The sequence below is a fragment of the Sorex fumeus genome, unplaced genomic scaffold, assembly GCF_029834395.1.
Source record: "Sorex fumeus unplaced genomic scaffold, SorFum_2.1 ptg000100l, whole genome shotgun sequence".
In the NCBI taxonomy this organism is placed as follows: Eukaryota; Metazoa; Chordata; class Mammalia; order Eulipotyphla; family Soricidae; genus Sorex; species Sorex fumeus.
In genome coordinates, this window is record NW_026606157.1 from 759,717 (window position 1) to 903,895 (window position 144,179).

A 144,179-nucleotide genomic window follows, 5' to 3' on the forward strand; every position below is an offset into this window, starting at 1 on the left:
GCTGTCCTCACTGGGGCCCCTTGGAGGGAGCGGGCTGAGTTTCCCTCCCCGCCCCGACCAGGGCTCCGGCAGCTGAAGACCCGCAGAACCAGCCACCACCATGCTGAGACCACTCTCCGCACACATGAAGGTACCGGCAGAGGAACAAAGGCATGCGGGTCCCGGGGCTGAGATCTCCAAGCCTACTCGGGTTGGGGCTGAGCGTCCTCCACCCAGATCCTCCAAATTCCAGTAGGCAGGGGTCACACCCACCAACTGGCCCCCTGGCGCTGTCTAATCCTATCAACGGCCAAGACCCAGAGACTATAAAACCCAGCTCCTGGAAGCGGAACATCTTATTATCTCATTCCTACTTTGGACAAATAAGCAGGCTACCGAATGTAACCTGCCCACACGGCAGAGTCTGGCAAACTCCCCGTGGCGTACCCAATATGCCAAATATCAGTAACAATGATGGGTCTCACTGTCCTAACTCTGAAAGAGCCTTGAATATGGCACTTTTTAAAAAATCTCAGGACTAGGACGAAGGAGACGTTACTGGGGCCTTCTCGAGGCAATCAACGAATTAACAGGATGGTCGTGATCATGATCGTGAAACTATTGTAACTATGTTTCCTCAAGTGTAATAGAAAGATAAATGGTATTTTTTATAACCATCTCCCCCAATACTTATTAATAAGCTAAAATAAGTAATTCTTTTCATTCACAAAACATGTAAAGAGGAGCAGATTCATGCACCTAGGCACAAGCTCAAACTCAGAACTCGAACTCACTCAGAGGGTGTGAAGGAAGAGAAAGCAGTTGTGGTGTCCCAGGGGAATAATGTGACTGCATCAGCTTCGGGAATGAGGGGAGTTCCTGGGGACAGATACCTTCATGGACATGTATATTGGCAGTGTTTTTAAAAATTGAGTTATCTGATGACTACACACTGGTGATCTCAATTTGAATTTCTCTAATGCAGCTTTTTCATGCGGTTATTTTCTATTTGTATGTATTCTTGATGAATTAATGATTAAAACTTTTCCCCAATATTTAAACTATTTTATTTATTATTGTGTTCTAAGAATTCTTACATATACATCTGTTGCATGCATGTCGAGTGTTCTACCCACTGCACTATCTATCTCTCTTGCCTTTTCTATGCATTTTTATCTTGTGAAATCTATTGTGTTACTTGAAGTTGTAGGCTTATGATTTGGGGAAATTTCATGTTATTGTTTCAAATTGATTTTTTTTTGCTTTTTTTTAATGCTTGTCAGTCACTTTTCTTTATTTCTGGGAATCCAGTTGTATGTATGTTAGATGTATTTGGTTGCAGAATTCATAGCTCCTTTGTCAGTTTTTGTGTTTTTTTTCATCTTTTCCCTCTTTGCTTTGTTTTGGATCATTCAAGTTTATTGTTTATTTCTTTAGGTTTTAATCTGGTATTAATCCGACTCAGTGTTTCATCAATTTAGAGATTACATTTTCTAGTCAGAGTTACAACTGGACCTTATTTCTATCTATCATTTCTGTTCTCATTATGTTCATGCCTTTTGCTCCTAATTGACCAAATGGGGCTTATTTTTAACAGCTGTCTTAAGTCCCTTTTTATTAATGCTATCATCTGTCATCTTGATCTGTTTCTATTGATTGTTTTTTTCCCCCTATGAGCCATATTTTCCTATTTCATAGAATATGTGATAATGTGTGTGTGCATGTGTGTGTGTGTAATTATAAAAAATTAGTCACCATGAACTACAAAGTTTTTCATGATTGAATTTCAGGTATATAATGTTCCAATACCAATTCCTTTATTAATGTCCACTTCCTTCCACCAATATCCCCAGTTTCCCTCCCACCTGCCATCTGCTTCTAACAGGCACTTAAAAAAATTTTAAGCACTGTGTCTTATAGTATGTTTGCTGATAAAGATTCATGTATAGCGCCTCATCACCTTTCAGCACCCCTTCCTCCCAAGTGAATATATGTGGTAATTCTTGACTTGATGGCAAACACTATAATTTTGGTCTTCTTGGGTGTGTATCTTTTCCTTGTATATTTTTGTGTGATTTGTTGGGTAGTTTCTGAGTTTGAGTTTCTTAACTTGAAATTCAAATTTGCCTCAACCTTTTCTAGGGAAGATACTTAGCATCCTGGTCTAGTGTTGGTTTAGATTTATACCTAAGACAACGTTCTTTTGAGGTCTCTATACTTCCTGGAACTTTGTTATAAGGTAAATACATCTTGGACTGATAGAAAAAATAACTGTTCCTAGTCTCATATATGTTCCCCCAATATTTTGTCTCTGGATTTCTAGTGATTTTCCCTCTAATTCTCAGCAATTTCTCCTTACCATACAAAGATCCATATTCAAGACTAAAGGACACCATTGTGAAGTGTTCTAGAGCTTTCTTTCTGTGAAACTCCCTTTCCCCAGGCATTTGGTACCACAAATTCTTGTCAAGTTGGCTTCCAGACTCCAGTATCTGTCCTTTCAACTTTGTCAGGGTCAACTGCTTTCTGAATGGAACCTACTATTTTGGCAACAACCACAATTATTGGGATTCATTTCATTTCCTCCACTTCTCTCAGAGGAACTCCCTGCTCATTGTTCAAGCTATGAGAAACCATTGTTTCAGATACTTGTTTGGTTGTTTCAGGTTTTAAACATGTTAGACCACATCTGGTCCCAGCTACCATCATAACCAGATGAATAGTTCTCTTTCATTTCTATTATTTACTTGTTTATTTTTGGTTTGGGGGCTATATCAGCAGTGCTTAGGGACTACTTCTGGCACAGTTTTCAGGGTCTACTCCCAGTACCATGCTATGGGCCACTCCTGGTGATACTCAATGGCCTATGTGATGCCAAAGATGAAATATGGGGCTCCCATTTGCAAAACAACTGCCCATTGATCTATATTCCTGGCACTGGGTGATGCACAGTTAACACTAAAAATAAGACACAGTGCAGGATGAAGGAGATTGACTGTTGCTTCATTGACATTCATGAAAGCAACTAATTTATTAACTTATTTAGGAGTGGAGTAGGCAAGATGACCTCATAAGACACCCCTCACACATATTCCTACCTCTCCAGTAGTACCTTGACGTTTATCCTATGGACAAGAGTAACTTTGGGGAACTTTTAGGAAGCTACACTAGGACCCAGGTCAAACAGGGCCATTTTTAGAAGGCAGCTCCAGGTTGGTGGCTGCCTTGTTCCTTGTGGATCCCACTAAACACACAGAAATAGCTCCATACCTTTGAGAGCACAGCTTCAGCTCCATTTGCTTTTGAGTATGTCATCAGCACTATATATCCAGGGTCCAGGAGTCATACTGACCCATAGGTTGGGTTATAGACATAGAAACTTCAGTGTCAGCTCTGACCTCAAAGTAGCCATGAACTGGCTCCAGCCGTCCAGCTCCTCTTCTCTCTCTGATGGTTAAGAGTCTCTGGAGATCATATCCATTCCAAACTGGGTCAGACTCTAGGTTCTGAAAGAGCCCAGTAACTAGACTGAGTCCACCTCAGTCAGTATCCATGCACAGTCTCACTGGCATAGAGAGACTGTGATCAGGGAGATCCTAAAAGGGTGTCCTGTTGGCTCCAGTCTTTTTTATCTTTGGTCGAGGATGATGATGGTTTAGGGAACCAATAGAGACTCTTATCTGCACCCTAGAAATTTGGCAAGGACACATCGCATGATTCTTGCTCCCAGTTACAAGTAGTCCCATTGGTACAGGAACTGGTAGGAATGCAGATAACCACTTGCAGATGGAGACACTGTTTCAAATATCTGCGACCCTACATTTATTACAGCAATACTCACAATAGTCACTGATATAAAGGTAAAGGTAAAGGTAAAGTCCCTCCCATTGATCGTCGATTTGCTCGAGCGGTCCCAGTAATGTCTCCATTGGAGACTTTGTTGTTACTGTGTTTGGCTTATCGAATACTCTCGGTAGCTTGCCGGGCTCTCCGAGAGGGGCGGAGGAATCGAACTCGGGTAGGCCATGTTGGCCGCTTGTGAGGCGAACGCCCTACCCACTGTGCTATCGCTCCAGCCCCTTTGAATAAAGAAAATGTCATGCATTAATATTTATTATTTGGCTAGAAAAAAAGAAGAAAATACTCTTTAGGTCTGGAACCTGTGATACCATGGAAAGCTTTTAAGGGTTCCAATTAAAGAGAAAAAAGATGAAGAAAAACAAATATTATATGCTCTCTCATATGAAAAATTTATGGGCCTAACTCATGAAAATACATACAGTATGCTGGTTGCCAGGTCTCAGGGTTAGGAGGAATAGGGAGATAGATTAGTGTGCAGACTAAAGTTAAAATATGAATAAATTGTGAGGACATATTGACTTCATGGTGATTATAGTTCACAGTACTGAGTAGTATGCTTGCAACTTGCTACCAGAAGTACTTTGATCACACACATACACACACACACACACACACACACACACTTGCTTGTGTGCATGCACACACACAGGACACAGTACATCAAAACATTTATTTTTAATTTTGATCATCCCAGTAAAATTGTGTCTCAGTTGAAAGGAAGCAAGTTTACTACTGTTACTTGATAGTAATGCAGGTTAAGACAAACATAATCTATGTAAAAACAAACAGCAAATATTCTCTGGGGCAAAAAAAGACAAATTATAGTAGATAGAATATTATGTATTATGAGACAAGGCTCTATTTTTAAGAATATAATGGTTCTAGAGCATGAGTAGATGAAGCAATAAGGTGATATATATGTATATACATATACGTGTATATGTATATACATTCTAAAGCTATTGAAAATTATATTTATGTCACCCCCAGTCTTAACTTTATTTGCTGAGGTAAACTGAATTCAACTTTCATTCTGATTCAATTTAGACCCTTCAATTGATTATTCTTCTGACCAAAGTGGGCATAGACTTAGTAAGAAAGTTTGTTTATATAGATTCTTAAACTCTGAGATATGTGCAAGTATCAGACAGGTGATTTCAAAGAAAAGTCCTAAATTCTAGTTCTTTCCTTAAGGGCTGTGAGGCATATGAGTACAAATTCAGTATTTTGAGAGACGTTTTCTGAATCTTAGAAGAAAAAAACAACTACCAGCAGCAAGTGGTGATGGTACTAACCCATTATTATTATTCAAGAACACACAGGTTTTCATCATTACAATGCTATTTAAAAATACCCAACTTGTTTATAGCCTTCATTTGTGGAACAGCCTAAGGCATGAGGGGAATAACTAATTTATATTTGTGCAATCTCATGTTCTCCTGTAATTATCAGCTGGGACTCTGCCAGCGTTCTATGATTTTTAACAGGTCTGGATTTGTTACCCATATGACTAGGGAAGTTGCTGGTCTGGATGACCTTGAATTTCACTTCCTTATTTTGGCTTAAGATGGGACTCATGTATTTCAGTATTTCCTTCTCAGCTCGCTCTTAATTGGAACTGGGTGAACTTAATCACCCTAGCAGAGATAGAAAAGACTGATTCCAAAAGGTGGCAATATTTGAAAAATCACCTTACTCTCTTTTCCTTTTTCTCTTCCTTGCCAAAAATAAACTAAAAGTAATTATTGGTACTTAAAAATTACCCAAAAGTACTGCTAAGTGTACTTAATTGGTTCTTTGCCACATGACTACCAAAAACTACAAGTTCATGATTTTTTACTAGTTTCTTTTTAATAATAAGAACTGTAATTATTATTTTAATTGAATCACCATGAGATACAGAGTTACAAAGCTGTTCATGGTCAGGTTCCAGTAGCACTGCAGCACTGTCGTCCCATTGTTCACTGATTTGCTCGAGCAGGCACCAGTAATATTTCCATTGTGAGACTTGTTGTTACTGTTTTTGGCATATCGAATACGTCATGGGTAGCTTGCAGGCCGCATGACGCCCTACCCGCTGTGCTATTGCTCTAGTCCAGGTTTCAGTAAGTTTATTAATTTTTAATAAAAAATCACCTATTATTTTGGGAAAGAATATACCCTGAAGTGTTCAGGGGCCCTTCCCAGTTCAGTGTTCATGGGTCACTTCTGCCTGTGCTCTGTGTTGTATCAGGGCCTGAACCTAGACCTCCAGCCTGTTGAGCTCCTGCCCTGACTTCTACATTTCCTGCTCTTTTTCTTCCTTTTAATTCTGCCCTCTGCTACCATCTTTCCCCTTGAAGATGGCATATGTGGCTCTTTAAACTGATTCACTAAACTCACCATCTCCTTTTACGCCTCTACAGTTTGGTTCTTTGCTATTCTTTTGCATACAATATTTTTATCTCTTTTCTTTCCTGGGTAAATTGCATATATTCTTCAAGGATCAGCTCCGTTAACAGTAAATAGATTTTTCCAGTGCCACGTGATGTGCTTAGCAAATAAAAGAGAGTAAAAATGAAGCAAATCTTTTCCAGTGACCCCCACAGATGGAGAAGAGAGCCTTACCTCAGTCTACTCATGTATCAAAGTGGTTCATGGTATCTAGAATCCAACATTTAAAAAAATTTTTTTTATTGAATCACTGTGAGATAGACCATTACAAAGCTGTTCATGATTTGGTTTCAGTTATATGGTGTTCCAACATCCATCCCTCCACCAGTGCACATTTCCCAGCACCAATGTCCTCAGTTTCCCTCCCACTCTCCCCAACTTCCCCGCATCTTGGCCTCCCTCTATGGCAAACACTTTTTCTCCTTCTTTCCTTCTCTCTCTCTGTTTCTCTCTGTGTCTCTCTCTCTGTTTCTCTCTCTCTCCTCTCTTCTTTTGGGCACTGTGGTTTGCAATACTGATACTGAAAGATTGTCATGTATATCCCTTTACCTACTTTCAACACTCAGTTCTTGTCCAGTGTTATTATTTTCAACTATTATTGTCATACCCTTCTCTCTCTTACCTACCTTACCTACATTCTACCTCCTCCCCGCCCCCAAACACACACTTGTGGTAGATTCCAACCAGTACTCCTGAAGAATCCAACTTTTGACTCATTGAGTCTAAATCCACTAAATGACTGTGTTCACTAGTTTTTCAGGCTCAATAGTCCCATCCTTCCACTGTGATCACAGTACTACCTCTTCTTGCATAGGTTCTTGCGTGGAGTTTATGGGATATTATGCAGAGTGCTTAAAATGCCCTACAAAAACAGTAGCCAGTATCTCAGTAAATCTCATTCACTGATTGGTCAACTTTCCAATTCATTTGTAAGTTTCTCATAAGCTACAAACATTTTATGTTATTACAAGAAAGACTGCCCAAGTGTGACAGAATGTGAAAATTATGCTTTTTATTGTAGTCACATAAAATAGTCAATTACACCAAGTTGTCCAAATGCTTTGGTGAATAAAGCCTCCTACTCTTACAAATTTTCATCCATATATCTATGCATTTATAAATACACACATATGTAAAAGATATATATTTTCTTCTAAAATAAAGTGCCCAAATCTTGATATGGGGGCATAAAAGGGAGCAAAGAATCAAAGTTTTATGTGTTAATCTGTCTAATACTCACTTTTGCAGGTAAAATGAATTTTGACCACTTATTCTTTTCTGAATTTTACTAAGTGGCTTAATTTTTCTTAAATATCAAAAAGAAGACATGTGACCCATCTAATGAATCAAAAACTAATTTTTCTTCCTGTGTGTGGCAGAACAGAAGCTCAGCTACCCAATATAAGGCTAGTTAAGCTTTGTTCTCTTTCTCATGTTTTTGACTGTGGTCTTCTAGGGTTCCAAACAGAGAAAGAGATGAACTGGACATCCCTAAATCCTCCATTTGCATTCAATAAAGTGGGTACAGAGAACAGATTCCAAATTCACAGCACCCAAGGTTTGATAAAAAAAATTGCCTGTTGGGGGCCTTAATTGGTGGGTCCTGCTACCCATCCTAATCAAATCTTGTTTGAGTCACAGAAGAAGAATTCAGGGCGACGACTTACAAATGACTGAGAGTGGAGAACTGAATTTCAATTCGACTTGAAATGGAGAGCTTCGTGAGAGTATGTGCGAGTTTAAGAACAAAATCAGGGTTCCATAAAAGCTCCAAGATTTCAGATAATTCAGAAAAACCTTCTCGGCAAAGAGGAACTGGGGCTCTACTCTAGCTTCATCACCTCCACGCCACATCCCGTGTGTTCCCTGCATCCCTGTGATCCTAGGCATCGAACAGAAGCATTTGTCACCTTTGTCTACATCCCCCCAAAACTGCCTTGGGAAAAGACTCCGAGCTACTTACGCAAGGTGAAGATGCCTAGTAATAGCTAAACACGAACCCTGCCATGTTGCAATCACTGGTGATGACATTAGCGGGTGTCCTATGAATCAAGCGGGAGAGGGCAACGCTGTCCACACTGACATGCAGTGAAACACGCTACCGCGACTCAACACATAAGAGCCCGGGGAATCATGGGGAGCAGCGGCACGTTCAGAGCCAGAATAACACACAGAGGTTTGGTATTCTTTTTGTTGTTGTTGTTTGTTTTTGGAAGAACATAAATGGGCAGCGCGTTTCCCAGCCCTGGCCCACTTGGCAGGCAGGGCCGTGCGGAGTCCCGCGACGCCGCCTAACTGCTGATCTTGGTGAGCATCTTGTTGATGGCCTGTTTGACGTGCGTGGTGGAGCTGCGTCTCCGGGTCTTGCCCTGGACCATCCTGCGGCGACGCACTTCGCGGCACAGCTCGTAGAAGATCTCGCTGATGTTCCCCTCGCCCGTGCAGGCTGAGCACTCGTAAAAGGCGCAGGCCAATTCCGTGGCTAGCTTCTCCCCTTCTTCTGTGCTGACCTGTCTGGAGTGGTCCAAGTCCGCCTTGTTCCCCACCAGGATGAGGGTGACGTTCTTGGGCTTCTTCAGTTCGTCCAGGACGTTCTTGAGTGGCAGCACCTCCTCGAAGCTCCCCCGGTCGGTGATGTCGTAGACCAGCACGAAGCCTTCGCCCCAGCGCATGTGTCCTTCCCTCTGGATGGGGTCCTCCTGTTGGGAAGGGACAAAGGCATGGTAATCTGCGCCTGCTGCTCACAGAGTTTCATGGGGGAACTATTTCTCGTGTGTGATGATGGTATTAGAGTATCACGGTGTAGCTCCAAGGGCTGCACCCTGCTTCCATCAAAAGCAGATGGTAAAGGATGACTTGGGCAGGAAGCCTGCCGATGCTCTAGAAGGAACTATTTCCTAGTGGCACAGGCTTGAACTTTCCCCCTTAAAATGGGTTCTTGAAAGTTCAGAGGCGTCCAGACCTATCTGGCCTACCACCCCAGAAAGAAAAAAGAAAACACCAAGCCCCTCCTGGAAATCTGTTCTCTTTAAACTAATACAGCACCTCCAATTATACTAGAGGGTTCTGCTCCCTGGACCCATACCCTCCACCCCCACCCCAGGGGGCAGTATGGCCAATGTCAACAAACAACTCCAGACTATGAACTCTGTGATCATAAACATTTTTAAATAAATTAACATTATACTTGAGCACATTGCTTCTGAGATTAATTGATCAAAAATAAGAAATTGGTAAATATGTCACAGACCGGTAGCTCTCATCCTACCCTGGCATGATCGAAATGGGCGAGATAGGCTAGTCAAATAGTTTTGCAGGTTGTTTTTTAAATCTCCTTTTCTTTCACATTATAGATTATTAGTTGGGGTGGGGGCAAAATGTGAAGAATTAAATCCAACATCTTATTCAAAGCCAGAGTTTGGGGCATTTGATTTCTTTTTCAACACTTCCAAATGTTATGTTCCAGTAACTACGGGAACTCATTTGAAGGAATTCTGAGATGGGGAAGGCTTAGGTGCTGCCTGAGCAGGTCCAAAGTGATTTGGAGATGTACGGTCTGCAAGGCTTGCTGCCGCACACACTCACCACAGCCTTTTTCTAGAATTAGTGTTGGGTGTTAGGTGAGGGCTATGTACCGAGGAGGTGGAAATGAGAAGGTAAAGTATATTCTTAGTGACAGGAACATTTCTGGATTAAGTTCTTTAACCCAAGGAAAATTTCATGTGCATCCTTGGTAACTAAATCTATGAATACTTTTGTGATTTCAGAACTGATTGACCTCTGCAGCAGGTTTGTATTAATTTCCATTTTTTAAATAAGCTTTTATTGTTCAATGATGTGGTTCAGATTTTTCATAGGACATGGTGAGATATGGAAAGAACCTTACAGGAGGGATTTCTAAAATATTCTCAACAAAAATTAATCTGAGGTCATGTAAATTTGGAACATAATGTTTACCGAATTTCTTAAAAGATTAGCCTTCAATAATTTCTTCATTAAAGATTGAACAAAGCACTTCAAAACACTGAAGTATGAAAACGATGAATATGGTATTTTCAAAATTTCTCTGAAATGCTGGTTGACTTACATAAGGAAACATACACAGGCTGTGGAAAAGATGCTAGTATATAAAATATGTCAAAGAGAAAAATCCTTAAGCATCATTTGCAAATTGTAGAAAACTGTCTGAACTTTGTTCATATAGAAAGCATCATTTTTCATTTGACACAGAAACTATTTTAGCAGAAGTCCTTATTCACCTGACCCGCAGTATCTAGTATCTCCATGGTGACAACTTCATCGTCAATAGTTGCTTGGTGTCGGTAGGTTGATTCTAGAGGAATGAGGAAAAGAGAAGTTTAAATAGAATAATGGAATGCTTCTGTTTAATACTTAAAATTAGAAATTAATCACAAGAGTATATCTGAATTTATAGGACAGGAATATCCACTCCAGAAGAGAGAGGATGGAGGTGCAGGATATATCCTCTGTTCACCTCACAGCGCCTGGGCCACAGGTTCGAATACAGGAATCTCTTGCATTTTTTCTTCTTTGCTCAGTCTAGTTTCCTTCTTTAGGCTGACTTCCTGATTCCTCCTATACTAAGGCTTTAAAATGAGAATTATATATCTTAAAATGAGAGCGTGATTTTCACACAAAATAAATTCTGCCTTGATACTCCTAAAAATCTGGTTTGTGGAAATGATTGTTAATCCCTGATCCTGAAGGATGCCACAGAGGTAGATCCAGTTTACTCCTCTCCAGACTATAATACTGAAAATGAAGGAAGACACTGGAGGAATGAGGGTGGTTACATATAAAATGAACAAAGCAAAACAAAAAACAAACTCCAAATCACATAAAGCTGAAAACCGCTTGAAATATTAGATTGGTTGGACCCCAGAGTTTGAAGGTTGGTGAGAAACAGTGACTCAGAAGAGGCCTGAGCAGCATCACACTGATCTAGTGAACTTGCTCATTAGGCCTCTTCTAGATAGACAAATATCAGCAGGTCTCTACGAGATGGAAGCTGGTAGTATAGAATCGGGTTGGTGTCCTCCTGCGCCACACAGGGGTGAGTTAGCAGGTGAAAGAGAATGGGGGGACTCTGAGTGAGTTTCTTTACCACATGAATGGGAAACCAAAAATAACTGTCAACTAATGTATGGTACATAAAGACTAAAACAGTCAAAATAAAGAACTACTAAACAATTCAGCCAATGAAAGTCTATTCCAGAGACTCTCCCAGAAAGTGTCATAAATGATAAGAAAAAGTAAAAGATATGAGATAAGGTTAATAGAAAAATATTATCTTTTCTAAAGAGAAGCTCAAGGAGAGGTTAAAATACATTAGGGTGAAAATATCTGAGGTTATAATGACCAAATTTCTCAGGATGAAAATCTGCACATACATTGTACTAGAAGGAGACCTAAGGGAGAAAAATTCCATATCTAAACCTTCTACGGCCAAAGTGACCAAGAAGAAAATTCAAAGGTATTATAAGGATAAAAGAGCATGTAAAATGGACACGATCTTCTCATGAGCCAAAGTGAATTAAAAAATTATTTTAAGATAAAAAGAAAAAGAAAAATTGAAAGTTTATTTTAAACATAGATTCCAAAATTCTAACTATTATCCAGTGGAGTACAGTAATATAAAATGACATCATGATTAAGCAGTTTATTTCAGAAATGCAAAGTATTTAGTCTATCAATTAATTTTAACAAATTAATGAACTAATGGGAAAATCATATGATAACTTCCATAAATGGGGAAATTTTGCATATAGTTCAGTGTTAATATTTTTACAGATGTCCAAGGAATGAAGAATGGAAGAAGTTTAAATGCTTGGGGTTTGTTCAGTGGACCTTGAATTGTGAAGTATGAGAGAACTGAACCCAGAATTTCTACCTGCACATCATGTGTGCCAGTCCTTGGAGCCATCTCTCCAGCCCCAGAACAGGAAGCTTTTGGATGGAAACCAAAATGGCAGTGTTTTTCACAAATGACTCTCTGATGTCTCTGATCCCATTCTCAGGGATATGTTCCAGGGAATACTTGTTTAGGTTCTTAGAAGAACCTTGGCAGCAACTGGTTCTCAGAATGTGGCCCTTGGTTCAGCATCACCATCACCCAAGAAGTTCTTAAAAATGTAAATTTTTAGCTTTCACCCCCAAGAGCTACTGGGTGTGAGAATATGTGTCTTAATAAGTCCTGTGGAGCATATGTACTGAGGTTTGAGAACTACTGATGGAAATGAATGGTTTCTAGGTGGTGCTGGAAGAAGTTCAGGCTGGAGATTACCTGAAATATCAATGCTTATCATGGAAAAGATAACTAGGTTGAGTGGGGCAGAACGAGAAATATTAGGCAGAAAGCTAGATACGGTCTGGCAACATAAATGGTTCATGAGACCATGTTCCTCTTAAAGACCAAAAACAGATCTTTATAGCAGTAAAATTCATATACATTTAAGATATGTAGTATACAAAAAATTAGATTTTAATAGACAGATAGCATACACTTCTGGCTATTTGAACAGAATTTGTTCTAAATGCTTTGTTTATATTAACTAATTCTCACAAATATCTAATGCAGTAGGAATTATTGCTAATTCCATTTTGTACGAAAAAACCAAGGCACAACAATACTAAATACATTGCCGTGGGGCACACCGGATGGTGAGTAGTAAGTGGTAAATTTGAGATTCCAAGCCACTAAGTCTGGATTTATAATTTAGACCATGAACCACAATGCTAAGGACCCACATTTTACATTATATATTTGTGGGAAAGAGGAGAGTGATGATTTAGAACAGGGAATATAAAGTGAAAAAGTATAACGATTTCACCTGCATGTAATCTACTCAGTATAGAGCAGTATTAAATCAATTAACTACTAAACTAACCAACTAGCTATCCACCTGTCCTGCAAACTAACCAAACATCCACCCATCCAACCAACCAACCGACCAACCAACAAAATAACCTAGTGCTATTATTTTCCTTTCTATCTTATTTTTCTTCTATTTATTCATCCCCTAAACTATTCTGGAGTTATTTTTGACCACAGTTTTGTTACTTTGCTTTAATATGTAATCTCCTACCCAGCATGCAATCAGCTAAAAGGAGAATTAAATAAGAGTAACCTCACCACATCACTGCCATCAGCTGTGTATAATGATCATTGGCACATGCATGTTGCTAAAGTAGCTTCATAAAATTAACCCTTTTTAAAGTACCTGTCTGGAACACTATTATCGCTCTCTTAGAATCCATAATGGTGTGCACAATTCTTAGTTCTAGAACATTCCATCCCTCTACTTTTTAATGTTAAACGGGGACATATTGAATGCTCTAAAACATTACTTGTACTGACTACTCATCAACAAGTGTTCTCACTCTAATTTCTTGTTTCATCTCCAGCTTGCGAGGGGAGGCCCGGACAGCAGCACCATTCTAACACCCATGACTTTTCTCTCTCCCCCTTACTGTTCTGCAGTGCCCTTTTGTGCTCTCTTTTCAAAGAATTGGCGTCTGCCCTGGAGCCTGGAAAACAGAGCTCTGGGCTCTGTTCCATCTCTTTGCACCAAAAGTTATATGACGAACAGGGCCACTTTTCTCTGCTTGCTTCCATGACAAACAGATCTGGATTACAACCACAGAAATGGGGGGAAGGGAAACAGGATTGAATGAAAGTTGCTTGGAGTTGTATGACTTTCTTGCCTGTTTGTTAGCTGAGATGAAAAAACGAGATGCAGGAAATGAGGAAATGTCTGCCACAGACATAACAGCGGGTGGCAACAGTGATTTCATCTAAGCAGAACACTGGTTTTGTGCCATTTGGGGAATTTTTTAAAAGCCTCTCCTCTCTCATTAGGTACCCATATCTACATGTGAATCAGTATAAGCATTGCCTACAGAGGCAAAGCTCATCAGTGTGTCTTTTAAAGACTATTCTTTAAAATGTCTTACTTTGGGGAAATAAACTCTACCAGAACATAAGGGAAAATATAATTGTGACAATACCGGATTCTTTTTTTTTTTTTTGGTGGAGGTGGGATTTGGGTAGACGTGGTTTTTAAGGAGATCCTTCTAAGTAAACCAAAATGCTCTTACGAGACCAACATTAATTTCAAAAAAGAAAATGTTAAAATTTATATCTAAATTTCATTGTTCAAATAATAAGTTAAATCTTCATTCAGTAACATTTTATTAAGAAAATTCATTTTTTATATTCCAAGTTGATACTCAAGGGGATATTGTACATGGTTAATCTCTTTACGAATTTAGCCTTGTCTAAGGACAAATTTTAATTAAGATGAACATTTGTCCTCATAGTAAAAACAGCAACAGTTAATAATGTTGATTTAAACTACAGCAGAAATAGTATTGACTAGAATTCTGTTGCTGTTCTGACCACAGCTAACTATGTAATACTGGGTAATTTAATATTGGGAACGTCTTTATTTGTCAAAAGACAATCTCCAAGTTTCTGGCTATGCTGATATTTAATGACTTCGTAAGTTGGTGAAGCATCCATTCTACTTTAGTATACAGTTGAGATTTTTTTTCTGGGAGTGTCTCTCTCTTTGAAGGAGTCTTTCTCAGCATGAGGAATTGTAAGGTAGGCTGGGAAAGTCAGTCACAAAAGGCAAAGTGCTTGTGAGTTCGGTTCCTATCCTGGCTCCTGCCTGAACCTTCACTAAACAGATACATCACACATATAACGACTCCTTTTCAGGAGCAGTTGTGGGACCTGCTAAAATTGTCTCTTTCCCAACACACACACATAGACAGACTCACAAATACACACACACGCACGCACAATGGTACGAAGCATAACATTTGTTTCTTTGCTATGATCAGAATCAGAGCAAGATGACTCTTGGAGATAGAGATTCAGGTCCAGTTCCTTAGAAGGATCTAATCTGAACATGAGCCCTTTGCTCCTACACCCAGCATACTGCTCCTCTGCCACTCCTAGTTCCCTGATCAGATGGCCTGACCCAGATCACAGGAGCATCATTGGTGATTTTCAAATGCTGTTCATAGATCGACTCTGGCCTCTGACATACATTTCTCAGTTCTACAGTGAAACGAGGAAAATGTCATGAAAGCTAAGTATGAATGACTTCTTAGATTACATTTTTTTCAAAACTTCGTGTCAATATACATATATATCTATATACAGATCTATCTATATTCCTTTCTTAAAAATGAAAATGGATAGTATATGTGGTTTTTTTTGTCACCCTATCTTTCTGCATCCTGTATTAGAATTTCTATAACTGTGCCTCTTCATGAAAAAAGGCATGGAATCTGAAATCTAAACATTTGAGTATCACTTGCTACTAAAGTAATAGACATTTTCTAGATTGAATTACTTCTGAGCAAATAATTTCAGATTGATACAAATTCCAGGTTAGTCAATATGTTTAAGTGTGCCAGTGGCCGTCAGCTATGGGCTAATCATTGCTGCTGATTGAAAACACAGCCTCGTCATTCTAAGGAAAGCACTGAATTCAGATGTCAGGACTGTTTCGTGCAAATCTGTCACTTGGCTTATTTAAAAAAAAATTTTTAATTGAGCACTGTGATTTACAGTATTATGAATGATGGTTTTCTGTGCACATAATTCCAACACCACTTTGCTTTTTAGCGTCATTTTCCCTTTGGTGGTGGTTTTGAAACTGATAGTGTAGCAGTTAAAACTGACCCGTTTTGGATCGGGTGGACTGGGGATGCCTGGAGTCCGGTGCTTTAGTGACCCCGGTCCCCTCAGTACACATGGATGCATATGCATGCAGACACAAATCCAGTTTCCAGGGAGAGTGCATGGGATCCTCCCCCGGGGAGTGAGTCATATACCTGATCTCTCCCAGGGTCTCACGAGCTCTCCCGTTGCTTGGCAGCTGTGATTTCTTTTGTGCAGTACAGTGCAAGGTCACCTAGTAAAGTTTCATTCTGCTCAGTGAAGGAAACCTATCTCACAGCTAACTGATACAGGTGGATTCCTATTAATAGCAGGTGTTTTCAGAATGAAAAAACAAAAAAAGGGAAACTGATTAAGGTGAGACTGGTTAAGAACAGCCACTTCAGTAAATGGAACATATTCAGAGAAAGGGGAGAGAAATTGTTTTGAGAGCATTTTTTAAAAGTTTTTACTTTTAGGACCATTTAAAAAACTAACTTTATTATTCATTGAGATATGCTAATATAAATAAAGAAATGGATGTTTTTCTACTAAAATCCTTTAATCATTATGATTCCTGGGTATTAGGATATTTGTAAAACTTTTATAAGTCATAAAAATTTAAGAGAAGGCTTGTTATCTAATTAAGTGGGTCAAACAATACATAATGATTTTTAAAAGCCAGGTCCACTTTAAGATTCATATATATAATATATATCATTTTAAGATTAGACTGACTGTATTAAAAACATATTAAAATTTCTGACATTGAAAACCTATTTAAAAATTTTAAAAGATTAATAAATGTAGAGACATGACTTTCTCTTAGATTAAAAGAATGACTCATAGATATCTTTTAGAAGTAATTTAAAGTTTAAAAGAAACTGATAAAAAATCATGTCATTAAATATAGAATTCCTAATATGAATTTGAAAGAATAAAATGGAAGGAGCAGCCAAAGTAATTTTGTAAAAATGCAAGGAAAGAAGACTTTCTTTACTTTTTTATTGTATTTTGAGTTATATAAGTTTTACAAATATTCTAACTCTCAAAAATCTTAATAATTAAAGGAATCAGTAGAAAAACATTCATTTTTTATTTATACTAGTATGTATTAATGAATAATAAATTATTATTATTTATTATTTATTTATTAAATGGTCTGAAAAATTTTAAATGCTCTCAAAGTAATTAAAACAACTAAAGACATTTAATTTTTAAAAATTCAAGACTCTTATGGTGTTTCACTAATAAAAATTTTTAAAAATAATTAATTAATTAATTAAAGACTCTCTTTACCTTGCTTTCTTTTATCCATCAAAATGCCCTATCAACAAACAAGAGTGTGGCACGGGCTTTGAATATAGAACTTCTCTTGATTCAATATCTATCAACTCTTTTTTTTTTGATTAAAGACTATAAACTCAGAAAAATCAGAGATGATATGTAGGTTTTTCCTCAGCATCTAAAATAATTGGACACTAAAATAATTTGTCTTTTGAATGGAAAATGTTAAAACAATGAAAGACGGCCTAAAGGGGAAAAAAGCTCTCTTTTAAACCCAACATATACAATCTTGGAGTCATAATACAAACTAAAGACAGGAATGAGGATTTTTTTGCCAGTTCACTACTCCCGGGATGCACAGTTCTCTCTGGGATGCCTCCACGGCTGATGGTGATTTGGGGTGTCAATCCCTTTTCCTCTGGACTTCAAAGTTGTTGCCTTTGACAAAACCGACTGGGCTTCTGAAGCAAAACAACTATAAACGCAAAGGCTAAATTTAGAGTAAAATCTGAAGCTTAAATTAGATCTCATGGATTTTCAGCATTGTTTGGAAGACAGTAGCTAAATAGATTTCTAATAACTATTCTGTTTTAGGTTATTTAAAAAAAGACAAAACTTCATATAACACCGTTATTGCTACCTTAGACATAATTAAGACCCTTAGATATACTTCTCTGCTATTTAAAATTTTTTTACAAAATACACCTCTGTTAAACTAATGGGAGAGATGAGGGGGAGAAACTTAATTTCAGTTTTCCAAAAGTCAGTATTCAGAAGTGTTGTCATACTCTCATATTCACTTGGGCATGTCATTCCATCCCACCTCAAGTTAGCCAAATCTACTATAACCTCTTTTCCCTGTTACAAGGATATTATGTTTTCTTGAGAGACAAGCTGAATTCTGCACCCACTTCTCTGTCTCCAGTTTGAAGTGCTTTCTCCATCTATGCATAAAAATTCTGTGGGTTTTTGAAGCATAGTCAGAAACACATTCCTAGCTTCTCAGAGGAATTCTTTGCATGAGTGTATAATGTGCTTCCGAAGTAGTGGCAATGTGCTTTAAAAATATCTAAACAGAAAACGTCATTCTCTCTTCTGTGCCATAAATCTTCACTGGCAAGAGGGAAAAAGAAAACTGAACCTACCAAGAGTGGGGTCATATTCCCAGATGAACCGTTTGGTCAGAAATCTCACTACAAGAGCTGTGAAAGAAAAAAAAAAAGAGCAACATTTCAAACTAATTGGTAAATTTTCTTACAGTTCTTTTACCCTTATGAAAGAGAAATAAATCATACAATTATACATGTTTTACCCCTGAACATGAACATACAAATTCAATATTCATAGTATTCAAAGACCTTTTACACTTTATATCCTGAAAACTGGTCTCATGTCTTAATGGGCTTTTTGTATAATAACCAACAGCTCGACTTGTTCTTCAGTCATAGGGTCAGAAACACACACAAAACATGGCCATGTGAAAATGTTCATGTGTAAAATAACTTTTAGCAAAACAATGCATTCAGATACAAAATGTCACAATAAAGATGTCTAATGTCTGCATATGGATAAAGACTGACAAAGATGATAAAAAAATGTAATCATTTTGGGGCTGGAAAGATGGCTTAAAGGGGGATGATGGCACATGTCTTGCAGGTATAATGCCCTGTGTTGAAAATACATACAATCCGAAGGGAAATATTCCAGTGGAATCATAAGTCTTTTGGGGATCCCACTGATACAATAGATAATTTTTATTATATTATGTTTAATTATTATTCAACAAATCCGATTATTTTAAAAATCTTATAAAGTTCTTTTAAAATTTTTCTTTTGCTTCGGGCCCCACCCAGCAATCCTCAGGGGTTATACTTGGCTTTGCACTCAGGAATTACTCCTGGGAAGTGCTCATGGGGACCAGGTGGGGTGCCGGAGATCAAACTCAGTTTGGTCACATGCCAAACCAATGCCCTACCTGCTGTACTATAGCTCCAGCCCTTAAAATATTGCAACCCTACCACTAAAAGATCTATTAGTAAGATACTTTCCTTTTTATTGAGATGCCTTTTACGTAGAATCTAAAGAGAGTCCTAGAATAACAGAACTGGAGCTCAGTGAAAGTGACGGCCTGTGTTTGGCCTTCAGATCTGCAGCAGTGGTAATCCCCACCAGCAGGGCTTCCATGGGAGATCACAGAGCAAATTCCGGCAGAGCCTCCTAAAAGGGACCACAAGCACATGTGGCTTCGCTAAGAGACAGAGAGTAGCGATGCTCTTCTAATTACAGAGGGTGAGGATGATTTGGAGCCAAAATGCTATGGTGCCTAATGCAACAAGGCCACTGACCCTGTGAGGCTTCCCATGGAGACCGTCCTGTGGTTTGATGTGCCATTTTCAACTGTCACTCTTCTGTCTCCAGAGACTGGATCTTTTTAATTTTTTTTTAAGTCAGAAACAGTAAACACTAGACAGATACTTTTCCGTTTTTAAATTAGCACTTTCAGTAAACACAACTGCCTGGGGGATGCAGAGACTTTCATCTTCTGTTGGAATGCTCTGTTTTAACTCTCAAGGCTACAACCCCGAAGAGTCCACTCTGCTAGAGTCTTTAATGGAATGAGTTGTGGGCATGAACAAAATTCTTTATGTAGCTGAGGTCTGAAGATCATAACTCCAAGACTATGTAAACTTAAATGATTTTTCATAGTAATCTTTTCAAATGTATTGAAATGTTGACTTTCAATATAAAGTCTACTGAACACAACTAAATTGAATCATATTTTTCCCATTTTTTTGGGGGGGTCACACCCAGCGATGCTCAGGGGTTACTCCTGGCTCTGCACTCAGGAATTACTCTGGTGGTGCACAGGGGACCATATGGGACACGGGATTGAACCCGGGTTGGCCACATGCAAGGCAGATGCCTTACCATTGTGTTATCGTTCTGACCCCAATTGAATCATTTTTACACATCAGGACCTTAGTTTGCTTTAAAAGCATGATTTAGTTCACAGGAATACCTTTAGAAGCTGTAGAATGGTCGAGGCAGAAAAACTCTAGAGAGCTCAAGCTTTTAAGTATTTTTAGTTTAGTTTTTGAATATATATATTCATACATACACATAATTTTCTCCTTCATTTATTTATTTGGTTTTGGTTTGGAGGTCACGCCCAGTGGTGTTAAGGGTTTATTCCTGGCTCTATACTGAGGAATTACTCCTGGCAGACTCAGAGACCATATGGAGTGCTCGGGATGGGATCCAGGTCCACTGCGTGCAAGTGCCCCACCCCCTGTGCTGTATGTCCGGTCTTATCTTTCCTTCTTTAAGCATGATGTTTTCTTTTGGTCACTGTCACTGACACCATCTCTAATAACCATCTGCATGTCTGTCTATTTATTGCTTTTTTTTATTCCGAAAACTGATAAGCCAGATTAACAAAGTTTGTTAGAAGTTGTCAAACTCATTCTGCTTATCACCCACTTTCCCAAAAACATCTATCCTCAGTATTCCCTGAAAATATCTATCTTTAAGCAATAAACAAGACGCCTTCTTCCCCATCACACCAGTATGGGTCCAGCCACCTTCACTCCAGGGCAGTATTGCCCACTTTGGGAAACGTGGCCTAGAAATTTTGTCTGTATTGGAGCAAACTAGACCTGGGACTAGTTCTAAGGAACCTATCAAGTTTATTAATATAAACTTGATGCCAGTTTATATTATAAATATATTATTTGTGTTTATATAATATATTCATTATATAATATTACAAATGCATTATATAATATAGATATATTATAAATATAAACTGGTATATTTCAGAGCAGGTATGTATGTTGTGAAGGGATTCTGATGGCTTCTCTACCTCCCAGAAGACCTAATATATTGGCTGGACTTCAGTGAAATTCAACAAACTATTTTGGATGTATTTTTTAAAGGAGACACAATCAGCATTTGTTGTTATTTTAATAACAGATTCACACATCAAAAATTCAATCTTTCAAAATGCATTAAAAAAGTCAAAACGTCCTTTAAATGTTTGACATGTCCTAGGAATATTCTTTGAAGACATGCTTCTGTCACTTACAGATTATTCATGGAGAAGTCAAATGCATTTTCTCTATTTTTAAGTGCACAATAGAATTCTAATTTAAAATTAAGAATCTAAAATTTACATGTGTGGAAGTGATATCTGTCAATGGTTCTATTAGTAAATTATGTCTGAAGTACTCAGATGACATTCATCATTTCTGATTATAGTTATAAAAAGTCACCAGTACTCCTTATCCCCAAATTTCACTGATTTTATTATAAATAGAATTTTCCACATGATTTCTCCCACCATATCTCACCTCCCCCACAACTCCCCCTCTCACTACTGGTTTCACCTGCCAATGATAACCCATTCTTGTTTGACTTCACTGAAGTTACCTGTGCCCCTGGAACCCCCCTCAATCACTCCTTCTACAGCAGCAATAATTTTGTTAAAATTCCGACAATTTTAAGTCAACTTTTCTTTCCCATTTTCCCCAACTTGACTTCACTAACAAATTACTGAGTGTCTGTTCTGTGTGAAGTTCTCTTCTAGGTATTTGGAATAATCAAGTCAACAATTTGGATAAATGTGTCTGAATTACAGAATTCTATCCTTTTAACAGGAGGCAGATCAAAATAAATCCAATCAATCATGAATAAGGTGATAAGAGCTCTGGGATAAAAGAAGGGCTGTGCGGGGGAAGGAGGATTCGACACTAGTGGATGAGATGTGAGTTTTTACTGAAGCTAGGTATTTGGGATGATGGGCATAGAGAGGGTGAAATCAGAAGGAGTCGAGGGAAGATATTTGAGGGAATAGCATCCACAGAAGAGGGAGAGAAGCGCAAGGATCCTGCGGCAAGAACACAGTCAGCTGCCTATGTTCATGGAACAGGAAGCAATAGGGATGAGGGGATCAGTCATTCTCCTCACGTGTTTTGTATCACAGTGTTATCACGATCACACTTCCACATGTATTAGAACAATATTACAAATGAAGGTGTTTTGAAAGAGTCCATACTCACATAACTTTTACTTCTGTGTATTCCATAATTGTTCTATTTTCCTAATAGCTGTTTTTGTTACTTCCTTATTGTACTAATTTATAAATTAAAACTTCTCCTAGATATGTATTTGTAAGGTAATATATAAAACACACAGGCCTGGTGCTGGCTATGGATTCAGGGGTCTTGGACTATAGTCTCATGGAAAAGAAGGGGCTACTATAGTAATAAAAACAACCGAAATGTTTATATACTTTATTTACTATTACATTTGGACTTAATCCTTCTTTGGAAGAATATGCCTGGATATTGGGCATGAGTTTTGCGAATAAGGGCAGGAATTTGTGTAAGTTATCCTTGTTCTACATTGCCTTAAATAATTTCTTTCCCAGAATAGAATGATGAATACTTGCTGAATAGATAAAAATATATTAATCCATATCTCAGCTCACTTTTTCTAACAATTCAATAACAACTCAACAATGAAAAAAAGAAGTAATAAAGTTAACTTGAGAATTCACCAATAAAACAAGCATAGTTCTCTTTGTGCTTCATTGTCCCTATAAAAATTGCACTTGCAAATTTATTAAAGGAGTTGCCATAACATTAACCTAATTTTCTTTTGATAATCCTCCCAGTAGCTTGAGCACAAATTTTCTTTTGCAATGAAATGGCAGTACTAACCATCTTTATTTCCACTAGGAATCTGTTACAAGGCATTGACTTTTGAGAATTTGTGCGGTTTGACATATTTGATTGGTTACAGTTAAGTATCTGGATTCTGACATACTTTATTTTCTTCCCATTGCTTTGAAAATTCATACCTTCCCCCTACTTTAGCCAAAAATGTCTAATGGCTATGCTAGAAAAGATTTTCTCCTTGTGCCCAATTTACAGACTATTTAGATAATATCTCACGATATATGGTTAATTTTTGGTATAGTTGGCAGTGAACTTCAAGATTATCAAGGAAACCTGGCTTCTAACAATGGAAAATTCAATACATAAACTTGAGTGAAGGAAATACTACTTTAAATTACATCAAATATTAATTCAGTGGGATTCTATCCCATTTATAAGAGCTGAAAGGCAAAATTTGTATATTAAAGTTATGCTAAATCAGCACTGAAAAACAATATGGAGACATCTTTGAAAGTAAGAATTGGAACTCCAACTTGACCCAGCTATCGTATCTAGTTACTGACTCCCAAATACACAAAAACATTAATTTGGAAAGATATACGTACACCAATTTTCAATGCAGCTTTGGGTCAGTACATGGAAGCAGCCCAAATGTTCAACAACAGAAGAATGGATAAAGAAGTTTATCTAGATACACAATTCAATACTATGCAGGTACTAGAAAAAAAGAATAAATTCATGCAGTTTGCAGCGACTTGAATTGGAACTGGAGGGTATCATGCTGAGAAAAATAAATCAGAGGCAGAAGAGCAGATATTGAATGAGCTCCGTCATCTATATTGACAACATCGCTAGATAATACAACTCAAATTCTAGGATGAAGTATTCTGAGAGTGCCAAGTTTGAAAGGAATGAATAGGTTGACTGGAAGTAACATAGAAATATTGGTGGAGGATTTCAAGAATATGGGTGATGCTCATGGACGTAACAGTCTGCACTAAAACCATAAGGGCTAATTAACAAATAATAGGGTGAGGGGTGGGAGGGAAGGAACAAGGGATTGGGGGCGACATAGGAAGGAAGGTGGGGGGGGTCATGGATATTTCAGTATTAGGGTTGAGCAGTAACTTTGTACATCAATACTATGAACTTAAACACTATCGTTACCGAATTACCTAAACTATAACAAGAAACCATTTTTAAGTTGTGCTATTTTTTAAGATGATCAAATCTGGGCCAGAGATCCAAAATAGTTTCCAACACTATTTTCAAGAAGAAGCAGACATTGTTTAAACTAGCTTTAATAATCAGAATAATTTGGAATAAAAAATGATTGGACTTGATTTGTTACAGTAAATACCCTTTTAAAAAGAAATGCATTTTTTCAAGGTACATTAGAAAGTAAGATATAGTGAGCTGGGAGTTAGTGTAATGGTTAGGGTAGTACAGAGATTCAAAGCCCTGCACCACCCCATCTCCGGAGTATTGCAGTATGGCACTGAGGGCCCCAGCACTTCCGAGGTGGCCCAGATATCTCCAGAGCTGTGGAGACTGCTGATTGTTAAGTAATCAATTCTGCAGAACTAAATAATCATTTATTTATCATAGTAGTGCTTAAATTAAAACATGCCTCTTCTTGAAAAATACCTCAAGGCAGAGTTGAGTTATATTTTAAATAGACATTAATGAGACTTCTGGAATGCTAAAAATTAAAAAGGTAGTTAAATGTATATTGCGCAATGACTACACGCATCTCTATTTCTCAAATGCACTCTTAAATGTAGAAATTAATGAGCCTCTTTCACACGCAAGATACCTAAATTGAAAAGAAACTAAACTCGCCAGTTTTACAAAAGAGTTTGGTGACAGAACTGAGATTCAACTCCAAAACTCATGCTTTTACAATATGCAATTCTTGTTGCTATGTTTTCATATTTTGACAGATATTATTTAATTTTTAATGGCTGAAATTATTTTTCATAGGCGCATACATCTTTCAAAGAGGCATGCTTTGAAAGCAAATTTTTTGTTCATGACTAGATTTTTTCATTTGCAGAAGAAAGAATATTTCTGACCAGAAACCATGGCAACACAAAAAGAGAACATGAATTTCATGAAGCAAGAAGGAAACTTTAATAATATTTTTGTTTTTTTTTTCCTTGAATAAATCTTTATGACTGTAGCAAAGGAAGAAAATAGCAGATAATGACGCAGGCAAAAAGTGATATGTGATCAGCAACTGCTTTCTGATTATTAACGAGTTTATTCTTCTAAGAACAAAAAAATTAGGATCTCAGGAACCATTTTATTGTATTTTGGTCTTGGGGCCACACTCAGTGATGCTCAGGGCTTAGTCTCAACTCTATACTCGGTCACTCCTGGTGGTGCTCTGGGAACCATTTATGGTCCAGGGTTTGAAGTGACCTTGGTCATAGGCAAGACAACTCACACATGAAAAAGATACAGTCCTTGCTCTTGAGAAGCTGAGAATCTGCGCCTTCACATGTTTTAGGAAATATGAAAAGACTGAGTAGTTTTGAGTTTTATCTAATTTAAGTTTATAATGCATGGCTACAAAAAGGAAGGGCAGATGTTTGGAGAAGAGAAAATGTAACAGACAAAACGTGAGGAGTCTTTAAGGACCAAACCTATGACTGCTTCTCTTCTGCCTGAAAGGGAGCAGAGCAAAAGACTGACCTCAACGAGAAAATGTTCAGTTCCTTCTTCTTCCCCCACTCCTTGGCAGCTGTATTATTTTCCTGTCCAACCAAGTTTCCAAGTCAAACTCCCTATTCTCCCATCCCCTGAGTCCTTCGTATCTTATTCTGAATCTTTCCTCAACCACCTAGACCAGGCCCACATTTTAAATTTAATCTTCTCTGTTCTTTGACTTTGTTTCCGTGACTTCTAGTCTACCCCAAGAATCACCTTCTCTTGCACTTTACCTATGGAAACAGTTTATGGAGACCTCAGCCATGGCCCGTGGTCTAGTAGGCCCCATGAGGGGTCAGGACAGTCTTGGAAGTTCGGTTCAGCAGTTGTCAGTGATGGCTAAGACTCAGAAGGTTCCAGTGGGCATTTCAGGACTGTTTAGTAAAAGGGTCTAAAAGCTCTCTGAGATATGGAGCTGGACTGGAAAGCGATGACAATGAGTTGGATTAGGAATGGGATATCACACCCCACCCTAGCCCACCCCTGGCAAGTTGTGCAGTTTGACAAGTCAGTTTCACCGGAGATGGACTCAGACGAAGATGTATTAGAGAAATTAGATTTTAAATATATTTAATGAAGATCAAATTTAGTAATACCCTAATACTCCTCCATTTGGCTTTTATTAAACTTTTCTGTCCTCTCTACATTTAGGTTTCACACATATTCCCTTAATCAATGAACATTTATTGATTTCTGAGCTAAACATGAAAGACACAAGATTGAGGGTTCATTTAAACAAGATCTTAGAAATGACTTCATATTTGAGATGAGTTGGACGCTGAATCTCGGGTAAGATAAAACTCAGTAAGAAAGAACAACCTACGTAAAGCTTCAAACTCAAAAGTCTACACAGGGGAGAGCCTGGTTCAATTAGGAACTGCATGTACCTTAGGTTATGTCAAGTGGAGTATGGGAAAAGCTACAGGGCAAGAGGTTGCGATGTTCTTGAGTCCAGAGTATGAAGGAGCACATATGATACATGAGAAGGCTGAGTTTCACTCTGAGTCTAAGTTCTGGGTAGGGGCATAGCTCAATTAGTTTATCCATATAAAGTGTTCACTCATTATCTGTAGAAAGTGAGAAAGGAGAATTAGTCCATTGGAATAAAAGCCTTGAAGTAGCACCAAGCTCTGAAGCAGGATACGATATGGAAATAAGAACAAGTGAGATTGGATTTGGTCATATTGAAAAAGATATATTCATGAAAAATTCTAGGAAGAGAAGTACTAGCTGTTCTTCCATTTATTCAGCCATTTCTCCATCCATCCATCCATCCATCCATCCATCCATCCATCCATCCATCCATCCACTCATCTCTAATATACATGACATGTATTTTCAGATGACTATTATGTTCGAGGCACTACTAACCACATCCTATAGACAACTGAAATCATAGCCTGAAACTAGGAAAAGTGATCATTGCCAGAATGATACTTCTGGTGACAGGTAAAAGTAACAGGTATGAGTGAGAATGACACATATAAAAAATTCTGAAAATAGCCAATATAGTTATGATTATGGTGGGCAAGGAACCCTCATTCACTGTTGGTTGGGATGTCTCTTTAGCCTCTCTGGAAAGCAATATGGAGGTATATAAAAAATAGGAATAGAACTACCATATGACCCAGTGACAACACTTCTCAGCGTATATCTCTCAAACACAAAGACATTCGTTCAAAAGGATATTTGTACATCTAAGTTCATAATTAAACTTGTACAATGGTCAAAATATGGAAATAACAGAATGCCCGTCTATATGGATGAATGTTGTATTTATATATATAGAAATTGGAATACTATGCAGCTCTAAGAAAGAACAAAATCATGCAATTTGGAACTACAGGTTATCATGATGAATGAAGTCAGTCAGAAATAAAGGGATAGATACTGAATGATATCTCTCATGAGCTATACAGCAAGGTAGCAACAAAGGACCAAAGGCAATTAATAAGAGAACTAATCCACACAACACAACTGGTGATCAGGGAGGAGCACTAGGGTGCTTGGGGGAGGGAGGTGGTACTTTGGTGATGAATGTTAGAATTATATGCGTGAGAAACCACTATTAGCAGTACTGTAAACAAGAGGATTTGAATCAACTTATTTTTTTTTTAGGTAAAAAGCATGACTACCATGTACTGAATTGTACTGAGTTTGAAGGAAGAGAAAAGGACTTAGCACAGACCTCTATTTTCACTGCATTTTATTTCAAAGACTTATCTTCTTTTCTATATTGTCCTCCACTCAACTTCTCCAGGTTTTTATCAAAATGAACAAAGATGAATAGGGGGCGTACACATAGCACTGCAGGTAGGGAGTTTACCTTGCCTGTGGTCAACCTGGGTTTGATAAATGACATTCCATATGGTCCCTGAGCACTGCTAGAATTAACCTCTGAGCACCACCAGGTATGGCCTTCCAAAACAAACAAGCAAAAGATGAATAGACAAGGCCAGTGAACAAAAATCTGTTCTATCGCTGGGGGTTGTAAGAAGCCTTCTTCTCTACCTACTACATTACCTGCTCCCCTGCTTTATTCCTTGCGATATTCAAAGGAGATTGACATAAAAAAAAGCCCTTAAGTCCCATAAAAGCATAGAAATTGAACAATTTAATGAGAATTTAAAATCAATGCAATATAAAAGTGAATGCTTTATAGTGCCAGAAGTTAAAATGAGAACTAAACTAATTCCAGATGGGGGGTTAGATTGCTTTTAAGTTAACTGCTTGTTTAAGCCTGAAAATTTGACTTATCCTGAATTCTGACAAAAATATCACTGAGAAAGAGTTACAAAACAAATTTAAGTTTTGTGTGCAAGCAATATTCTAAGGATAAAAATATTAAGGAAACAATATTGTCTCTGAAAACCTAGCCCTGGGCATCTATTTTTTGGCACTTTCCAAGTCCTGAAAACAGAATTATTTTGTTATGGAATGGTAAGGTACGGGTAAATTTGGTACTGACTGGGTTTTAGATGACAAAATGAGAACAGGTGATATGTTGGATCATAACATAATTCCTAACATGTTTTTATAGGCTGTAGAGACTAAAAGATGCTTAGAAAAAACATAAAATCAAAACGTTTTTAAGTTAAAAAAATAACCTGTATGGTCGGACAACAACAAATTCTTCCCAAAAGTTATAAGAAAGGGAGTTAAGCTAGGGATATGATAATTAATGAGTTTGGGTTTGTATTTTTTTGCATCTTGAAGGTTAAGAGATCAAATGCCATAGATCCTGTGTCCAAAAATTCACACCAGTTTTTATATAAGCTTGAGATTATGTTATTTTAATCATGAACAATATTTATTAAACCAGTCACTAAATTTCATTAACCAGAGTTATAATAATCTAATTGCATTTTATAATAATCTTTCATGTCAAGATATCATATTCCTGTGGAATTATTTCTAGTCATTAATTTTCTATGATTTTTAGGAAACTAGACATCGCATTAAAAGTTTCAGTTTTCATTTTTTGTGAAAGAGGAATATATATGATGTTAAATCTGATTTCTCCCTCTCTCGATGCTGTATTCATAAGGCACATGAGAGATGGGCAGTGGGAAACATTTGGACTTTGTGACAGCAGGGACGTGAGTCAGAGTGACTAAGTATCCCAGAGAGGCAGAGATGCAGCCTTTTCAAAACAAAGCAGAGATTTTAAAAATGAGTCTTTTCACATGTTGCTTCTTCTCCAGACTCTGAGGCTTTCTGTCTAACTGTATTTGGAGCTTTAATGGACCGTGGCCCTGACTCCACTCTTGGGGGAAGGGGTGGGGGTGGTCACCTCAAACAGTGGGTGTCTCCATTTGCAGTTCCATCACCATTCCTTCTACCGCCATTTCTATGCTCTCACCCACCAGGAGTAAGAGGAGGCAGCCAAGACCTGCAGTAGCTGAACTGACCAGCAGCCTGCTCAGAAGTCCAACATTTCAGAATAAACTCAATTCAAGTCATTTTAGTTAAAATTTCAAGTTAGAACACAGAATATGACTTGAAATTGGAATGGGCTGCTTTGGAAAATTGGCTTGTGCAGACAAATGTACAAACCCAAGTGCAGTTGCATGGAAAAATGTTCTTATAAACTCTGTGGGAGAAATTATGGTAAGGAATAGATAACAAATTGTACTCAGAATGGTGAGAACTGGACATGATCACAGCTCTGTAACTTTCTATAAAAGAATAAAATCTCCGGCAAGGTAATTATGCTCTTAGAGCTCTAGTGCCCTTGTTTGCAAAATAAAAAAAAAAGAAAGAAAATGTACCTCATAAAACTATTGTGTTAGTCAAATGTCATACTAGAGGTAAATACGGTTTTAAAAACTCTTAATGTCCCAAAATACAGGGTAAAGAGACTGTCCCCAGGAACTACAATGTACCAGGTTCCTTGCATTATGATAAAATTATGCACATTTTATCGTTCATGTTTATGGTATATAGAGTATCGTATTATACATTTCTGGCTTGCCTAGGATAGACTATTTTACTATTATTTCTCAGAATAACTTTTAGTAATGCCCCTCTCACTCTGAGAAGTAGTTTTCCTTCCAGTGATAAATCATATACTCATCTTGTTAATTTAATTTCCACACTTTGTAAGGTAAAATAGTTCTTTTTCTTCTAGTAAGTGAAGCACCAGAAGTCTAAGTGTCTGCGATAACTTGTATGTCTTCTCACAGTTGGTCATGCAGCTTTACAGGGAAGCAAGTCTAAGTTCTCCGGCTAGAGAACACGGGCTGAGGGCTTTGTGGCTTTAGTTGCTTCATGGGCTTAGCATATTCCTACTCAGATTTGTGTTCCAATTGTAGGATGAATTAAAGCAAGTTCTCTAAAGCACAGAAGATGGGACCCAGTGCAGAACAGCAGCAAGTTAAGAGCAGAGTGAAAGCTGATTATTAAGTTCTTGAACTGCATCCTCCCAAATCCTGTCCACTCTTACCCACTGGGCCTTTGCACCAGCCCCTAGAGCAGAGCAAAAGCATACGGATTAACTTTAAACAAATCACCTTAGAAATGTGACATTAACAACCCTCCCCTTTCCTCTTCATTTTATTTGGGTTTCAGTCAAATCATCTTAAAAGGAAAAAAAAAGTCAACATCTCCTTTAAATCTGCCTTTTTCTTGGCATTCTAAAGTTTTTAATTGTGTTCAGATTGTAAATCTAATTTAGTGAAACCTTAAACACACACACATGCATATACTACTTTTACCTCATTTAAGCCTTTAATAAAGTTTCATTCTTGCAAAATGAATTCACTATCCCCTGGTAAACATTGTAAAAAAGTTATTATTATACTGGTGATTAGAAAGACTCTCTGGCTATAGTTTATAGAATTCTGTGACCTTTAGTTAATATGATAAAATATATTAAAATCTGGGTCTAGACAATGAACACAACTCCTAGTGTAAAATTTTCTTTAAGCAAACAAAGCATTTTGTAGCATTCTTTAACTTAAACTGTGTCTTTACAAGCCAAATGAGTGAATTTTTTTCCTAGGGGTGGTCTTTAGTTTATTCATGCTAAAACAATTCGAATAGAGTAAAAGTAGAGTCATTTTACAACTGCAATTATATTGATATATTTATGTATTAAATTCATTTTCAGGGTTGTATAAATCATCATCTTATACTGATTAAAGATGGGGCAAACTGAAATTTTATTTTAAAATAATGTACACAAAATGATGCCCACTGGCCTAGATCATCTCCATCAAAATGTGATGAACTATTTTGGATCATTCAGTATCATATAAAATATTACCCAGGGTGATTATCACAAGATTTCAATGCCTTAGAAGGCAGATTGTGAAAAATTAAAATATTGAGGTGCTAGATAAGAAAAAGAGTGAATGCTGATTTTTTTTAATCTGGAAAAATATAGGAATTCAAGCTCATCCTACAGAGATTGTAGGGTCACCAAAGCAAGTCAGGGCTGGAGGCAAAGGGATGTGGGGGCGAGAATGGGTGAAGGGGATTGAGATACAAATATCTAGTAATAAAATGAGTAAATCAAGGTGAATGCCATTGGAGTAGTGACTGGCTATTGGCCTGGTGAGCTTTTGAAGGTTTGTAAAGTGGCTGGGTTGAGCTCTGAGGTGCTTTACCTTTGGGGAAACCACGGAGCTTTAAGCTTCAATATTCGCATCTTTATGTATTTTACACTTCAATAAAAATGAAAGAAACTGACAGCCAACTCTTTTCCCCAAACAGTGTGAATACAAGTTTTATTGATGGTCAGAGCTGGACGAGAATGGCCTCAACAGGATGACAAGCCATATATATGACTTGGCCAACTCTCTGAGGCTCTGGTTCATCTTCTTTCCATAAAATAGGTGTAAGAAAGGCACTTACATCGTGAGGAAGGTCAAATGGTATAATAAATACGAGAATGTCTAATATGTCATTATAAGACATTAATAAAAACAGCTAACATGGACAGAAGGCTTCCCAGAAATTACGTAATTTTCTCCTATACACCCCGTTGGGCAGGACTTTTATTGGAAGGGTGCACAGACTAAATTAGTCATCCCAGATCACACAGCTATTAGAAGGAAACGCCAAAATTAAAATGCAATCAGGCCACATGCTTAATCACGGCATTATCTGTGTAATAAGGACTTAATAAATGGTGATTATTGCTGTTACAAGAGCAGATCCAGGCAGGGATGTGGGAGGACAGAGGCAAGAACTGAGAGTGCGTTAAATTGCCGTTCCCAAGATACTAATGGCAACTCCAGGATTCGGTGTTGAAATTCTGCGCCACATAAATGACTGCTATTCTTAGTGTGATGCAATTACCTTACCAAATTTGAGACAGAAAATGAAAGTTTTTTTTAATGCAATGTATTTGCACTCAAAAGAAAAATCAGCTGTGAGGAAGGTTAATGATGTGCTCTCCTTCGGGACATTAGAACTTGTTTCTTTTAGACACAAAGATTAGCTCGGATTCCAGGGAAGCAACTGGCTTTGGTGGAAGTATTGTCTATCCTCCCTCCCCCCATCTTTGCAGCATTTTCTATAATGAACAAACTTTATTTCACAGTGGAAAACTAACTTTAAAAAATAAAATGAAGTGAAAACAAAAACCAATCTCTGTAACGCAATAAGAACCATATGTCTTTTAAATGAAAAACATGCTTATTTCTCCTTTGTTTCTTGGAAGCAGCCTGCCCCAAACAGCTTTGAACCATTTTAAAAAAACACACCCAGGCCAAGTGTTTGCACGCAACAGTTCAATTGTACCCACACTGACAATTGGATGGCTTCAAAGGGCAATGGTAGAAACCCGATCTTCTCTTTAGTTGCATTCTTGGTAGAGTTTTCTTACAAACCACATACTGGTGACATTAGTTGTAGAGTGCAGCATTCTGTGTCACTTTGATAGAAAAGCCTATTGATACTAAGACAGCAAGAAGCCAAAAGGACCATGGTAGCAAAATGTACAGATCCATCATTGGTAAGGGAATGTCCAAGAATTGAGGGTGCAAGAAAATTGTTACCATCCACCAGAGGGCACTAACAGCATATTCAAAACATTCTTGGAGATCCTTGAACAACTTCCCCTCATCCACCCCCTCCACATACCTCCTTCCCCGGCCCCACCACCAGGCCCCTCCACACCCCAATTCTATGCAGCGAAAGAGACTATGATTAGATCAGCGGAATTCCATCTTTATTCTGCTTGCTTGTCCTGCATAAATCACTGCTTTTCCTACTCAAAAAGAGTTGTGGATTATGTGTTGATTGCTGCCTTAAATTGCTAGATCCATTTGATTGTAAACATATTATTTTACAAGTGATGCGTGTTCACCCTGATGTATAAACTAGCTGCAAGTCTTGCCTTGGTTCTCTGATGCGCTTTTGTTTTAGCATTGCTCAGTGCTGGTGTCCAGTGGTGGGATCCTGGCCAGGGACTCTATAAGCCTCTGAAAGAGGACTGGCAGGACAGGTGATCAGAACGGGCAGAAAGGAACATGCAAACCAGCGGTAATTAGTAAAGTCACTGTGAGGGAAACTTCTCTGCTAAGGAAAATGAATAATAGCACTGTCCTCCCATTGTTTATCGATTTGCTCGAGCCGGCCCAGTATGTTTCCATTGTGAGACTTGTTCTTACTGTTTTTGGCATATCAAATACGTCATGGGTAACTTGCCAGACTTTGCTGTGCGGGCGGGATACTCTCGGTAGCTTGCCAGGCTCTCCGAGAGGGATGGAGGAATTGAACCCAGGTCAGCTGCGTGTAAGGCAAATGCCCTACCTGCTGTGCTATCACTCCAGTCCAAATGAATAATATTTTTATAAATATATTCTCACTGCCCTTTCTTATTTAGAAATTTTTATTTTATTTTATTTTTCCTTTTTTGGGTCACACCCGGCATTGCCCAGGGGTTAGTCCTGGCTGTGCACACAGGAATTACTCCTGGAGATGCCCGGGGGACCATATGGGATGCTGGGAATCGAACCAAGGTCAGCTGCATGCAAGGCAAATGCCCTACCCACTGTACTATCTCTCCAGCCCTTTGGAAAAGTTTTAAGTGTCATCAACTCCAGTGCAATGAGGCTGGTTGGTATTTCTGGGACACCAACTGTGAGATGAGTTTCTCCTATTCCCTGAAACTGTTTGCCACAGGTTTCTGCCCTTTCCAGAGCAGACTCTAAAAGCAGCTGCCTGGAGCTTGGGCATGGTAGATGTCGCCCCAAGAACACAGCATGCATGGCCCCATCCCACTTGTGCTGCTGAAAATTCGCCATAGGGAAGTTTAACACTGACAACTGAATGCGTGAAAGCCAGTCCAGCTGGAAGCCCTCCCCGTGGTTTTCTATGTCTTAGGAACTGAAATCTGCTATGAACAAATATGTTTTTTAAAAGTTCATTTTCAAACAGTATTTGAAATTTAATAGAACTTGTTTGATTGGAACCAGATCTAGCACACGTTCTTAAGTATTAAAGTCTAATACAATTACGTTCTTATTTGGGGGATTTTCTTGCCATGACTTTTCTGCAAAACTAGCACCGCTCTTTACATATATTGAATTCCCTACTGTTAGAATGCAGGAAAATGTTCCTTTCTTATTAGATGAATATGTGTGTTTACTCACTGCACATCAACATGACCTCCTTATAAGTCATCACTTCTGAAATTTATGGTCTAAGAATGAGGTAGTTGGGTGGGTCTTAAATTTACATGTAGGCCGAGATTAAGCAAACTAATAATAATAATACCACTAGTTTTCTTAAAGTAATGGAAAAAATGTGACTTGTTACACATTTATTTTCTAAGGCAGTGATTTTCCAGTCATTCCACAGAGCCCCACTGTCACCCAAGGTTTCTTTAGACTTTCATGAAAGAACAAACAGGAGACAATTTGTTAGTTTTTCATTTAAAATTTGATAGCAATCATCTTCTCCTTTAGCAGATAAGAATGATTTTACTGTTGTAAGTTGTAATATTAACTAGTAGTATTAACTCTGAATGTTTGAAAAGATTGAAAGGGAAGTAAATTTTCCAAAGAACAGAGACCGTAACACACACTTTGCTTATAAATCCCAGTCTTCAGGAATTTAGTTCTCTAGCAGGAAAGAGGGAAAATAATTTCAACAAATCTACAAGGAAATGTTGGGCCACAGTCCCTAAGTGATAGGGATCAACAACAAGCATGATTTTGACTAAGGATCATTATATTTAGATATAATCATTATATTTGTATCTAATAGGTACAGTTGTAGATTTTCAAATTTTTATGCTTGGGTTTCAGTTATACAATGATCGAATCCCCATCCCTCCACCAGTGCCCATTCTCCACCACCACTGATCCCAGTATCCCTCCCACCCTCCACCCCCCATCCCCCCATCCCACCCTGCATTTTTATGTAATTATAGAAAAAGAATACATTTCCTTTGGCAACCTTATAAACAAAAATTCTTAAGAAATTTATTGAAGGAATATTATATGGTTCACATAAATTTTAATAACAGCTACCACTTAACCTCTACTAAATTTTTTGAGATTGCTGTCTTTAAGAATGGATATTGAAGTTCTACCGGCAAGGCCTGTAAATGCAACCCTTCTTCGAAAAGGGTCTTTGTCAGTGATGAATTTACAATGAGGCCATCAGATGAGGCCCTAATCTGCCTGCAGTATCCCTTTAAGATGAAGGAACATGGTATCACCGGTGGAGGGAAGTTGACACTGGTGGTGGGGTTGGTGCTGGAACATTATATGCCTAAAACTCAACTATCAATAACTTTTTAATCATGGTTCTTTAAATCAAAAATGTTCATACTGGTCCCTTCTATATATTAAGTGCCCTTTGACCCCACACATTTGTGGCAAGCTTCCAACCACTGACCAGTCCTCCTGGCTCCTGTTTCTCCTGGCCTTGGATACTAGTCTCATATTATTTTGTATTTATATCCCACAATGAGTGCAGTCATTCTACATTTGTCCCTTTCCTTCTGACTCATTTAACTCGATAAGATACTCTCCATGTCCATCCATTTATAAGCAAATTTTATTATTTCCTTTTTTCCTAACAGCTGCATGGTGTTCCATCGTGGAGATGCACCAGAGTTTCATTATCCAGTCTTCTGAGTTCTGAGTGATGAAAGGAAGTAAAGGGATATATATGATAACCTTTTGATATCTGTATTGCAAACCATAATGCCAGAACGGAAGGAGGAGAAAGAGAGAGAGACAGACAGAGAGAAAGAGAGAGAGACAGAGAGATAGACACACACACACACACACACACACACACACACACACACACAGAGACAGAGAGAGAGAGAGATGTCTGCCACAGAGGTAGGAGAAGGGAGGTGTCGGGAGGGAAACTGGGGACATTGTTGGTGGGAAATAAACACTGGTGAAGGGACAAGTTTGGAACATTATATGACTGAAACCCAATCACGAACAACTTTGTAACTATGTGTCTCATGTTGATTCAATTTAGAAAAACAGAATTACTAAAATAAATAAATACTAATTTTTTTTAAAGGAGGAAATTTAGGCACAGTTTCAGATCTGCATAGAGGAAGAAGTGATGGGAAGACTTGGAGAGTGCCATCCACAAGCCCATGAGATACCCAGAAGCTGGGAGAAGATTCTGGAATGGCTCCCTTGCAGCCTTTGGAAGGAGACACATGTGCTGCTGACATTTTTATTTCAGACTTATAGCTGCCAAAACCATGAGGCAATAAATTTTTCCTGTTTGCACCATCCAATTGGTGGTACTGTTATGGCAGTTCCTGAACAAATACAGAAACATATTCCTAATACTTTTCTGTTTTGCTTTTCTATTTATCCCAATCTCCTGGCTATGAATACTGCACCTAAGCTGTGTCTAAATTGCCCTTCTAGCGCTACCTGGTCTGTTTTGAGACCACTTCACACTGCCAGTCACAGAAGGAAAAAAAATTTTTTTACACTTCCCAGACCAGAGCAATTAGGAGAGCAAATAAGTTGTATAAATTCAGACTGATAGGAAGCCAAAAAAAAATCCTACTTTGATAATTGTTCTTCATGAAGAAAGTAGTATAGCCAATAATAAGAAATATTTTTTGTTTTTTTTTGTTGCTTGAATCTGTAGGGGTTATCACACCAGGTATGCCTAGGGCTTTCTCCTGGCTCTGTCCTCAGGGATCACTCCTGCTGGTGCTGAGGGGACCACATGTGGTCCCAGGCATCAAACCTGTGTTAGCTACAAGCAAGGCAAGTACCTTACCAACAGTATTATCTTTCCAGGCCCAAAAATTCAGAAATGAGTCAACAATTGATTGTATTTTGTTTCCTCCTAGGAGAATTTGTTCAATAATTAATGGAGACTGTAGCACTGTAGCACTGTCCTCCTGTTGTTCATCGATTTGCTCAAGCAGGCCCAGTAACATCTCCATTGTGACACTTGTTGTTACTGTGTTTGGTATACTGAATACGTCATGGGTAGATTGCTAGGCTTTGCCGTGCGGGCGAGATACTCTCTATAGTTTGCCGGGCTCTCTGAGAGGGGCAGAGGAATCAAACCCAAGTCAGCTGGCCAGCCACATGTAAGGCAAACACCCTACTGCTGTGCTATCGCGCCAGCCCAATGGAGACTAATTAATAAAAATTTTTGCAGAATGTAAAAACACGGGCATTGCAAGAATTAACCAAGGACATGCACTGACAGCAAAGAACATAGCAAGGCTAGTGTCTCTCTACGGAGACCATTCATTAGTCTCCAGACCAACAGGGAAATCCATGGAAGTTACAAGTCTCAATCTCAAGGTCCCCCTTGTTTGTTCCCTAGAGACAGTGGTGAAGGGATGTTGACGGGCTGATTGTGGGTATGGTGTAACCACACTGTATTCCTAAAAGCTTACTAGTAAACAGTGCCTAAATGAAAAAGAAAAAAATTGTAAAACCTTACAATTATGTTTCTAAACACAACTTAAAGTGCATTTTATTAGGGTAAGATAATTATGTAAAAACTAGCATTCCAACACAACTATTTCCAATTACAAGTTTTTAAATATAGTAGTCTTCAGCATCGGTGTGATGAAGGAGCTATATAGGGGTGAGTTTAGGGGAGATTACACAACCACATATTTTCACTGCTCGGAATGTAAGTGACCAGGACTGAGGCATCAAGACGCTGAACCGTGATGTCTTGCTCCCAGCTCCACAAGGAATCTTGGACAAGAATCCGAACAGTCGAGATCAGAAAGTCAGCTGAGTGACTGAGACTCAGGCTGAAAGTGGAAAAGGGCAAACCTAGATTTTCAGTTATTAATTAGATTATTAGTTAAAGGGAGAGGGTAGGGAGGTAGCTCGGCTGGTACAGCACGGGCACAGCATGTGTGAGAGCCTAAGTTGCATCCTTAGCATTGTGTTTCCCCCCAGCCCCCCATGGTCCCTGCTGGAGTGTCCTCCATTAAAAGGGGAAAATCAGACACCATCTGGGAGCAAATGAAGTAACCCGACTCCATCCCACTTGTTCACCTTTCATTTTCCAGAAAGAGTCTATGATGCATTGGAACTATCAGAAAACTATGCACACACCTGGTTGCTCCTCTGTAGGTGGGACCAGAATCTGCCTGTTGGAAAGTCAAGGATTTAAAAAGTTGTGAAATGAGAGAAAATGACACATAAAAGGACAACTGAAGTTTCCAGCAGAGCAAATATATGGCTAAGTTGATCAACCCTGCAGCACAGCCCTTCTGGCTGGGTTTCTACAGGAAAATGAGGGCGGAGAGAATCTCAAAAGTCTTGGCTCCCATCCACCCCCGTGGCCTGCTAACACAGGCCCAGCTCCCCAGAGCACTGGGGTCGCACTGGAGTCACTGCCAGAAGAGAGGCCCTCATTAATATTGGGCGGGAAGGAGAACGGGCCACCTGGGAAGGGGGGTGGGGTGGGACGGGGCAGGGTGAGGACATGCCTCTTCTCCTTCTCACTGAGAAGTCCTAGTAGACACGCATGGTCTTTCCTAAGGAGGACCTAGTCCTGCCCTTTAGGAAGATGCCCTGTTTGGGGTCACTTGGCGGTCCCAAGGCACTCTCACAGCAGCTGGTGGTCAAGTCAGGGCATTCCACAAAAAGGCTTTAACCAAATTTATGCTTTAGAGTTGATTTTTTAACATTTGATTTTACTTTTAAACAATGCTAGGGATTGAACCTAGGGTCTCCCATATAGAGCAGATTTTCTGATGCTTTTGCACTGTGGACTATTTAGATATGGCCTATAAGACTATTTTCAGAATCAGATTTTTAAAATACATAACATGAAAGGTAGCACTGAACTGTCCTCCCGTTGTTCATTGATTTGCTGGAGCGGGCCCAGTAACATCTCCATCGTAAGACTTGTTGTTACTGTGTTTGGCATATCAAATACGTCACGGGTAGCTTGCCAGGCTTTGCCGTGCAGGTGAGATACTCTTGGTAGCTTGCCCGGCTCTCCGAGAGGGAAGGAGGAACTGAACCCTGTTAAGCAGGGCAGGCTGCGTGCAAGGCAAACGCCCTACCGCTGTGCTATTGCTTCAGCCCTGCTATCTCTCCAGTCCTTGAACATGAAAGGTATGTAATTAAAAATAACACCAACTACATTGTGCTAGAGAAAGACTTCAGCAGTTAAAGCCTTACATGCAACCCTCATTCGATCCCCAGCAATTCATATGGTCCTTTGAGTAATGCCAGGAATGATCCCTGAACACAGAGCCAGGAATAATCCTTGAGAATTGTTGGGTGTGGCCCCAAAACTTAAAAAACAAAAATAAAACCACCTACATTGAAATGTCTATTTGGATATTTTAAAAATATTATATTCTGTTAGAAAATTATTTTTAAAAATTGAATTTTTGATATAGAAATTTTATATTAAATAAGAGATCATCTGTAGTTTATAATAATTATCAGTTAATTATGAGAACTGGAATATCAGCAACAACTGATATAACTGAAAATACCTGATTTCTGTTGTTGACAAAGTTATAGCTATAGGTCATGTGCTGTGATTTTGTGTCTACAGTTATATTGAAGAATATACTATATCACACTAAAATGAAATGAAATACAACTGCTAGCAGAAATTAAGATGAAATGAATTCCAACCTGAGTTCACAGACCTAACTGAATTCATAGATTCCTTGGCAGGTCTGCATCTCGGGTTGAGAGATAGAGGTTTACCAATTCTGACACCACAAACACCATATACATTTTTAAGCAATTACATTATGATTATACACTTCAAAAAAAGTTGTCCCTTAATCTCTTTCTGATGATTTGAAAATCACTAAGGTAGACCAAAAAGGACACTAAGGTAGACCAAAAAGGATCAACTTTTGCCTTATATCGGAAGAAGGTCTGTTAATAAAATTACTTGTTGGCTTTAGAAACCATTAATAGTTGTCGGTATTTTCTTTCTAAATTGAATTATGTGCAACATATTTTGCAAGAGTAGAGAGAGTCATTATTGCGCCATGCCTCCTCAGGAGAGAGAAGTTGAGTGGGTGTTCAACCGAGTAAATGAAACAGGACTGTGAAGGCCTAATGAGACTCTGAACCAGGCTGACTTGCTTTCCCATTGCAAAGTTTTGACAAGTCATTTCCCTTCTCTCTATTCTCATTAACTGTTCTGCTAAATGGGAATAAAAGTTGGTGCCCATCTCAGAAATATTAAGACACTGAATGTGATGATAAAGTGTGCTTGCTGTAAAGTAGCCCTGGTGTGTTAACACTGGTGCCAACTCTTAGTTAGGTCTCAGCCTGTTTTCTCTGCAATTTCTTTTCTGGAACCTGTTCTAGAGGCTCCCCTGGAGTGCCTGGGCACTTTGCTTCCTTCTAGGTCTCTCGTGTTCAAGAAGGCAGGAGAGAGAAAGTAAGAGTCCGCTTAGATTTCACATGGGCAGATGCTCAAAACATACCAGGACGGCGTACAACTGTTTTGAGTCAACAGATAACAGTGTAAGTCTGGTATCAGCTCTAAAATATTTTGCAATTTTGGGAACTATTTTACAATTAGTCACCCCCAGTTTCGTCTTGCCAAAATGTCATGAGGGACGTGCAAGAAGCTTGAGAACTTGCAAGTAATTTTTATATGAATTCCCACCAGTTGGGGCTGACTTGCAGGATGTGATTTAATACCATACTTGGGTAAAAATCGTGTTCCTGTTTCATAAGAATATGATGCTGAAATGGATCGAGTGCTTCCTGTCCCCAAAGAAGTGAGATCTACCAGGAGCATCTCATGTTCACTGTTGGGTTCCCAACTCAGACTCAAAGATGCCAAACCCGAAAATGGAACCAAACTACAAATAAGGCAGCACTCTTAACTCCAAACCGTAAAGAAACACAAAGAGTACTGTGATGATAGAAAAGGAGGACCCAGGCTTCTCACTGTTGATTCCAGAGATAGGTGAATGGCTGCACTGTGATGGGGAATTTACTTTTTTATACTTATCTAGGGTGTAAGGCTGGAGCGAAAGCACAGCTGTAGGGCTTTTGCCTTGCATACAGCCAGCCCAGCCGAGCCGGGTTTGATTCCTCTGCCCCTCTCAGAGAGCCCGGCAAGCTACTGAGAGTATCTCACCCTCACAGCAGAACCTGGCAAGCTACCCATGACGTATTCGATATGCCAAACACAGTAACAACAAGTCTCACAATGGAGACGTTACTAGGCCCGCTTGAGAAAATCGATGAACAATGGGAGGACAGTGCTACAGTGTATCTAGGGTGTATCTGAAAACCTAGAAAAAGATGATAAAAATAGAATAAACTACCCTCATATACTATTTTTTTATTACATCCACAATTGCCTACCTCTGGCCATTTTTAATATCACTCTCACTTTCTATCAATATACCTACACATACGTATATGAGCATGTGTAGATGCAGAACTCTATATATACAGTGCCATAATGTTATAGAGCATAAAAGATATTTTATCATTTTTCTAAGTCTTAATTAGTTATACATATTATGTGATATAATAGCAGTACTATCAATATGGAAAATTTAATACTGATATAGTAATTCATCTCGTTTACAGTTCACATTCAATTTTCTTCAATCATTTCATTGACACCTTTTCTTGTTATGTTTTTACCTAGTCTGGGACTAATCTAGGAGAAAACACTGCATTTTGCTACTCTATCTTTCGGTTTTCAGTTGAAATATTTCTTCAGTTCTTAAAAGGTACTGAGATGCTTTGACATTTTTTTGAAGTACGGGGCATCATGGGAGGTATAGAGTTTTGGTTAGAGACAAACTAATATGTCCCCTAATTGGGTTTGTCTTCTGTTAAATATAGATTAGATTCAGCCTGTTTTCTAGGACAGAAACATCACAGCTGGGAAATTGTGTCCTTCTGAGCAAATCACATCACAAGGGACAGTGGTGGGTTTTTCACTGGTGATGCAATTTGATTCACTTGCTTAAGGCAGCAGCAAGGCGACAAAGATGCTATTTTTCCATTGTGATGAATACATAATTCTCAGGAGATACTCTGGGACAAAAATATCCCAATCCTCACTGAATTCTCATCCACTAGTTTCCACATTCATTGATAATTCGTGTCTGAATCAATTAGCACAGAACTATGATCCTTCCCAAATTCAGTTTTCTAAATATGTCACTCTTTCTACATGTATTTATGAGTATTCTAATGCAAGTTACTGTTTATGTTGGCATGGAGTCATGTATTTTTTTTATTAAGCTAACTGCAATGTAATCCATTGCTATCAAAATTCTATCTCAGATTTCACCAATGAGAACCTTTTTCTGCTGGCTCCAGCATGGTGTGACAGATGGCTCCCCATCACTTGATGAGTACAACCCTGAATTTCACTCTGATTTAACTTGATGCCCTTCTAGTACAGAAATAAACCTCAGGCACTTTCATAGAGATAGCCCATTTTATAAGGACAATAATGATTTGTTTAACTATACACTTCTTTTTGGTTTTATTTTTGGGTCACACCTAGCAGTGCTCTGGGTCTGATTCTGGCTCTGTGTTTAACAATCACTTCTGGTGGACTCATGAGACCATATGTGGTGATGCGGATTGAGCCAGGTCAGCGATATACAAGGCAAGTGCCTTACTCACTGTATTATTGCTCCGGCTCAAATATATATATACATATGTATACATATATATCGCTTTTTGGGTCACACCCAATGGTGCTTAGGGGTTACTCCTGGATCATGCACTCAGGAATTATTCCTGACGGTGCTAGGGGAACATACGGGATGCTGGGAATCGAACCCAGGTAGGCTGCGTGCAAGGCAAACGCCCTACCTGCTGTGTTAGTTCTAGCCCCCCAACTAAACATCATTAAATCAGTATTTCCTCGCAGAATTTTAGATTTCATGTGAATTCTTATTTCAGACATGTCTTTATTTTTATTGAAGCAAGAACAAATCAGATGCAAGTCAAAATAAACATCAAAAATAAATCAGACCAAGTTTATCTTCCGAAGAATGGGAAAAAGTGAGAGGGAATCTTGCCTAAGATGACGGAGGAAATATGTGATATTCCAAAGTTCATGTAAGGAGGAAGAGAGCAATAGGATAGTTTTAAATTTAGGGGAAATGGACAGAGGGGAAAGTTACATATCTACCTAGCTTCTGCTACAGTTTTCATTGCAAATATGTTTCATTAAAATGTCTGATAGCCAGTGCTTTTGTAAACACTGAGTCACCTCAGGGGCAAGTTCATTGTCAAAAGCCCATTGTCCAGCTAGCAGATTCGCTGTACAGGCTCTGAATATCCTACACCTTCCTCCTACTTAGATCTTGTTTGTTCAGGAGCGAGTCAGGTCTCATGCACTGAGAGTGAGTGGCGAGTGTGTACGCTCTCAATTCCCCTAGAAGCATGTGCATTTGAGGAGATTTTTGAGGTTGATCAATTGATTCATCCTGTATACAGTGACTGAGCTGCTATTCTCAGTCCTGGGTTAGCAGTTTATGATCATGCAGAAATACAGTCTCCAGTCATGTAGTTATGGTGGAGACAAATAATCAGAATCAGTAACAGTCATGATAATAATGACAGATCTATAGTCATGTACTTAACCATGTGTCAAGCTGTTTGATGTGCCTTACAGAAAAAATCCTAGTCTAAATAGGGAAAGTATTCACTTGATATTATTCCTATTGGCAATTTAAAATTTTAACTCTAGTGAAACCTAAGTTCCTTTCACCAAGTTACTGTGGGGCAGGGGCTGATTTTATTTATTTATTTATTTATTTATTATTATTATTATCTTGCTTTTTGGGCCACACCCAGCGATGCTCAGGGGTTACTCCGGTTCTGCATTCAGGAATTACTCTTGGCGGTGCTTGGGGGACAATATGGGATGCCAGGGATAGAACCTGGGTTGGCCGTCTGTGCAAAAGCTCTACCCTCTATACTATCTCTCCAACCCCAGGTGCTGATTCTAAACCCCATCTAGCACACCTATCTGCACCCTTCAGTTAAGGAAGATAATGCAGTGGAAATTTTCTCTAGCCTAGACTAGGGGTGGAAATTTTCTCTACTTTCCCCTGGAAGTCATTTCTAAGTTAAGACAGAAAATGAAATTCTTACACACAGGGACTTAATACAGGGAATCTGTCTGGAAGTTTTCATGATCCTGGTTCCTGGCAGGGGAAGGGAAGAGGAATGCTGAAGGGCAGACGAACCCAGATCTTAAGAGCTGAAACTACTGCCTGTTCTGGTTCTGCATGAGCTGGACCACGGACTCCAGCAACCCTAGATAGAGCACTGCTTCCGGAGAAAGCAGAGTGTAGGTCAGCCAGAATAAATAAAACACTAAGAGATCACATTTTATAATAAAGTCAGTCCGCATCTAGGAAGCATGGGATCACTTGACTACATGAATGTTACTTTAAAAACTGAAATTCCATTTGGTATTTTCCCCTTAGAGCACTGCTCTTAGGGCAGAGGAAAGTTAAATCATGAGCTGTCCCCTGGTCCCACTAGAACAGAAATGGGAGTATAGTGCGGGGACAGAGGCAGCTCCGTAGGAGCTAAAGTCTACCCCTCCCTAGTCCAGATTCTGTTCATTATGAAGTAGGGAAATCAGAGTGCAAATCAGCTAACACAAGATCAGAATTACTGTCTGTATGCATTTTTATAGTTATGCGTGCTTTGTAATAATCTAGTTAGCAGTTCCCAAAATTATTTGACCAGCTATTCCAGTTTCATAAAGCAAAACAAAAAAATTCTGAATGCTCAGCACTCACTTAGATGAATGCTGTACAGTAGGAAAAATAGAAAGTGTTCCCTCCAATTGCATGCAAGCCTACCACTGCCCTCCTGGATTGTCCTAGAGCCCATTGCCCACTACCTAGGTGAGGAGGAATCACCCACTTTGAGAAACATCGATCTGGTGCAATGTTCATATTTTGCAAATATGATCATGGACTTAGAACAAAAAGTTTTGCCTCAGTAACAACGGGCGCAGTGAAGAACGGAACTTAAACCAATGGAATGCCAGGCCTGGGAACCCGAAGGACTATGGAATTGTGGGCAGTTTAAAATCCCACCATCAGTCACTGCTTTATAGAGAGAGACCTGCCTTAAACCCACCTTTTCAACTAGGAAAACTGACAAATCTTGCATGCTTAGGCAATCCAAGTATTTGCTTGAGAGTTCCTGAATGTGTTCAGGAGTTTCTTGGTGATATGGCCTTTATGTCTTTGGTTGAACCATCACAGGATTAGATGAATAACAACTCTGTTATGAATAATAACAATTCTCGACCCCAACTGCCAGCTGACCTGATATTCAAAAATGAGATAGCAATGGCATGCTAGAAAGGACAGTGAACATTCCCGCCAGCTCTCTCTGTAACTCCTCTTGAGTCATTCTGTCTAAACAGTATTCCGCACCACGCCAATTAATTCTAGTATGAACATATAGACTCCAGAGAAAAGGTACATGACCTAAAATAACTCAAATTCATCAATGATGTGAAGAATAAGGCCTGGAGGCTTGGGGCGAGTTTGGGGGTGGTGGGAGGGGAGGATGTTTACAGTAGCAGAGAGAGTGAGTGATCTGAAAGAGAGGAAAGGACAAGATCCAATAGCCTGGGGGTTCCTGATGCAACTCTGCAACTGCTCAGTGGAACTGCAAGCCAGGGACTAATCCAGCAAACAAAACTCCCTTGGAGTCTTTAAGGGTTTTTGATGGAGGGTCTTTGTTATGTAGAATAATGGGACAGTCTTCAAGCCCCTTAAGATTTTGGATGAATGTTTCCATCACAACTGGTACAAAGGAACAGCAGGAAGAAGTCAGGAACTAGAGCAGAGCATCTGGAACCTTCCAAAAGGAACCAGTCCTGCTGTAGGAGATGGGATTAGGAAGGGAGCAGGGACTTGGTGACCACAGTCCAGAGGAGACACAACAGGAATCAGAGATGGGAAAAGAGACATGTGATTGCTTCTGCACCTTTCCATTCCTTAGTTCCCCTCCCATAAGCTGAGTGGAGTCAAGGAAGCAGGGAAATGGAGAGCCACCAGAAGCAGAAAAGAATCAGAGCTTACTTACATGGACTTTTGACAAACACCAGGCAGTTAAGTGAAGTCTGCAGCCCTTGATCTCCCTTGACCTCTGAGCCAGTCCTGACCACAGCTAGGCTTCCAGGAGGCTCAGTATTGCCATAATCCTGCGTCTGTCCATCTGCTTCCTTTGTGCTTCCAAAGGAAGCTCAGATGCAATATCTATTCACTGAACTAAAGAGTTTCTCTAAACAACTGATGTGTTTGGGCACCAGAATACGAACCTTGTCATTAGCACAAGTCTATTCTGAGCCTTCTCTACTTCTGTGCTACCTGGATCCCTTAATGGCCCTTAACAGCTTTCATTCATTAGTATTTCAACTTGGCATTGGGATACAAGATGGACCAGTCATCTGGTAGACCGTGGTGAGCAAAGGTCTCCACCTACCAGCTTGGCTGATCTCCCTCTCAGGATGCAGAACCACTAGTCAGCTCTGGGCCCTCCCAAAGTATCAACTTCACAGAGACTGATCACTGATTTTTCCTTATCTCTCTGTCCCTCTGACAGTGGTTATCCTTCTGAGCTGTTAGCACAACACAGTTAAAGGTGAAGGAGAACAGACTATACTTAATCTCAAATTTTCTGTTGTAACTTGACGTTTTGCCCCTAGATCTCATCCACTGGGAAGTTATTGCAGTTTTCTAATGTGCTCTTTCTGGGCAGCAAGGGTGTTGCTTGGTGGTTAGAAACGGAAGAGCAAGTTGGCACCAAGCACTGTGCTCTCTCTCTCCAAGTCAGCTCATCCAGAGCTAAAGGGTAAAAGTATTCGGGGTCTCAAAGTGCCAGTTGATGCGCAGCACCCCTCAGCAGCTCAGCTGCTCCTCTTCTCCCAACGCTGCAGGTGAAGAGGGGACACTTCTCTCTCCCCACTCAGTCCTGGCAGCATTGATCATGGTGGGCCGTGGCCACTCAGACAGCACATGAGGGATTTCTCCCTCTGCACATTAGTTCTCAGTTCATTTGGGAAGATGAGGCTGGAACCCCACACTAACCAGCCACTCCCGCCGGCAGCCTTTTAACTTCTGCCAAGACCTTTTATTTCCCACTAAAATAAAGTTGTTTGGGCTCCAAAAATAACATCTGTTGCTCAGAGTCACATTTTGATACAACATCATAAACAATACTTGCAGAAAGTATACACTCTCCACTGCCCAGAGAATGAATGATGTGGGATTCTGTGCTCTCATTCCATGCTCACTGGCCCTGAGGCAAATTGCTTAGGTGTCTCCAGTGGTGGCAGAGCAGAGTTACAGGCACAAGCTACCGCCCTCTGCAGCAGGCAGTGACTTGAGTGACTTTAAATAACCTGCCCAGCCCAGATATGCCATGCTGGCTTTCATGAAAGAAATGTTTTGTTTTGTTTTTCCTAAACTGCAGTCCTGTCCTCATGCCCTGGAGGAGATGCCAGGAGACCCAAGAAGTTTAACTCGTAAGAGCAACAACCACTTGACACGATCCATTTTAATATTCCCTAAAAGTGAGAGGTGATTTTAGGAATTACCTAACCCCCTCTCACTCTAGCTTTCCCAGCATTTCTTTACCATTCATTCATCTTAGACCTTCATCTCCTCTGCCCATCTCTCAATCCTTTATAGATGGAAGACAGACAATGGCAGGGAGGGCCCTAAAATCACATGACCAAAACGAGCTGCCCCATCATCTCTGAGGTGTGTGTCTCTAGTTAGAGAACTGTGAACGGGCATGTAGTGGGCACATCACTATTATCACTACTTAAAAACACTCATTATGATGCAGTATGGAAGGAGAGAGATGTGCTTAGCAGTATGAAAACCCATCATTTTGAATGTGGGAACAAAACTGCAAAGTCATTTCTATGGTCATCTACCTCTGAAAAGTTGGAGAGATTGTGTGGGCATGGACAAGGCCATGTGGTGAAGGTGAAGAAAGAAATAAGCTTACAAAGAGCAAAGGAACAAGGGGACTGAGCTGGTGATGTGGTTTCCTACCATATAAAACTTATTGTGAAAAAAATAAACATCTGCCCTTGTGGGTGTTCAAGAAGAGCCTTTTTTTTTTTTGCTTTTTGGGTCACACCTGACAATGCACAGGGGTTACTCCTGGCTCTGCACTCAGGAGTTACTCCTGGCGGTGCTCAGGGGACCATATGGGATGCCGGGAATCAAACCCAGGTCAGCTGCGTGCAAGGCAAATGCCCTACCCGCTGTGCTATCGCTCCAGCCCCTCAAGAATAGTTTTGAAGGGTGGATTAGATGGCACATTAGAATCCCCCAACTAAGATTCTACTGTCCTAAGTCAGCATGGTCTCTTTCTCTCATCATTCAAAGTCTGGACACTAAGGAAATACACTGTCCCGTAAGACAAGTCTTATGAAGGAGAAATACATAAGCAAATCTTAGATCTCCCCTCTATCGAATACTGATGATGGTTTGTTTAGCTTTAGAGACTCTATGTCAAGTTCCAGAGGATCAGCCCTTACTCAGCTTTCCCTACTGGGCACATTAGAAGGTCAAACATAGAAATTCTCAAAACCTACACCAGCCTGGGTAGGCGACTTTATGCTTTTCAGAAGGTGGCTCTACTTCTAAGAAGAGTCAAGTCTCTCCTTCTACGCTGTTTGTTCTATGTGAAAACAGATCATTTAAGATTATGAACTCTTATCTATGTTCAGAATCACTGAGAAGATCTGTAACTGATATTGCTGAATCTCAACCTCAGAGCTTTTAATTTGATAGGGGGAGGATGGGGCTTCAGAACTTAGGTTTCTAAAAGAGTGCTGACGATTTGAGGTCTACAGACCACACATTGAGAGTCCCTTGTACTGCAGAACCCAGAAATAACACTTTAAGGAAGCCGCCGTATCTAGTGGTCTTATGAGGTGGTCCTAAGGAAGAATAAAAGTGCTTTTTAGGGGTTTAACTTTAAAGATTGATTATGCAGCTCTCTCTATGCTGCATCTAAATAGACATTCTTTTTATCTTTACATGCAGAATTCTCTTGTTAACATTTTTTTCATAGACACAAATTTATCTTCTGGTATCTTTTTGTTTGTTTGTTTCATCTTTTTTTCACCCCTCAGGCTATAAAACTGAATGAAGTTTTAATTGGTTCTTTGCCCAAGTCAAGGCAAAAGGCTTTCAGATTGGCAACACAGATTTTACAAATTATCCTTTGAAAGTTGAATAATAATTAAAAATTATGCCCTAAGAGAAGGTAAGGTCCATTTTAGGTCTCAGTTCTTCCCTTCATTATACCTGAAAGCCTGGCTTATGATTGTCTCTCATCTAATTAACCAATTAAATACTCTGTCTCTCTGCTGTCAAAGTCGGAGCTCTAGGGCACCACTTTAATAGGGTATTCCATCAAAACAAGAAACCTGTGCAATTCTCTACTTTCTTATAAAGATGATCTTTCCTGAGACTTGTGTCCTGTTTTCCCACTCAATATTAAGTACTGGGCTACATCCCCTATAGCTTTAGTTATCCACTACAAACAAAATAAAGGAGGAGCAGGTCTAGCCTTTGCCTCATCACTCTGCCTGCTTGGTTAAAAAGTATGCAACAGGGCCCTGGAAGTAGCTCAGTGGCAGAGCACTGGCCTTGCACGAGAGAGACCCCAGTTTTAATCTGGGCACTGCAAAATAAACAAACAAATTAATCAAACCAAACAACAGGTCAGCTAGCATCCTGCTCCCAGTTCAGATTCAGTGTCCACCCAGCTTCCATATTCACTGAATCCAGAACCAAGAGGTTTTGACTTTGACTTTTTTTTAATTAAAAACATTTTTTTAATAGTGAGACATCATGAGGTGCAGTTGCAGACTTACACATTTTTGTGCTTGGGTTTCAATTATACAATGATCAAATACCATCCTTCCACCAGTGCCCATTTCCCACCACCACGGATCCCAATATCCCTTCCACACCCCCATCGCCCCCATCCCACTCTGTCTCTGTGGCAGGGCATTCCCCTCTGTTCTCTCTCTCCTTTTGGGTGTTGTGGTTTGCAAAAGAAACATTGAGTGGCAATCATGTCTGGTCTATAGTCTGCTTTCAGCATGCTTCTCCCATCCTGGGAGGATCCTCCCAACACCTTTATTTGGTGTTCCCCTCTTTATCTGAGCTCCCTTTTCCCCTAGTATGCGTGGTTGGCCTCCAAGTCATGGAGTAAAATTCCTGGTACTAATCTCGGCCATTCTTGGGTGTTAGTTTCCTATTTTGTTACTTTATGTTCCCCAGATGAATGCAATATTTTGATGTCTATCCCTTTCTTTCTGAGTCATTTCGCTTAACATGATACTTTCTTTTTTTTTTTTAATGAGATTTTTTTCCCCTTTATTGTATTTTATTTTTTTTAAAGTTGTAGATTTACAATTTTTTGTGCTTTGGTTTCAATTATACAATGATCAGATACCCATCCCTCCACCAGTGCCCATTTTCCACCACCATGGATAATATCCCTCCCACCCCCATCCCCCCATCCCCCCTGTCTCTGTGGCAGGGCAATCCCCTGTGTTCTCTCTCTCCTTTTGGGTGTTGTGGTCTGCAAAAGAGGCATTGAGTGGCAAACATGTTCAGTCCATAGTCTACTTTCGACATGCATCTCCCCTCCTGGGAGGATCCTCCAAACATCCTTTATTTGGTGCTCCCTTCTCTATCTGAACTGCCCTTTCCTCTAGGATACCCGGCTGGCCTCTAAGTTATGGAGTAATCCTCCTGGTGCTGATCTCAGCTATTCTTGGGTATTAATCTCTTACTTTGTTACTTTATATCCCCCAGATGAATGCAATCTTTCTATGTCTATCCCTCTCTTTCTGACTCATTTCGCTTAGCATGATACTTTAAATATTGTACCACTTGTATGTAAATTTCATGACTTCATCTTTTCTAAGAGCTACATAGTACTCCATTGTGTAGATGTACCAAAGTTTCTTTAACCAGTCATCTGTTCTTGGGCACTCAGGTTTCTTCCAGTTTCTGGCTATTGTAAAGAGTGCTGCAATGAACAAACAAGTGCAGATGTCACTTCGACTACACATTTTTGCCTCTCTGGGATATATTCCCAGGAGTGGTATTGCTGGGTCAAATGGGAGCTCAATTTCTAATTTTTTGAGAATCGTCCATACTGTTTTCCAGAAGGGCTGAACCAGTGGACATTCCCACCAACAGTGAAGGAGTGTCCCTTTCTCGCCACATCCACGCCAGCATCGGTTGCTTTTGTTCTTTTGAATGTGGGCTAGTCTCTGAGGTGTGAGATGGTATCTCATTGTGGTTTTGATCTGCATCTCCCTGATGATTAATGATGTAGAGCATTTTCTCATGTGCTTTTTTGCCATTCGGATTTCTTCTTTGAGAAAGTTTCTGTTCATTTCATTGCCCCATTTTTGGATGGGGTTGGATGTTTTCTTCTTGTGGAGTTTAACCAGTATTTTGTATATCCTGGATATCAACCCCTTGTCAGATGTGTATTCGGCGAATATCCTTTCCCATTCTGTAGACTGTCTTTGTATTTTGGTCACTGTTTCTTTGGAGGTGCAGAAGCTTCTTAGTTTAAGATAGTCCCATTTATCTATCTCTGTTTTCACTTGCTCGGCCAGTGGCGTGGCATCTTTGAAGATACCATTAGCTTCAATGTCATGGAGGGTTTTGCCAACTTTATCTTCAATGTACCTTATGGTTTCTGGTCTGATGTTGAGGTCTTTAATCCATTTTGATCTTACTTTTGTACATAACATGATACTTTCCATGTAGTACCACTTGTATGTAAATTTCGTGACTTCATCTTTTCTAACAGCTACATAGTACTCCATTGCGAAAATGTACCAAAGTTTCTTTAACCAGTCATCTGTTCTCGGGCACTCAGGTTTTTTCCAGATTCTGGCTATTGTAAAGAGTGCTGCAATAAACAGGCAATTGCAGATGTCACTTCGACTATACTTTTTTGCGTCTCTGGGATAAATTCCCAGGAGTGGTATTGCTGGATCAAATGGGAGCTCAATTTCTAATTTTTTGAGAATCATCCATACTGTTTTCCAAAAGGGCTGAACCAGTCTGCATTCCCACCAACAGTGAAGGAGTGTCCCTTTCTCACCACATCCACGCCAGCAACAGTTGCTTTTGTTCTTGTGGATATGGGCCAGTCTCTGTGGTGTGAAGTGATATCTCATTGTGGTTTTGATCTGCATCTCCCTGATGATTAATGATGTGGAGCATTTTCTCATGTGCATTTTAGCCATTCGGATTTCTTCTTTGTGAAAGTTTCTATTCATTTCATCTCCCCATTTTTTGATGGGGTTGAATATTTTCTTTTTGTGGAGTTCAACCAGTACTTTGTATATCCTTGAAATTAACCACTTATCAGATGTGTAGTTGGCGAATATCCTTTCCCATTCTGTAGACTGTCTTTGTATTTTCGTCACTGTTTCTTTGGAGGTGCAGAAGCTCCTTAGTTTAAGATATTGACTTTGACTTTTATAGTTGCAAAATGGGACCAATAATCTGTGCCTGGACAGGGTCGTATTGGTGATCAAAGTCAGAGAGAGAGAGAGAGAGAGAGAGAGAGAGAGAGAGAGAGAGAGAGAGGAGAGAGAGAGAGCACTTTGGGAATGGCCAAGCCTTATCCACTCAAGGTCCCAAGGTCTCCCTCTTGGTGGAGCCATGCTCCCAGTACAATGTGTTCTCTGCAGTTCCTCAGCTTTGAGCAGCATTAGCAGTGTCCTAAAACCAGTGAGTGTTTTCTCATATTCATGCTGCATCTACCTGGAGGCTGAGAAATGGTGACAGATCTCCACCCACCATTATGTTACTGTGTGTGTGTGTGTGTGTGTGTGTGTATGCGTGCCAGAGAAAATAGTGACTTCTTTTAGCCTTCATACCCCCGCACAGTTAGCATGAGACCCCAGTGTATAGATGGCCAAATAAAGATGCAGTCTTAGCATCTCTTCAAATGCATAGTAAGTGGCAGAACTCTGTCCTTTCAAAAAAGTTCAATGACTTCCCATCCATAAGTGTGCTTCTCTTGTAGAAAACCAAGTGTAAAGGAAAGTGAGGAAGGGAAGTAGGTAGCTAGGATAGATGGATAGATGGACAGAATGAATAATAAATAGGTGGATGAAAGAGTGAATGAACAACCAACCAAAGATGTGTTCTGTTGATAGAGTAAAACATTTTTTATGTCCATAATATATTATTTTAATAATTTGGGGGTAGATTTGGTTTTATTAGCACATCAAAAATGATCCCAATGCACAGAAAAAAATATGAAGAGAATGGATGTAACTTCTGGTTTGCCAGTGGAATGAGTCATAAACCCAAACAAACCTATAAGATTTGACATTTAAATGGTTTCGCCTCTTGACAGGTTCTATAAGATCCAGCCTATAAAGACAGATCTGTAGCGTTCCGTCTAGCTAGAAAAGGCTCCCTATGAAATGTCTACAGAACTTTATTTTTATGAGTTCTCAGCCAGGCATTCATGTGATACCAATTCCTGGCAAGTTCTGAATTTCCCCTTTCAATGATTAACCCACCTTTCTTATCCAGAGAGTCACAGGCGGGAGTATTAATAGAAACCAGACACCACATAAGCAATGAAACAAGGAACACACATCCCCTTGAAAGTGTATTATGGGTGTATCTGTGTGTATGCATGAAGGTGTGTGTGATCAACAATGCAAGCATTCTGAGAGAAGCAGATGGGAGGCCCAACTGGAAAGGCATTTTGTAAATTTTATTATTGTAAACCCAACACAGTTTAAAGTGGGAAGTGCACATAAAGAAAATTCATAACTGAATTTTCTACTCTAATATACTTCAAATCCTTTAATATGAAGGTGGTTCTATATCATTTAAATAAAATTAATGTTCTGGGGCTAGAGTGATAGCACAGCAGGTAGGGCATTTGCCTTGCACATGGCCGACCCAGGTTCAATCCCCAGCATCCCATAGGATTCCCCAAGCATCGCCAGTAGTAATTCTTGAGTGCATGAGCCAGGAGTAACCCCTGTTCATCGCCAAGTGTGACCCCAAAATAAAATAAAATAAAATAAATGTTTTATAAAATGTTTGTAATATTATAAGCGTGATCCCTAGTGTAAGCTGTGGTTGTGTTTGACACTGAGGTGTCTCGGTAGGTTCACTGGTAGGTTGTAATGAACATACCGCCATGGTGTAGGATGTGGTAGGGAGGGAGGCTGGACAGAGAAGGGGTTTGCATGAGTAGTTTCCACTTCACTGAGTTGTGAACCTAAAAATACTCTAAAAATAAAGGTGTTTTCTTTCCAAAAAGAAATAGTCATCATTTTTTTAAGGTGAACTCTCTGGATAACTGTTGCCAAGTATATTTTACCAAAAGAACAGAGTGTGTATCTTCAAGTTTCTAAGTATGATTACACTCTACTGTAATTTTTGGTCATAGAACTTGGTTCTGACTGAACATGTTTTAGAGCAGCATTTCTCAGGTGGACCCTGGGATATTCCAAGGGGCACAGGTGAAAATCACGTAAATGGGGGGTGAGGGGCAGCAGGAAACTAAGGAACCAGCAAGTAGGACAGGGTGTTTGAGGGCAGAACCACGGTCAGCAAAAGGTTGACAAACACTTTTAGAGAATATACAATGGGTAGCCCGCAGAGTGTTGTGTGTTATTTCTATGCTTTATAGTGCATTTGCAGAGTTGGACAATGACCAACATAATATAATTTTGTAACATTTTAATCACCCAAAAAAGAGACCCCATAATACTAGCTGTGGTGTTCCAACTGAAGACCAATCATACCTTCTCTGGCATCCATTCTTTCTCTGTTTCTTTTCTGTACAACTATTATCAGTATTTTCTATGTTTCTGATTTGATTATTATGGAAGTTTATAATAAATGGAATCATACCCTATATGATCTTTTGTAACTGGCTTCTTTCACAATAATACTTTCAAAGTCATCTATTTTTCACTCTGTATGACTAGTCATTCTTTCCTGTTGTTAAAATTATTCTTTTATATGAATATACTACTTTATTCATTCAAGTTACCATTTAGGGACATTTGAGTTGTATTCATTTGGGAGCTGTTATAAATAATTCTGTAAAAATATTCTCATACAAGATTCTGAGTAGACATCTTTCTATTGGATTTATATAGAGAAGGAGAATTGCCTGGTAATATGTTTAGCATTTTGAGAAACTATCAAATTGTTTTTCCAAAGTGGCTATAAAATCTTACATTTAGCTTTGTTTGAGATTTCCCACCACCTGCGAACATTGATTACTGTCTATGTTTTCATGTTGCCTGTGCCCTTCTAGTGGGTATAGTATGGAATCTCACTGTGGTTTTGATTTGCATTTCCTTAAGTGGTTAATGAGACGGAGCATCTCCTGATGTGCTTATTGTTCACTGTATAATGCATACTCAAAACCTGTTTTTTAAAATGTGATTATTCATTCTTTTATTATTTAGTATAAGATCACAGATCACAGACCATCCTGTTATTCATCGATTGCCTCGAGCAGGCCCCAGTAACATCTCCTTCATCCTGGCCCTGAGGTTATATTCAAGGCTCTTTAGGAGAATGAGACCCATCATTGTTACTGGTATTTGGCATATTGGGTACGCCACGGGGAGTTTGCCAGACCCTGCCGTGTGGGCAGGCTACATTCGGTAGCCTGCCAGTTTGTCAAAGTAGGAATGAGATGTCATAATAAGATGTTCCGGGAGCTGGTTTTTATAGTCTCTGAGTCTTGGCCGTTGATGGGATTACACGGCGCCAGGGTGCCAGTTGGTGGGTGTGACCCCCGCCTACTGGAATTTGGAGGATCTGGGTGGGGGATGCTCTGCCCCAATCCGAGTAGGCTTGGAGATCTCGGCCCTGGAACCCAAGTGGCTTTGTCCCTCTGCCAGTACCTTCATGTGTGCGGAGAGTGGTCTCAGCATGGTGGTGGCTGGTCCTGGAGGTCTTCAGCTGCCGGAGCCCTGGTCGGGGCGGGGAAGAAAGCTCAGCCCGCTCCCCTCCAATGGGCCCCAGCGAGGACAGCCAGGCACGGGGGCAGGAGACTGGACAAACTGGCAGGCTACCAAATGTAATACACGGCAGAGTCTGGAAAACTCCCCGTGGTGTACCCAATATGCCAAATACCAGTAACAATGATGGGTCTCATTCTCCTAAAGAGCCTTAAATATAATCTCAGGGCTAGGATGAAGGAGATGTTACTCAGGCCTGCTTGAGGCAATTGACGAATAACAGGATGATTTGTGATGATGATGATGATTACATGTCATATAGACTGTTTAACCCAAAGTTGAAAATTACTTATTCATAATTTTTCTTCCAGAAGCTTATGGTTAAGTGCTTAAACTTAGATTTTAACTCTAAAGTTCAGATTTAGATTTTTAATTGAACTTTACCTACATTATGAGGTCCAGGTTCAATTACACTCTTTTACATGAACACTGGGATGATCTGGGGGACAGGAGAAGCCTATATGCAACTACAGAGTACTTTAAGGTTTTTATCTGTAAAGAAGGGATATTTTTATGTGTGGTGGAGTTGAGAGATTTTTTCCCCCCAAACACTGCAAAACGGGTTAGTTAGCAAAGTAAGTTTGAGAATCTCTCGTACAAAGAAATATAGCAATTTTTTTCTAAATTTATTTTGTATCTTAAAACTTAGGTAAACTTATAAATTTCTAATAAAAAGTTTTTTTAAAAAAGAATTCCTTAGGATTTTCTATATATCTATGTAGAAAATTGATGTACAGAAATCTATTTCATGGCATCTACAGAGATCACTTCTTGCTTTCTGATGAGTGTCTTATTTAAAAAATGTTAAAATGCACATATTTACTTATTTTATTGCCTCTTGAGGTAATAAAATAAGTTATAATGAGTTTTTTCATTTCTTCTCGTGTAATCAAGCACTCCCCTTTGTCTTCATAGTTCTTTCCTGAATTCTTTCCATTATTATGTCCTCTAAGACACATGCATTAGAGATAAATCCTCAGCTTTTGGTTTTAGGGATTATACTATGGTCTCCTTCGTTTGTAAAGTCTAATTTTTCTGGTTATTATATTTTCAGTTGACTATTTTTCTTTCAAAATTTTGCCTAATTTTATCTACTATTTTCTGGCTTCCATGGCTTTTGTTAATGTTATTTAGGGATTCATTATATTTAGCAATTTTTCTCTTGCAGTCAAATCTGTCTTTTGCAATTTTGACTATGACATGTAAAAGTGTGATAAAACCAAAAATTATCTTATCTTATGGCTATTAGAGCTTCTGAGATATGTATATCGATTTTTTAAATCAAACCAGGAGAGTTTGGGCCATTATAATTTCAACTATCTTCCTTTTTTTTCTCTCTTGTCTATCCTGGGTCCCCATTAAATATATAATGTTATGCATTGTGTACAAATAGTACTTTCAAAAAAACCGTATTGGTACTCAGAGTACTAACATGTCTGAAGCTCTACTTATTTCCCTTCTTCAGTTTTCTTTTCTGTTTCGCACATTCAATAATTACAGTCAACCTATACTCAAGTTCACCGACAATTTTTTCTGCCAGCTAAACTCTGTTATTGTGTCCTGATAGTGAGTTTTTTACTTAATTCTTGCTTTATTTCTGAGTCTCTATCATTTTTACCTTTAATGTGAATCTTCTGTTTTGTGAGATATCATTATTAACTTCTCTTGAATTCTTTTGACATATTTCTTTTAGTATACTTGTCACTGTCACTGTCACTGTCCTCCCGTTGTTCATCGATTTTCTCGAGCGGGCCCAGTAACATCTCCATCGGAGACTTTGTTGTTACTGTGTTTGGCATATCGAATACATCACGGGTAGCTTGCCAGGCTCTGCCATGCGGGCGATACTCTCGGTAGCTTGCCGGGCTCTCCGAGAGGGGCGAAGGAATCGAACTCGGGTTGGCCATGTTGGCTGCGTGCAAGGCAAACACCCTACTGCTGTGCTATCATTGCTCCAGCCCATATTTATATTAGATATAGTATACTTAACATATTTATTAAAAGCAGATTTAAAATCTTTAATCTAGTAAGTAAATGATCTTACATGTTTCCATTGACTGTTTTTTCTCCTGTATATAGATAATCCTTTCTTATTTCTTAGTGGGTTAATATTATTGTTAAAAACTGAACATTTTAAATAATTAAGAAATTAGACCACCCCCTCCCAAACAAGTCTTTGTTGTTGTTACTATTTTTCTTGGACTGGAGCGATAACACAGCAGGTAGGGTGTTTGCCTTGCATGGGGCCAACCTGGTCAACCCAGGTTTGATTCCTCCGCCCCTTTTGGAGAGCCCTGCAAGCTCCTGAGAGTATCTTGCCCGCATGGCAAAGCCAGGCAAGCTACCAGTGATGTATTCGGTATGCCAAACACAGTAACAATTGTCACAATGGAGACTTTACTGGGCCTGCTAGAGCAAATTGATGAACAATGGGAGGACAGTGACAGTGACTATTTTTCTTGTTGATATTTCTTTTTTTGGGGGGTGGGGTCACACCCAGAGATGCTCAGGGGTTCCTTATGGCTCTGCACTCAGCAGTTACTGAGTTACTCTTAGTGGTTCTTGGGGAACTATATGGGATGCTGAGGATCAAACCCTGGTTGACAGAGTGCAAGGCAAACTCCCTCCCCTCTGTACTATTGCTCTAGTCCCTCTTGTCCTGGACTCCCATCAGATAACACCATCTCCCTGAAAGGGCTATTCCACAGTCCTTGAGATAAATCAAATACGAGCAATGCTCCCTCTGTAGGTGGAGGGTTTTTTGTTTTGTTTTAATTTTTATTTGTGGATTTTCAAACAGATCTGTTTCATCCTTCTGTGATGGTAAGATGGGCTGACATTATTCACTGCTAGTTATGAGACTGGTTTTCACAACAACCACAAATCTGGGAAAAGAGTAATAATGGTAGATCCAGAGATAATGTACTCCAAACCTTACAGTTTCTAATGAAGATTAGAAAACTCAAGTTTTTCTTGAGTAATCTCTTTTCAGATTGTTATAAGACTGGTTCATTACAAAGATTTAAAAGACTCAGATGATTTGACTTCATTTTCATTGCTTCCATAATACAGAACGGTAATTTTAAAATGTCTTCACTCTGCCATTCCAGAAGTCATCCACTGCTATTTGTTCTTAAATTGAAAGTTATAGATTATAAATTAATCCTTTTCTTTTAAGATGTACTTTATTTAGATTATGGTATATTTTCATAGATTTTATGAATTTATGTCATGTAACATAAACACAATTTCCCCTTTTCCAGCTTCTTTATAACGCATAGTTCCTAATTTTATGTAGGTGATTCAGTCTTCTAGGTCTCCTCCTATTTGAGTTATGCCATCTTTATCACAGGTATCCAGAAAAGAACATCATAATATTTCTACATGGTCGAACATTTGCAGAACATGAAGTAATTTTCCGTTTCCCCTGTAACAGGATGTTTATATTGCTATTGTTTATCAATATATGTACCTGACTGAACATGTGCTCTATAAAGACTTATATAGTCCTGAAGTAGGATGCTGAAAAATGTGAAAACAATGCTGAGTAGCTGAGTTTTTCTCTATTGGAGGTTAAGCACTTAGGTGCGTTGGAATTTGAAAATGGTCAGAAGAAAATGGGCTATTTGAAAAGTAGACAGAGACAACTCTTTCCATATATTAACCATTATACCTAGAAGAAGTCTAGAAAATAGTTTTAAAAATATGCATCCACTTGTGATTATAAATGTTTAATTTAAAATACCATGCCAAATTAAATTTTAGTATCTTATTTTGTCATTCCTCAAAGATATTTTAATAGTTAAAAGATCAAATTAATACATGATTTCTTTCATTTAAAAAATGCTCACAACAAAGTGCCTTTTCAGTGTTTGATCTTTCAAAATAAAGAACTCCCTCTCATTAACTACACACACATACACAGTCCCTGCCCCCCTCACCCCCCCACACACATATTGAAATCAGTGACACAGGTTGGGGAAGTAGGTTAAAGTGTTGGAGTACATGCTTTGCATGTAGTAACCCTGGGTTAAATCCTCAGTCCCTTATGGTTTCCTAAGCACTAGGGAGTAGGCCCTGAGAATTGCTAGGTCTGGACCCACAGACAAACAAAAGGAACAATAAGGTAATACAGAAAAATCCTCTAAATTTATTTATTTATTATTATTTGGCTACTAATACCTTTTATTGCATCTTTCTAATATCTTATTAAAATGCTATAAATATATAAAAAAACCGTTGATTTTATTGAAATATACCTTCCCTCTTGTCTATATCTAAATTAAATGTATATTCATAATCCTTCAACTTTTGGCATAATTTCTGCATTTTTTCAAAACTTCAAAACTCATACAGAAAAATTCTTCCTCTTTATTTGGCCAACTTATTTATGAGTTTCTTCTGAAGTTCATACCATTGCTTAATAGAACACCTCAAAGTATATTTCTTTCTAATAAATTCAAGTAACTTCATGTTGAACATGAAAAGCACCAACAATCAGTATATTTTAGAACTGAAGATACTTAAGCTGTCAGCTTAAAGGAAGATTTGTTTTCAACTTTCTATCTTATTAAAGAACTATGCGATGCCTGAAAATCTAGAGCAAAGACCAAAAATGTTTGGAAGACAGAGCCAACAAAGATAGATATGAAGAATGTAGATATCCCATGAAGATATCTATGTATCCTACAGAGCATCTATGCCCTATAGATATCCTATGTACATGAATAGAGACAGGCTATGAAGAATATAGATATGAGGAAAAAAATGAGAATCTGAGGTGATGTTAACTCAAATTCCACTGTTCTTTTAAGGTTTTATCATTTTTTCTTTTCAGTTTATATTATCTTTATTCTTGCTTATAACCATAAGCAGGATGATGAAACTCTATTTTATCATTTATGGCTCTAATCCTGACACACAGAGTCCAGGAATAAGGAAAAAATATATCCTGACATTCAAAGGCGATCATCCTCAAGTCTCTTTTTTCACTTCTCATTCTCAAACAGGTGGTAATTCTTTCCTCACAACAGCTTTCATTACTAAAGCGGAACAGGAAAGGAAGGAAAAGGTAAGTGCAACTGGAGGAAAACCCTGCCAATTCTCTCATTTTGGCTATGCATTAAGACATGCATGATTCTATAATGAAATAAACTCAGAAGAAGTTCCAGGCTATCTATAATTGGATAACTATGTTCTTCTTAATCCTATATATATGTATATATGAATCATATATGTATATATATGAATGAATATGTATGTATATATAAATGAAACATGCTATCTTCTCTTTCCATTTAAAATAACCCACCTTTGGGCTTTCTGGAATATTTTCCTGTGGGTGTTCTGAAAACTATTTTTTTGAGTCTCTAGTGAAAATGAACACTGGGGTCATGACATAGTAATGGACTTGTCCTATGCTATGCAAAACTTAAGCATCAGGTAATCAAAACACAATCAATTGCTATAGTCTAGAACGTCTCAGTTACTTTCCTAACCACTTCCTTTTGAGAAAGAGAAAAACACAACATTCAGTGTCCTCTTGTGCATGTCTTATTCATCCAAGGCTCATACATAACAGTATTTTCCCAATCCTCCATCTACATGCAGATTCTCCCAAGGATCACTAGAGTGGCAGATAAAACAGTCACTACCTGTATGTAACTGTTTTCTTTTCTGGAGTAATAGCGGTGTCAAAATGCAGGTCAACTTCTTCCATCCTGTTTATAAGGACTGAGTGTCTACAGTAAAATTTTCTGATTAAATTCTAAGAATTTGTGTTGAGATTAATAATTTCTCTCTTGGTATGTTACCTAAGACACAGTAGTTACCCTAAATTCCAGTTAATTATGAGAAGTGTGGAAGTAAAGGAAAAAGAAAAGGGAAAGGAAAGATAGAGTGGGGCAGGATAGGATAGGAAGAGGAGGGGACAGGACAGTGTGTTTGTGTGTGTGTGTGTGTGTGTGTGTGTGTGTGTGTTGGGTAGTGGAGAAGGTGGCTATTTTTTTAGCTCTCCTGGCAAAGGCAAATCCTTTCTATTGCACTTTAATCAATTCAACTGCTTTTAAAGACAGCTGCAATTTTCTCCTTACATGATCAACCATAACATTTTGCAATCTCAGAGGCAGTTTGGAACAAAAGAGTCTCAAAAGCCAATGCAGCTTGGAAAAAGACTAAAAGCTCTGACTGTAAGCGGCTTTTATCTCGCCAAATTGAGCTGTGGAACTGCACTAACATCGTTTTCCATCATCCCTGCTCAGGTCCCAGATGAGAGTTCTGTACCTGCTCAGAGCAATCTTCCACTGCACCGTGCTGAAATTAAATAAAGAGATTTTCTGAATTTCCACCTACAAATTTTTAAGCATCTGGCTTATTCCCCTGAATGTATTATCTTCTGTATCTGTGAGGCATCTTTCTTCCAAATCTGTTAGGAAAGATTTACTTCTGCCAGTATCCCCAAATATCAGGGCATTAAGTGCATAAGAAAAAGCCTCTGGTTTCCTTCCTTCTTATTCTCTAAAGGCCGAACCAGTGATTCACTGCTCTGCATGGAGAAAAGCTCCAGCCAACAGCGATAGCAAAGTGTGGTGCTAGGGAGCTGTGGGGGCAGCCACACTGACCCACACAGGTCAGCAGGGAGAGGGGCCAGGCTGGTTATCTTGAGATGCTGAAGAAAAAGAGGCATGGAGTGTGTACCTAGGGACCCATTCAGATAGGCTCACAGTATTCCTTCCCTGGGAAAGCTAGACTTTCTTCTTAAAAAAAAACTGGAACGTTAAGAAATTGAATGCAAATAAACAAGAAAATAAAATAAGAATGGAGTCCAATGTCTAGGGTAAAACTCACCCACAAAGCACATTCACCCAGCACCCCTGTGTCCTTGGCCCCTCTGGGACAGATCTTCATTCCACTCCTCCTGGAGCCGGAGTAGAGTTCTGAAAACCAGGATCCTTAGGGGTAAGGCCCAAGCTACTGGCCCCAGTTCTGGCCTTTCCACACAGGCCCCACAGCCAAGCATTCTGCAAGCAGTAGCTCTGGGGACTATGGCCAAGAATGTTCAAATGCAAAAACCCCACCCCTTGGAGGCACAGCCAATAAATCATCCATGGGTCCTCTCACTGGAGGGGAGCAGGGAAAGTGGAATTGCACCAGAAGAAGGAGACAGGGACCCGGGAGTCCCCCTAGCTGCTGTGCCCCCCGTCCCTGACCTTCCTTGAACTACTGTGAAGACCTGTCCCATGAACAGCCCTGTTCTTCATCCTCGATAAAGTGAGCTGTGAGCTGATCTGGCCCGCCCCACTGAGTTCTGGCTCGTTGGAGAAGTAGCTTCCCCTTCTGATGTGGGGAGAGAAGGAGGGGCTCCCAGCTTGGAGAACAGAAAGCAGCATTCCCCTGTATTTTTTTTTAAATCCGAACTGGGGGTGTGGGAGGTGAAAGACCACACAGCCAGGTTGCTTCTAGTTGTTAGACAGCCGGGTGAGTGATCAAGATGTTTCCTATATTCTCCGTCTCTGTTCCTTGGAACACGGACACTTGATGAAGAGTGACAATTCGATTGCATCCAGACCTCTGCTCTTCCCACTTTAGATTCCCCTGGGAAATGTCCTTCAGCCAGGAAGAAACCGCACACAGACATCAAGAGCTTTATAAATCTGGGTTGGTTTCACTCTTCTGCATTGGAGACTATGGTTTCCTTTAGAACCTGCATGTACAACGCAGTCCAAATAAAGCCCTCAACCCAGCCTAGGACAGGGAACTTCCTAAATGACTGATCCCTGGGAACTGAATTCAGTCAGCGAAGAGTCAGCCACCTAGGCTTCTTCATCCTGAAGAATCCTAACAATCCAAACAAGATGTGAAATATCAAGCTCGAGCACTTTTATGAAATTCCTCATCTAATTCAAAAGCTGGCACGGGGTTCCTTTCCTTGTTTGTGTTCACAGATAGCTCATAAATCAAGATTGCTAATCGCTGGGCTTTGCAGTGAGCAATGATTTAGTGGAAGGAGATGGCGTAGGGTATTGGCATCTGGGACTACTTGGTTTTATTCCAGTCCCCGCCATGCCTCTCGATTAACCTCTTTTCGTCAACTTCCCATCTGTATGTGGGGAGTGGATCAGAGGAGCTATTATCTTGGTTGGGTTGAGAGTGAATGCCATACACTGCATGATGACTCTTACAAGTTTGAATCAATAGTTGATGGATTTTATCCTCTGAAACTCTACAGCTACTCTACAGTAACCTACAGCTCTCCTCCCTGTCCTCCTATCCATAAGACTTTGCGTGGGGGTGAGGGATGAGGGGATATGTTTGAAGCACTACCTGGAACATCAGAAGAGCTCAAGAGTTGACAGGTTTTATTTTTATGCCTGGGTGAATGTACTCTCTATCCCACATAAGGAGAAAGGAAATGATGAAAGCCAGCTAGGTGGGCCCTCTGAGGTTACCTCAAAGAGGAACGAAATGAAGGATGGGGGGGGGGGGAAGTGAGAGGTGACAGCACATAGAAAAGTGTGACCGAATGACTTTGCTCTTCACAACTCTTGGAAGAATGTCATTATGACCACTGGCAGGAACCATCTGGACATTATCATTTTCTTTCCTTTATGCTTTGAAAATTAAATTACATTCCATAAGACAATTTTATCTCTGAAGAAAACAACAGGAAAATTAAGCTGAAATTAAGCTTTATCTTTGAAGAAAACAACAGGAAAATTAAACTAAATTAAGCCTTTTGGTCTCCTGGCTTCTTGCTCAAAGAGCTATCCATCCACCCAAGTAATTCCCCCTATGTCTTAAAGAACAGATGCAGGATAATTGTGGGCTTATTATGGTTTCAGAAGTTTAAAAAAATCTGATATTGATTATACCAAAAATATAGTTCATTCTTTTCTCTCTTCTCATTGAAAGCCATTAAAATATCTTGAGTTTTAGGAAAGAGCTTGATAAACTGAAAAACAAGTGCAATCTACCTATCCATGGTTGTTTCCAGAATGACATCAACAGCAAGAGATAATAAAGTGTTCATCTTTACCTGCTGACTTAACGGCAATACTCTTTCACTTCCTGATGACCTCAAAATATTTTACAGACATTATCTCATTAGGAAAGTATTAATGGAAGATTCCGGTCCAAAGATAATGAAAAAGTGTGGTAGGAGATACGTGGGAAGGAAAACCAAAATTGCAATGATTATTTGACATGCAATAATATAACTCATTATCATATTATTTTTAATGGTTTAGAAAATATCTTTCTGGTCATAATATCATTTAAACTTAAACATAAAACTATGAGAGAGGCAGGAGAATGTGTAGTAATTTGTGATCAAAAAAGTACTCCCCATTAAAACTAACTTATTCATGGAGTTCAGAACTTTGTAGATGTTAGTTAAAAATAATATTGTAGGGTTTGAGAGGGGTCAAGGTGTCTGCCTGCATGCAGCAAGCCCCAGGTTCTGTGTGTGGTACAACACTGCCCAGTCCAAATAACGTTGTTTACAAATATGCGTATATAATGTAATATCCCTATTGCACCATTTTTTTCAAGCTTTGTTTTCCTTTACCTTTTTGTTTGCTTGTGTATTTTGGGGCTACACTCAGTGGTGCTCATGGCTTACTCATGGTTCTGTACTCAAGGACCACTCCAGCAAAGGCTAAGGGAACCATATGGACTTCTGGGAACTGAAACCAATTCTGCCACATGCAAGGCAATGGCCCTACCTGCTGTACAATCTCTCCAATCCTGCTTCTGCAAGGTTTTAAGAAAAAAAATAAAATATTCAAATTTTTAGTTAAAAAGGAACCACATGAAATATGGTATTTGATCTAAACTTCTAATTCAGGTGTATAATTTCTAACCCAGGAAGCATATTTTTCCTGACGTTATGTAAAGTTTTATGCCTATAGCATGTTTATTTTATAATCCATCATTCTGAGATGCCAAAAAATTAGAAAGCTATTAGGACATATTCTTTTCTTTAAATAACTAGCTTTCATATATTATTTTAGAAAAATGATTTATTATAGTTTCCTAAATCCATCAAAGACGCAGCTCTTCTACAGACCCATGAATAATGTGGAGAGCAGGAGATGATTCTGATTAACCCTCCCCTGACACATTTCAGGGTTCACCTGCCCTGAACCCAGCTGGGAATAATGCCCAGTTTTATCCAAACTATTTATCTCTTCATCTTCTATAAAGAATATGATGAGGAGACTGTAACCAGACACTTCGTATCTCTATTTTCCTATCCAAATTTTGTAGGGAGCCAAGTAACCTCTCTAAAAGTATATGTGTGATGTGAGTCTGTGGAAACCACTTGACACGGGTCACTCCTTAGTGCCTGGAACTAGCAGACACACATCAAAGCCAGGACATCTGTAAATCAGGGGCTGAAGGGAAGTAGAATTGGGAAGTCACTTCAGAGCTCTACAGCCTCTTCTCCATCCACACCTAGTGTGTTGCAAGGACCGAAGGGAACAAATATTCAAGATTTTATTTCTATACATTTTCATCTTGGCTTTAAAAAATCCCTACACTGGGCTGGAGTGATAGCACAGCGGGTAGGGCGTTTGCCTTGCACGCGGCCAACCCGGGTTCAATTTCCAGCATCCCATATGGTCCCCTGAGCACCGCCAGGGATGATTCCTGAGTGCAGAGCCAGGAGTAACCCTTGTGCATCGCCGGGTATGACCCAAAAAGCCAAAAAAAAATCCCTACACTTGGGGCCAGAGCGATAGTGCAGTGGGAAGGGTGTTTGCCTTGCATGCGGCCGACCAGGGTTCAATCCCCGTCATCCCATATGGTCCCCCAAGCACCGCCAGGAGTAATTCCTGAGTGCAGAGCCAGGAGTAAGCCCTGAGAATCGCTGGATGCAAAAAATAAATTTAAAAAATCTCTACACTTTATTTCTCTTGTCATATAAATAATATGTAAGTCCAGGAGTTAATAAAATGAAGTCAAATAGGCTTACACATATTCATCTGTAAATAGAAATGCTTTTTAAAGTGATGGGTAGGGAAGGTCATATTTATGCACAAATGGATGTCCTTAGCGTTCCTAAACTTGCTGACCTCCTTCGTGAAAAAGGCAGGGGGGAGGGAGTGGGGAATATAGGTCCTTTTTGTTTTCTGGAAAATACACAATAAGCCCAAATGTCTGACAGTTTTTTTTATCCAGTAAACCTTCCCAGTGCCTGCTCCATGATCACACGGGCCCCACAGATCAGAAGTGCAGAGCTCCAGATATTTATTACAAGCTGTAAACCTGGGAACAGAGTGTTTTGAACTTATAAATTTAATAGCATTTAATGATAGCAAATCATAATGACAGAGGGTGTGTCATGATAGAGGAGAGCTGTGAAAAAATGCTTCTCCTCAAGTCAGTTTGGGGGAACTGTGATTGTCTTGCTCTTCTCAAGTATGTCAGCCTACAAGAGTGCTTTGAGAGTGTAAAACTGAAGGGACTAGAAAAGTCTCTCTTCGATTGCATGATCCAAAAATTGACAAGAAAGAATCAGCACAGGGATCATCAAGAGGAACATTTATTTTGTATGTAAATTTTATTTTCTCTTAACCTAATACACACACACATATATAATTTGAAGGGGACTAGGCACAATGCAAATAGTCTCATCAAAAACCTTCAGCATCACTGCTTTGTTCCTAGGCATTGAGACATCAATTAGGGAAGGGTATAAGCCCACGATAGTTTTCCGAGGTTTAAGTTTGCATCATATTCATCCCTCCCTCCCCAACTCCCAAACGCTTCGATGTTGTGTTAAATTCAAGAAAACATCTAAGTCAACTCAGATTACAATGTCCCAATGATGAGATTAGAAAGTACATAGAATTGGTTTTCTTGGTTTTTAGAGTCTGCATCCCTAAACTAGTGCCTGTGAAGCAACTCAAGCCTCAAACACACTCCCTAGAAAGGAACAACTTGGGTTGTGATAAAATTCTGTGGCATACAGCTTGATATTCTAAGACCTCATTATTTCTGTTTTTTTTAATGTTTCTCTCAGCTTTGTAGAGACGGGAGAAAATATGGCAATCAGGTTTGGGCATTTGTCTGATTTTTCTTTTTACCCGTTATATAACAGACCTCGGAAGGCTTCACTGGAGGCTGATCCTGCAAACAGAGGTTCGTGCTTGCTAGAAAACATGTTATAAAACACTGTTTCCAGAAACGCTGTTAAAATTCCAGAAGCTGAAGTCAATGAAAGATTTCAGCTTGTGACTTGATCTTGAGTTTCAAGGACATAGACGAAAACAATCTTTCCTGATCCTTCTTTTTTAATGGGGTTAAAGACTGAACAACTTCGAGGAATTCAAATATAATTGTAATTCTGTATTTTACAACTCTTCAAAGCAGACAGTAGTGATTTTCATTTTACTGGAGATAAAATTGAATCTTAGTGCCAGAGTGACAGTAGAGCAGGGGAAGGTGCTTGCCTTTGATGTGGATGATGTGGATGACTGGGGTTTTATCCTGGTCATTCCACATGGTCCCCTGAGCCCTACCAGGGGTGTTCCCTGAGTGCTGAGCCAGGAGAGTTAGAAATAAGCCCTGAGTCCTGCTCGATGTGGTCCCCAAAACACACACAGACACACACACACTCACAAAACCCTAAATCTCAAAGTTTAGGTGACCATCTACGTCCGTGAAGCTACACAATGTTGTAGAACACAATGGCCTCCTCTCACCCCCCCCATACACACAAACACACACACACACACAATTTTTGTTGGACTCCACCCCATGCCACTTTTATTGAGCGCTTGCTGCTAAGTGAACAACTTCGGCACAATGACTTCCTAATTCAGCAGTGAACACAGTTCTTGCAGCACCAGCAACAGTCACACCACAACCCCTCAATCATCTTGTACCCCATCTTGAGGGTGGAGCCTGTGACTAGCTTCCAACCAGTACAATCTGTGAAAGGGGATGGGGTTCCACCCCCCCCTTCGTGGTGTTCTACTAGCACTAGCATGGACCAAGAAAGTATGTGGCTATTCTATCATCAGGAATGCATATATTTGAGGTTAGAAATCATAATTTGGGTCTGCAACCAAGACGCAATCTCAAAGTTTATTCCACCTGTGTCAGAACCAAGGGGCATTCTAGACAGGGTATGGCTTGAAGTTGGGTCTCTGGTGCTAAAATCTGGCTGAGGGAGAGGGGGGTTCTTCAGTCCTTTTGTCTGTTCATGATTGGTGGACAAGCCTTCCAATGGAAGGGGCAGTAGAAGGTTCCATTGTCTTTACTAGGAGACATTGTCTTGTTTCTCATGGTCACTGGGGGGCTAAAACAGGCTGCATACTTTCCCCCTAAAAGTCTCACATAGCAACTAGAGCCAGGAGTCATTCTGACTGAAACCACATTCCACACTGGAACAAGAGAGTTTCCTGTCTAGGAGAAATGACTGCTATGTTGTGAAAAGGCCCCTGGCAAGTGACTATGGAGACCTCTGGAGTTGGGAGATATCTCCAACTTACCATTAGCAAGCAAATGCAGGGAAAGTTGAATCCTGTCAAAATCTTTGTTTTTGGATGACAACTGGAAGTGCTCAGGGCTTTCTCCTGGCTCTACATTCAGGAATTATTTCTGGAGGTGCTAGGGAACCAAATGTATCAGCTGTGTGCAAGGCAAGGAGCATACCTGCTGTACTTAGTCTCCAGTCTCTTAAATCCTGCCCAACTCTTAAATGAGCTTGAGAAAAGACTTCCTGGCCAGTATCTAGATGTGAAGACATCTAGCTGACTCCTTGACTGTGACTCTTAGCAGAGACTCCAACTGAGATGCACCCATCAAATATCAAATCTGGTCCACAGAAACAGATAATATGTTTTCACCAAAACCGTGGTGAGTTTCATAGCAATATATAACATAAAAAAATCATCTCTATAGTAAGTCAGTCTTAGGCTCACAAGGTACAAAGTACTCCAGGAGGCAACTATCGTGAAGAGGAAAGAGTTAAGTCACTGCTTCTATAGAAAAGCGCTTCTGAACAATGAGAAGTCAGTCTGCATAATGATACTCATCTGTGCCAATCTATAAGGAACATCCTTTCCACCCCCTCAAGGAGTACTGATGAAAGATGAGCTTTTGAAAGTTTCTCTCTGTGGCATGCAAGTGTTCCAGAGCAATCTGCAGCATACGGACTGGCATTGCGTGTTCCGACATGAATTCACAAACTCAGAAACGTGACTGAAAGTGAGGATGCCTTGATTTCCAAAAAGGTAAGGCAAACTGGGAAACGTACACTGGTGAAGGGGTGGGTGTTAGAACGTTATATGACTGAAAGCCAATCATGAACACCTTCATAACTCTATTTCACTGTGGTTCAATTAATAAATTAATTTTAAAAAATAAAGGTTTCAAAATCATTTTAAAAACATCAGTCCCCTGTTCTTCCCCTCTGTCTGCACATACGCAGCAAACATCCTCTCATCTTTAGGAGAGAAAGCTTTCTTCATAACTCATAGATTTGCTCCCTCTGCCACACAATTCAGTTCTACACCAACACTCAGTTGAGAGCCACAGTTTTAACAAATGCCTGGAAACCTCTATATGCTCAATGGCTGTGTCTATATAATAGAATCTTCTCTTCCCTTTTGCTAGGGCAGTGAGACCTGAATGTCCTAAGGTGGAAATGGAGTACAAGAAATGCTGTTTCCAGGGCTGGAGAGATAGCACAGCGAGTAGGGCATTTGCCTTGCATGCGGCTGACCCAGGTTCGATTCCCAGCATCCCATATCAGTTACTCTGAGCACCGCCAGGAGTAACTCCTGAGTGCAGAGCCAGGAGTAACCCCTGCGCATTGCCAGGTGTGACCCAAAAAGCAAAAAAAAAAATGCTGTTTCCTCCCCCACCCCCCATTTTCTACCACAAGTTTTAGGACTGTCTTACCACTCCTCCAGCATGATATATTAGTTTGACAGCAAAGATGAACAGACAAAAAAAAACATAGTAATAACAAAGAGTCATTCCCTGAAGCTACAAATTAGCTGCTCCTGTCTGTTTTGGAGACTTGTAGGTCTGATTAATTCAGTATTTGGAAAACACTACTATTTTCCCTCATTCTCAGGAACACTGAGGGTGAGGAGTGACAGGCTCAGTTATACAACTAGACAATATATTTGAGTCCCCACTACAGTCAAGAAGCTGAGCTAGATTCTATGATGGGCTGGAGATCCTAACCTTGGTTCCCCCCTGAAATCAAGAAGGGTCTTTTAAAAGTACTAATGGCCAGATCTAGAATGGGGCCTAAAATTTTTCTTGGTGTGTTTTTTCGATCACACCCAGAGATGCTGAGGCTTACTTGTGACTCCGTCTTCAGAGATCCTGCCTGGCAATCTTCAGGGGATCATATGTAATTCTGGGGATCTAGCTGGGGTTGTGACAAGGAAAGCAAACACTATAACCCCTTTATTATCTCTCTGACCCTAGATTTTCTACTTTACATTGCAAGGCAAGCACGTGGGCTAGATAAAATGGTTCTCTTTCTCAAACCAGTGAACTGAGGCCTAGAGAGGCTATGAACATTGCTCTAAGTTTATAGGCATCTGTACAGATTCTTGCCCTCCCTCAGTTCAGAGCCCAAGCACGGTTGTTCTGCTCTGTTGCCCCCTTTTCAGGAGAAAGGATGTTAACAACCTCACTTCTAATGGGAACTTGTGGTCTCTGCTTATCATTGATTTTATCTTGGAATTACCAGTCATTGTTCCCATCATAAACCCCTCTCACTAGGTCTCAAGGGTGGCCTCGACTTGAGATGCTTAATTGTTTTATTTTATTTTGTCTTATTCTTTGGGGCTACACCTGGTATGGCTCAGGGATTACCCCTGGTTCTATGCTCAGGGATCACTCCTGGTGGTGCTCAGGGGACCATATGTAGTGCTGGGGACCAAACCCAGGTTGGCCACAGGCAAAGGAAGCATATTTCTCCGGTCCCAAACACTGAGATCTTCTTTTGAAGTACAACAGGTTTTATTTGAAAATTCTGAGGAAGGGGAGAGAGAGAGAGAGAGAGAGAGAGAGAGAGAGAGAGAGAGAGAGAGAGAGAGAGAGACACGGACAGACAGAGACAGAGAGAGAAAGAAAGAGACAGACAGAGAGACAGAGACAGAGATAGAGACAGAGAGGAAGACAGAAACAGACACAGAGACACAGGAACAGAGACAGAAAGAGAGAGAGAGAGAGAGAGAGAGAGAGAGAGAGAGAGAGAAAGAGAGAGAGAGGTGCTCAAGAGAGAACATGGGCTTCTCCGAAGTGGAGAGAGAGCCCCAGTACACACCTGAGCATTAATGTGATATGAAAGTCCACATCTCAAGAAGGCAGATGAGAGTGACACATGTTCAGGCACCACATGTGCTCCACAGCAACACTTGAACACAGGCAGCACGTGGGTTCGAACAACACATGCACCCCAAACACTGAGATTTTTACACCTCTCCTACCAGATTCAAATGTCCATGGGAAGTCTAAGAGTGAGCAAAGAGGGTGTGCAAATTTCCAACGCAACGCAGGAATCTTGCGCTCTCAAAGCCTATCACTCCTTTAAATCTCAAGGAATGCAGATTTCTTCCACCAGGGGAGACAGTCATTTAGAGTCAAGAAACCTTTCCTGTCTGGGTGGCAGCCATGGTGGCATTTGAGGCAATAACTGGGTATCATAAGGGCACATTCTGAGGTTGAGCCCTGAATTTAAAATTATCTTAAAATAGTATTGTCAAGAGGTGGGCACTTATTACCACAATTAAGAAATTACAAGCATGATGACAAAATCTAATAGTGACCCTGTTTATTTTGTTTCAATTCAGTGTGTAGAGAAATTCAGATTGTCTGGGCCACAGAACAACTGACTATAAAACTGGTGTGTGTGTGTGTGTTGGTGGCAGGATGGATGGTGATAATAATAATAAATAAAGCCCTGCACATTTAATCCTAAAGTTTTAAATCTGCATCTGAGAAGGAAAAGTTAACTGGAAAATTGAAAATTCTTGTCAACTTCATCTATTATTTTCAAAATCTGGCTTTGACTCATAAAAAATGGAAAGGAGAAGAGAGGAAGGTGGAGGAGAAGAAAACATAAAAACTGAGGAGGAGGCAGAAGAGGAAGAGGGAAGAAGAAGGAGGAGGAGGAGGAGGAAGAGGAGGAAGAGAAAAAAGAGGAGGAAGAGGAGGACAATACTTGCTTCAGAAGAAAGAGAAGATAAAAAATAAAAAAAGAAGAAAGAGAAGAAATAAAAAAAAAGAGGAAAGAATTGGACACCACTTCTTCACAGCCATATGGGAAAAGTGACAAAGAACAGGCATGGTTATTAATGAAAATAAGTTGCAGAGGACCAGGCAGAAAATAACAAAGCATTTAATTATATAGTGACAGTGGCAGTGCTGGGAATTTCCCTGAGATTAATGGAGGAGCAGGGAAGAGGCGGTGGCCCTGGGGACAACCCAAATGAGCACAGTGAATGAATAGGACCCGGGAAAGTCTATTGTTAATTCTGCTATTAGGCAGTAAATGGAGGATGCTCTGGTATTGGTTTATTTTCTTTCTTATCTTTCTACTGAAAAAAAAAATCAGATCGTTTGGTTTCAATTAAGATTCCTGCAGAGAATTTTAGAGTGTCTAGTTCATCTTTCACTATTCAACTCTCTTAAATATGGATAAAACTTTTCAGCTACTCAAGAGTAAATTAGGAGTTATGAGCGAGATATATTTCGAAGAGTTGAGAAAGAAGGGATTAGAATGTACTTTATAAAAACTGAACTTTCAAGAGGTGGTCAAACCAGATGTCAAGTCAACAAGCAGGATTAAGGTGCCAAGATGAATCGTGAATGGAAGCTACTTCTCTTTATGGACAGGGATTACAATGTGCCTGAGAGTAAACACAATATTTAGCACAACCAAGTACTAAATATTGATACGTTATTATAAACTTTAATTATGATTTGACTAGGCAACCAGAAAACTCTTCCGGTCTGGGATCTTAGCACCACTATAATTTTCTTCTATTTCAGTGCCTTGTTATAACACTGCTTATTTAAGCTTGGCAATGTTCGTATACATGTGAACTAAATCTCCCAAAATTTAAGCTTTTTTTTTGTTCATTTGGCTATTTTTAATAACAAAACTAATACTCTGAGATCCTTGTTTGAATTGTGTTGTAAAAATTATGTTGAATTGAAACATCATTGTAATTTTATAGGCTGACATTGTTTTACTCAGAATTCTTAGAATATAAATAAGCACTGAAGCTACAAGGATGTAGAAAATTTCCTCCACCACAGTGAATAAAAAAAAGAAGACACTGATGAGATTCAGAGTTCTAGAACCAGGAAGAGTTCTTAGGTAGTGGGGTCAGAGAGACAGTACAGCAGGTAGGTTGCAATCTTGATCCACAGAATCTCATGTGGTCCCCCAAAGCCAGACAGCAATAATTCCTGAACACTTCTGGGTGTGGCCCCTAAACAAACAAATTACTTATTTTTAAAGAGTTCTCAGGCAGCAGCCTTATTTTAAGGGTGAAAACTACACATCAAGAGACTTACGTTAGTAGCCTAAGATCACAGGATTGAATTAGCAGCAGAAAAGGGCATTACGTGTGCCACCAACTGCCACCCAATCTGATGTTTATGTACTTTTGCCAGCATTTTCTTTTTCTCACATGGCCAGCTTTAATGTCTCCTTTGTGACGAAGAGATGTTTATCTTGAATGCTCTAATAGAATGGGCTTTTGACAAAGGAAGGGGAAGAAAGAACAAGCAGTGCCCAAATGTCCACAGTTACATGGAGAAGGTCACAGTTCTTCCACAGATAATATTAGGGAAATAATACAAACACATATACAAAGCTTTTCCATCTATTAACATTCTTCTGTGATCACCATGCATGCAAAAATGCCTATAAAGAAGGTGGTGTAAAGAATAACATGAAAAGGGCATAACAGGGGACTAGATCAGTAGTATAACAGATGGGATGTTTGTCTTGTACTTAACTGATTCGGGTTCGCTCCCTGGTACTCCATATGGCCCCCAACTACCGCCAGAAGTTATTCCTGAGTGCAGAGTTTGCAGTAACCCCTGAACATCTCTGGGTATGCCACCACCCTGGCAACACCCCACCAACACACACACACAAAAAAAGGTGGGGGGGAATGATGATTAGGATCAATTTTTTTTCTTTCTTTTTTTTTTTTTTACAAAAAATAAGTCCTGCTGTGGGATAATTATCTCTGCACTTCATCTTGATGGAGAAATGGATACATCCTTTCTATTATTATTAGTGTGAAGATATAGAAGAGGCAACATTTAAATAGTATTAAGAAATAAGGGGTATTTAGACCAATAACATTAAAATTGACATTTAGTATGCAGAATGTGTTCATAATATTTAATTCTCAATAGGAATAAAATGTCAATATGACCCCGTGGTGCCACTTCTTGGCATCCACTTCTCAAATACAGAAACATTAATTTGAAAATACACACACCTATGTTCAATGTAGTACATAGTACAGTAGCCAAGATATGTAAACAATCCAAATGCACAACTATACATGAAAAAAGAATTTGTGGTATATTTATACAATGAGGGGGTCTGCAGCTTCAAGAAAGGACAAAAGTAACGCAATTTGCTGCAACATGAATGGAACTAGAAGATAGTGTGTTGGATAAAGTCAGTCAGAAAGACAGGATAGATACAGAATAATCTGTTTCATTTGTGGGACTTACAGACACACAACAAAGAGTCCAAGGTAACACAATGAGAGAATTGATCCACAGACTGAGTTTGTGAAAGAGGGACTCAATGAGAGGGGCTTTGAGGACCTTGGGAAAGGCGGGTATACACTGGTGACAGATGTGGTGTTGGAATTTTGTACAAGTGAAACCATGATTGTTAAGAAGATTTTACTTCTTAATAAGACTATTCCAGACAAACTCCAGTCCTTAGAAATCCAGCATTCTACTTGAGCCAAAGAAAAATCTACTACCCCTTCCACAGTTTTCTGTGTTCACTGACAGGAATTTAGAGAATACTTTAAGTTCCTAGCTTTTCTCAGAATAAAGAGAAAAATCCTTTGATCTCTACATCAGGCACCAAAAGCAGCCAAGGTATTCCATATTGTCTTTATTACCAATCAGTCAATAGCTCTTTCTTCTGAGAGTGAAAATAGCCTCAATTTGCAGTCTCTTTCCTGAATTATTACACCAGACTCCTACCTGGTCTCTGTCCCAATCCTTGTCTGCAATCTCTTCTCAAACTTTCATCATCAATGGATTCTTTTCTTTTGTAAACTTGTCACTTTTTTTTAAAGCTAGGCACTACGCTTTACAAAACTGTTAATGGTAGGGTTTCATGCATAAAATATTCCTGCACCACACCCTCCACCAGAGTATCCACTTTTGTCCATCATCGTTCCCTCCACTGGATCTTACCAGAGAAGTAACTATTACCAAGGGTCAGTACTGTTAATATGAAAGCCATATCAGGTCACTCTTCATCTTAAAATGCTCCAGTTGCTTTTAATTTCATTCTAATGAAAGCCAAAGTCTGTACAGTGACCAGTAAGAACTTAAATGATTTCACCACCACCCCCAAATTTCTCTGATCTCATTCTCTTCTTCCTCCCCAGTCTTCTCTAATGAAACTTGCAGACAAAGGACTTTTGCTTTTGCTATTGCTTTTGCCTCGAATGTTCTGTATCCAGATAATGACATGACTCACTGCCTCGCTTTCTTCAGCTCTTTGCAGAACTGTTGTCTTCTCATTGAATTTTTCTCTGACCACTCCATGTTCTGTTTCTATTTCCATCTTCAATTGTTTTTCATCATAGCAGTCATCTGACAAACTGTGTATTGTATTTGTTTTATTATATCTCTCCCCTCTTCAGAGTGCTTTTAAAATATTTTGTTCATTTTCTATATTCCCAGAAGCAGACAGCTTGGTGAAGCCCCTCCTCAAAATTCATGGGAAAGGCAAAAAGTCATGGTTTTCAAGGTTTCTTATCAGATGCAGACCAAGGCGCTGAACATTAAGAAATATATGTGGTATTTTTTTTTGTCTCTATACATCACAAATATGCCACTTCCCTAACTCTATCGTAGTAAAAATATTTTTCTTAGTAACAGTGAAACAAGGAATTGGGGGCACAGTATTGAGGACATAGAATCTAGCATAGGAATGAGATTAGGATGTTGAGAGACTGAAAGATTAAAATACATAGCACTGTAGCACTGTCCTCCCGTTATTCATGGATTTGCTTGAGTGGGCCCAGTAATGTCTCCATTGTGAGACTTGTTACTGTGTTTGGCATATCGAATACGCCACGAGGAGTTTGCCAGGCTTTGCTGCACGGGGGAGATACTCTCGGTAGCTTGCCGGGCTCTCCGAGAGAGGGGCGGAGGAATCAAACCCAGGTTGGTTGACCTGACCTGGTGCAAGGCAAACGCCCTACCCGCTGAGAGCTTAAATAAAGCTTGTAAGCACCTTAGATGTACTGACACTAAGGTTAAGGCAACAAGAGACCTTAGGAAGTCAGCTTCTGGAGTTACACTGTGTTCTCCGGATTTAAACAGTGAGAAAGTCTTTGTGAGTCTCCACACCTGAAAACAAATGGTACTAGTAGTGAGCTCTGTATACACATCATAGTTCTAGGCTTATCCATAGGTGGCAAAAATGTCCATAATGTGTATGTTAACTAGAAAGCCACCGCCTGCCATGCCAGGAATGCTGTCATAGCCTTTTTGGGTGACCCTGCCCCTTGGCCTCTGCCTCTTCCATCAGTATAACCTGGAGTTAGGGTGTATTTTATAAAAATGTATTTCAGATAGTGCCCTTTCTCTCCCTGATGACTTTTCCCAACCTGCTGTCCCTCATATTGAGGCTATGTGGCACGCTTCTTATTTCTGCTGACTTTTCTAGCTCCCTCCCTGGAACCCTTTGATCCATCAAAGTTAACACTTTGCTTTTCAAAAGTTCCAGTTTTCTCTTATCTGAGTTTTCACTAAGCTGGTTTTTTTTTTCTGCCCCAAATAAACTCCTGTACCTCATTCATCCCCCTACCCCTTTTCCCAGCCAATTCTGATTTGACAAATTTTTACTGATCTCCAGCTCTGCTAACACAGATCACCCCAAGCCTGAACGAGGTGGGAGGGGGCTCCACATTTCCCCATGGAACCGTGTACTTCTTTTATCCTGGAACTTACAGTTTTGTCAAGAGCTGTCTGGCCTGTTGGCTGCTAACCCTGTGAGGCTAATTCTGGGATTTGACCTATTGGCTGCTGAGCAGCTGTTGAAAGCACAAATGCCATTTTCTTGTAAGCCGCTCTCTTGCCTCTGTCCCAGATGACTTACACTAGTTTATTTTTCAGTGCTGAAAAGCATGGAGAGATAAGTAAATATCACCAATGCAAGAGAACTTTTTATTACGATATTGTTTTAGACATACAAGAGCTCTAAAGATAACTCTGTTTGGTATAATTCACCTGCAGTCATCAATTTTGAGCATCCTGCACTAGTCTGGTGCACTTGCAAACTTAAGAAGTTGAAAATGGTACAATACTATGAACAAAACTAGAGGTTTCCGGCCTCACATGCTGGAGGAAAAGACAGTTCAGATAGAGAAGGGAACACCAAGTAAAGGATTTTGGGAATATCCATTCGGGTTGAAAGATGCGTGCCGAAAGTAGACTATAGACCGAACATGATGGCCGCTCAATACCTCTATTGCAAACTACAACACCCAAAAAGAAGAGAATGCCCTGCCTCTGAGGTGGGGTTGGGGTGGGGGTTGGGGGTGGGGAATGGGGGTGGGTGGGAAGGATGCTGGGAACATTGGTGGAGGTGAATGGGCACTGGTGGAGGGATGAGTAAACAATCATTGCATGACTGTAATGCAAACATGGAAGTTCATAAATTTGTAACTGTACCTCACAGTGATTGACTAATTTAAAAAAGTAAGTAAGTAAAGTAAAGGCTCTCCCGTTGATCATCGATTTGCTCGAGCGGGCCCAGTAACGTCTCCATTGGAGACTTTGTTATTACTGTGTCTGGCATATCGAATACGTCACGGGTAGCTTTGCAGGCTCTGCCATGCGGGCGAGATACTCTCAGTAGCTTGCCAGGCTCTCCGAGAGGGGCGGAGGAATCGAACTCGGGTCAGTCATGTTGGCTGCATGCAAGGCAAACGCCCTACCGCCGTGCTATAATAATAAAACCTCATAACAACCTAAAACAAAAAATCAAAAACCAAAAAACCTAGAGGTTTCATTTGGATGCCACCAGTTCCGAAATATACCACTGCTGTTTAAACTGCCAATTGTTGCATCCATACATGGTTTACCTGCATCAACCATAGCTGTAGGGTTCTCAGGTTCCAGAGTTATTAGAATTGTTTTGGGAGGAAGACTTGCCATTTCTTCTTCTCACAGTTGCCATTTGTTTTGGAATCAGCATGAACTCAAGGATATCCAACTGATCCCTTGGCTTATATCAACGTTGTTACTGGATTTATGTTCATGCTTATTTTCCTCAAATTATCCCAGTTCTACCCATTTGTAATGTCCCCAGCAGACATGCCTCCATCTCTCATATTTCTTAGGCCTGATTTACTATTTGGCCCCAGTAAATTCTCTGTGCTCACCTTTCATTTGACTGCCCCAGGCCGGGACAGAACCGCCCCTCTGCGGAATTCTAATGGTTTTTATTGGAGAGGTGCACCTGCCTTGCTGTGCCTACCTAGGGCTTCACTCTGGCCCAACTCCCGCAATGCCCATACCAGGAACCTCTCTGGAGGTTCCTCCTGAGGAACAGGGTCTTCCTTTGTAGAATGCGTGGGGCTGGCTCTAGAAACAGCCTTTCACTCTTTAAGTGGATGGCACTATCTAAATAAAACTCAGTTCTGAGTCCCCATCACTTCTAAAACAAAATATTTCAGCCAGATGCTAATTATTTTTTGAGATATTTTGATATTTAAGCCATTAGATGGACAACGATCAAGATAAAGTGAAAGTGCAATGATTTTATTCTAAGGCATTGTTTTCATGAAAGGAAACTTAGCGGGCCAGAGCAATAGTACAGTCACTTATCTTGCATGCGTCTGAACCAGAGTTCAGTCCCTGGCATCCCATGTAGTCTCTTGAGTATTGCCGGAAGTGATTCTTCAGCGCAGAGCCAGGAGTAACCTCTGAGCAGTACAGGATGTGGCCCCCAAACAAACAAACAATGAAAACTATATAAGTGCCTGGCATAAAAATAGCCAAATGGCTCACCAATGCCGCAGAAGAAGTGATAAACTTAGAACTCAGGAACATGCTCGTCATCTCGCTTTTAATTCTGTGTTTAATTTGGAGAGAAAGGAAGTAAGAGAAATTATAAATATCATGACCCCTGAGAAAAATGTGCTCAAACCTGGCTATTCTTTCCCCTGAATGCATTCTCATGTTCCCAAACTTCAGTGGGAGGCAAACAACTCACGTTATAATTATACTATAAAAAGGAGTGAATCTGTGAAAAGAGACTCGCTTCATTTTTATTCTGTTTTCCCACCCCACCCCCAACAGAGGATTTGAATCTGTGATTTCACTTTGCCAGAAGGGGAAGAAAGTAAGAACCTTTACAAGAACCATCAAAACAATGACTCACCAAGTGTGGATAAGGATTTAAAATGGTTTCCCTGGTTTGAGAACCTTGAGGGATTCTGCTAACTCACTGCCGCTGCAGGGTAAGTGGGGGAGAGTCTGCAGCTGGAGAATATCTACACTCCAGTGACACACATTCACAGACTCAGGCTGGACCTGGAATAACAAACACTGACTTCCTTTGACAGCACATTCCAGGCCTGCTGTTGTGGGAGCGAAGGCAACGGACATTTCACTGTGATCATAAATGATGGTTCAGAAGCCCCCAGAACAGATCTCTTTGAAACCCTCTTTTCCTGCTCTCACACATTTTTTCTCTGAGTTCTCCCATCTCAAACATAGCTGCCCTCTCTAATCCCAACCTATGCTTTTGCAAACAGGTTTTATGGGGTGGCTTGTTTTTAATTAAGCAAAAAGGAGAAGGAGGAGGAGGAGGAGGAGGAGAAGTAGGAGAGGAGGAGGAGGAGGAGGAGGAGGAGGAGGAGGAGGAGGAGGTAGGAGGAGGAGGAGGGGGAGGAGGAGGAGGAGGAGGAGGAGAAGGAGGAGGAGGAGGAGGAGGAGGAGGAGGAGGAGGAGGAGGAGGAGGAGGAGGAGGAGGAGGAGGAGAAAGTCGTGTGATGGATGGAAAAAAAATCTGCTGTTTAGTGAAATCTCTAGGAGGAACGCTTCACGCTTTTACTGGCTTTCCATGATCTCAGATTCACACAGTGTATATACAGTTGCGGTGTTGTTTAACAGCTTGGAGCCCATCTCTTCCAGGAATGCTTAATGCAATGTCCTCCCAGATCTCAACTGCCAAGAAAAGAGTTGTATGTTGCTTTATTGCTTTTGAGGCAATTCTGTGTACAATCTCTGCATCTCTCCCTCTGTCCATTTTCATCCTTCGGTTGCTTCCCATTACTGGGTTGATGTTTGACAACTGAGGACTTGATGAAATTCACATGGTGTCAGTTTCCCCGGGCATGATTTCCACAACCATCTCAATACACCATCTCTCTGCCAGGCACAGTCCAGGCTGCCAGCTGGCTCGTGGTAACTCAGACACGGGAGTCACCTTTGACATCCATCCGAAATTGAGGTAGGCTCTTTTTCTCTTTTGAATATCTACATAGATAATCTTCCAACATATACTCCTTGGAAAGACTTAATGTACTAGCCAAAAAGTTCGACAGTTCATTTGGATTAGTGCTTCTAGCGCAACTTGATTGAAATCTTTCTGAATATCATTCTTTTTCATGACTACACAACAAAAAACTGCCAGCAAGTTTGAGATGCTTGCAGGACTGGGGGCATCCTGACCGCCTGCAGGGGTATTGCTCCGGGTAATTGCAATGGTTGAAGATGAGTCTCTGAAGGCAGAAACAGAGCTGGCTCCAAGACTCTCTCCCCTGCTTCTCCTGCCTGGTTCAAGAGGGGCTGCAGCCCAGGATGTGGAGTGCCTAATTAGGAAAGGAGCCTGGATTCAGCAGAGAAAGCTCATTGTTTTCTCTCAGCCTTTCCTACCCACTCATTTTCTTCCGACCAAGTAGGTGGCCTCCCCTGCTCCATAAATGATTGTCTACCCTGGTTTTGTAAGCACCCCTGGGAAATCTCCATTTACCTTGTTAATCACAGCAAGCTAGGTCGAGTATGTGTTTCTTTTTTGACCTGTTGGTTTAGTTAATTACCCCCATCTATCAGCGTCTACTTGTCTCCCACTGAACTGAGGTCAAAAGAAAGCCAATTCAGGAAGGTGGGAGGAAACCAACGTTGGCTACCATCGGGTGCCCCCAACAGAGTCTGGTGCCTGGCAGATACCTAAAGGGTCCATCACTGGTCACAAACTTGCTGTTCAGAGGCTCTTCTCCTCTGCAGAGGCACCTGGTCAAGGACCCAAGTCATGATTTAAATTGGTGGTGGGAACGATGTAAGGTCAAGAGCCCCTCCACCACATGGTTTGGCATTCTGTCTCATCTCTTCAAGATGAATGAGTGAGCGTGTGGGAGGGACAGAGGCTCCAGGAAGACACACAGTCATCCAAAGTCACTTCCGAAGCTGGATGTGTGATGTAGATAGTTCACAGAGTGGGGCCCAAAGATTCTGCCCATCTTTTCAGGACTTTCAACATCTGAAAGGGATTTCTCTTCTCCCACAAATAAGCCTTCCTTCAACAGTAGGATTCCTCTTAAGGGCAGAGAGAAAACAGTTCAAGAGTGTAGAAAGAGCAGGCCAAAACGTGTAGAGCAGAAAATAAAGAACAACTTTTTGGTGAAAAGATGACCCTGGCTTCCTGGACATGAGTCATTCACATGATCATAAAATAGCCAATACCTTGTCTTAATCATTCAATTGCCCCCTTCACCCTCATCCCCCACCCACCCAAGAAGAAGTCTTCTTAAAAAGATACAACCCCAAACTTGGGCTTCTGTTAGTCATTACAATTCAGGTTTAAATTGGGGGTGAAGGTGATTTAGCTCTTCAACTCCAAAGACTGAGCCCCTCCACCTTCATGCACCAGAAATACCCATAAGTGCATACATGTAAATAACCGAGGGGAGAGAAAGCACTGAGTGATTGGTGAACATTAAATTTACGCTAAAACACAACCCATGTTACCTCTCTGGTATGAGAAACTGTATTTAAAAACCTTTAAGAAGTGGTCATTTGTCAATTATTCTCCGTAATTCACTGAGAGTCTGATGCTTGGGACATAATTACACTGGCAAGAAAAGGCTGTTCTGAAGTTTCCAGTGCACAGTTTATATTTTATAAATACTGTGTGATTCTTAATTTCTGCTGCTGAAACCAAACAGTTCTAGATGAGAATGAAAAGAGTGGGGGAGAAGGCTAGCAGCAAGAAAGAAAGGTTCTAACCACAAAATAATTTTAACTCCTTTTGCTGATATATAAAGGGGACCCTGCCCCAATCCCAAGTTAATTAATGACAATCTAGGATTCAATCTTCTGATAAGGGTCACCCACACTGAGCATTAATGAGGCTCAAGCACTGTTCTAAGTCTGTCCATGATCCCACTTAATTTCCATAAGGACAAATGAGTCCATCAGTTAGTCTCCAAATATTTACTGAGCACGTACAATGTGTCAAACACTAATCCTGGCAGCAGACTGTTTTACTGATCAAAACTCATAAAAACGTCCTGTTCTATATCATCTAGTGCAGTCAGGAGTCAGGGGAGCCAGGATTTGACTTAGAAGAAGTCAAATTACTAGGTTGTAAAAACCGTTATAGTTAGCAGGTATCCAAAATGTTGGCCTTCTTTTGGAGGTCGGTGAGAAGGTCCTAAATCACAATAGTTCACCGTGAGACACTCAGAAGATGTTTGCGGTCTGTGCTGAGTTTGACCGGGTTGCAGAGTCTGAGCTGCTGAGCATGGATACAGCCCACCCAGCGCCAGAGACTGTGCAGCGCCCACACCAGTCAGCACCCACCAGTTCAAGCTCTGACCCTGCCACTCACTCAGTAAATGCTTAGGGCAAGTTATTTAACATCCCTGGGCCTCGATTTCATCATCTGTAGAGATGGTAACAAGATCCAATTGAACATGTTACGGTGAGCTAGTAAATGAAATATTCTAAATAAAATAGCACAGTGGTAGGGCGTTTGCCTTGCACGCAGCCAACATGGCCGACCCGAGTTCGATTCCTCCGCCCCTCTCGGAGAGCCCGGCAAGCTACCGAGAGTATCTCGCCCGCACAGCAGAGCCTGGCAAGCCACCCGTGATGTATTCGATATGCCAAACACAGTAACAACAAAATCTCCAATGGAGACGTTACTGGGCCTGCTCGAGCAAATAAAATACTCTGCAAATTGCCTGGTGTTAGGCTATTGGCTGTTTAGAGGCTTTCGGAGGTACAGCAGAAATTGAGAAGCAAATTCAGTTGCTGTAGGAGTACAAGGCCCTGCATGTCATCAGTTCCTGTCTCCATCTACAGGGACAGAAAAGAAGCCTCAGTCTTCAGGATGTGTCCAGGGGTAGACTGGACTGAAAGTTGGGTTAACTGCTCTGCATGGTCCAGGGGTGAGTAGGTTTGGTCTGACTCTCATGCTGAGCTCCTGTTGCCCAGGGAAAAAAGATCTTGTGTTCTGTCTGTGTCACCAGCGTCACTTCCTTCTGGCCTCTACCTTCAGAATGGAAGATTTTCCAGTCCAAGAAAGGACTGGAGCGATAGGACGGCGGGGAGGGCTTTTGCCTTGCATGCAACCTACCCAGGTTCAATCCCTGGCATCCCATGGGGTCCCCCAAGCACCACCAGGAGTAACTCGAGAGCAGAGCCTGAACATTGATGGTTGTGACCCAAAAATCAGGAAAAAAAAATCACAGACTGCTTTGTCCACCAGCCTGACTCTCTATACCTGCAGCCTGAGCTCTCTTAGTTCACCCTTCTGACTTGATTGTTTTCACTCTCAATTCCCCCCCCCCGCCCCCCCCCTTTCCTGAGGAAGTTAATTCCATTGACCAGTCCATGTGATTTACAGTTTACAACTTCCTCTTCTCTGCATCTAGTTCTCAAAGGAACCCCTTTCCTCTTCGCAATGAGGGGTGAAAAACTCAAATCCTTTCAAGACACATCTCACTCAAATGATGATGCAACATGAACCATAAAACTTGGAAACTGACTAGCAATGACTTACAGGATTTGGTCCATGACCCTTTACTTGGGTTCCCCTGAGTCTACACTGAACTCCATTCCTGGTTTTCACAGGTTATTCTGAGCATCAGAGTTAAAGGTAAATGCAATGCCCAGGTTCTGAGACCTTATTTTACACAGAACATACATGCTCAGCAGTCTCTTTCTGTACGAAATCAAAGCTCCAGAAGCCACACTCAATTTACACGTGTAAGAATCCTAATTAATATAAATACGGTGCCTCAAATCAACGCACATTTATCACCTTACCACTTCTTTGGTGAAGAGTTCAGCACTAATCATCAGAGCCAGCAACTCCAAAGGAGAATCCATTTCTCTGCCTCCTCCAGTTCTCAGAGTCTACCCACATGTTTTGGCTAATGGTTTCCTTTTTCTACTCTCAAGTCAGTGGGAATCATACTTTTTGGGCCACCATCTCCTTTAGAACTCAGCTTCTGACTTCAGCCTAGAAAGGGTCTTTACTTTCAGGGACTCGTGATTATCTTGCACTTTCTATAATGTCGGCAATCCTCTCCATCCCAAAGTTTATAATCTCATCATGTTTGCAAACTCCCTTATGCCATGTGAGAAAATATCTTCATAGGTCCTCGGGATGAGGAGATGATATCACTTATAGTCTATACTACCCCTCACCAGTCCTCTTTCTGGCCCCAGAGGAGTCCCAGACACAAATGCATTTTTTTCTATCTCTAGTATTCTCAACGTTTTAGCTTCTACTCATAGTCCAAAATCTCACCTAAATCTTATAAGCTCAAATATCCCAATTCTGTCTACCTCATCCAAGCCAGGTTTGTATGGATGAGGGACAGTGGGTAGCAACATAGTCTTATTTTTTGAAAGATAATTCTAGTTTTGTTTCTACAGTTTTTGCATTTTATCAAATAATTCCATTTGGTGATGGCATTTGGAGATGTTTCTACTTAAAAGATCATGATTAATTTGTTTTCCCCCGTGTATCCCCAGATACAATCTGTGTACTATTTCAATCTTTGCATTTTGACCTTAATTTTATCCCTAGGGTACATAGACGTAATCATATGTTTCTCTTAAATTGCTATATCTCACTAGTGCTTACTGCATATGGAAACAAAATACAGGCTAATTAGCATCTCAAAATATCCCATATGTTTAAATCTAAAAATACTACCTATATAGATGGTTTAGGTTCTGATTTCTAGAATCGCGCTTTTAGTCAATAAACAGAACAAATTTCTCTCACACAAATTCATTAAATATCTTTGGAAATATAAAAATTAAGTAATTTATTCTAATGATTAGCTTTAAAACTTAATAAATTCAGTTTTGGTTCCCTTTTCATTAGTGCATCTTTGCAGAAAAAGTAGTCCAAGATTAAACAAACTTGATATATCTTGGTAATTTTTTAAATTTTTGTTTGTATTTGTTCCTCAATAAAATGAAATGCTTTCACTGTAGCAAAATTAGCCTATAATAATTTGGGGGTCAAATTAGTATGTATTAGAAATAAGACATTAACAGTGTGAATGTAACTCAACAAAAGATACACAAGGCTTATAATAAACTTAGTTGAGCACATAGACTGAGGTATTTGAGAGACTACAATAAATATTCTGGAGGTAACCAAATAAGAAAAATATGTTTATTTACTAAAACTATGGCACTAGAATACTACATAAAGGAAAGATAATTTAAAAATCTTGATACTTTAAATAAAATGCATTTGCAGGTTCTAGGTTTTCTCATGATAGCTGATTAGAGAAATTTCTTAATTTGTGCTGAACAAAAACTCCTTTCTAATGAATCTGAAAAACTGCCATAAAAAAGTGTGAGTAGAATATACATTCTGCTATTGAGGCTATTTTAAGAGAATTCTTCATCCAAAATAGTGTCACCATAATGTAAATGTTTGAATACTCAATTATGAATCACAGAAACAATTGGCAACAATAAAAGATAATCCCTTATATTTTTAAGAAGCATTGTAGTCTTTAACAATATTTATTGACCTTAAAGTCTCCAGCAATAACTAATCATGAATTATTCATCGCAGATAAAAGATCTCTAGTTATCTGATGGGATCCAATCCTACCAATCTGCCCTCATAAAATGTTTGAAGCCTTCTGGCATTTTGCCTGGGTAGGAGCCTCATTCTTCTCGCTCTTTAGTTCATGAGAACATCTTGTATTTCAGTGAAGGAAAAAACACCCTCCCATTGTGATAAATAATGAAGGAAATCCCTGCAATTCAATATTTTAAACACATACCATGATTCAAATATTTTAACCTGACAATATATTTTCCTCAATAGTGAGATGTGAGGACCTCCACGTTTTCATAAAGCTTCTGAGTTTTGCTTTTGGGGCTCTTCCAGGTCAAATTATTAATGTTTCCTCCCTTTCCTCTGGGGATATTTAGCACTCTTCACATTTTTCACATATTAAATTTTAAGCTCTTCCATTTTTCTTTACAATTTCCATTCTCCTCCCTTTGCCCTTTCTTCATATATTACTCAAACTCAAAAGACGAATAAGAGATTTTAGCATGAAGTCATAAGCAAAATTTAGAATAGAAATTTTACTGGAAAAACTGAATCAAATAAAAATGTAAGAGAAAGCTTTAAGATCTCTGGGTAATTTGATCACGACTGCTTTGTTGTTCTGGTTCCTCATTTTTCTCTAGTAATGGTCCAGAAGATGTCAAGTATGCTTCATAGATACTGATTAATCCAAATGAACATTCCTAAGTAATGAAGAAGGAAGACGGGAGAGGCAAAGAAAACATTTGTTGGGTCATAGAATTGTGTGGGGTTTTGTTAGAAATCTTCAGGACATTGAGAATAAAGGGAGGCACAGTGGAAGCACACTGCCTGGTTTTTGAATCCTACCCGTGTCAGAATCCTATCACAACCTGTGACCCTGGATAAGTTACCCCTCTGTCCTTCAGGCTTCTCACTGGAAAGAAGAAGGGATAATAATAGGGCCGGATTTATAGAGCCGATGTAATAATCATATGAGTTTATATGTGTCAGGGCCCATAACAGTGATTGGCTCACATTATGCTATAAACATCGGCTAATTATTATGACTGCTGATTTTATTACATCTCATTTGGGTTGGGTACCCAGAGATGATTATTACCAACTGTACTTTACTGAACAAACTGGATCTTCCTCACAGCTGACCATGTCCACAGCTAGAAAGTGGTTTGTTGAGCCCTGAGCCTGTGCTTGCCATTAAAGAGTGATGAAAAGCTGACTCTGGGAATCTTTGAGAGGGCTTTTCCTGAGACTAAACCAGCAAGACCCCAGAAACTTATCCCCTTAAGCCCCTGAGAGTTTCCATTCCTTTTTCATATAAAGGTATTTCCTATTCTTTACTCTGCTGAGGTAAATTTCTAAGAAAAAGAAAAAATAAGTAGGCTGCTCCACTCCTTGCTATAAAAATTTCACCGAACTTAGTATTTCTGGTCTCCTTCCCTCAGAGCCTCCCCAAGTATTTTTCACTGATTTTTCTTCCTCTCATTGATCCCTATAGTCCTTAAGGCCTCAATTGAACTAGGTGGTTGCTAGATGATGGCTTTATGTATGACCCGAAACTGAATTGCACATATCTTTTTTTTTTTTTTTTTTGCTTTTTGGGTCATACCGGCGATGCACAGGGGTTACTCCTGGTGGTGCTCAGGAGACCATATGGGATGATGGGAATCAAACTCGGGTCCGCTGCATGCAAGGCAAATGCCCTACCCGCTGTGCTATCGCTCCAGCCCCAGAACTGCACATATCTTAAGTACATTTCTGATATTAATTTTCATGATGAGGTCTAGTCTTTTCAATTGAAAACATTTTTATGTATTCTTCTCAACTGTCTTTTCATATGAAACTTGAGTCTAAATTGAATACAAAATTAATCACCCAAATATCTGTCACTTTGTTGTATTTATGTCATAAAAGTGATAGTATATACATATGATATTTCTAGATTTGTTTCTGTATTATGGTTATAAAAGATTGAGGGAAGCTAGGTAAAGGCTTTACAAGAACCCTGTACTGTTTTTACAACTTGATACAATGTTCTGAAAATATTTCAAAATAGAAAATTCTGAATCATTTTTCTGGAGCACAAACTATCAGTATTAAGTTTCAATAGTAAGTCATATACGTCCAACAAAATACTAAGGTTCTTGAAGACAAGGATATCCATATAGTTCTCTGGACTTTCTTCACAACACAGACTTTTTATTGGACATATGGTGGGAGGATGGAAGGGAGGAAAAGATAGAAACATTGCAGAAATGCATGACTATCTATAAATTTGATAAAGGAGAGATGGGCTATATTATACTTGTGTGTGTGTTGGATGCAATAATTGAAAAGTATAGTCACTGTGCTCCTCATTGGACCACTTTTGCAAATCTATTAGAAAAGTCCATTCAATATATAAAACATTAGAACAAAAAAAAAATCTCAGGTATTTGAATAGATGATCAATCTTTACTCATGATACCACACATGCCATCTCTCTTTAAATCATCTAATCATCTAGCTCAACATGTGTTGCAGAATGATGTGGAAGATGGCTCAGCTGTTAGAATCAATTGTAATTTATAGGCTTTGTAATGCAGAGAGAAAGAGAGAAGGGCATAGCTCAAAGGTAAAGCATAGGCTTAAAGCCTATAAGACACAGTATGCAACCCTGAGCATTCTCAATAAAATAGTCAAATAATGAATAATTACAATTTTTAATTTTCTCTTTTTATTTAAGGCTGCATCTCTTCTACTGCTATCTAACAAAAAAAGAACAAAAAAAGAACTCAAAAAACATTGCTCATAGACCAAAGAGATAGTACAGTAGGCAGGGCACTTGTGTTGCATACAGTCAAACTGGGTTTAATTCAAAGTACCCCATATGGTTCTTCAAGAACCGCCGAAAGTTATTCCTGAGTGCAGAGCCAAAAGATACCCCTAGGCATCACTAGATGTGACCCCCAAACACACACACATATGCACACACATATATATGTATGTATGTATGTACATATACACACATATATGTGTGTGTGTTTGGGGGGTGTGTATGTGTGTATGTATTTATGCATTGTGTGAAGAGAGAGTTTAAAATCAGAAATTGTATCATTGAGAAAAATATGGCATCTTTCTACTCCAATAAGTAGAAAGCTTTCGCAACACTTAAGATCCTTCTACACCACTGTATATTGTATACGTTTGATTAATGCCATAGTCAGGGATCCAATTAAAATCATTTTTCCAAACTTGGAGAAAGAGCGACTATCGTTAGTTTTATTCTACATTGCCATGGCTTGATTACGTGGAGCAAGGTGTGACTATGCACCAGAATATGAGTTCAAGTCCTATTCAGCATACTTTGCTTCTTTCAGTAGAACTCAACTTACAGTTTGAGATTGTGCATTAACCTTTTAGACACTTAACTCTCCAAGTTAAGCCCACTCACCACCACTAATCACAAAATGATCTGTGTCTTTTTAAAATTTTAACACTGAGATTTATAGTTATCCATAACACGGTTCCTTCAGACATTCAATGTTCACTGCTAATCCCACCACCAGTGGGACCTTCCCTCAGAATATCATCTTAAAACCAAAGCTCAACATATCAGAGTTGTACTTTATTTTTATTTGGGGGTAGATGCTCCCAAGCAGTGCTCAGTGTTGAGGGCGAGGGCCACTCCCAGCAATACTAAGTAAACCAGTCCAGAGGATTCAGTGCTTAGCCAAAGAACACAGCATTGCTCAGGCAGGCTCTGCATTGCCAGGACCTGAATCTAGGTCCAGTGTTTGCCCGGCATGCATGTCTATTCCCTGTACTAGTTCTCCAGGCCCTATACTTTATTTTTCAACCAAATTCGAACAAAAATTCCCCTATCATAATGTAAATAAAAATGCCTGTCTTAAGGAACATCTGAAATGCCTCACAGGCAATTTTCCCCTTCTGGTCATTTTTGGCTCGTGCACTCTCTTCCCCCTGAGATGTGAGCATCTCAAGGGCAGAGTTTGGTTTTGACTCAGTGTGTTTTGTGAGTCCGGCAAGCTACTGAGAGTATCTCGCCCGCATGGCAGAGCCTGGCAAGCTACCCGTGACGTATTCAATATGGCAGACACAGTAACAAGTCTCACAATGTTACTGGGCCCACTCGAGCAAATCGATGAACAATGGGAGGACCGTGACCGTGACCGTGTTTTGTGAGTGCCTGCCCTCAATATCTAATACCTGCAGCTCTAGCTAGATGGTTTCCTTATGACTAAAAACATTTATTATAAATGGAAATTGAGCACCAGAGGGCTCCCCGTGTACCATCAACATCATCTGAGAACTCAAGAGAAATAAAAATCGCTGGCCCTTCTATGGGACTATGAATCAAGCTCTTAGGTCACAGGTCTAACATATATATTTCCATAATCCTTCCATGCATGCACTTCTCATAAATGCTGATGTGTGAAATCTACCCAAATAATCCAATAAAGAAAATCCTCCTGATGCCTAGCTTGGCTTTGTAAGAGCAGTTCCAAGTTCTAAACATGTGGTCATTTTAGTACACACACCTCTCAGACTAAGTTTCAGGAATATGATTCCTGCACGGAGCAGACATTTGGAGCAAGAAAAGCACTGCTAAGCACTCCAGGTAGCAATGCTCTGTGAGTGAATACAACAATATAGAAACAGAAATGAGAAATGCTAAAACATTACACAATTATAACTGAGGTTATCTCCCAACATACCCCATTTATAATCGTTCTAAACATCACTCATTTAATGAACATAGAAGTAATGTGATATGGTTTTATTATTAATATCCTCCCACTAAAGACCTTTTTCATCTTTTCTAGATATGTTATCTTGGAAAAAAATCTCACTGGGATTCCTCATAATTTCAATGTATTAAATAACATCAAAGTAGAAAATTCTTTTAGTAAGATCACTATGTTTCAAAATCAACATATTTCCAGCAGACAAAATATGGGGATCTTGATACAAAAGCTGAATGCAAATGGTCCCTGGCAGGCTGTAAGAAGAGATTAAACCCAACAAAACTGTATTTAAGAGGATATATAAGCTTCTGTGCCTGGGATGGTGATGTGGTAAAAAATCAGGGTCATTGTAGTGTCAATGAAATAAACCAAACAACTTAATTATGGAAACAAAAACCTAGGCATGGTTTAAGACATTCTCTCAATATTCATAAATGTAAAGGATCGCCATCAGTACCGGGATATACGGATTTCTTGTAATTTGGTAGGGGTATCTGGGAGGCAGTACGTAGAAGCTAATGGACAGTTTGGGGTTCCAAAGAAATAAAGCAATACTAGGTTAAAGTGCCCTATTATTGAATCAGACATTAATGGAGGGGTTACTATGCAGGAATATTGTACAGGTGGTTAATACCTACAATCACTTGATCCTAAATAAAGGAGATTAGTCTACCCCTGAGCTTCATGCATCCAATCATTGCAAGACATTTAATGTAAAAACTGAGCTTTCCTGGAGCGAAAAAAAAATTCTGCATCAATATTGCAGGCTTAATGCCTACTTGAACTTCATTTTACTAGTAAGTGCTACAGGTTTCAGTCTTGTCATATCCACACAATTATTCCATTAGGTAAATGAATGGTTGACTGAATGAAGAGTGTGTGTGTGTGTGTGTGTGTGTGTGTGTGTGTGTGTGTGTATGTGATTCCAAGGATATAATGGGCCACTTACTAGTTTCAACCAAGTTCTTGTCACAGGAAATATCCCATCATAAATGAACAGATTTCATTTTAATAAGGGGGGCATATAAAATATATGCCCTTAGTAACTTATAAAACATGGCTGTCAAATTAAGCCATAGAGTCTAACTCAGTTTATTCACTTTACTGACAACCAAGTTCTTAACTTCATGGGGTTCCAGGATAAAATGATGAACAGAAGCAGCATCTGCTTTGGGGAATGTAAATAAATCTGGTACCACCTGCAAGGTACCAAGCTAGCTATTCTAGAGGACAAAGTTGGTTCTCAATTGATATTGGTTAAATGAAAAGCTAGACATACAGAAATATGAAACTTCCAAGATATAGCTTTTGAAATATATACAACTATCAATATATCATTTGTGGAATATTTTTTACTTTATCAAAAAGAATGCTTAAATATTTTAAAACAGAGTTATTTTCCATCTATGCATCCAAGTCTGCATGTATAGAAAGGTTGAAAATTACTGCTATGAAGTTTTCAGTTTTCATAAGAATAAGATTTAATGGAGCTGTTAGGGGGGTAGTAAAGGCATTAAGGTGCTTGCTTTGCATGCAGCAAGCCAAGTTTGATTCCTGGTACTGCATTTATCATGAGAGCACCACCAGGAGTCATCCCTGAGCACAGAGAAGCCCTGAGCATTGCTCGGTGTGACCCCCATAAGAATAAGACTTGATTATCAAACATTTGTATAATAAGGCACATTTCCTTCTCCAGTAAGTCTTAATTATTTTTTTCAACTTTACTCCCTTCTTGTCCTCTTCACATACTGACTAGTTTTCTCTTGAAAACTAATCTTGACTCAATGTCTATCCATTCTGTGTTTGAACATCCAGATCCCTAAAGCATAAAAATGACAGCGTCTAGCCGGTTTGTACTTTCATGTACTCAGTGGGGACACAAAGAGCCAATTGTTGGACATAATATGTACACTTAGCCTCTAGGGATGGGCAGCCAGAAAACTCAACACAGAGCACCAAAATCAAAAGGGGGGGGGGGAAACTGCTGGAATCTCACAGCCAGAATGTCATACTATTATGACCACATTCATGTTGCACTTATAATAGTTAAAAGTTCCTTCAAAAGCCACATGACATTTAAAAAAAAACAGCAAATGATTGTGAAAGATGAATGGAAAACACAGAAAAGATAAAGCGGAAGTTTCAGCTCTAACCCTTTCCGCCAGGTGTTTCTTTGATTCAATTATATTGGCAGAACAGAGTACAACATACTTTCTCAATGACAAAAAGAAATACTTTAGCAAAAAAGAATCCCAAAATGATCAATTTCCTTATGCTTGATACAAAGTTATTAAGAAAAGAACTACAGAGCTGGAGAGACAGTTTAGGGATAAGGTGTCTGCCTTGCATGTGGCTGATTCTGGTTCAATCCCTGGCACTGCATATGGTCCCTCAAGCACCACAAGGAGTGACCTCTGAGCACAGAGCCACGTAAGCCCTGAGCACTGACAGATGTGGTCCCAAACACAAACAACAGAAAATGAAATGGGGCACTGAATTTCAGGGGAACTATGCTGAGAATCCACTCGTATTGACTCAACACACCCACTTCTACCAGTGGACTTTGCCTCATATTGACTATTCTGTGCTTACTGGAAATTTCTTATAACAACAAACCTCATTAAATCTTAGAAGCTTCATTTTGAAAAATCCTAATGATCATCTTAGTACCTTACACACACACACACACACACACTACACACACACACACACACACACACACAAACCCATTGGCATATAAACTTTACATATTCACTCATTCCCCACTGAAACAACCTATTTCAAACTGTCTTGTCTTTAAAATACAACTACTTTCATTTTTAATGGGATGAAAGAAATTATGGCTGCTTCTCTGAAACCACATCAATTTTCAAAGGCAGCTGTAGCAACAGAGATGCGTTTACACTGGAATTTTGGCTTCAAGGCCAGTACCACCTTGAAAATTTGGCTGATTTCCCCAAACCCACAAGTTGGAGTAATACCAGGAATAAAAGGGGGGAATTACAAGGATGATTTACAATTTTCTTTACTCCCTTCCTTCAAATTTAGTCCTTGTTAGTTGCCAGGAAAAAAAAGTCAAGATCAAAATGAAACCAATTGATGACTGATAATTAACTACTGGAAAATATTTCTATGGGTAAATTGGTCATCAGTTAAAGCAAAAAACAATTTGTATTTTTACTATATTCCAACAGAAAAAAAGCAGGAATAGAGATGTCCTTTTTGTTTTCTTTTCCAGTATCCTTTCCTTTGTAATTACATTTTTCTTAAAAGAACAGCCTAAGAGTTGGTCATTGCCAATCTACTAAATATTTGCCCATCTTGAACACCTGACTTTGATTAACTTTTTTTACTTCTCTATTACTTCCCAAACACCACTCCTCTTCCTGTTCTTCTTCTTGGATAAACAAGAAAGGTCCATGTGACTTAGGTATGCCTGAGTCTTGACTTCTCTATGCATCTGTAAGGTTTGCTGGCCACTGACAACATATTTCTTTTGCTCTTGAGGTGAAATAAACACATGGAAATCGACTCATGGAGACGGTTTGCTTTTTTTTGACTTTTTACCTTTGCAGGTGAAGGAAAACATGAACACCGGAAAGCCATAAGTAATCCTATCACCATGTTTTGTGATAAGCTGCTGATTTTTTTCCTATCTCCATCTGGATTTGTCACAATCCCATCCTCCCTCCAGTTAAGTCTTTCCAGAATAATTACAGTGGTAACCATCAACTATACAAGTAACTGATGTGTCTCATTTCTAGTAATCCTTAAGTTTGAACAACCACCTAGGAAAGACTTCTATACATACCCACCAACACACACAACTCACACACCCACCATTGTGCACATATGCACACACTCACACACACACACACACATAACACACACACACACATGTTTCCAGAAGCTACCACCTGAAGTACAACCCATTTCTTTGCTCACATAGACAAACCTTTATTTTGTAAATATGAGAGGAGAGAGAGAGAGAGAGAGAGAGAGAGAGAGAGAGAGAGAGAGAGAGAAACCTATAAAGCAAAAGAAAGAAACTGTATGCCCCAAGTTGGGATGGGGGGAGATTCCAGAGTAGAATGGCCCCAGACAAACATTTGGAGGAAACTCAGCATCATGGATGGTATAATCTTAGAATAAATGGTCAAGGTGCTGACGAGATAATGAGAGATGTAGAAACTAGGGAGTCCTAAGCTTCCCGTGTCCATATTCTTGGGGTGTGCTATTTCCTGTCCAATAGTGTCCTCCCATTGGCCCCAAAGCTTACATGTTACTGAAATCACAAGTTTCTCTATCTTTCTGCTGAGCTTCTTCTTGCCACTAACTGGGATCAGGGGGAATGGGGAGTCATGCCCATATTCCAATAACCATGATCAGTTATAGGTTAATATTAATTTTATAAATATTTTATCTTTAAAAGCCTGTAAAATAATTACAAGGGTCTTATGAGAGACTTTGAAACTCCAACACCCCTACTCATTATTTCTCTTCTTTAAGAAATACTTTGACAGCAGCATTACCAAAGCATAGTTAAGTTCCAGTGAAGGGTACAAGCTGTGTAAGTAGAAGAAAACTAAAACACCAAGAAGTTTAATGACATAAGGAGACCACCCCACCCAAGATGCTGCTGAGATTGCTGCTTTTATTGAATAGATGTGTTGATCTAATAACAGCATATCCCATCTGTAAGTTACACACATAAGAGAGAGAATGTTGTGCTTACGAGACAATTCACACTAAAATCCAAATTGCCTCTTTTCCACTTGAAAATAAAAATGAACAGGGGGTTTTCAAAACTTTTTCTAATCAAAAGAGGAAAAACAGAACAAGACAAGAGGGGAAAAGAGGAAAAAATAAATCACTTCTCCTTGTGCCAAAGGGGAAAATCACCAGTTTGTTTGTATTTGACACTCAATTTATAGTCCAGCAATTGGAGTCTATGAACTTAAGCCTTCACGGATGAGAGCATCAATTGGCTTTTGAATTAGAGGGTAGCATTACTCAATTAACATTGAGACTAGCCTTTCAAGCCACATATTTAACTATGGAACACAATATTTCAATGCCAAGATGAGAATGTCAACTGTGAAAGTAAATTAAAAATTGCCATTGTTTATCTCTCGGCCCTTCCCCACTCGACAAATGTGACTAATACGAACCCAGAAAGCAGATAAATAAATAGAGCACGCATTCTAGGGTTTTATGACAGGTTTGACTGCTTTAATTACTAGCAGCTTGTAATAAGCATAGAAATCTGTGAGAGCTTTACCTTCAGCAAGTAGAGGGGATTGTTTGCCCATCTGGGGCAAAAGACAGAATGAACTGGGAATTGTTTGGCTCTTTGCTTTACTGCTTCTCCACAGGCTGAGCCAACAAGCCCTTTAGGTCAGGAGTAGACTGTCTTACAGACAAATCAGCAAGGACATAGTGGGACAGAAGGAAGAAGAGTCCTCCCAGTACAAAAGGCCACAAAAAATATTCTCATATGCACATATATGCATGGACACACACACACACACACACTCATGCTTTATCAGCACACCTTAGTAATAGACAAATTATTCATGTTTTTGTCCGTGCCGGTACATTCTATGGTCAAGCTATCAGAAAAAATCTGGTTAATGTTATATTCTGTTTTAAATAAAGATGGTCTATTACCTAGTCTTAGAAAACCATCGGCCACATACTAGAAGCACTTTCAAAGTTTAGAGTGTTAATTTATTGACGAAACCACAATATTTATGGATGTTTTTCCAACCAATATTTCCAAGATATACGCCACAAGAATTATTATGCTCACATAACTTATAATCATCAGTGAATGGCATTAGCCATACATGACAAAAAGAACAATGGAGGCGGGGAAGTGGAGAGATTGTGTGTTGAAAGTATAAAAAGAAAGCAGTGATGCAGAATTTTGTCTTTTACCAAACCTTCACTGCAAAGCAAAATACTAATTTGAACATATACATAATGTATATATGAATATAACATATACATATATATATATGCTCGCATGATTCACAGAGAACTTACAAATTAAAATAAGGCTACCTCAAAAATTGCAATGATATGAACTAAGACTTGAGTACATACTATGAATCAGGTTATTTTAGAAATTTTGTAGCAATTACTCATTCAATCCTAACAACAGCTTTTTAAGACAGGTACTATTACTTCCCATTTACAGTTAAAGAATTAGAGAAGTTGGGCCAAGATCAGGCATCTAAAAAGTTGTAAAACTGGCAGTCAGACCATCAGGACAGACCCCAACTTTTTGCTCCTGACTTGTAGGCTGTACTAGGTTGACATGTGGGTAAGATACTTACACAGCACTTTCCAGGCATATCAACTACCCAAACTCCAGTCTGGTATTGAACACGGGGGAAAGTGGATGGGGCAGGTAAGAAGGGAGGCCTCTAGAGCAATTCACACTGATCTACCAACTCAGAGACCATTTTCAGATGGCAAGATGCTCCCTTAGGGATACTTCCCCTGCTACATGTTTAGAGAGAAAAGAAAGTTTGAGTCCATGGGAAATGATGACAATTTTTTGACATTGTAAAAAAGAATGCTTATTCAACTTTTCATTGTGTGCAGTTTCAGCTATGACTCTGAAACTGAAATGACTGTGATATTATAGACTAAGAAACTAGTGTCATCTGGATATTAGGCTTACTATTTCAAAGTAAATACTTTTTGATAAGTATTTTCAATAAAATAAGAAGTATTACTGATGACATTAAATACTTAAGACTTTTTTGTTAACAACTTTACCGATTTAGTTATTGGGAGTCCTACAACTACAAACGTAAATGCTAGTAGATTTTAAGCAAATTATTTTTCTATAAAGTTAGTCTTCATTTAACATTTTGAAGTTACCACTAGACATTTACCATGACTCTTGAGTTTCAACTTATGAAACAGTTTACAAACATCACAAGCTTCAGGCTGAGACAAGATGATGACTATTTATGGAATGTATTTGAGTAAATACTCAAATAAAGTATGCCAAGGGGTATGCTTTCTTGAATATTTAAAAATCCAAGTTACTTGGGATGGAGCAATAATAGTACTGTGGGGCGGGGGCTGGAGAGATAGCACAGTGGGTAGGGCGTTGCCTTGCACGCAGCTGACCCGGGTTCGATTCCCAGCATCCCATATGGTTCCCTGAGCACCGCCAGGAGTAACTCCTGAGTGGAGAGCCAGGAGTAACCCCTGTGCATCGCAGGATGTGAACCAAAAAGCAAATAATAATAATAATAATAATAATAATAATAATAATAATAATATTACTGTGGGTAGGGTGCTTGCCTTGCATGTGGCTACGGATTTGATCATCCTCAGTGCTACCAGGTGTCGCCCAGAAACTAACTAGATAACCAAATAAATAAAAAGCTAAATTACTTAGAAAACTGATACAAAGGAAGGTGAGCATAAACCGAATGCAGAGCATCACGTTTATTATTAATGAAGAACTGGAATGAACATGAACTCGGTATCATTACAGTCTATTTCAAAGTTGACAATCAAAAAATACTCTGCGGTTGTTTCCACCAAACTATGGGAAAAGACTTCAGAATTGCCTCCCATGCATGAGTCAAACTGGTACTACTTTTAAAATATGAGGTGTGGTTTCAAGGTCTCGGGAAAACAATCTACTGTTGAAATAAGAAAACACTGTGCACAGATGATAGACAAAAGGGCAATTGTTTAAAGGCATGTAGAGGGCGATTGTCATTTTCACCTAAATGCAAATAAACACAAAAGGTAGAATATATGCAAGGTGGATGGAGAAACCAGTCGGAAGAGGATTCAATTCATCAATAATAACAAGATTTCAGGGCTGGAAAGGATTGCAGGAAACAATCCCACCTTCTGCATTTGGCAGGAAACGAAGCCAGGATCAACAGAATTCGTGCTCTGTCAGTACTTTCAGCTGGTTGCCAGGGATAATGCCTGGGGGAGGAGGGGCAGTGGAGTGAGCAGGCAAGGAGAGGGGGTGCACAGAAGCCCCCGGCAGCCCGGATTTTTTGAGGTGTGGGCAATTGAAGAGCAGCCTCTGAAAGCAGCAGCTTAAGAGCTGAGGACAGGAGAACCTGGGAAGGAGACGTGATGAGCAGGAACCAATGGTCATGTTGAATCACAAAGACAGGTCTGTCACAACCAGGGCATGTTCATGCCACATGTGGGTTATTGATTGGGGATGACCTGAATGAAAGCAGCCCTGGGAGCATCATAACAATGGAAGATGGCCAAGTTCTAAGCAATGAAAGGGAGGTTAAAAAAAAAAACCAAACAAACAGGCCAGCGAGGGCTAGCTTCACATCCCAAAAGCTTAGAGAAAAGGAAAAGATGGACCAGCGGGCAAAAGGAAGCTGAAGAGAAAAGGTGCTGGCAGGAAATAAGAAGCAATCACTGAAACACTCACTGAATCAATCCGGTGATGAGAATAGGGGGCAGAGTCCAGATTTCGGGGTGAAACTCTCTGTGGGAGGAGGCAGCATATACTCACTCTGAGACTGAGAAACAGGAAGGAATGGATAGATGCACAGCTAAGCTTTCCTCTCTCAGCTGGACTTAAAGACATTTTTTTAAAATTTTGGTCTTTTTAGGTCATATCCACGTATGGGATGCTGGGGATCGAACCTGGGTTGGCTGTGTGCAAGGCAAATGCCCTCCCCGCTGTACTATAACTCCAGCCCCTCAAATGGATTTTTTTAATTTAACTTTCTAAACTAGGTGGAGTCGTTTTTGGTAAGTGCTATGAAATTAAAAATTCCTCTTCCCATCTTGTCCGGTAAATTGTGAATAAATGTGTAACAAACAGTTTAAGCCTAGACCCTTTTCTTAGAGACTTAGACCAGTGGGGCTAGCTGCCCCACCCACCTCCTTCCCTCCATCCTCCACTCACGGTAACCATAACTATTTCCTCACTCTCTCTCTCTCTCATTCTCTCTCTCTCTCTCTTTTAATTTTATTGAATCACCATGAGAAAGTCACAAGCTTTCATGTTTGGGTTACAATCACACAATGATCAAATACCCATCCCTCCACCAGTGCACATTCTCCATCACCAATCTCCCCAGTATAACCCCCTCCCACCCTCCCCGTGCCTCCATGGCAACAATATTCCCCATACTCTCTCTCTACTATTGGGCATTATGGTTAGCAATACAGACACTGAGAGGTCATCATGTTTGGTCCATTATCTACTTTCGGCACACATCTCCCATCCCGACTGATTACTCCAGACATCATTTTCTTAGTGATCCCTTCTCTATTCCATCTGCCTTCTCCCCTCCACTCATAAGGAAGGCTTCCAGCTATGGGGCAATCCTCCTGGCCCTTGTATCTACTATCCCTGTTTGTCAGCCAGCAGCATTGACCATGCAAGTGGAAGCAAACATAAACAAACGGGACTACATCAAACTAAGAAGCTTCTGCACTTCAAAAGAAACAGTGACCAAAATACAGAAAGAGTCCACAGAATGGGAAAGAATATTTACCCAATACCCATCTGATAAAGGATGAATATCCAGGATATATAAGACACTAGTAAAATCGTTTCCTCATTCTCTAGATCCTTCCACCAGCTAGAAAAACTGGGTTCTCACGCCATCAGGAAACACTGAGGAGATTAATGGGGAGGAGCTGAACTATCTACAATCTGGGGAAGATTAGCCTTCTTAGCCTTGCCAACAATCTATTTTCTTGGCTTGGTTTCTGCCCAACGCAAGAGCATGCAAAGACCAGAAGAAAAGAGGGTGACAGGAGAAACTGAAAATAAAAAAAGAGAGAGGGAATGCTTAGATTAGGAGAAAGAAGATTTACTAGTGACATTAAACCAGAGAGCAGGTTAGAAGGAGTGGTTGGTCACAGAATTGAAATACCACTTAAGCATGTTTACTTAGTTTATGTGGATTATCTAGGGTAGTGAGGTGCTCAAAGGGTTGTCTTCTGCAAACACACACACAAACACACACACAAACACACACACACATATTAGTAGGTTTCTGCTTGAGTCCTTTCCTGAGAAGCAAAAGTGCTGTGCACAATCAGTTCCAGTTCCTTCTTTCAGCAAAAGGATGAATAACTTGATTTAAAATGCTATGTTACCCCCCAACAGTTTTGCAGCATCAACTTTTAGCAAGCTTTTAATTATAAAAATCAGAGACATACATTTTAAAATAAATTAGGTATGTCTACACTTCCTCCATTTAACCTTTAATCTTAAAAACCTCCAAATCATTCCTTGGGAGAGAATAAAATGTCTCTGAATTACTAACATGCGCCATAGTTTGATCATTTAAATTCGCCCCAGAAGCACAAGCAATAGTTGTCTTGCTTGGGGTCATGCACTCTAAGTTTTTACCCTATTTCTCCAACCTTAGCCGTATTGGCAAACAACGCAATTCTGTTTCTTGTAAAGATCTATTCGCCGAACAAGCACTTATTAAGCATTCAAAACAGACTTGACAAATGGGCTGGTTGCTGAGAATATCAAGATACAATGAAATATAAAATTGAATCCCAAAAATATCAGATAGAGAAAAAAAAGAGCAAAGATGCTTTTTATAATCTTCACATTCTGATTTATTTTGAGGTTTGTTCAGTATCTCTCTTCAGAATAGCAAGACTGTGATATATCCATGGTCTTGTGCATTATCAGCAGAGCTACTTTATCACAAAAAAGCAGAGTATGAAATATTTGGCTCTACAAAATAGAAACTCTAGATGAAGAGAGACTTCATTTAAAACAGCAACATATGAAAACATAATAAATGCCAACCATCCTCATACACAAGCTCAAATGCAACGATGAAGACACATATACAAAAACCACAACAGAAACTTACCTGACTTGCCCACACCTGCTCTGCCAAATATTGCCAGTTTGACCTCTGCACTTTTAGCCATGCTGGGGGTTGGTAGATAACTGACTGCCGTCCAAACAAAAGAGCTGAGAAAATCTGTTGGATTCCAGCCTTGGGATTCACCACATCATTGTAAAGCTGCCGTCCTTAAACAGAAGAGATTTGAGGATTCAAAGTGACTGGAGAAAGGAATTAGTACTTATTAAGCCTCTCTTTTATACCAACCAACATCAACATCTCCCATTTTGATCTTCACCACAATCCTGAAAGGACTATAGTGATTTAGTGTAAACTATTCCACTAAGAAATAGTAGATCCAGGACTTGAAAACGCATGCATTTTCACGGGCAATAGCATTTTCTAAAATGCTTACTCAAGGAAATTGTTTCAGAAATACAAAATTCTGGCGTCAACCACAATTTCTCTCTGTGATATTTTAAATACTTTAAATTTGTGAACACATGCATTTTCCATGTGTTTATAAACATCCAATATGCACATGTCATGGCAGAGTTCCATTTGGGGCTATTCATTTCCCTTTGGACTGACTGAATTTGCCATTCCAGGTCAGTTCAGATTGATTAAGTCATCAGACAGACATATATGTGTGTTCCAGGTAAAGTCTTAGTACTGTCATTGTCACTGTCACTGTCCTCCCATTCTTCATCAATTTGCTCAAGAGGGCCCAGTAACATCTCCATTGTGAGACTTTGTTGTTACTGTGTTTGCCATATTGAATATGTTACGGGTAGCTTGCCAGGCTTTGCCGTGTGGGCAAGATACTCTCGGTAGCTTGCTGGGCTCTCTGAGAGGGGCAGAGGAATCGAACTCGGGTCGGCCATGTTGGCCGCTTGTAAGGCAAACGCCCTAAAATAAAAAAATGTTTTTGAAACACAAATGTCTTAGCACAAGCATGCATATTCTCAGGAGTTTCCTCGTCTATAGATTTCCTATCTTTCTCTCTCTGGCGCTTTCTTTGTCTCTTTCTCTCTTCCTCTCTTTCTCTCCCCTCCTCTTCTCTCCCTCCCTCCCTTCTCCTTCCCTCCCTCCCTCCCTCCCTCCCTCCTTCCTTCCCTCCCTCCTTCCCTCCCTCCCTCCCTTCCTCCCTTTCTCCCTCCCTCCCTCCCTTCCTTCCTTCCTTCCTTCCTTCCTTCCTTCCTTCCTTCTTTCCTTCCTTCCTTCCTTCTTCCATTCCTTCCTTCCTTCTTCCCTTCCTTCTTCCATTCCTTCCTTCCTTCTTCCCTTCCTTCCTTCCTTCTTTCCTCCCTCCCTCCCTTCCTCCCTCCCTTCCTTCCTTCCTTCCTTCCTTCCTTCCTTCCTTCCTTTCTTCCCTTCCTTCCATCCTTCCTTCCTTCCTTCCTTCTTTCCTTCCTTCCTTCCTTCCTTCCTTCTTCCATTCCTTCCTTCCTTCTTCCCTTCCTTCTTCCATTCCTTCCTTCCTTCTTCCCTTCCTTCCTTCCTTCTTTCCTCCCTCCCTTCCTTCCTTCCTTCCTTCCTTCCTTCTTCCCTTCCTTCCATCCTTCCTTCCTTCCTTCCTTCCTTCTTTCCTTCCTTCCTTCCTTCCTTCCTTCTTCCATTCCTTCCTTCCTTCTTCCCTTCCTTCTTCCATTCCTTCCTTCCTTCTTCCCTTCCTTCCTTCCTTCTTTCCTCCCTCCCTTCCTCCCTTCCTTCCTTCCTTCCTTCTTTCTTTCTTCCCTCCCTCCTTTCCTTCCTCCCACCTCTCTCTAGCAGAAAAAAATGCATTCACTGACTTTATTGTTCAGACTTTGGACATCTACACATTTTCAAAAAGAGATTCTCCAAGAAAAGAAAACAGGAAAGACCCTTTTGGAAAATATCTCGGCAAAGACATTAAGACCTAACTGTCTTCTCTGCTATGCATCTAAGCCATCCAGCTGGTCTTGACACATTTTGTGAGCACTCAACCCCAGAGTGCCAGGGTGGAAGCCCAGGAGGAAAAGGCAGCTTGGACATTCGCTCCCATTCTCTCCACTTCAATAATGGAAAACTTCTGAGTAATCATTAATAGTACAAAACCCAGAAGCTTGAACATCTGTAATTTGTCCAGTCCCAGATTTTTGGCTAATGTTGAAAGGATTTCTGCATTTGTCGTTTTGCATGCATTCATTAAGGGAAGGCTCTATGCTTAAGATTCACGGCTACCTCAGACACAGTCTGGAAGCACCCGCAGAGGGAGAGATACACTCTGTAGATTCTAAATTAAAACTGCAAGAGTGTCTTTAAAACATCCACCAGGCAAGTGTCTGGAGCTTGTATTAACAACAATTTGTTATTCTGCATAAAACAGTCCATTCCCGTGCACATAAATACCAAGTGATTGGTGATTTATGCCTTCTGAAAGTAACCATCAAATGTGATTTAAAAAAAAATCACTGAGTCAAATGTTTTAGTAATTCCCAACGGTCCCTGTGGCATAGGAATTTTACACAAGAAAGCAAAATCGTGCGAATCCGTATCTTTCTTCTTTTATAACCTAATAAACAACTGGATATTTAGAAAAATCTCTTGGAGACGCTACGATCTCTCGGCATCATAATTTTCAAATGAAAATGTGAAGCTGCATTAGACAAGAAGTAAACAAAGATAAATGTGAAAACTGTAACAAGTGGCCTTCTACTAAGTTTTTGAGCTTCAGTAGAATTTGCCATCCAAGAGTTTCCATATGATGAATCTGTGAAAGCAGTTCTCTTCATGTGCAGAAACTTGGGGCTGTTGACTTTTTCTGTGGACAGCACTATCAGGACAAAAACTTCTGAGTTCCCGTCGTCACCCCTCACACAAAATATTTTAGCCAGATAGTGACTACTTATTAGAGATTTTTAGATTTAAGACATCAACTGGACAATAGTCAAGATAAAGTGAAGGTGCAGTGATTTTATTCTAAGCCATTCTTTTGAGCACGAGAAGAGAAGCTTAGAGGGGCCAGAGCCATAGTACAGCGGGTAAGTTGTATGCAGCTGACCCGGGTTCGATCCTCAGCACCCTATACATCCCCTGAGTACCACCAGGAGTGATTCCTGAGCGCAGAGTCAGGGGTAAGATCTGAGCATCACAGGAAGGAATGTTAGGAAGAAGAAACGCCTTCAAATTCAGTGTCACTCAGAACGCATTCATCATCCATTCCTGAAGAATACTATTCCGCAACCCACCCTATCCCACTCCCAGTGCCTTCCTGGAGTTTATAATCTATTTCACCTATGACAGGTCACGAGTAACCTGCTTTTATTTTATTTTATATTTTGGTGTTTGGGCTCAGGATCTCTCACTCCAGGTGGTGCTCAGGGGCCCTTATGCGGTGCCGCGGATGGAACCTGGGTTCTGCCTCCTGCCCTCCTGCCCTCCTGCCCGGGGAGCGTCCGGCCGGGCCGGCTGTTTCATCCTCTTCCCCTGGTTCTCTCATTCACGAAAGGCAAGAATTCATTCATCCACCCCTCATCTCCAAGCCCAGCTTCAGCCAGGGTCCCGCTTTCTTCTCCTTCCCCGGCTGCGGGGTGGTGGGAGGAGGTGCAGGGCGAAGCCAGCATCACCCTAAAGTGCATCTCCCCCTCCCCAACTTGTGCTCCCACCGACGGGTGTCCTGCTAAGCAAGCGCAGCTGCGGCGGGGGGCAGAACCCCGCGGAGTGGGGCCGTGGGAACCAGCCTCTCTGCGCCCCGAGTCAAGTTGCCCTGTGCTCAGTCGCCTTTTGGGGGAGGGGGCGCGCATCGCATCGGGGGACGCAGGGGCGAGCCCCCCGCCGGAGCCCCGCGCCGAGCAACAGGTCCCCGGCAGAGAGGACACACGACCGGGACGGGGACCGCGGGGCGCGTGGGTCTCCCCCGAGGGGGGGAGACCGTCTTGGCAGCCGTCTCGGGGCGCCCGCACGCCCTCGCAGCGACCCCTCCACCCGCCACCCCCCAGCCCTCCCCGGGCACCCGGAAAACTGCACCCCGAGCCCAGGCGTTCCGGGCCGTTTCGGAGCGTTTCCGAGGAGATCCGGGGCGCGCGGGGCAAGGCACGTGCGTGGCACTCACCTGTCCGCACTGTCCGGACCCCGGGCGAGCCGCGATCGCGCTCCCCGGGACGGCGCGGGGGTCTCGGCGCCGCGCTCGCTCCCACGGGCGGCCCCGCTACTGCGGCAGCCGCGAGCCCGGCGCCCGGGATGCTGCAGTGCGGCGCGGCGGCGCCCCCTAGCGGGCCCCGGGCACGGCGCGCTCCTCGGGCGGGAAAGCGGCGCGGCCTGCAGCATCCCCGCCCCGGGCCGGCCCTTCCCGGGCCCCGCGCTCGCTGCCTCCCCGGCCTCTCTCGGTTCCTTCCCTGGGTGCAAGCATCGCTGCGTGCTGGTCCTGTCCGCATCCCGAGGTCCCTCTGGGAGAGTCTGGAGGAAACCGAAGGAAGGACTTGAACCAAGGGAAACGGGTGGGATTGAAGCCCAGGCCTCAGGAGCAGCTGAGCTGCTACCAGAGGCAAAAACCCGATTTCGGCTGAAATTGCTCCCTGTTTGGGAAAGTTCCAAAACGCTTCCCTTTCTCTTTCTTTGCTGGAGGTTGGCACTGAGTTCGTCGTCTTGCATCACTCCCGAATTCTAACCAGGAAGGTTCATGTTTGCTCTGTTCTAGAACCTGCTTCCACATCCAGCATCTCATTTTCTGTTTGCGGGCTCCCTGGAGTAAACGCTCTGGTTCTCATGATGGTCATGCGTTCACCGAGGAGGAAGAGCATTTCGGGGAGGTTAAAAGATTTCTCGAAGATCAACAGCAGCAGGAAACATCTAAACTAGGGTTTTTTTGTTTTTGTTTTTGTTTTTAAATCTCACTTTGAAATCTGAGTAATCTCACTAAGATGCCAGGTGCCAAGGGGAAATCACTGCAATGTGGAGCAGACAGAGCCCAAAATAGAAGTGGACCCCGGAGGAAGAGTTTCTAGGCCTAGATGTGACCACTGGGCTGAATACAGCAGCTGAGCTATGGCAGAAGTAAGAATTGCCTAAGGACAGTAGAAACAAGGGCCAGGAGAATTGATCCACGGTTGGAAGCCTGCCTCAAGCGCTGGGAATAGAGAAGGGACCACTATGTCAAAGAGAGTTGGGAATAATCATTCTGGATAATTACTGCGTGCTGAAGGTAGGTAAAGAAACAAACATGATAAACTCTCAGTATCTGTATTGAAAACCATAATGCTCAAAAGGAGAGAGAGAAGGGAGAGAGAGCGAGAGAGAGAGGGGGAAGAGAGAGGAGGGAGGGAGAGAGAGAGAGAGAAAGAGAGAGAGAGAGAAAGAGAGAGAGAGATGCCTTCTTAGAACTTCTTAGAGATAGGCTGGCTGCTGGTAAGAGGTCGAGAGGGGCAGGAGAAAAAGTGGGGACATCGGTGGTGGAAAATGTACACTGGTGGAGAGATGGGTGTTGGAATATAGTATAACTGAAACCCAATCATGAACGACTTTGTAGCTGTGTGTCTCGTGGTGATTCAATCACGATCACGATCACGACCACCCTGTTGTTCGTCGATTGCCTCGAGCAGGTGCCAGTAACGTCTTCTTCGTCCTAGCCCTGAGATTTTTTTTTTTTTAAGTGCCATATTCAAGGCTTTTTCAGGGTTAGGAGAATGAGACCCATCATTGTTACTGGTATTTGGCATATTGGGTATACCACGGGGAGTTTGCCAGACTCTGCCGTGTGGGCATGTTACATTTGGTAGCCTGCCAGTTTGACCAAATTAGGAATGAGATGATAAGATGTCATCAGCGGCCGCGCGCTTCCGGGAGCTGAGTGTGATGATCTCTGGATCCTGGCCGTTGTTGGAGTTACACGGCAGTTGGTGGGTGTAACTGTCTAGTTACTGGCAGGTCCAGTCCCAAACTGGATTCAATAAAACAAATAAATAAATAAAAAGAATTGCCTGTGTGTAGATTGTCTTGCAAATTCTTTGAAAACGCTCAAGTCCTGAAAAGGTTTATTCTCTTAGACTCTACTCATCACTAGTCTCTGTCCTCCCTCTTACCACACACCTGGATTAGATAACCTGACCCCATGTCTCATGGAAGCCCACAATCAATGATGATGTTTGCTGTTCGGTCATATTTATTGCTCAGATGCCTTGCATTATACCTTGACCTTCTGGAACGTAGGATAGAGTGTTTATTTCTCTATATTCCTGACTTGATCCCAGTGCCTGGCACAAGGTGGATGGTGGCTGAAAGGCTGACAGGAACAAACAAGCAGTGATGACAGTTCTGCTTGATTGGTTCACAGGCTGCATTAGGGAAAGACAATAAGAAGTGAAATACGTAGGTCCCACATACAGGAGAGAGGCACGAGGGATTGGACTCTGCATGTGAGAAGTCTCTAAGACTGGAATATGGAAGGAGTGGTCCAGGTAGATTATACAAGACCTAGAGAGAGCAGGTAAGGAACTTGTCTAGCACACTACTGAGCCGGGTTTGATTCCCAGCACTACACATAGTCCCCCCAGCACTTCCCTGAGCACAGAGCCTGGAGCAAGCTAGTATAGCCTCCACACTCCCAATCTCAGTGAACAAAATGTTAAATCATATTTTTCAGAAATCCAGTGACATAAAAATTATGTGGCATTCAAGTATTGGGGCCTTACTTCCCTTCCCAATCAAATACTATTTTTATAGAAAGATTGTTTATGTCTTTACAGAGACTAGGCTGAAATTCCCAGTTGGCCACTTTTATTGAGAACTTTGAAGACAACCAAGCCAGCTTCAGAGCAGGCCTTTGGAGTCTTGCCTAAGGAACCTGTTTTTCTCCTCTTTTCCTTCCGAGCTCATGTAGGCTTACTTTTCTCTCTCATCTATGGGAGCATTTGCATGCAGCTCTGCAAAACACATGAAGAGGCTGTCGAGGTATCTACAACCCGTCCCCCCCCCCCCCCCACACACACACACATACACACACAGAGCTCTTTTTTTTTCTTATTTGAATCACTGTGAGATACAGAGTTACAAAGCTGATCATGCTGGGGTTTCAGTCATACAATGTTCCAACATCTGTTCCTCCACCAGTGTACACTTCTCACCACCAATGTCCCCAGATCCCTCCTGCCACCTTCCCCGCAGCATGTCTCTATGGTAGGTATAACAGGCACTTTCCTTCTCTCTTCTCTCTTCTCTCTGTCTCTGAATCTCTTTCTCTCCTCCTCCACCTGACTTTGGGGTGTTATGGTTTGCAATACAGTTTCTCCTGTTCCTTTACCTGTTTTCAGGATGTAGTTCTCTTTAGCACCTCTCTACTCTTCCAGGAAAGAATATCTTTTGTCACAAGAGTGGGAAAAGGTGATACTCCCCTCCACTGCATGGATGAGTATGAAAAAAAGGACACACTGTTCGTAGAGCTGCAGGGTATTGTTGGCTTGGAAGAGCTTCCCCTGGTGAGAGCTTCTGAGGTAGTTCAGTCCCTAAGCTTAGCTCCAGGCTGAGGCTAAAACTTCTAATGCAAAACGTGGCCAAAGAGTCCTTACAACTTCCAAATGTATTAAAAGTTGGTGTGTATAATTGAAACCCAAGCACAAAAATTTGTAAGTCTACAACTGTACCTCATGGTGTCTCACTAATAAAAGTTAAAAAAATTTTTTTAAAAAGTTGGTGTGTGGGGTGTGTATGGTTGTTGTGAATAATGTTCACTGTAAATAATCCAAGAAGTAGAAAAAACACACGGGGAAAGAGATCACCCCAGAGTCATTTGGTTCGAATGATTTTATTGTTGGCTAACTCTTTCAAGGCTGAATTCTCTCTTGAACACTATCTTTGCCTGCTCTGTCCACACTAGAGAAGCCCATGTTCTCTTTTGCACACAAATTCCTCACCTCCTCTTCCCTCATGTCTTTCTAACTTTATTTTGTTCAATCAAAAATAATTTTCAAAAAGACTTTATTGCCGCAGAGGACCTTCTAGATAAGAGAAATGGATGGTAGATATTCCAAATGTCTCAGAACAGAAAAGACCTCATCACCAGATGCTTGTTTAATTGCAAGGAGAAGTGCAAAAATGTCATAGTTCTCTTTTAATGAATTTAATGATAAAATACTTAATAAAACATATTAAACTGGAGCGATAGCACAGCGGGTAGGGCATTTGCCTTACAAGCGGCCAACATGGCCGACCCGAGTTCGATTCCTCCGCCCCTCCCGGAGAGCCCGGCAAGCTACCGAGAGTATTCGATATGCCAGACACAGTAACAACAAAGTCTCCAATGGAGACCTTACTGGGCCCGCTCGAGCAAATCGACGATCAACGGGAGGGCCTTTACCTTTACCTTACCTATTAAACTAGGAGGCTTGAGATATAAGACATGGATAAAGGATTAGTCTTGCACATGGTAGACCCTAAGTCATACCAGAGTCCCATAAGGATTGAGCCCTGAGTGCAGAGCCAGGTATAAGCCTGAACAGTACCGGATTTGCCCTTAAACCAAGCCGAAGCCCAACAACATAAAAGTCCCATTAAACTAACGATAAAGAGTTAAGACAAACCACAAAAGGTAGTTGAACTTTAGATGTTTCCCCATCTCATGGCTGTTTCATCCTAAAGAATCCTCTTAAGTTAACATTATTATATACATTTGGATCCCAATTTGTTTCCCTAAGCAAATACTAATTTCTCTTCGTATGGTTTATACTGAACCAGACAATTGTTTTAGGAAATAACAATTAACTTCGTGCTCCTTAAAAAAGAGGACTTTTGCTTTTCCACTAAGACTTTTTTTTGTCTCTGTTTTCCTTCCTAGATTTTCACTTCTATATTTTTTATTGTCTAACGTGATCATATTTGCATTCGTTCTGAAACTCAAATTCCCAAGGTGATTTATACTTAATTCTGTACAAAGTGAAATTGGTAGACTTAATTACTCATTTTCCCATAGTGCTTCTGTTCTTTATTCTTTATCTTCATCATTATTATTTTCAGGAACATTTTATAAATGCTATGCTATACAATTGAGAATTCCCATCTCTTTGTCTCTTTTTGCTGCATTTACTTGTCTGTTTACTGGAGGGAAATGCTCCTAAAAGTGCTCAGGGCCCCAAAGACCAGTCCCTTGCTATTTGGACAACTGCTGCCAGGGCTCTGCAGTGCTGGACTGCATAGGACCACTTTGATGGTGCCTACCGGTCCCCAGGGTTCTACTGAGGGTGACTAGGGAACTCTGCAGTGCGAGGAATCCAGTTTGGTGGGTCACATGTCAGGCATCAGCCCTTGCTCCTGTACCATCTCCCTGGTCCCTTTTTGTTGTTTTTATTTTACTTGGTCTTTCACTTCCTGTGATCCCTTCCTCCCTTTTTCTCTGCATGACCCATTTTGTCTTTATCCTATTGTTTATTTGTGAAATCAGCTATTTATTTGTTAATATGGAGGAAGTGAATTCCACTTGACTCCCATCCTACCGTTTGGGAGATCTATTGGTCCTCTGCTTGGGGCACTGTTTCTGCTCTGTGTACTTCCTGAAAATAAAACCAAGGACAGAGTTTGTCTGAGTCTCTTGAAGCCTCCTTTTAAGACCCCGTGCTCTACTTTCCTTCTGAGATTTTATTCAATACCTTGCTCCAGGATGGGGACAGGCATCAGGATCAAACACTATTAGAAAGGAAACAATCTCCTTCTGGCTTGAGAAGCTCCTGCATTCATTCCTGCCCCGTCTTCTCTCCCCTAAGCCATTTCCACTCTAACTACTCACTTTGCCCCCATTTCTGGTCTGGGAAGAATGAGGTTAGTTGTGCTTTCACTTGACTGCGGAGGTGCAATAGAATATTAGGGACCTAAAGACACTGATACAGCTTCTAGAAGATGGGACTGTCGTTCTCATAATTTTTTCTTTACTTCAAAGATACCATTTGAAGTTTTATAGCAATAAATCCTATTTCCATGTTTTGTTAGTAGCAATGACCATTTTTTGGCTTGAGGGGAATGTTTTATTGTTATTGCTTATTTAATATCCCAGGAAGTGAACTCAAGTCTGATGCTGGCTGAGTTTGGTCATTCCCTGTGACTGGGAACAATTCTAAAAGCCCAGCACACATAGTAACTGCTTAGAAGCTCTGGAAAATCATTAAGGCAGGGTTGAAAGCCTGACCCTGACCCAGAAGATGCACTTGAACTTCATCCCACATTCCTCTACATTTTCTACTTAGGGGGCACATATGAAGGGGCCTGGTCCCTGCAAGCAGAGTGGACAAGAGTGGAAGATTAGAGTTCAAGGCTGCATCTACAGCTGGGTGCAGGGCTTTTAAGCATCAAAGAGGACAGACCCAGAGACTCCAGATACTTGCTTGAAATTGCCCCCCTGGGACGGCAGCCATTTCCGGCCGGCACTCAGTCTGGCAGTTCTCTGCAAGTCCCTATGGTAAAGCAGCTGCACAGGATCTAGAAATGAGGTGGACATCTCAGACAGCTCAGAGTCCTTAGACTGGGCTTGAGCCTTGCCAGCATTCAGAGATTTCTGGACATGAGTCTAAGAGCTCAGGAAGAGCCTATTCCAGGAGAAAGTTCCCCACTTTCAAATTATAGGCTGTATCCGAGGAGTAAAGGTGAATCTGAAAATGATTCCCTCCCTCAAGAAAGACTCAATGAGATACAGCCAAAGAGAAGGGCCACATGGAGGGCGGGGATCCACAGCTCCCGAAGGAAAAAAAAAAAACAGGTTCCAAAAAGAGCCGAGATCATCGGGAAGTCCCAGATGGGGTAGGTACCGCATCCCGCCTCCCCCAGATGCAACCCCGGTGACCAGAAGCCTCTACAAGCACAGCTCGAGTATGCGGGAACTAGGACTTTTCCTCCAAATCGCGCGGCCGCTTATGCGGCCGCGTGACATCTCTCTATATACAATGTGATCCATGGAAAGTAAACCACCCAACGTTTCTCCCTGAAAATCAGAGTTAAGTTTGGAGCACGGCCACAGCCCCAGAAACACAAGGACTTAATGCATAACCCAGCAGCTTGGAGCAGAAAAGTGAACGGACTATGCGTTAACCCAGGCCATCATGTCTGCCCGGAGGGGAAAGGGTGTTGCCCCAGTCGCCCTCTCTTCTCTGGAAAGAAGGATGGCGGCCGCATGGGAGCCTTGTGGACAGCTGGTATGAGCCGGGGGTGTGCGGGCAACTAAAACCTCATGGGAAGGGGGGCGTTCCGGTCCATCCTTCACGCCCTACCGAGGTCACCAGTTGCCCCCCACGAGCGGCTCTCCAGCACAGCCACAGCCCCAGAAGCACAAGGACTTAATGCAGAACCCGGCAGCTTGGAGCAGAAAAGTGAATGGACTATGCGTTAATCCAGGCCATCATGTCTGTCCGGAGGGGAAAGGGTGTTGCCCCAGTCGCCCTCTCTTCTCTGGAAAGAAGGATGGCGGCCGCATGGGAGCCTTGTGGACAGCAGGTATGAGCCGGGGGTGTGGGGGCAACTAAAACCTCATGGGAAGGGGGGCATTCCAGTCCGTCCTTCACGGCCTACCGAGGTCACCAGTTGCCCCCCACGAGCGGCTCTCCAGCATGGCCACAGCCCCAGAATCACAAGGACTTAATGCATAACCCAGCAGCTTGGAGCACAAAAGTGAACGGACTATGCGTTAACCCAGGCCATCATGTCTGCCCGGAGGGGAAAGGGTGTTGCCCCAGTCGCCCTCTCTTCTCTGGAAAGAAGGATGGCGGCCACATGGGAGCCTTGTGGACAGCAGGCATGAGCCGGGGGTGTGGTGGCAACTAAAACCTCATGGGAAGGGGGGCGTTCCGGTCCGTCCTTCACGCCCTACCGAGGTCACCAGTTGTCCCCCACGAGCGGCTCTCCAGCACGGCCACAGCCCCAGAAGCACAAGGACTTAATGCAGAATCCAGCAGCTTGGAGCAGAAAAGTGAATGGACTATGTGTTAATCCAGGCCATCAAGTCTGCCAGAGGGGAAAGGGTGTTGCCCCAGTCGCCCTCTCCTCTCTGGAAAGAAAGATGGCGGCTGCATGGGAGCCTCGTGGACAGCAGGTATGAGCTGGGGGTGTGGGGGCAACTAAAACCTCATGGGAAGGGGGGCGTTTTGGTCCGCCCTTCACACCCTACCGAGGCCACCAGTTGCCCCCCACTAGCAGCTCTCCAGCACGGCCACGACTCCAGAGCAGAGAAACCAATTTCTTAACTATCTGACTTTCAGTAGAAATACTTCCAGGGTCAATAAGTAAAATAGCAGAAATCCAAAACCAACATTTAATTCTTGAACCCAGCTGTAGAAAGCAAATCACTTCACAATGCTTTTTCAGCATGTCTGATTTGGGGGGGAGGGGTAAACTCTAAATAATAGTGGTGAATCTTTTATTGAAACAATGAATCTAATCAAAGCAGATAGAGTGTTAACTAGAATTCATCTGCCTCACAGGGACTGGGAGGGGTTGGGGGTGGAGTTTTATTGGGGTTCTTCATGGTAAAAAATAAGTATTGGTAAAGGGAAATGTGTTTGATATTTGCATGACTGAGACCTAAACCTGAAAGCTTTGTAACCTTTCCCACAGTGATTCAATAAATAAATAAATAAATAAATAATTGAAAAAAAAAAAGAAAGACTCAATGAGGTCCTCACTGGGACAAGTTAATCCACCAGTCTGTTAACTGCCTGCCCAAACCGAACTTAACACCCTTGTAAAAGATAACATAGTCCAGAGCCCCCGTAGCTATCCACTCTAATGCTTAGCATACTGCATCATTCTGCTTGGGTGACCAAGCTAAATATACCGACTGCTTAACTTAAACAACAGAAATTTATTTCTCATAGGTCTGGAAACTGGGAATTTCAAGAACAGATTCTGGCACTGGGGCTAAGGAGATAACTCAAGGGATTAGAGAGGAAGCCTTGCATGGGGAGGTTTTGAGTTTGAGCCCCTGTGCCGTTCCAGTGTCCCATAATCCACCCCCCCCCAGCCCCCAGCCCTGCCAGATTTGACCTCGCTGATCTCCAGCACTGCAGACTGGAGCTGGAGCACTGAACCCTCCGAACCACATAGCAGTGCCAAGATCACAGGGAGTGGCTCCAAGGTCCCTTGAGCGCTTGACATCCTCCCCTCCCCCCCCCCTCCCCCCCCCGCCACCAATACATAAAGAATTCTGGAAAAGTAGATTTCATTGCTCTTCTCTGGATGTTTAGGCAGCTTCCCATTTTTTAATTTAAAATATGTATTTGGGTGGGGGTGGCGAGTGCTCCCAAGCAATACTCATGGGAACTGGAGTCCTCTTCTGGCAATTCTTGGCCAAGCAAGTCAGTGGATCAATGGGAGGACCCGGAGACATCCTTTTGCTCAGGCTCTGCAGTGCTAGAATCCACCAGAACATGTCCCAGAGGGGCTTGGGAACCACCAGTGTCATACAAGCCAAGGAGAGTTTATAGGGGTCATGTGACAAGGATAAACTGGGGTTGGTCTCATGTACCCTGACTTCAGTGCTGTCTCCCTACCCCCCACAGCTGCCATATGATTGGTGCTTGCATGACCTACTCTCCGCATGAGAGAGAAAGCAACTCCCTGGGGGTTCTTAGAAGGCACTGATTCCAAGCTGATCCCAGCAGATCAAGGTCCATTCTTAAAATCTCGTGTAATTTTAAATTGATAGTTTGAAATGCTCACTCTGGGCAAAAACTGGGTGCTGAAAAGAGGTAAAGGGATATACATGGTAATCTGTATTGCAAACCATAATGTCCAAAAGGGGTGGGGGGAGAGAGAGAGAGAGAGAGAGAGAGGCAGACAGAGAGAGAGAGAGACAGAGAGAGAGACAGAGAGCTCCTGGGATTTTTGAGTACTACCTAGTGACTTCTCCCCAAAGGAACAAGCAAGAGTGATGAATAATAACCTTTAACTACACTTCCTCCCTTCCTCCTTCCTTCCTTTCTCTTTCTCTCTTTCTCTCTCTCTTTCTTTTATTGAGTCACTGTGAGATAGAGTTACAAAGCTGATCATGGTTGGTTGTGTTTCAATCATACAGTGTTCCAATACCCATCCATCCACCAGTGTACATTTCTCACCATCAATGACCCCATTTTCCCTTCCACCACCCTGCCCCCCAGCGTATCTCTATGGAAGGCACTTTTCTTTTTTATCTCTCAGTTTCTGTCTCTCTCTGTCTCTCTCTCCATTTGGGGGCATTATTGTTTGCAATACAGGTACTGAGAGATTATCATGTTTGTTCCTGTACCTGTTTTCAACACTCAGTTCTTATCCAGAGTGCTCATTTCCAACTATCTTTATCTTTAACCAACAAATTTAGATAGGGCAAATGTATAGATATAAATGATAGATGCATATTAAATTTCTAAACATTAAAATATCTTATGAGAATAATATAATCTCCACAAATAAGCTACATGGAAAATTTCATAATGTAAGAGAGAATAAATAAAATTATACTGCTTAAAATTTTTCCGTGGTTTGGGTTATAACAACATTACTAATCTAAGATTAATAAAAATAGTTCATTTTCAATTTCTAGGAAAACACTTATAGTACTCAAAGTACAGCAAGTTATGAAACCACCACAAATCTAAGTATCTCAGTAATTAAATTAAATATCAATGTAATAAACATTTTATTTAAAAGACAAAATTAGATGATATTTCAGATGATGCACTGTCTTTTCTTTACTGTTCCTTTTTTTTGTTGTACAGAAAATATACCTTAAGTGTGAAGATAGAAATAGAATAAGAGTTTTAATATGGGAGAAACATATGCATTACAAACACTAACTAAAATGAGAGGGAAATTCTGCAAGTGAGTCTCCTTTAAACCACAGCAAATATAGAAGTGAGTCCAAAGCCCAGTTCTTAGTTGCAAAGCTCCATTACATTCACAGTATATCTGAACTCATCTTTCTAAAGAAGACTTGCATGACTTGGTCAATATTGGTTGCCTCCATTCTTCTTTCTCATTCTTGGTTCCTCAGTTGGTCTTCTGAGCATACCAAGAAATCCAGGAATTGAGCTTGTTTAAAAAAAGAGTAAGCTAAATAGTCAATATTCTGTATTTCTTTTGCATTGCTTTCCCATGCTGTATCTCCTTCTCTGCCCTGCAGGGGGGCGTTGTTGCAATGATATCACCTTTAGTAAGAAAGAGCAAAGACTTTGAGTATCCAAATGTCGCTACGTAAGCCAGTTTCTAATTGATTGGATTTTTGAACCAGAGTCTCTGAACCAAATTTAGCTCTCTGAAGTCTGTCTCTGTTTACAAACTCTTTTTCCAGACCACTGAAGTTAAATTGGAATTCTTCCTGAAGTCTTATTACTTTTACTGGTTTCTGAGTGCTCAGGAGAATGGTTTAAGATTGCTTATATGTCTGCAAGTTAGAAGAAAGAGAGATAAAGAAAGAGAGAGGCTCTGTATTCACAGGGAATGCAATTTAATAGAGTAAGCTAAACTAAAAAAATTATAGTATTTGATATTTTATTGAATTAGTAATTCAAATGGAATAGTAAAATACCTTATTGAAAATTTAATAGTGCTTTGATGATATCAGATTATTCTTACCTAATAAATGGCAGGAAATTAGAAACACATTTGCAAGGTTTGGACAAATTACGGGACCAGAAATAACATAATAATAATCATTAAAAAGTCAGCCTATCACAGAGTTATTGTAAAAAAGCTAAATTTACTTATAGAGCAAAGTTCATGTGTTTTTTTTTTTTCACTAACTTTGCCTTAATGATATTTGGAACATTTCTTAAACTTCACAACTTAGAATGAAATAACCAGACCTAAGACCTATGGTTTAAGAAAGACTAAAGGTAAAGGTAAAGGCCCTCCCGTTGATCATCGATTTGCTCGAGCGGGCCCAGTAACGTCTCCATTGGAGACATTGTTGTTACTGTGTCTGGTATCTTTCTTCTTCGATAAGAAAGACTAAAAAAACATAAAAATGTGTCACTTTCTTAACTGTTATATCTTGTGTGTAGGGTTCAAAGAAGAAACTATTCCTTTTTAAAAAATTTTAAATAACGGTGAGATAGAGCTTTACAAAATTGTTCATGATTGTCTTTCAGTCATATAATAATACATCTATCCCTCCACCGGCGTAATTTTCCAATGCCAATGTCCCCAGTTTCCCTCCCACCCCTTCAAGCCACCCCCCGCCCCCGCCTGCAGCTATGGCAGGCACTTCTGAAATAAGAAACTCTTCTTAAATGAAAAGGTGATTTTATTAATTTAGTAAATATTTCAGTCATGTACATAAAATGAGAAATGGTGAGATCACAGTGTGTGTGAATGAGGTGGGAGGGTTGATGTCTTATGAATATCTCAAGAATATTTCACTAGGTACCCTAAATCCTAAGGTGCAACAATGCCACAAAGTTATCAAATAAAAAACTTACTCAAGGAAAGCAGTGGAAGGTAAAAATGTTAGCTTTAGTCACCACTTAGTCATTGATTTTTCTCATAGTAGCTGACATGAGATAGAAATCACTTGATGATCACAATTGTTGGACAAAATAGGAAGAAAAATAGAAGATATGAACAATGTATGAATAATTAAACATAATGTGAATATATAGTGATTTCTGGTTTAATATTTTATCTGACTTGTTTCTCCTGGCTATCTCTCCAAAATTATAACTAAACAATATAAAACTGATAAAGATCATAGCTCACACCAACATCAAAAGCCAACATTTATAAAATATATAAAAGATCATGCTAGGAAATATGAACCTATTCCCTGTTCATGTACTAGAAAGATTGATATTGTCAAAATAACAATCTTGCCCAAGCACTATTCAGATTCAATGCAGTGCCTCGAAAAATACCTATGACATTATGTAAAGACATAGATCAAATATTGTTGAAATATATATGGAATAATAAAAAACCCAGCCAGAATAGTCAAAGCAATCGTAGGGGAGAAAAATGGGAGACTTTTTAATTTTAAAATTATACTACAAAACTGTGGTAATTAAAACAGTGTGGTACTGAGACAAGTACTCCTTGACCAATAGACTAGAATGGAAAGTCCAGACTTAAATCCACAGGTATATGGACATATAGTCTTTGACAAATAAATAAAAATTATGAAGTGAAACTAAGAAAACATTTTCAACAAGGAATGCCGGGAAAACTGGTCAGTCGCATGGAAAAACAAAAGAACTCAAATCTCTTTTTAACACCATGCATGAAAGTCAAATCAAAATGGAGTGAAGACCTTGATATCAAGACCTGAATCCATTAATCACATTGAAGAAAATACATATGGAACTCTTCATGACATTGAAGCTAGAGGTGTCTTTAACGATTCGAAATCATTGACCATGTAAACAGAAACAAAGACAAACAAACACGACTATACGAAACTCAGAAATTTCTGCATTGCAAAGAATAGAAAGACAGAACACATAAAAACTGGGGAAAATATTTGTCCACTACTCATAGGATAAAGGGTTGGTATGCAAGATATATAAAGCACTAGTAGAACTCTACCAAAAAAATATGGGAGGAACAGAAACCTGTTCAGAGAAGAAATACAGATGGCCAAAGTGTATATGAAAAAAATATTGGATCACTTATCATCAGAGAAATACAAATAAAAAGATATTATCTCATGCCATTGAAACTAGTATACATAACAGAGAACAAAAATAACTATTGTTGTGGATGTTGGGGAAAAAAAGAACCCTCTTTACTGCTGGTGGGAATGCTAATTGGTCAACCCTTATTGTAAAACAATATGGACACTTCTGAAAAGAAGAGGAACTGAGCTTCCATGTGACCCAGCAATTCATCTTCTGGACATTTATCCCATGGGCTCAAAAAATCATCTAAGAAAAGACATATGCACTCCTATGTTCATTGCAGTACTATTCACAATAGCCAGAATCTAGAACCAACCCAAATGTCCAAGATCATACTACTGTATAAAGAAACTGGTATACGTACACAGTGAAATACTACTTGGCTATAAAAAAAATTGCTGTCGTGTGGATGAAGCTGGAGAGTGGCACGCTAAGTGAAGTTAGTCAGAAAGAGAAGGACATGCTGATGAAAGTTCAGTGGTTTCGGTCCTTGCCTTACACATCACTAACCTGGGTTTAATTCCTGAAACCCTATATGGTCCCCTGATCATAGCCAGGAGTGATCCCTGAGCACAGAGCCAGGAGTAAGCCCTGAGCATCACTGGCTGTGGCCCCAAAACCAAAAAACATGTTGAGGAACAAACACAGAATGCTCTCTCATATATGTGGGATATGAGGAAACAGGGATAGGGGATAACAAAGGTCCCAGAGCAGCAGAAACTGAAAACTTGTCTTCAATAGGAGGCTCATCACAGTAAGGGTGGGTGGATGAGGGTCACTGGGGCTAATGGTGGAGAGAAGGGAACACCTGCATGGAGGGTGTGGTGCTGGAGAAGTTCATGTAGGAAATCATATTCATAAACTGTAATTAGTAATTTGTAATCCACCGTGCCCCCAATTTTAAAAAATTCAATATTTAAATAAAACCAACCATTTTAGTCGTTTAGGGTATCGCTTTCTATATATTTTTTTAAATTGAGTCTACTCAGTTACAAAGTTATTCATGATAGTGTTCCAACATTCACCAACGTACACTTCCCACTACCAATGGCTCCAGGGTCCCTCCCATCCCCTGTCTAGCCTGCCTCTATGACAGAGGATTTCTTCTCCCCCCCCACCCCCACATGCTTGTGCACGCTTGTGTGTGTGTGTGTGTGTGTGTGTGTGTGTAAATAACTTTTTTTCTAGGCATTGTGATTTGCACTACTGTTCCTGAAAAGGTTATCACTTTACGTCCTTTCAGCACTCAGTTCTTGGTCAGAGGGACCGTTTCTAATTATCGTTGTCATAGTGGTGCCTTCAGTGTCCTAACTGTACTCCCCTCCAACGTTGTGGCAGACTTCCTACCATGGACCACTCTTCCTAGTCCTCATTTCTATTGCTTCTGTATTATTATCATACTATGAGTGTGATCATTCTGTGTCTGTCCCTCCCTCTCCGATTCATTTCACTCAGCATGATACTATCCATGTCCATCCATGTATAGCTAATTATAATGTGTTCACATACCTGATTACACACCCAAAATGTGAAAAATATGGATTAAAACCTTTTTCTTACTCAATGTTTTAAAGATCTTATGTAACTACCTTATTCCATAAGTATCCTAGTATTGGGCTGGAGCGATAGCATAGCGGTAGGGCGTTTGCCTTGCACACAGCTAACATGGCTGACCCGAGTTTGATTCCTCCACCCCTCTCAGAGAGCCCGGCAAGCTACCGAGAGTATCTCGCCTGCACGGCAAAGCCTGGCAAGCTCCCCTTGACATATTCGATATACCAAACACAGTAACAAGTGTCACAATGGAGACGTTACTGGGCCCACTCGAGCAAATCGATGAACAACGGGAGGACTGTGATACCATGATACTGTGATCCTAGTATTAAGGAACGGTACACAATCAACTTATTATTCATCTGTACAATATGGAACTTTTAAATTTGGGGGTTTTCTTTTTGGTACAATATGTTTTTAAACAATACTTTCCTTTATCTTCTAAAAGTGCAATAAATCTATCTCAGTATACTAACATAACAATCATTCCAACACAAAATAAGTTGCAATGTATAAAATGTATCGAGAAGTTCTACATGGAGCTAGAGAAGTTCTATAAAGAAGACCACACCTTCTACAAGATCATTGTGGGTGATTTTAATGCCAAGATAGGACCGAGAAGATCAGCTGAAGAACTTCACATCGGAACCCATGGCCTAGAATGGAACGAACAGGGTGAGAGACTGTCTGAGTTCATCATGTCGACCAAGACCATTCATGGTAACTCACAGTTCCAGAAGGCAGAATCTAAACGATGGACATGGGAGTCTCCCGGTGGACGATTCCACAACGAAATAGACCACATCATATTCAATCGACGGTTTTGCCTGACTGATGTCGCTGTTGTCCCAAAATTTCGAACGGGATCGGACCACCGTCTCCTTCATGCAAAATTCTACTTCACAGAGCGGGGAGAAAGGGCTGCAAAGTTCAAAAAGAGAACTCCCAGAACGACCACCAACTGGGAACTCTTTGGTACTATTGCGGAAACATGGGAAGATGCCATTGTTGACAACATTGACGAGGAATACGATCGACTGGTTCAGCACCTCCATGAATGTGCGAGGAACGCCAAGAGAGAGATAGCCACAAAAAGTCGCCTATCTTCGAAAACTCTTGAGCTAATTCGCCAGCGTGGTTTGGCGCATGCCTCAGGCAACCGCAAGCTAACGTCCGAGCTTGCAAAGCAGTGCAGAGATGCGATCAAGGAAGACCTCAAAGAGAGAAGAGCAGAAGTACTGGTAGATGCGGCAGAAGCCGGGAAAAGTATTCGTAACGCCCGCCTGTCCTTCGCCAACTATAAGACCAAGATGACTGCCCTCCGACGTCCTGATGGATCCATCACATCCTCCAGAACGGCAATGGAGAAGATTATCCATGACTTCTACTCAAATCTCTTCGATAGCCATGTCCACTTGCCGACATACCAAATTCCACAGGATGGGTATGTCGTTCCCAACGTTCTCCCTTCCGAAATCCGACACGCCATTTCGTCAGTAAAGAAGCAAACAGCACCCGGCCCAGACAAGGTCAAACCTGAACACCTGAAGAACCTGCCGTCAGTACTCATCAATACACTGGCTCGGCTCTTCACTCGCTACCTGTCTGAATGCAAGGTTCCATCTCAATGGAAAACCAGCAGGACCGTACTACTGTTCAAGAAGGGAGACATCCATGACATTGGCAACTATCGCCCGATCTGCCTATTGTCTGTCATCTACAAGTTGTTCACTCGAGTCATCCTGAATAGGATTGGCAGAACACTAGATGAAGGACAACCATGTGAGCAAGCAGGGTTCCGCAAAGGATTCAGCACCATCGACCATATCCACACGATAACCAAACTCATTGAGGTTTCTCGGGAGTTCAAGATGCCGCTCTGCTTAACGTTCATTGATTTAAAGAAGGCCTTTGATTCTGTTGAGACGGAAGCGGTCATTGAAGCCCTAGCCAATCAGGGCATTCAAGCCCAATACATCAGGATCCTCCGTGAGCTGTATTGCGGATTCACTACCAGGATCTCACCATTCTACAAAGAAGTGATCGTTGATGTCAAGAGAGGGGTGCGGCAGGGTGATACCATTTCACCAAAACTCTTCAGTGCCACCCTCGAGAACATCATGCGACGACTGGAATGGGAAGGAATGGGAGTGAAGATAGATGGTCGGCAACTACACCACCTCCGCTTTGCTGATGACATTGTTTTAATAACACCAAACATCAGCCAAGCGGCACAAATGCTGGCCGACTTTGACCGTGAGTGTGGAAAGGTAGGACTAAAGCTGAATCTTATGAAGACAATGTTTATGAGAAACAGCCTTGTTCCTGACGCCCCATTCGCTCTCAATGGAACGACCATCTCCGAATGCAACAGCTATGTGTACCTAGGTCGAGAGGTCAACATGACAAATGACCTGGCACCCGAGCTGCGCAGGAGGAAGAGAGCGGCTTGGAACGCCTTCAAGAACGTCGAAGAAATAGCTAAGAGGACGAAGAACCTCCGGCTCCGGGCACATCTCTTTGATTCCACTGTTCTTCCTGCATTAACATATGCCTCAGAGACCTGGGCCCTACGCAAACAAGATGAGAACGCCATTCAGGTCTCCCAAAGAAGAATAGAAAGAGCTATGCTTGGAATATCACGTTTCACTCAAATGAGAGAACGAATCCGGAGTTCTGACATCCGTCGACGATCAAGGATCAGGGACGCTGTCTCATTTGCCAAGGTGTCGAAAATCAGATGGGCTGGTCACGTAATGAGATTTAAAGACGACCGTTGGACTAGAGCTGTTACTGATTGGATTCCATGGGATGTCAAGAGACCGCGTGGCCGCCCACCTACCAGATGGTCAGACTTCTTTGTCAAGGTCATGAACGATCGGTTTGAGGCCCTCCATGTTCCCGGAGCGAAGAGATGCCATTGGGCTACACTAGCACGCGACAGGGACAAATGTAGACGTTACTGGCGCCCGCTCGAGCAAATCGACGACTAACGGGAAGTTAAGTGATTAAGTGATTAAGTATAAAATGTATCTGTGTTTGTTAAAAATCTATAAAATTTTCATATATATATACATAATATATACAAGACTTCAAAATTAATAAATGAAGAATGTTGTTGGAGAAAAGGGAAGCTTTTCCCTCTCCTTTTGGGTTCTTCTTGCACTGATGGAGAAATTAAATTAACTTCTGACAGAGGGGGAAGAAAAGCGTGTCGATTGGACATCAGTAAGGCTGTGGATTCTGTTTCCACTGACAGTAAAGAGAGTGTGGATCCTCAGCTAATGACATCGGATTTGGAAATTCAAGGGTAGAAAGCTAGAGGTCACAGGATGAGAAGAGAGACTGATTTCCCAACCTGATCCTCTGAAGGGACGTGTTGTGGCGGTTTTGTTCTGGGCACTCAAGGAAGTTCAACATGCAGCAACTAACTCAAGGTCACTCACTACCTCTTGGGGCAGTATCTTTTCTCATGGATGTTCAGAGGTGGAGGTTAAGCTCATTGGCATTGTTTCTGCTTGTTCTGATTCCCTTTTATTCAGCTTTTCCTATCGTAAGTGTATATATTGAGTTAAAACTAATGAAACCAGTAGCTCTATCATTCCTGCGTTTGTTCTATAGACGGGGTGACAAAGCATGTCAGGGCAAATCAGTCACCTGCTGCCACTTGGTCAATGATGCACAAGCCAACAATTTGGTTCTTCAGAATTCTGTTCCTTACATGCATGCTATCACCACCCCTCGTTCCTGTTTCTCTGGTGGTTCTGAACGATGCTTTCACCATGAGCTTGCTCGTTGAGAGGAAGTGAAGGTGCTGTTATTTGGGTCAGGCTCTGGGCAGAGATCTCACTGCAGTCGAGTCTGTTGTTCTGGGGTGGTTGGTCTCAGGTGGATGGCTTAAGAACCTGAGCAGGACTTGTCACACCAGGCTCAGTTTCTTGCCAGCCCCTGTTGAGGCAGTTATTGTAGGTTGCCTGAATTAAAGTCTCTTTCAACACTTCCCAGTTCGCCTTTCTTCCATTTCCCTCTAGCTGAAAAGTAATATCAGGAGCTCATATTATTGGAGCTTGTTGGGGAACAAAAACACATAGAATTTACTTTTTTAATATATACAGAGTTCAGAAATTCAGAGGTGGGCAAACAAACAGATACATAGTTATTTCTAGGTACTTTCCTCAAGCATCGCAGAAGTATGCAATTTCTTTTACTTGTCTAGTTTCTATTATTAGAATGAACTTTTGAGTAGTACAAAAATGAGTGTTTTTTTTTCCTTGTGATACACGGAAGCTACTGACACAGGTAAGAACCAAAGATTAAGAGCAAAGCTTCAGAAAACTTGGATTGCTTCATCAGAGAACAGGGGTCAAAAAGCAGAGAGCCTGCTTCATAGCCAGTGGGACACCAAAACTTTTGATACTCCTCCAGCAGAAATATGTGCAATCATTCCTGAGTTCACATGAGACAATCATTCATGGAGCTTTCTTTAATTTTCATCCCGAAGTCTCAATTTAAAGAGTTTCCTCAAGAGACATAGATTAGAACAATAATATTACAAGAAATTATTGGGGGGAGAGATCGAGGGGGTTTATGCACACCCAGTGTTTCTTAGGGGCTATTGTTGGCTCTATGCTCAAGAGTAAGATTCCCTGTGGTGTTTAGGGGATCATATTTGATGCCAAGGGTTTGAACTTAGGCCAGCAGCATGTGAGGCAAATACTTTACCTCCTGTACTATCCCTCTGGTAGGGTGTTGGAATTATGTGCATGAGAAACCATTATTAAGAGCATTGCAAACCACAGAATCTCAATAAACTTTTAACACAAGATTCTGCAAATAGAGTGAGTATACCCCCTCTTCAAATTATTATTTAAAAAATATTTTTGTTTTAAAACATATTTTATTGTTAGATTATTAATGCTTTTAAATTATTAATATTTTAAAATATTTTAAAATTATTTATTGTTTTTATGTTTTAAAAAATATTAATGTTCAAAAAATATTTTTAAAGCATTTCTGTTAGGGGTCTGAGGGATAGTATAAGGGTTAAGGTGCTTACCTTGCAGTTTGAGCCCCGATTCTACCTCCAGAACCACAAATCATTTCCTGAGTACCCTCCAGGAGTGATCCCTGAGCACCACCAATTGTGATGACAAGGCAAACAGAAAAAGCCACCACCAAAAAAACCACAAGAGTTTGTATTGTTGCCCATTGTATTGTTCAGTGAATCCATGGCATGTGAGGATAGATTCTGTTTGGAGGCAACCTAGTAAGCTGGTCCTGGCTGATGCCAGAGAAGAGGGTGAATGCCTGAGGAGAAGCTCTTGCCAAAGTAGGTGATCCATTTTGACAACTTTCTACAGAGCTCGAGAGATGTTTTCCCAAGTTATTTCTCACCTCAGCAAGAGAACCTGGGCAAGGTTGTGGCTGACACCTAGCAGAAAAGGCCAAGGTGGGAAGAAGCAAATGTTAAATCCTGGGGAGCTATAAATGGAAGCAGGGACAAAGAATCAGGTTTCTTTTTAGGTCAAAATACAGAATCAAGGATCAGGAACCAGGAGACAAGAGGAAGACAAATCTGATATATCTGTTTGACCAGGTTTTATCTCAGGAAACCCATCTTCCTTTCTACTTTTCCCAGATGCCCCACCATGCCCTCAGTTTTAGTAAAATTGAGTCTAATCTCTGAATATGGAACCTATTTCCCTCAAAATCACTTTCTCCCCTAGCATGTGCAGCTGGCCTTAAAGCCATGGAGTAATCCTCTTGGTACTTATCTCGGCCAACCGCACACGCTAGGGGAAAAGGCAGCTCAGATAGAGAAGGGAGCACCAAATAAAGGGTGTTGGGAGTTTCCTCTCAGGATGGGAGATGCATGATGAGAGTAGAATATAGACCGAACATGATTGCCACTCAATGTCTCTTTTGCAAACCACAGCATTCAAAAGGAGAGAGATAACAAAAGGGAATGCCCTGCCACAGAAGTAAGGTGGGATGGGGGGTATGGGGGGTGGGAGGGATACTGGGATTAGTGGTGGTGGAGAATGGGCACTGGTGGAGGGATGGGTATTCTATCATTGTATAACTGAAACCCAAGCACAAAACTTTGTAAGTCTACAACTGTACCTCATGGTGTTTCACTAATAAAAATTTAAGAAAAAAAATCACTTTCTCCCTTCATTTGCAGTATATCTCTATCTATTGTACCACTGGAGAATGTGTCAGCCTCTTACATTCTAACTGGGGACAGGGCAGTTGGAGAAATTAATTCCTGCCAGGTGCTAACAGAAGCCATACCATCAAGATCAGGACCAGCAGATGCTGAATTCTAATCTGTTACCACTTCAGAGCTTGGTCTCAGTTGTTCTCCTTGCAAAACTTCTTTCACATCATTGTGAAGATTGTGTGACACTTGTGCACCTGGGAGATAAGTTCTGCGTTTAGGGGCTGCCCCTCCTTCCCCTGCCTGGAGGTCATGGATGCCGGTGCTCCTGGTCTGCCCAGAGTCCAAGCCTTCTTGCTTTCTCCAGAAGTCACATAATCATGTTCTTGGCTCTTCAGTTTTCAAAAAATGCAAGAATTTGGCTTTCAGCATTCTCCGTGACCTTGAAGCATTCCAGAAGAAATGGTCTGGAGTCTTAAGAGACCAGAATGTTCCTTTACAGAAAGTTTTCAGTATGAGAGAGAGGGTGCTCTGATAGCCATTCATTGATGGAGTAAGGGACTTTTATCCCGGAAATAAAATTACTACCATCTTGAATGGGAGAAGAGGCTGAATTTTGGGTGCTTCCCGGAAAAACAAATTGCTTTCCACTAAACAGTATAGAAAACTTCACTCAACATCCAGTACTCAGTTATGGAAGCAAACTTAGGCCCACCCTGTGTAGATTAAACCCACCACCTCTTGCTTTTCAAGATTCAGTTTTTAATCTGTTGTGAACACCTTCTAATATTACTTAGGCTTCAGGGACTATTTTAGATATAGGGTTGATAACAAGGATTTCTTTGTTAATAGCAAGATCAAGCAAAAGAGCTTTTTAATTTTGATATTTCCAACTCTTGCTAAATGAGCTAGCTCCATAAAGTTTTAAACAATTGTTTATTTCCACATTATGATATGAAACAGCAGGCCTAGAATCTGAAATCCAGATAACGATCAGTCTAAAATAGTTGCCAGTTTCTTCTAACCACAGATATTCTCAGTTTTCTCTCTCCTGGAAGAACTCTTAGAGACCTGATACAAAGTCATTAGAGCATAAGTTAACAAATGCAATTTAGCTGGAAGATGTCTCCGCATCATTCTCATGTGAAAGAGAAGAAAGGGGAAAGTGATTTGCTTGCCTTTTGTGCCCAGCAAGTCCTGGGCAACAAGGCAGATGAACTTCTAAACTCTTTGTGTCTTTGTCCATGAGATACACCAAATCTTTTAGAATGCAGGAGTCTTCCAAAAATTTAGTTTTCTGAGATTGTGATAACGAGGTTATCTCTGACATTCAAGTCTCTTTTAGGATGTTCTCATTTCTTTCACTCTACAATTCGTCTTTTTAGAGATAAGGAATATAGTTTAGAAATAAGGAAGGTGATATCCGAAGAGTATCAAGTAATCATATCTAAATTTGAAAAGTTAGAAATTACTGTATGATTCTTATTTAGAATTTTTAAGAAAATATGTAATATGCAGGCTTGAGAGATAGTACAGTGGGTAAGGCCTTGCATATATCTGACCCGGGTTCAATCTCCAGCACCAAATATGGTCCCTTGGCAGGACCAATCCCTATCATAGAGCCAAGAATAAACCCAAAGCACAGCTGGGTATTGCCCCAGATCAAAAATATCTAATATGCATCATGTCTTGAAAATGTCAGATCGTTTAATTATTTAGTTCTAGGTTATTGCTGTTAATATTTTATTTCTAGGTCACTCTTTCAATGATGAAAATATTTTAAGTCTCTGTCTATATTTTACTTCTAAGTTATTTGTTGGACATTTGTTGAACATTTTACGTCTGGGTTGTTTATTAAAGAAATGCTAGTGAGTCTCTAATATACCCAGGACACCGTGCTAGATTCTGAAGATACAACAGGGGATAATTCAGTTGCCCTCATTTTCAGTGGAATTTAGTGTATAATGGCAGACACAGTTATGTTACAGGTTTGGATTCCTTTGAAACACTTCTCAAGAGCTTTCTTCACACTTGCACCCTGATTAGTCCTTCCATTTGCCTTTGTGTCCAGAAACCAATTGGCAGAGCCAGATACATTTTTTTTATGATTTTACTTCTTTTCGTACTTCCACGGCCACTTCTCTGGGAGAGACACTGATCATTCATGCACTTGAAGAGACCCGGTGGCATTCGGTGAGAAGAGTGTGAAATCTCTTACTCCAGATAGTGTGCCATGGGGAGGATGGATTTCAATGCCAAGCTCTAAAGAGGTAAACACAAGCAAGGAAACACCAGTAGAATCTCCCTAGGCAGGAAGAGGAAGCAGAGTATGTCTGAGGCTACATAAGACAGGACAGTTGAAGAGGGTGGGAGGTGCCTTAGGCAGGGTCAGAAGCAATGGCTGGAGTGAATCTGAAATGAGCTGGCAGGAGCTCCCTTGGAAGGATAGTGAGCCTTCTATGCATAACCTTCTAAGGGACTGTCTATTCTAATTTGAAAGAGAAGAGTATTTCCTAACAGAATCTATCTTCTGAATGCATTTGGGAGTCATATGACGCTTCTTCGCAATTCCAATAAAATTGGAAAGAAGAAGAGCATATTTAAAGAAAAATACAGTAAGACTCTTTTGTAGGTGAAACTTCTTTCGTTGGGTTAACATTTTAATAACAGGGCCAGAGAAGACAAGGAACTCTTGAGCAGGCTAAATAACTATGGAATATTGATCAATTTCCTCTTAAGGACAGTACTTCAAATTACCCTGAAGTCATTTAAATTTGAGGTGAAGCTGGTTAAATTCGAGGTAAAATCTGAACTTGTCATCACTGTAAAAAGTTGACATAAGTGGAGCCATTTTGAAATAAAATTGAGGGCCAGAGTGATAGTACAGTGGGTAGGGCTTTTGCCTTGCATGCAGCCAACCCAGGTTTGATCCCCAGCATCCCATATGATCCTCTGAGCACAGCCAGGAGTAATTCCTGAATGTAGAGCCAAGAGTAATCCCTGAACATTGCCATATGTGACCCAAAAAGTGAAATGAAATTGAAGCAGCCATTTTCTACTATTTTTCTTAAATAAATGTATTGCCGTTTACTGTTAACCTGTTATTCTCTTATTAATGGTTAACAGGTCAAAAAAAGAATTTAGAAATTTATGGCGAAAACCAGTAAGAATATGATTTTGAAATGTAGCTAAGGAATACATATTGGGTGAGAAATCTAATGAAAATTCATATTAAGTTTTGCTATGAGATATGCAAGTAAGTTTGGTCTTTCATTTTTTCCCTTTTAGTCCACATTGTTCCTTTATGCTTCTGTGATTTGTAGTTGACTATGGAACATATGGCCAAGTACTGAGTGTTTATTAGCATATTGCTGTCAATAATGCAACTTGTGTTAATTAAGCTATATAAAATCTGAGCCACCAGTAGTATGTATTGGCTTCTGCATATTAAAGTTGGTATGTGAAAAACTATGCTTTTTATATGGAAAGCCATAAATGGATTTCAATATTAGTAACATGTGCCATTACCTAATCAACTATAATGCCTTAATTCCTTGTGCTATATTATTATGTTTAACCTACTACAACAATGATACTGGGTCTTTTTGTGTGTTTAATTAACTTGGTTTTGAATGGGTACATTACAACTTCTCATCCACCATTAACAAAACTTATTTCTGAGTTAACTAGATATGAGGGAGTGAGTAATGCAGTCTCCAGATGAACAGCCTTCCCCCCAAAATAACTGTAAACTTTGAAAGTGAGAGCACACATTTGGTAGATATCCAGCCCTGATAACTGAGATGATAAAATTCCAGTCAGAGAGTTGAGCAAACCCAGGGTTAGATAAACAGGATGATATCCTCAGTGCCACCCAGAGATGCGGAAAAGCCTGCCCTGTGCCAGATACTTTTCAAGATGTTTCATGCCTATAATTTGATTTAAATTTAAGGGAATGATTCTGGAAGCAAAAGGAGTTAGATAAGAAGAAGGTAAATGAGAGCCTGAGAGACTGTATAATGGGTAGAGCACTTGCCTTGCATGTGGCCAGGTTCGAGTCCTGGCATTCCATATGATCCCCATAGTACCAACGGGCAAAATATCTGAATGCAGAGCTAGGAGTAAACCCTGAGCATTGCTGGGTGTGGCCTCAAAATCAAACAAAAAAATTAAATTAGAAACAAGGTAAATTTACAGCCACAATGACCAGCATTAGAAGACAGAGAAAGAACGTGAAGGGAACAGATCGCTTCTATTAATAAATGAACTTAGAAAGGGAATCGGGTCAGAGCCATAGTACAGAGGGGAGGACGTTTGCCTTGCACTCAGCTGGCCCAGGTTCAATTCCCCAGCATCCCATATGGTCCCCTGAGCACGGTCAGGAGTAATTCCTGAGTGCAGAGCCAGGAGTCACCCCTGAGCATCGTTGGATGTGACCCAAAAAGCAAAAAGTTAAAAATAAATAAATAAATAAAAGAAAGGGAATCATGTGGGTCATGCCCAAATTGAGCACTTTGGTTTATTGGTTCCTGTGGCATAAAGGCGCATGAGGAACAGTTGTGTAGGAAGAACATGCTTCCTTCCCCTGTTCTCTCCAGGAGATGAGTTTTCCACATGAAAGTCCCCTTCCCTTGGATCAGCAAGGTTAGATCCCTCTGTGTCACCAAAAACAGGGAATTGAGCACTAAGAGGGCTGGATAAACAAAAGTGGTTGCATTATTCATTTACTGTCCTGGCCCAAATGTCTTGAAAATTCTTTATAAGTATGCAGTCATATTTTCTACCAGTCATAAGAACTGCTTAGGCATTTAAAAAATATATCATATGTCTACTTTTTTTCAGTCTCCTATTTTCATGGAGCTCCTACACATACAAAATTAAAATGATTTTTCTCCTGTTCATATCTCTCATATTAATCTAATTATTTGACCAATTAAAGATCCTAGGAAGACAGAAAGGAGAGGGTTTTTTTTTCCATCTTCACAATTCTAAGATAAATTATTCCATGGAAAAGAAGACACAACTTCGTGATGTATTTGTATATTTATTTATTTATTTTTATTTATTTTGCTTTTTGGGTCACACCAGGCAATGCATAGGGGTGACTCCTAGCTCTGCACTCAGGAATTACTCCTGGTGGTGCTCAGGGGACCATATGGGATTCTGGGAATTGAACTCGGGTCAGCCACATTCAAGGCAAATGCCCTACTTGCTGTGCTATTGCTCCAGCCCATCGGGATGTATTTGTATATTTAAAGTAATGTGCGGGTGTATGGGAAGAAGGTATTAGACACTTTGGCATTGATGAGGTGAGGTAATTGTGTACACCAAGACCCATAAATGTCACTACCATTATGAATGCATTAGCGTAACTATAAGAAAATTGAAAAAAATTTAATAAGAAGGATCAAAATAAACATCTTCAGGGTCTCATAACTTATCAATAAACCATAACTTATACAAAAGGGAAAAATTAGACATTTGCGAGCTATGCCAACATTGGCTCCATCTGGAGGGAGGAGGGGGGTGCTAGTGAAGCGGTTTCTTCTGGGAAAAGGAATGGTAGGCGTGAAGAGATCCTTAACTTCTCTTATATACTAATTTATGATTTGAGGATATTTTTTATGCCCAGATAATTACCTATGAAAATATTAGAATTGAGGGGCTGGAGCGATAGTACAGCGGGTAGGGCATTTGCCTTGCATGCAGCCAACCCAGGTTCGATTCCCAGCATCTCATATGGTCTCTTGAGCACCGCCAGGAGTAATTCCCGAGTGCATGAGCCAGGAGTGAACCCTGTGCATCCCTGGATGTGACCCAAAAAGAAAAAAAAAAGAAAATATTAGAATCGAAGTCAAACGACACAGTGGCCGGAAGCCTTGTTACCTGTGAGAAGAGCTCCAATCTTTGTCCAGATGGACAAATTCCTCCATGCTACATACATTCTGGCTGCCATACAGCTGGCCAGATACCCGCCCCCCCAAACCCGTGGACCTGAGGGGCAGTGATTCCCAGTAACCCAAGGGGACACTAACCCTATTCCAATACCAAGAAAACACTCTTTGGCATGGTTCTGCTTCTTTCTAGGCAAAGGAAGTCACTGACAACCCCCTGGATCTTCCAGTTGGACCTGAAACTCCTCTGCCAAGACGGAAAGTCCTGCCAGCCTTTCTGGATGTCTGGCCCCCTCACAACACACATGTCGAAAATCTGCAGAAATAAACCAAGTTGTGCCATTGGCAAACGAGTGCGTGGGGAGCAAAAGATAATGAGGTTTCAGATATGAATTCCTACCATAAGGCGTTTTACAGAAAACAGGAATCACTGTTTCCCCTTCATGTTTATTGGAGCATATCCTTAGTGATTTTTTATTTTTTTATGTCCGTGCTCTACTTGGGTCAAGCTTTACTGCAGCCAGGACTGATTTTACCAGCATGAAAGCAGGTGCAAACAACACAAAAATAGCCTCAAATGGAAATAATTACTGCTTTATAGGATCAAGAAAGCTTATCTTTGTGCCAGAAAGCCCCGTTCTCACTTGACAAAGTTCTAATTACCACTGCTTACAAAAAAGAGAGCTGAGGCATTAGTTGGAATTTGTAGATTCCGCTGTTTAAAGTTGTTTACTACAGTTTAGAAAATGCTAAAAGTTCTCTTTCAGCGCAAGATAGCTTTAAAGACAATAATTGTGGCTGTAGTGATGCATAATGTATTTTTTTATTTCTTTGTTTTACTTTGGAGTCCATTTTTTGCCCCAGGGCTGAGAACTGCAGCTAAACAAATGCAGAAATTAATCCTTAATCCCAACAGTTAAATCATCCTTTAAATTACACACACATTAGTTTTGTCTCCAGTAGAAGTTTAAAAACTTGGATTACAAAGTAAAACAAAATTTAGAGTTAAAAGCTTTTATGAACAGACTATATTAGGATCAGTGAAACCGCATTCTTTAATTAGAACATGATGCCTGCTTAGAAAGTATATAGCAAAAGATTCATCTGACTTTCCATGCATTCTCACGTGTTTTGTGTTGTTTAGGATGGGGTACATATTAAATATGTTCTTTAATTCTCCTATAGACACACTCATGTCAGATAAACGTGTTTTCAATTATTCATTTTCAATGCACTTGGACAGTGAAAAATGCCAGTGGACAATATGCTTATGCTCTGTCAGCCTAGAAATGGATGTCTCCGCTCAAATGTCAACTTTTTAAAAACAAATAAAAGAGCCAGCGATTATAGTCTAGTATTTAGATATGAGAGTTAAAATGAATATTGGCTGCTTTCATAAGTATTTTTCTTTTGCTTGTTTGTTGTTGTTTCCATTTTTGCTTTATTAATTAAGTTTTTCCCTGCACCCCACTACGTGTTAAGATGAAAATGTTCCCTGGTGCAATTCAGTCCTTACAGACCAAATGGACTGAAAGCAATTTGTTTCTACTTAAAAGGTTATTTCATGATATTTGGGGTCACCAGAGCTTTTAATCTTGTTGCGAACTGCATATACCCCAACATTATGTGATGCACTTTCATGTGTCTTGGGGAATGATGGTTACAGGGAAAATATGGTCCCTAGTAGAACATCTCAAAGAGATTATTTGTCTTCTACTTTTCAAAATGCTGCAGAGAAGCTCCTTCCCTCATCTCTCACCAACCCCTCCTGATTCCCGCTAGCTTTTTCTCTGCTCCACTGGAATGGAGGTGCTCCTGAAGCCCTTACATGGGGTCCCTTTCCTCTTTCTCTTCCTCTGAGTGAATGGGGGTCTGGATTCCCATAGCAGCTTCTCACCTCTCTGGATCTAGAAGGGTAGTAGAGATGAGGACGTCATAGTGATCTCCTCAAGGAACCTCAAGGGCCTTGGTCTCCTCTCCTCATGGGCTCTCTTCTCGCTTGGTGTCTGACCCCATAGTGGACAGTGGGTGACATGTCCTGGGCCCATCACATCTCCTGACAAACAGCCCACACAGTTCCTGCTGCCTGCCTGATGTATTCTCCTGGTCCAGATGCCTCCATTCTAACCTAGCCTCAGTCCTGCAATCCTATAAAACCTGTCTTGCACCCATCCTGGGAGATTCCAATCCCTGTTCTTCCCATTTCAGAAGCTGGGAGTCTCCCCCTGGATGAAGGCTATTAACATGATTTCCCCCCAATTAGCATCTCTTCTACAGGTGTGAACAAAAAGAATGTGCTCTCTTTCCCACAAAGAGTAAGAACTGTTGCATCATAGAACACAATCTCGGTGTGTGAGCAGTCCCCCAAGTTCAATCCCCAGCACTGCACACGTGCATGTGCATGTGGATGCATGCATGCACGCTCACACACACACACACACACACACACACACACACACACACCACTCTTACTGCATTAGTGGACCTTATATCTTCTCTGTAAGCTGATTAAAATGTTTCATATAAAGGTCAAAAGAAAAGTTAGTACATGCACACTTAGTTCCACAATTTTGATTATCTTAGCCAACAATTCTTCCTCCTCCCACCAATGTTCTCTTTCCAACCTAATCAACAGTACACACCTATTCCTTCTGCTACCTACATGTCCTATTTCCTCATTCCCACAGTGCCAGCCATCACTGCTTCCTACATTTGTGTCATTTAAAATTTTGCTTAAACTAAAAGGAACATATATAATGGCCATTTAATGAAAATGCTCCTATCCCTCCTGACTCATGGTCTTACTAAATATTTTTTATTTCTTGTTGCCTTTATTTCTTCACATTCTTTAATATAACTGCGTTCATAGTTTTTCAGGTTGAACACTTTAAAGGTACGGTATATAAGATCTCTTTCTTTTAGAAACCATTCAGGAAGATAAGCTTATCTTTGGAAAAGTAATTACCATGAGAAACAAGAAATAAATGTTTATATCATGGTGGAGTTGCACATTTTATTTTCTGAGTGCAATCTGTTGCAGCTCTCCTTATTAAAAAGTAAAGATAAACAAATTAAAATCAGTTGGGTGAATCTCAGTTTGATTGAAGTGGTTCACACACGCCAACAAGAAATGCTTTGTTACGGAGCAACGGAAGGGTTGCTTTGCCCTCAACCACATGGGGTTTTGGGCCAATGTTATTTTGGGATTAGTTTTCTCTTCCATGTGCAGAAAACATGCCATTTCATCTATGAGATAATAAAATAAGAGAACCCAGAAATATTTGGATACTAATATTTGGGTTTCCCATTCTCTTACTTTAAATTTTGCTAAAATGGCCTAGAGAGAATAACAGAGGGATTAAGGCACTTGAAGGCTGCCAATGTGACTTTAATCCCCAACACCACATATAGCTCCCTGAGCACTTCATATAATCTTCCAAACGCCGCCAAAGGTGACCTCTGAACACAGAACAGTAAGCCCTGAGCACTGCCTGGCATGGGTCAAAAAACAAAAAAGAGAAAACAGTTTGGTTAAAAGAAAACCACACACACACACACACACACACACACATACACACACACTGAAGTAGGGCAAAAAGAAGGAAAAAATCCATTTGGAATGCTACAAAAGGGAAGAAAAATACCTCCTTCCCTTCATGGTAGTTTTAAGGAGAAGGGGGACACTCGCAGTGGTTCGCGTTTCTTGGGGTCCCTGCAATCATCATTTGCAGAGTGTCCAGATGCTCCTGTGTGTGTCTATGGTGCTCACTGAGGGCCTTTGCAGAGCAGCACTCACACCTGTGCTTGCAATGCATGGGAAATCACACACTTTGTTGGGTACCAGGGCTCCTGACTGGAGTGCTGCTGGGACCGCACTTGACAAATGGGGCAGTGCCCGGAGTTGAACTGACAGCCCAATGCTGCAAGGAGGCATTTCATCACTGAGCTGTTCCTGACCCCTCTAAACACTGTTTTCAATAGTTTACTGTTCAGAAACAAATATTCTAATAGAATGAATGAGCGATAGCACAGTGGTAGGGTGTTTGCCTTGCATGCAGCCAGCCCGGCGGAGCTGGGTTTGATTCCTCCGCCCCTCTCAGAGAGCACGGCAAGCTACCGAGAGTATCTTGCCCACATGGCAGAGTCCAGCAAACTACCCGTGATGTATTCAATATGCCAAACACAGTAACAAAAAGTCTCAAAAAAAATGGAGATGTTACTGGGCCCGCTTGAGCAAATCAATGAACAATGGAAGGACAGAATGAATGAAACAGGTAATGTGGTCGAAATAAAGCAGAGGGAAGCAGATACTTAGGTAAGAGGAACCACAAGAAAAACAGATTGTATGCGCATGTATGTCTGTGTGCATGCATGTATGTGTGTATGAATATACATGTGTATGCACATATGTGGAGGGGAAGAGAAATGAAGAAGGGCAGGGAGACGGAAGGGGAAAGTGATAGAGATGGAACGGCTCACAAGAATAGTTTTTCAGAAGGCTGAGAGAGGTTCGGACTTTCCTTATCTTTCGCTGTTTCAGTTTTCCCATGAGCCCTCTTTCTTCCGTTGTCTAGTCTGGGAAGGAATTGCTCTGGGCGGAGGTGGGAGCCCCTGCCTGGCTTCACTGCTCCTGCAGCTCTGACTGCCTGCCAGGCTCTCACAGCTGGAAACCAAACACAAAAACTCTCAGTACTTTCCTCCACTCACCTTCACGTCTGGGGATCCTTTTTTCCTTTTTACCTGCAGGCCCCAAGAGCTCAGAGGAAGTCAAGAAGACACTCAAAGGGTGAAAGTTATTGAGAAAGACATGAGGAAAACAGAGTCTGTGAGGCTAATATTCTTGCCCTAGAAAGCCCAGATTGGGGTGACTTCTCATCTTCCTGAATCTTGGCAGGATCTGGAAGAGTGAATGCACAGAAGTGCCAGTGCTCGCCTTTGGGTTTTGTTGGAGGAGGGGGAAGCACAGCTGGTGGTACTCAAGGGTTACTCCTAGCTCTGTGTTCAGGAACTGCTCCCCAATAGTGTTTGGGGATTGAATTCAGGCTCTTAGCTCATTCAGCTATCTCCCTCAGCAGCAGTGGTGGCTACAGGTCTGCCCCAACTCACAGCATAATAGTAAATGAACTGGTGGAGGTGGAGGATAGATTGCGCCGGAAACTATGTTGCTGCATGTTTAGTAAGATGATGATATGCTTCTAGATTCCAAAGGAAATAAGTAGCTTTGCAGAGAGGTAGTGAGGAGGAGCGAGAAGAGAGAGGACAGCATCTTCCTAGGTGGCAAAGACAGCGCAAGGGCAGGGGAGAGGCACGACTCCCTGGCAGAGCCTGGGTTCTGGGAAATGACCCTATCCCTTGGATAGGGTCCACAGTGGGTCCAGGAAGGGCGTTTAGGCTCTGGACTTCAAGGGTGTGAAGCTTATAAAAAATGTTGGAGTGGGAGCTTGTAGAGACCCCAAACTGTCAGTCTTACTTTTCCCTATTTTTCATCAAACCTCAAGATCTTTGTACAACCCTGGAATCAGGGCTTCATGAGAGATATCCATAATATAGAGGCTTGGAAATAGATTTAAATCTTGTTCTTTGTTCTTTGTGTGCGAGTGCGTGTGTGTGTGTGTGTGTGTGTGAGAGAGAGAGAGAGAGAGAGAAAGAGATTATTGGAAGACAAATCCATTCTTACGGCTTATCATTTATCATTTTAAATATTTTTCTTCATTTCTGATCGCTCCATTCTAGGTCTAGATTATTTACTCTTTGTGTTTATACAAAAATCCTTGCCAACAATTTAAACTGGGGGTCTGATAAGCTCTCATAAATGCCTTGTTTACAGTACAAAACCTTAAATGCATATTTACACATATCTCTGGCGCAATATACTTCCCATAGCTTATGTTCTTTAATTTGAACTTAGCTAGTTTACTGTAAAAAGAAATAGCATGGAACTGAAGAAGCATGTTGTGTGTTTGAGTAGTTTTCTCTGCCTGCTGTAAATATTGAATTAAATTTATATGCTAATTATGACAATAATGGGCCTTTGGATAATTCTACATTATAAGCATCAACTGAAATGAGGTCCCTAGTTGTCACAGAGAGAATCAAAAGGATCGTAGTTTGAGGACTAAGTATGTGATTATAGTGATTATGTGTAAATTGTGATTATATTCTTCAATAAAGAATGCATGCTGGGATTTACAACTTTCCTCTGAGAATCAATCAATGAATTAACACATATTGAATACCCAGGGGAGTTGAAGAGATGAACAAACAGATTGCTTCATCAACCTGCCAAACACCAGCAAGTGGACAGAGCTGTACAATAAATGCAGGCAAGCATGAGTCCAAGTGCATGAATTTATTTTCCTGGTTGGTAGATGTGTGTGGTAAACTCTTTTCTTTTGGGGGAAAGGGAGTGGTGCATGCTCACTGGTGCTCAGGGCTCACTCCTGGCTCTGTACTCAGAGACCCCCTCCTGGCAATGCTCAAGGGACCACCTGTGATGCCAGGGATCAAGCCTGGGTCAGTTGTGTGCAAGGCTCTGGCTCCCAAAGTGGTAGATCCTTGAACAATTAGCACTAGGACAAGTTTTTACTTCCTGCTCTGTTCTGTTACTTGCATCAGATAGCGAGAGGCTTTTCCCTCTTGATCAACTCAAAATTGCAAAAAGGAAATACATTGTCCTGTCTTAGGGAGATTTTCAAAGGAAAAAAGAGAGCAGAAAATTGCCATAAAAATCATTAAACTCTATAGCTATAGAGCATGATTTTTCTGCTTAATTTTTCTCTCAAAAGTTCAACCAATAAACTTTATGGTTTATTCCCATGAAGTCGATTTTCCTTTTTTCCCCTCTAAATTCTCTCTCCAGTAACCTGCCCACTTCTAAATCATGGGCACCAAATCATCATCTCAGATTCTGAATTACTCTCTTTGTTTTTTTCATTTGTTTGTATGATTGTTTGGATTTGGGCCACACCCGACAGTGCTCAGGGTTTACTCCCAGCTCTGTGCTCAGGGATTACTCTAGGCAGTGCTCTGGGGACCATTTGTGATGCCAGGGATCCAACTGGAGTCAATTATGGACAAGACTCTAACGACTGTATTGTATCTCCAGCTTCAAACTGACTTATCTCTTAGTGATGTTTAGCACACCATTTACAGATAAGTTTGCCTTCTTCGAATTTTTTGTTTTGTGCTTGATTTGTCTTCTAGAACATTTTATTTTTCTCTTTCCATCATTGCTTATATTTTCTCTAATGGTTCTTCCTCTACGGCCATACCATCCTGAATGTGCCCTATGTCATCTGATCTTGGAAGCTAAGCAGGGTCGGGCCTGGTTAGTACTTGAATGGGAGACCGCCTGGGAATACTGGGTGCTGTAGGTCTTTAGTGGGCTGGAGCAATAGCACAGCGATAGGGCATTTGCCCTGCATGCGGCTGACCCGGGCAACCCGGGTTTGATTCCTCCGCCCCTCTCGGAGAGCCTGTCAAGCAACCGAGAGTATCTTACCTGCACGGTAAAGCCTGGCATACCCATGACATATTCGATATGCCAAACACAGTAACAACAAGTCTCACAATGGAGACGTTACTGGGCCCGCTCGAGCAAATCGATGAACAAAGGAAGGCAGGTGACCCAAATGTTTCTTCCTCATACACCTATGTTTTTTTCCTTACTTATGGATGAAATTTCTTCCCTCTACACCTTTTCACTTTCCACTCATCTGCTGTTATGACTTTAAAGCTATTCTGCTTTGATTATTCCCACAGCAGTTCAGGAATCTTTACAAACTTTAGAATTTCATTTTCTACTTACAACTCAACTGAAATTAAAAAATTTTAATAAAAAATATATACTTTGTTCACCTTTTTTCCCACACCAGTTCTACCAATCAGCTATTAGACTTAAATCTTTCTATCTACATGACACAAAATAAGAAACTAACTAGAGATCACAAAGCAAGCAGATCAGGGTATCTAGTTCCAAAATAATGACAAGAAATGAACAAAAACTATATACAAGCACACAGATGAATGTCCGAGCAACACCTCAAGTACTGGATAGGTTGGACTAACACCATGGTCTGCGTCACCACAATTAATTAAACCAATTCACATTACACACTTTTCTCTAGTTATTTTTACAAATAAAAAAGTCTAATTTTGCTCTAGTTACCCCCAATGACTTCAGTTTTCAGACAGAAAACAGTCACTTGACCAACCCTAATTTTAGACACTGGGATGTAAAAAATACAACTGCAACAATCAGATTATTTGGGAGTGTGAGACACACATTGCTGTGTGCTTTACCTGGTGTACTATCTTTCTGGCTCAGCAATGATATTCTGTTTATGGAGGAGGAAGAAAAGAGGTGAGGAGTCAGTGTTGTCTGTTGTTTCTCATCTGAGATATTTGATACATGTGTTGCTGTATAGATCTATCGATTTGGAGGTGCATCAATAAAAGACTACTCTGCTCTAGGGGTCAGCCTCCCTCAGAAGCTCTCTCCCCACATTTGAAGTAGAAATGTACTCCATGGAACTTCTGTCATGACATTGGCTAACCTGATGACTTTCTAGAGTCTTCTCGAAAGCAAGCTTGTGTATTTAGAAGAATATATGCAGAGAGACCCTGCTAGGAGGATTTTGCTTTGTCCCTATAATAATTCCTGGAGTTGCAGAAATCCTGAGGTTTCAAAGTGGACTTATTCTTTTTAGGATTTATCATGGAGCATTCACTTCCTCTCTAGTTTTTTTCCTAAATTCAGAAGAGTAGCATCATTAACCTTCGTGGACTGTATTCACCAGCCTTTTTTCTCTAAACTTGTTCTCTGTGCATATAGCTCATGGGAGTGGAGAAGGAAGGAAATGGGAGTCTGATATGTGGGGCTTTAGGGGAATCTTCTGCCTTCTGGATAGCCAGGGATCTTCTTGCAAGGGTGTGGTGGGACGCTGGCAGGTGGAACCCTTCCCCATGAGGCACCACACTCGAGGACTGCTGCCAACATGCCGTGGACTGCAGAATAGAAACTTGGACCTAACCACAGTCCCTTGGAGTTCTTCTCAAAGGCAGTGTTTGTGTGGGACCACCTACCTCGGCGTTCCTTGCATCACAGAGCCTTTATTCCCGTGTCTGCATCCTGATGATAAGATCTTTCCAGGAATATTAGGATGCAAAGGTTATTTATTTATTTATTTATTTATTGCTCTGCCTGGTAACCATTTGTAGGGCCCCACCTAGAAAGAAACCTGCAAGATATGCATCACTGAACAATAGTCCTTTGAAATTTGACTTAAAATCAAGGATATATCTATATTTTAAAAAAAGAGCTTCAAAGGCAATTTTGCAATAGAATCTTGGTGAACTATGAAATTCTAAGAAGTTTCACTTGCTCTCAAGGCTGTGTTCTCCCTTGAACATGCATTTC

At 40.6% G+C, this 144,179-nt stretch overlaps 1 protein-coding gene and 1 pseudogene across 1 annotated transcript; one reads left to right on the forward strand and one right to left on the reverse strand.

The window, feature by feature from the left end:
* Positions 1 to 8,561: 8,561 nt before the first annotated feature.
* Positions 8,562 to 107,800, reverse strand: RERG (RAS like estrogen regulated growth inhibitor). Its single transcript, XM_056134630.1, has 5 exons — positions 107,656 to 107,800; positions 103,605 to 103,768; positions 18,400 to 18,456; positions 10,533 to 10,606; positions 8,562 to 8,972 (listed from the first exon to the last, which is right to left on the reverse strand). Exons 2-5 carry the CDS (start codon positions 103,663 to 103,665, stop codon positions 8,565 to 8,567), a joined length of 600 nt encoding a protein of 199 aa, XP_055990605.1. The 5' UTR covers positions 103,666 to 103,768; positions 107,656 to 107,800; the 3' UTR covers positions 8,562 to 8,564.
* A 34,218-nt stretch (positions 107,801 to 142,018) lies between these two features.
* Positions 142,019 to 142,137, forward strand: LOC130042480 (uncharacterized; annotated as a pseudogene).
* The last annotated feature ends 2,042 nt before the right edge of the window (positions 142,138 to 144,179 follow it).

Bases quoted from the DNA above. Each gene is read 5' to 3' on its own strand.
- RERG (XM_056134630.1), bottom strand. From the start codon at position 103,665: ATGGCTAAAAGTGCAGAGGTCAAACTGGCAATATTTGGCAGAGCAGGT. The intron at 18,457-103,604 runs GTAAGTTTCTGT...TTTCTTTCACAG, and splicing joins AGCAGGTGTGGGCAAGTCAG to CTCTTGTAGTGAGATTTCTG. The intron at 8,973-10,532 runs GTGAATAAGGAC...CCTTCCCAACAG, and splicing joins TACTAGATACTGCGGGTCAG to GAGGACCCCATCCAGAGGGA.